Source organism: Dipodomys merriami, unplaced genomic scaffold, assembly GCF_024711535.1.
Source record: "Dipodomys merriami isolate MVZ:Mamm:240054 unplaced genomic scaffold, mDipMer1.0.p SCAF_42, whole genome shotgun sequence".
Lineage (NCBI taxonomy): Eukaryota > Metazoa > Chordata > Mammalia > Rodentia > Heteromyidae > Dipodomys > Dipodomys merriami.
Window position 1 is genome coordinate 7316250 of NW_027205826.1, and position 144179 is coordinate 7460428.

The 144179-nt window shown below is 39.5% G+C and overlaps 2 protein-coding genes across 9 annotated transcripts; both read left to right on the plus strand.

The window, feature by feature from the left end:
- Positions 1-22673: 22673 nt before the first annotated feature.
- On the plus strand, positions 22674-77440 carry Kcnj16 (potassium inwardly rectifying channel subfamily J member 16). Of its 8 annotated transcripts, XM_069993171.1 has the most exons (3): positions 23460-23500; positions 63368-63538; positions 73431-77440. In XM_069993171.1, the coding sequence occupies exon 3, from the start codon at positions 73544-73546 to the stop codon at positions 74822-74824; it is 1281 nt and encodes a 426-aa protein (XP_069849272.1). In that variant the 5' UTR covers positions 23460-23500; positions 63368-63538; positions 73431-73543; the 3' UTR covers positions 74825-77440. The 8 variants fall into 8 exon arrangements, with proteins under 8 accessions (XP_069849273.1, XP_069849270.1, XP_069849272.1 ...); XM_069993172.1 differs by lacking the exons at positions 23460-23500; positions 63368-63538 and adding an exon at positions 22674-22862; XM_069993169.1 differs by lacking the exon at positions 63368-63538 and having other exon boundaries at positions 23424-23500.
- A 25363-nt stretch (positions 77441-102803) lies between these two features.
- Positions 102804-110667, plus strand: Kcnj2 (potassium inwardly rectifying channel subfamily J member 2). The gene is made up of 3 exons (XM_069993177.1): positions 102804-102974; positions 108012-108045; positions 108190-110667. The coding sequence occupies exons 1-3, from the start codon at positions 102917-102919 to the stop codon at positions 109532-109534; spliced, it is 1437 nt and encodes a 478-aa protein (XP_069849278.1). The 5' UTR covers positions 102804-102916; the 3' UTR covers positions 109535-110667.
- Positions 110668-144179: the final 33512 nt, after the last annotated feature.

Here is a 144179-nt window from a genome sequence, read left to right on the forward strand (position 1 = left end):
GGCCTGCCTCAGCCAGTCTCGGGCTGGAATTACAGTCACTTGTCCCCACCACTTCCTGTAAGAATTTCTTGAAGAAGGCTATTCTTTCATGAAAACCCTACAACGTGACTACCTAAGTCTTTGATATGATTCTGCTTTCTTTAAGTTAATAGCAAGTAATGAATTATCCTTAATGGAAGTTCAGTCCTACAATTTCTGCTATAAAACCTACGCTGGCAATTCTATTAAGACACGTAGGGTACTCCCTGACAGCTTACAAGCCTCTAAGGTGTTACACACAGTAATTTCCTCCTCTCTGACAGAAACCTGGCTGGGGAATTTGCCATTTCCCACTGGGCAAACAATGAAAGCTCTATCAGGAGCTAACCCTGCAAAAACAGCTGAGGGAAGTGGACAGGGATCTCTGTCTGTCCTACGGGCGATTTCCTGGTGATTTATGAACGGGAAGGAACTGTTTACATATCTAAGCAGCTAGAGATGCTCTATTCTCATCATTGCAATTTCTTACAACTCTGGGGAAAAAAAGAAAAAGAAAAAGAAAGAAAAAGCCACCACAGAGTATTTCTGTGCTGTAATTTTCTACACATCAGTTACTGTATAGATCAGGCAACTAATTTCAGATTTTGATGCACTATTCTGAGTATTGACTTAGGATGGCTGCTGTGGGTGACAATTGCCCTTTGAAGGCCAGAGAGATGACATCATCCTTGACAATGGCCACTCTGGCTGCTTGGAGACACAGGTTTCAGAAATGATCACTGATGAGTGTTTGTGCAGAACTGTTTGTATAGGAGCAAATAGATACAATGCACATCGTAGAAATGATTAGCACTAGGAAGAATTTGCCAAAAAAGAAATGCAATTTGAGTGACTAACATCTTATAGATGCTATTTTGAAGTTCACTTTGTTTTGGGTATCCTGCCTTTATTATTATTATTATTATTATTATTATTATTATTATTATTATTATTATTATCAATTCTAAGTAGTTGTTATGTGAATAGTCAGAATAGATCTCTGTTCCCATTTCACTTAAGATTATGAATTTCATATTTAACCTGGCTTAAAGTTTTTCAGCAAGTATAATTGACTGCCTATAAGTAAGGTTTGCAGTGCCAAATAAATAATTTAGGTTTTTCAGACTTCCTGCAACAGCTACTTGATTCTGCTCTAACATTGCAAAAGGAAGCATTAATCATATGCAAATGAGAGAACAGGGCTGTATTTTAATAAAACTTTATTTGTTAGAGTAGGGAGGAAGAAAGCAAAGATACAGTAGACTAGATTTTGGTCCACAAACAATCATGTTTGGATTCTAAGTGGTAGTGTAATACAGTACAATATCTTAAAAGTACATTTTACTTTCCCATTTTTCTTAAATCTCAGCATGTGGATTATTTCAATAATTTCATTATTCTAATTAAAGAAATTGGAAGACATCTCTTTGATTAAAACTTGGTTGTGTTTCCTAATTAACCTTAGAGTAAATTCCTAGAAGTGATTTTTCTAGGTCAAAAGCTATAAAGCAAAACAAAACAAAACGCCCTTTTAAGTCGTCTTATTTTTTGGGCCACTTGGGAGTGTAAATTAGTGCATCATTTCTGGAAAGCAGTATGACAATGCTTTCAAGATAGCTAATCAAGCTCTTGGTAGTTCTGAGTACAGTACAGTCATCTGGAAAGGAAAATAAACAAACAAAAACCTGCATAGATTTTTTTTTGTTGGTTGTAGTGTTTGAACTCTGGGCTTGGGCACTATCCCTCAGCTCTTCAGCTTAAGGTGAGCACTCTACCACTTGAGCCACAGCGCCACTTCCAGTTTTCTAGTGGTTTATTGGCGATAAGAGTCTCATGTGGACTTTCCTGACTGGGCTGGCTTTGAACCATGATCCTCAGATCTCAGTCTCCTGAGTAGCTAGTATTACAGGCATGAGCCACTGATGCCCGGCTGCATAGATTTTTTTAACTAAATTTTTTATTGTGAAAATACTCTTCAGAGGGGTTACAGTTATATGAGCAAGGTAATGAGTATAGTTCTTATCCAGCATTGTTGCCTCCTCCTTTGTAGATTTTTATGGCTGACATTACAGTGTCTCAGGATATTCAACTTGTGTGTGACTGGTTATGGAAGTTCAAGTATGTTTCACATTTATTATCCATTTGTCTTGTATTTCAAAACTTGTTTTTACATTGCCTCACTTGTTGCTTTACCTAAACTTTATATTTTCTTTTCTTGCTTGTTTATTGGTTGACTTGTTTTGGTGGTGTGGTTTGAAATGACTGCCTCATGTTTGCCTGACTTGCTTGCTCATCGTTGTCACTCTGGAGTCATGTGTCCAGTCCAGTTTTTTGCTTTTTAGAGATTAAAATCTCATGAACTTTTTTTGGGGGGGGGAAGGAGACATGGGCTGGTTTCACACTGTGAGCTTCTGATCTCAGCTTTCCACATAGCTAATATCACAAGTATGAACTCTATGCGGGGGCCTGACTCATTATATGTGTTTTGGATGATAAAAATGGAAGGTGCTGGTTCTAGCATCTGTCTGTCCAGGTTTTATTGGAATTGTGTATTGGAATTGTATTGGACAGGCTTATTTGGCAATAAAACTCTCACATCAGTTTTTCATTACCCTAATGGCACAATAAAAGTGGATTCCATTATGGAGAAAAGATGCTTATTTTGGTGGATCACCTGGTTGGAGCTCTGGCAATGGTCTCCTTTTGCTTCATCACCATTAGTGATCCTGGGTGTTTGTCTGTCTCTTGGTGGGCTTTGGATCACCAGGATTCAATCCCTGAGTACCTTCGAGAGTGCCTAACATATAATGCTCAATGAACTTTCAAGGTAAGGAAACCACAGTCTCTGATTCTCCATTCTCCAGATGTCTGAGATGCTTCAAAGTCTGCATGTACCAATTTGAAAGTCAACATGAGGTTCAGAGAGAATGGGTCGTAGGGAGCTGGAAGTTCTGTCCAAGCAACACCAATGTCCCCACTTCCACGGTATGCCACTGATGAAGGGGTAGGAAGCAGTGAGGATTTGCTTGGCTACTTTCACCCATGTGTGAATGTCTCAATGTTCAGTGATCCTGTGGATTGACTGGAGGGAAACAAAGTCTTTTGAGCAATCTGTCAGCATAAGATTGCCCTCCGAATTTAAAAGAGTTGAGGTTTCTGAGAGCCTGGCTTTAAGGAAGGTCGGACCGAAACCCGATTACAGAATTAAACTGGACATTACCCAGAGCAGAAAGGGTACGTAGTTTTGCTTCAGTCAGGGATAAAGAAGGAAATTTATAACATCCAATTATTTCCAAGTGTTATAAATTAAGAGCAGAGCCAATATAACTACCTTTCTTCCAGTTTAGGGATGAGCACGGTTTTCAGTCCCTTAGGGGTAAGAACAATGGATTGCAAATACCAGATCATACGGCAATCGTATGGGACACTTCGTAAGCTATTACCAAGCTGTCGAGCAAGGTGGCTACGCCATTTTGCACTTTTTCTCAGCAATAAGTGAGAGTTCCTGTGGTCTCATACCCTCACTGGCATTTAGTGCTGTCAAACCACAGGCTTCTCTTTCCTGGGCCGTCTCGTTGTGTCTGAATCTCAGTACTTTTGGATACTGGTCTACTCTCTACTTCATTTGCTTTTCTGCATGACAATCATCTATGGAAATAGTCTCATTGACACCGCTGGAAAATGTCCTAGGCATCCTTCAGCCCAGCACAGAAGAAACCCAAGTTTTAGCATCTCCAGTACCTTACTGATATTGTGCCTGCTTTATCTATTTCTCATAAAAGGGTGAAGTCTCTGGATGATTTTTTTCTTCACTTATCTTATGTATGTAGGTCAGGCCTGTGCTGTTTTTCTTCTCTCTAAAGAACTTTCAACATTTCTTTCAAGGCAGGTTAACTGATAAAGTTGGTTTTTTTGGGGAGGGTGGTTATTTATCTGAAAAAAAAAAGGCTTTATTTTTGCCTTCAGATTTGAAGGACAACTTCACAGGTTCCAAATATTTAGGGACTCCCTCCCTCCCATTCTCCACAGTTCATATATTTTAATCCACTTATTTGTTGTGTAGATGGTTTCTGAGAGGAGGCAGGACAGAATGTTTATCTTGTGTTCCCTGCGGCCAGTGTTTTCCTCCCTCGGATTTCTTCCAGGACGTTTTACTTGTTTTCGATTTTGCATAGATTGAACAGAATCTGCCTATGTGCAGTTTTGTATATATTTCAGAAAAAGTTGTCTTACTTGGTTTTCACTTAGCATTGTGTATTTGTAATTTGAAGCCTGACACTCATTTGGAGGGATTTCCAGAATTTATTATCTCAGATATTACTAATATTCCCTTCTATCTTCTACTTTGGAGTTCCCATAAGGCATTTGGTAGTCTTTGTAATTGTTTCTCTGTTCTTGGATTTCTTTTTCCATTTATTATTATTATTATTATTCTTTTTGCTTTTCATTTTGAGAGGTTCCTCTTGTGATATCCCCAAATTCAGAGACCTTTTCTTGAGCCATGTTGAGTGTGCTAATGGTCCCATCAAAAGCATTCTTCATTTCGGTTACAGTGGTTTTGATCTTTAATGTTTATTTTTGGATCTTACTTAGAATTTCCATCGCTTTGATTACATTGCCCATTTGTTCATACATGCTGTTTATCCTTAGAACCCACAGCATATTAATCATAGTTGTTTTACATTCTTGTTTACATTCCAACTGCTCCGCCATATAGAATCTGTTTCTGATGCTAGCTTTGCCTCTCACTGTGCATTATAACGTTGACTAAGCTGAACATGATATGTTGAATAAGAGGAAATGGTATAAATTGGATTTTTGTTGTTGTTGTTGTCAATTTGTGGTAATGTTGAAGAGCATAAAGCATTCTATAATTTCACTTAATAGAATGTTTGGGAGCCATTGCATGGTTAACTTCACATGTGATTCTTAATCTCCCTCTCAACTAGGCAGGAAAGAATGGCGAGCAGGAACTGGTGTTGACTTTTCTCTTGCCTCCAGGTCAAATAGACTCTGATAAAACCCTAGCATGTTAGGTTGTATTTAACTAGTTTCTCCCATGGTAGGCTATGTTGAGAAGAAGAGAATATCCCAGTATACAGTTGATCCTCCACTCCTAACAAATCCATCCTAAGTTGCAAATGTCACTCAGTGAAAGACAAAACACATTTAATGCAGCTAATTTATATACCTTAAGTGTGCAGAGAACACTTACATTCACTGTAGCTGGGAGAAAATAATCTCACCAAAGCCCGTTTTCTACTGAGTATCAGTTGTCTCCTGCAACAGGCTAAATCCTGTACTAAAAGTACAATGGAAAAATTGCTAAAAGGTTATTTTTTTTTATAAAGTAAGCTAGGGGCCATCTGTATTTCATAATGGTTCCTTTCCCCCCTCCCCATGGAAGAAGGATGATGGGATTTGCTTTGTTGCTGCTGCTGCTGTTTGAGCAGTATTCTCTGTGTGAGTATGCTGGCTCCCGGAAGCAATGCTCACCAGCGTGTGCCCCCTTGTCCTTACCCATCTCATGACTGCATTTCCCTGGCATTGTGTTTGGTCAAGTTTGTCCACGTTCAGCCTCTGGTGATGCATCAATTACAATTCCTATTTCTCTACCTGGAAGTTTCTCAGGCACTGATTCTCTGTATTCACTTCCTTATTGATCTAATTTGAGAGACAGCCATTCGCCTCTGACAAGTGTAAGAAACATTTTTACATTTTTGTTTTATCTTATTCAGCTCAGAAGTTTCTACTTTGATCTTGCAGCAAGGCCTGGGCATTTCTTCACAGTCTTCACATTGTTATTTTATTTTTAGTTTTTGGTCATGGGGCTTGAACTCTGGGCTCGGGTGCTGTTCCTGAGCTCTTCAGCTTAAGGCAACTACTCTACCACTTGAGCCACAGCACCACTTCTGGTTTTCTGGTGGTTCGTTAGAGATGAGAGTCTCACGGACTTTCCTGTCTGGGCTGGCTTTGAACCACAGTTCTCAGGTCTCAACTTCCTAAGTAGCTAGGATTACGGGCATGAGCCACTGGTGCCCAGTGAAGCTTTATTCTTTAATGCAGCACCTAAGTAGGAAGACAGCATGTTTACCAAGTTTTCTTTGTCTGTTGATGGAGATTTCTTCCAGCTCTTAGGAGATTTATTGATATGTTACCTGATTTTCCTGCTTGTGGTTGCTATGTCCTGTGCAGAAGATAGACTCTTCTAATTCCTATAGCCCTTCAGCGGAACAATAGCACTGACTTACAGTGCAGCTATTGTAGTTTCTTTTTCTTTCTCTTTTTTTCAGCTTGACGAAATGCAAAGTTCATTTTCACATGATCCCTCCACCGAATGCTGTCAAAGTCACTTAAAATACTTACCAGATTCATTTTGGAGCCTTGTTATTTTTTTCTCACCTGCCTCTCAGGAAGCCAGTTTCTTCCCCAAAGCCAATTCTCCTTTTACTTCATGTGACATTCACAGGGAATATCTGTGAAACTGGATCCTTCCCGAGTTTTCCCCTCTTGCCAGGATCTATCTGACCTCTATAGGCTTTTTGCTTCCTGGACATATTGGCTTTGAAAGTTCAGACTAACTTAATCATTTTAATCTTGCCAGGAATTATGGCTGCAGAATGAAACTCCAGGAGAGATATATGAGCGTGTGTTTGAAAGAATATTTAGTTTTTGTATAATTTTTTTTTAAGTCTTGGGTAAGGTGGAAGGGGAACAAAAAGGAAAGACAGCAGGTGAATAATTTGAAATACATTGCAACTGTATATGAAGAGAGCATTAGCGATCTGGATGAAAGCTGTTGATCGATAGCGTGTTTGCAGGGTGGGGAAAGAGAGATGTTTGGAAGACATGAGTACTAGTGGGAGGAGATTAGGTTAACTTGGAGGTTGAGTGGGGATAAATATGGAAGAAGTAGTTGGCTTGCATGTATGAAAATGGAACAATGAAATCTGTTGAGTTTGTTTCAGGATGCAGGGAGAGAGGTAAGAGAGAGCGTTACAGAGGGTGAGACTGATTGCATGTATTGATTATAAACTGAATGTATATATCCACACAGTAGTTTATAATTATTAGCACACATTAGTATACATTAGCATGGAAGGGAGGAGGTTATGGTGAAATAACTCTCCTCTTGAGCCGTGACTCTAGATCCTTCTTTGCGTTGTTTACATTCACAGTGGGGTCTTGCTTTATGCTCAAGCAGATCTGGGCTGGAGTCTTCCTGTTTGTGATTCACTATGTCACTGGGAATGCCTGGTGTGGGCTACTGTGCACAACCATTGTGCTTCCTCTATAGCTGTGGTTGAGATGACAGGCAGGCTCCACTGGGACTCAGCTACTTGTTGAGATAGAATCTCATGAACTTTGGCCTGATTGAGCCTCAAACTGTGATCCTTCAGTTTCTGCCTCCTAAACTGTTAAGATTGCAGACTTGAGCATGGCTAGGTTTTACAGGCTCACAATTACCGTTCAGTGAATAAAGGACACAAAAATAACGTTCTCCATTCTGGTCTGAATATTTTCATACAACAGATATAGTCTGTCCTCTCTGAATCATCTTTTATTTGACTTAAGTCAGGGGCACCTGAGTACCAGGAATGGAAAACCAAAGCACAGTCAAAGGAACCACAGACCTGAAGGACTACGTGAGTTCTGGCTTTCATGACAGTAGGAGCCCAAGCTTACCCTCTGGAAATGATTCCAAGGTATAATTTCAACAAAGACACTTTCCACCTATAGGTTGTCTTATAAACATTGCTTATGAGGTTTCAGGTATAGTTTTTCTCACTTTACACTTACGTGTGAGCACTTGGGTATGTGCATATTGGACTGTGTGTCTGTGTTATGATTGTATTTTTGGCTAGCCAGGGCTTTTAGAAGGGATCACTGGAATCAAAAGGCAAAAAAGGGAGAAAATCCAACACACACACACATGTGTACCCACATATGTATGCATACACACATAAAATTTGCTCATGTTACCCTTGCATATAATAACCTGAAGTAGCAGAGATTAGAGAATTGGAAAGCTAAAGAATTACATTGAGAGTTAAAATTCAAAAATAGATAATATTTGATTCCAAGTAACTCTCTAGGAGAGTCACTATGAATGATTCTTAAGCATTGAAATAGAATTAGAAAAGCAAGCTGCATCAACCCCTTCTGTAGATTTTAGAATGAGAGTGGTCACAATGTTGCCAGCTTTCTAGTTCTTGGTCAATACTGAACTCTTTCTCAAGTTCTTGAATTTCAGTTTGCTTGTCAAAGTGTCAAGTGAATGTGCCATTAAGATAATCCCTGGGAGCCAGGTGGTGACTTCCTCTTTCCACACTTTCACTATGGGTTGGGTGTTTGAACATCCAGGAACTCCCAGATTAGTATTGATTTCAAGAACTGAGTAATTCCAGGAAATGAATAGAAGTGTCCTATTTGACCTCCAGTCTGTCTGTTGACTGGCTGAGGCAAGCTTGGCTTTTCCTCATATGACTCTGCAAATCCCTTCTGTAATAACATAAGCCCTATTCCAGCACTCAGAGGAAAATACAGCTCCTAAAGAAACAGAAATAGCCATAACCCCCAAAGAGAAAAGTGACTAGCATAACCTATCAGTCCCACTTATGGTGAAGACCAGTCAGAAAAAGAAGTTTGATGTATGCTGATTACTTTCAATACAATGGCTGCATTCAGGTCTCTGCTAAGGTGACTTTGCCCATCCTGATAAAATGCCTATCTGAGAAACAATATCAGTTTTAATGCAAGAGGAAATTTCTCACATTAAAGGGACTTACAAGGTCATTTTCTAGTCTAATCAAGTGAGTCAGGAGGAGGCCAATGATGGAGAGAACAGAATCCTCTATGTCAAGGCGACTTCAAGGTCAATTTAAGGCTCCTTGTTTTTATTCATACAACCAAAGTGATCATTTCCTGTTGATTCACAAGGCTATAAGGATTAAATACGATAACACATGTATTTAGCTGTGATTACCTTGCCAGATTGTTGTTTCCTTGTTGGGGTTTTTCCCTCCACTGATTCTTTTTTTTTTTTAACTAAATAACTGCAATGCTTATGTATCTATTGGGGAAAGAAGTAAAACCTTAGCTCTTTCAACCTTCTTGTGATATTTGTCTCTGAAAATTCATCATAATAAAGGGAACCCAGAGGTATTAGCTCAGTGTTTGTTCTAGTTTATTATGGATAGTCATCTAATACAGGGAAAAAAAACCCAATGGAATCAAGACAAGATATGTTATCATCTTTCTTGATTAACTAGGCTTGACAGGGTATCATTCCCTGTTCAAACTGGCATCGTTAGTGTAGAATTACCACCATTAGCATATGATTAGCATAACCACTAAGCAGTATAACAATATGGTTTTCCATAGTAATGCATAATTACTATTACTATTGCTCTGCTTTTTTAAAGACTTACTAGAAAAGGAGAAGATTACAGTGTTGTGACTATATCCTTCTCTGCCCTGAGGATTGATGCAGATTGATGCAGATACAGCATTACCTGTCACAGACTTAGAATAGACCCCAGACAAGTAATTTCAATGGATGACACCCTTCTCTGTTTTTCTCCAATTGTTGACACCAGAGCTGGAGAAGTGAGCGAGCATGAAATGGTGCTGTTGAATGAATCACACTGCACAATTCAACATTCTTGTCTCTGGCATGACTCTAATACTATGGTTCATTTATCTATAGGGCTTTCAGGTTTTTTTTTTTCTTTTAACAGATCATCATAGGCAGGCTGTGATGCTGTATGCTAGCAGCTTGGTGATGATGGCCATTATAGTCATGTGAGAGCAGACTCTCAATGGCATAGGATAATAGTAGTACAAAGAAAGTATGCCATTTGAGGCTGGGAAGGTGGCTCAGTGGCAGAGCGCTTGCCTCGCATGCATGAGGCCCTGGTTTGATTCCTCAGCACCACATAAGCAGAAAAAGCCGGAAGTGGTGTTGTGGCTCAAGTAGTAGAGCGCCAGCTTTGAGCTGACAGTGCACAGGCCCAGAGTTCAGGCCCCACAACTGACAAAAATAGAAAGAAAAAGAAAAAGTATGACATTGATCATCTGAGTTCTTATTTTTAAAAGAATATAATTAACAAGCATCAACAAAAAAATACATGTTTTGGGGGCTGGGAAGGTAGCTCAGCGGTAGAGTGCTTGCCTTGCAAGCATGAGGCCCTGGGTTCGATTCCTCAGTACTACATAAACATAAAAAGCTGGAAGTGGTGCTGTGGCTCCAGTGGTAGAGCACTAGCCTTGAGCTGAAGAGCTGAGGGACAGCGCCCAGACCCAGAGTTCAGGCCCCACGACCGGCAAAAAAAACAAACATGTTTCTTGTCTCTGCCTAAAACTGCAGGAGATTATTTTGTGAAAGCTGTGATTGTTGCATAAAAAAATCAGTCTTCAAGATTTGATCATCTCAGATTTCCAGGAAAAAGGAATGAAAAGTAAATCACTGGCTATCTATACTTTAGGAAACTGTATTGTGTCACTCCACAAAAACAAACTACAGACTATCTCTTATTTGTGATGGTTTCACTTAGTCTCTCCACTTTGCAATGGTAATACACATTTGGTATTTCCAATACTGAATTTTGGTCCCTTAGGTTTGTATTGACTGTCAGGACACTTTCTCGGATATTTGACCTCAGATATTTCAGCTATCAGTCACATGATCACAAAGGCAAAGAACCCAGATTATAGTCCACATTAGAATGTATTTAATAAATTGCATGAGCCATTCAATAGCTGCTGAAAAAATAGTTGAATGCTTTGGCTCCACTGTTAGCTAATGTAAGGGCTTTGAACATGTTTTAAGAGTAGGTTCAGTTATATTATGATGTTTCATTGTTTAAGTGTGCCCTTTTGATTTATAGTATTTTCAACAAATGAGAGATTTGTCAGAATATAACCCCACTGTAAATTGAGAAACCCCTGTACATTATTTAATAAAGAGAATGGAAATCTTTACCTTTAATAAAATATAAGACAGAGGGTTTCATAGCTTCAATTACATCTTATTTATAAAACTTATATGGACTGATTTCCTTGAAATTCTAGGAAGCAAATCTTGCATGTAGATAGCACTCATATAGAAAGGGGTTGAGATGGGTTGGTTGATTGATATTTGCTTAGTTTTGTATGTTTTTTATTGTAAAACTACTGTAGGGGTTACAGTTACATGAGCAAGGTAATGAGTGCATTTCCTATGTAACATTGTTACCTCCTCCTTTGTTTCCCCCTTCTACTACCTCTTCCTTCCCCACCTCCCCAACGTCTCCCTCCTCCTCAAGTTGTAAAGTTCATTTTCAACATAATGTCTAGTACATCTCATTGTTACAATGGGTCAACCTGTATCCTTATTTCAGCATTTGTTATTTCCCTTCCCAAATTAGAAGAATGTATATACAAGATGAGGGGCACCAGCATCAAATACAGTGAAAACAGGGGTTATACCATAGGGGAAGAACATACAAGTGAAACAACAAAAATCACATAGTACATTTTAAATACATTAAAAACAATAATGAAAGAAAAAACCACTTATGGCCCTTTTTGGGGGTTCATTTCACTTAACATCATCTTGGATGGTTGTATGTACATAGCTTTTGGCCTTTTCTGCCTGTCCTAGACTTATACTAGTTATTGCAAATAAGGGAAACTATGGGGTCTACCTTTCTTTGGGGATATTTGCTTATTTATATAAAAGTAATTAGGAAAAACCTACTTTCATATTCAATATGCAGAAGTTTATTTTTTCTCTGAAATTTATAGATGATAGATAGATAGATAGATAAAATTTCTAAAGATTAAGCCAGTCCTATTTGGCAAGTTTACTAGCATTGTGAAGTCATTTGCCCTGCTCTGTTTTGATGTGTGTGTGTGTGTGTGTGTGTGTGTGTGTGTGTGTGTGTGTGTGTGTGTGTGTGTGTGTGTGTGTGTGTATTCCTAGCCCTGGAACTTTCCCCTGTTCCTCATCTATCATTCTGTCTGGATCACTTCATGACCCCTGTCCTCAGATGCCCCAGCTTGCTGTTGCTTTTCTGCCTGTACACTCTGGGACAAACTATGAAAAGAGTAAGACTTTTACTAAATCCTATTAAAACCAAATTTTCTTTCATTGACAGGAATCTCTGTCTATCTGATTCTACAGAGATGGCAGACATTTTTTCACTGCCTATTTTCTCTCATCTTGGCTTTTTGTCTAGTTTGACATAAAAAGGTATTCCTAAGTGGATATAAAGTTAATACATATTATCAATACAACACATTTTAGGGGCCATAGGCATACCAAGTGGCATGTGGTACTGGTTGCCTTAGCTAATTCTTCAGAAATCAACTCAATCTTTGAAAAGATGTTTGTGAGAAGATCTGGAATGTACAGATGATTTTTAGGTTGCTTTATTGAATTTTGGTTAAAGATGTAGTGATAAATAAGTCACACATGTTATGAGTGTTACTGTGTTTTATATTTACGTTGCATCCATATCTTTCCAAAGAGTAGACCATATTCTTAGACAGAGAAGACGATCCATTGCTCTGTGCATGTTGGAAGACAAGTTGAAAAATATTGGAGAATATTGCTTCTGGTATTTTATGTATCTAAAAGGCTATAGCATTGAGGAGAACCCCACCTCCACCCCCTGCAAAGAACAACCAAGTCCAACTTTAATGAAAAACATGGAAAATCTTTTCAAGGGTAAGAAATCACTAGATAAAATTTCAGGAGCCTAACAGTGGTAACGTTGATACGCTATAGGATACCATAACTAAGATCTGGAACAAATGGGAGAATTAAAACCTGGAGCCTAGATGGAAGATGAAAGATAGATTGGAAGGATAATGCAGGCCAATCAATTAAGCACACTGACTTACTTGAAGCAAAGATACTCCCGAACAACTTCTTTTGGCTGCCATATTATAGCTCTCTGCTTGGAAGAGAGGAGTTTCATTGAGGACAGGTGAAAATATCATGGAAAAATTACCTATACATCTTGGTGGCTTATCCCCTTCTAATCCTAGTTACTTATCAGCCTGAGATCTGAGGATTGCAGTTTATGGCTAGCCTATGCAGGAAAGACCAGGAGATTCTTATCTCCAATTAACCACCAAAATGCCAGAAGTAGAGCTGTGGCTTAAGTGCTAGCCTTGAGAAAAGTTGCTAATTTATAGTTCCCAGGCCCTAACTTCAAAGCCCATGGCTGTCTCTCTCTCACACATGCATACACACACATACATACACAAACAGACAACTATTTACGTATGTGCAGAATACCAAATAGCTCTCTAGAAATCTCCAGAAGATTAAGCAAAAGCTTGAATTGTTACTTTACTATTCAAGGATTAAGAATAAACCTAAGACATACAGTTTACTCTTTCATGTGTTAGATAGAAGCAAATTCCAGTGCACTTAATCTACTAGGGAATGACTGGGACGTAGGTGTGATTGCATGAGCTTAGCATGAAGTTTGAGAAGACCATGTTTTCCCAAGTGCTACAAGAAACACAAGGCAAATCTCCCCAAAGGAAAAGGTACTCGGCTCAACTGAGCTCTGTAAAATCCACAATACACATGTGGAAGCCTCAAATGAGCACCAATCCCCCTCAGCTCTCCCCCCCAACCCCAGTTCACCATGTGTGGCATGAGCTCACCCACACCTGGCCATTGCAATTTTCCAGCAGGTTTCAGAATGCTTTTCCTTCTTCCACATCCCCAAAACTCACTGGCTACAAAGACTTCTTCCAAAGTCCAATTCAAGAAGTAAACTTGGGGATTACTCAAGGTAAAGTACTAGGATGACTCCTGTTTATTGTAGTATGTATGCATTCTTTTTTTAATATAAATTTTTATTGTAAAGATACTGTACAGAGGGGTTACAGTTACATGAGCAAGGTAATGAGGGCATTTCCTATGGAGCATTGTTACACCCTCCTTTGTATTTCCTCTACCATCTCTTTCCTCCCCACCTCCCCACCTCCTCCTCCCCCCCACCCCCCCACCCCCACCCAGAGTTGTAGAGTTCGTTTTCAACATACTGTCTTGTACATCTCATTGTTTTACAATGGGTCATCCTGTATCCTTATTTCAGCATTTTGTTTTTTCCCTTCCCCTCCCTGTATGCATTCTTGAACACTGAACATGTATAAAATGGGGCTGCCTATAAGACTCCTATTTTAAAAAATATATTACCAATGATGTTTTTCTGAGTGTTAGTCTCTAATCGTGTTTTTCTTACTGAGTTCTGTGGGGTTTCCTAGGAATCATGAATACTTCAGTGAGCTTTAGGAATGCAAAGATCCTATTTGCTTAGAGCTATGAGATTGCCAGGCTACCATCAGGAAGCTGAGGCCATTGGGAAGGAAACATGGATGTTGGGAGAGAATGTGGCACTGAATGCTTTCACTTCTCAGGACTCAGCCTTGGAAATGCTGTTTTCCTAAAACACAGAATCTCTTTCCCATTTCACCAGGGGAGTAAGGGAATCTAAACACGGGACTTGGTCTTCTTTTACAAATTTGTCCTCTCATTATTTCATTCCTCATTTCCACCCCTTCCCTCCTCCCTGCCTCCCCCCACCCCGCCATGGCTTCCTTTCCTTTACCTACAGTGAACCTAACCAACTGGCTATGCCTCACATTCTGTGATGGGTTTTCCAAAGACTAATTGTACCATTTTTTCTTGCCTTTTCAAAGAGAGCCCCACAGGAAGGAAAACAAGAAATTCAACTTTTAAGCTGGGCTATTCATGCCTTTGCTAGATCCTGGCAGAATTTCATGGGTTTTCATTACGATTCATCTCACTGATTTCCTAATAGAGTGAACTGGTCTTTCATTACTCACAAGGCGAAGTAAAGTTGGGCTACCCAAGCCATTAAACATTATCCGATGAGTGAAAAATGGATTGCTTTTCAATATGCATGTCGAGAAGGCTGTTGTATTCTTTCGTTGGATTCTGTTTTGTGGAATCTGAATCAAGGGGATGGAGGGGGTGTTAGAACAATATATGCCTTTTTTCTTTTGTGGACAGGCCAAAAGAAAGAAAGAAAGAAAAAAGTATGGACTCCGGAATAGTGATAATAGTCCTAGCTAGCATTTTAAAAGAGCCTACACATTTTACCTGCTTGAGAACATTCTGTTCCTCCAGTTCATCCAATCTATTCCTCTAGTTCACCAAAGTGCTGTTTCGTTTGTATCTTAGCTTTTCATTTAGAGTGGATACACACACAGAGGCAACAAACACATGGTGTCATTTTGTGCTTCTACCAATCTCTACTCGATGGTGATTTCAATTTACCTAAAACAGAAAAGCAAATTCATTCATATCCCATTCTGAATTCACTTTTTTAAAATCATTTTTATTGAGATTGATTACCTAAATTTCACAAATTTCACAGTATTATGGGATAGTGATAGTTAAGGTCACAAACACATTTTAATCTTCACAAGGCAAATTGTCATTATCATGGTCTATAAAGTTTGTGAATTCTATAAATGTTGACAGTAAAACTATTTCTTCCAAAATCAGGTGATATGTACATTTCTTTCCTTTTGCTTTGTGTAAGCTTTTCCCTCTTTTCCTCTCATTCCCTCCCTCCCACCGCTGCCCTTGAGATGCTTAGTTCATTTTCATCAATGTCTAGTACAGCTGATGGGTCCTTCTGTTGTATTTTCTTCCCTGTTTCCTAAATTCACTTTTAGTAGATAATGACATATAATAGTGAACTGTTAAAAACACTTTATGGATAGACCATGTAATTTCTGCTTTGTCTTCATTTGTTCTAAATTTATTATGAGTGATTAAAAGCAACTAATGTTTACTTATTTTGGATAAAATTAGACATGATATACAGTGTGTGTGCTGTTTTTGTTTTTTATGTGTTTTTTTAAAAAATACTAGAGCTTGAAATTAGGAGTTGGGACTTGAGCCTCACTCTCATTTTGCTTAATGTTTTGACTAGAGTGTCAAGTTTATGTTTAGGATAGCACGGACTATGATCCTCCTATTTATACTTCCCACATAGTTTGCATGATAGACACTTACCACTATGTATACCATTTTAATAGTTGAAATGGCATCTCCAAAACACTCCGCTCAAGCCAAACTTAAACCATGTCCCTTCTCTCTCCCTCCTTGTCCCTAACCTTCTTCTTTCCCTTTCCCTTCCCTCTTCCTCCCCTTTCTCTCTCCCACTTCCCTTTTTCCTCCTTCTTCTCCTCCTCCTTCCTCTTCTCCTCTTTCTCCTCCTCTTCTATCTTTTTCCTCTCATCTCTTTCATTTCTCTCTGACTCTTCCTGTCTCCCTGTCTCTCTTTGTTTCTGTCAGTCTCTGTCTGTCTGTCTGTCTCTCCTTACAATGCCTGGCTAGATCTACTTAGCTGATCCTATTGAAGAATTTTCTTCTCATTGAAAGATAAGACACATTAGAATAATCTCCCACATACACATGAAAACCTAGAATTATCTTCAACTCCTTAGTTATCTCATATTGTCTCATTTTATCATCTTCGGAAATAGCAAGAACCATTTTATCTCATTTACTTTGGCCCACTTCTTCCAGTACTCTCTGATTTCAGTAATCACTGATCACTTCTTCTCAGCTCCCTCTGGTCTGTTCCACTTATAGGCCAGATTTGCATTTCAGTAAAGGTCTGCTTCCTTTCCAGAGGGAAGCCTTTAGTTACTTAGACAGAACACAGCATGTTGCAGCAGACTTCATCTTAAATAATTCATTCCACTTAGAATGATATCAACATACATGAATATCATTCATTCATATTTTGTACAAACTATCAGCTTTAGGAAACCAATTTCACCACTTAAAGAATTATTTCTTCAAATATATTTAAATGCTCTTAAATACTGGACTGGATTGGTCCTTGTAAAAGCAAATTCAAGATGATTCTTTTTCCTCTGTATCTTCTCTTCCCACCCCCACCCTCTCCACCCTGATCTACTGTATCCCAGTGCATCAATGTATACTCCCAACTTCTGTTTGCTAGGCTGGTGCTCTACCACACAAGCCACAGCTCCAATGTTGCTATTTTGGGTTGGTTATTTGGAGATTATGTTTAGATAACTTTTCTGGCCTGGCTGGCACCAAATTTTGATCCTGTAGGTTGCAGCCCCCTGAGAGAGGCTAGGATTACAGGAATGAACCATCTGGTTGGTACCTGACTTTCCCTCTGTAGCTTGTCTTTGGCATTTTGGAGGTCCTAAAGCACAGTGAATTATACAAAGCTCTTTAGTAGCTCACAGAAAAGAAATAATGGAGAAGGAGGGGGAGGGAGGCAGGAAACAGAGGAAGGCAGTAAAATTGGGAAAATATTTTTGAACCCAGACTTATTGTAAAAGTCAACATTGTACTTCTTGTTTCTGTAGGAGACAATTTTTGACTTGTGATCTGTGTGAATTTCATCTTTACAAAGGAGGGGGAAAAACTCCTATTTGCATAAGCCTGGGCATCACATTTCAGCTCTAGTTCCTCTGGAGATTCCAGGGTTCTCAAGTTTTCCCTCCTCCAAATACAAACATCAGCTCAGTCAGGTTTCCCGTCCACACAGGAGAAGTTAAAGGACCCACAGTTCTGCTAGACAAAACAACGAGATATACAGACATACTGGAAATGTCTAGATTTTTGAGAAGTACCTGATGTGGAAAAAAATTAAAAGAGACAGGAATGGAAAATTCCTTTGTTGGCTTCCTCTTCTCTTTCCTGCTGAAGTGGGATTAGTTACCAGCTGTCAAAAGAAATATCACTTTTAATTCTTATTTGGGGGGAAAGGAAAGCATTAGGGGGGGAAATGTCTGGGAAGGGAATGAGGTAACAAGGTCTTTCCATTTTACAATCCATCACTGAAGTTTAAAGCGGCGCAGAAGAGCACACATTGGGAAGGAAAGGATTATGCGTCTGTTTGAGAAGGCTGGCTGTGGCAAGGGAGGTGACACATGGAATTTGCTGTCCATCGGATAGGACAGCGACAATCAGGGTGGCAAGGAAGTCAGGGAGGGGACTGGGAATAGCAAAAATCCATGTAGTTCTGTGAAATCTTCCCTTGGCCAGACATGAAAGTAAATTAGGTTTTAAAAGAAGGACTTATTAGCTGGGTGCCAGTGGGTTATACCGTCATTCTAGTGAAGTAGGAGGCTGAGATCTGAGGATCACGGAGTGAAGCCAGCCCCAATCCATGAGACTCTGATCTCCAACTAACCAGCAAAAAGCCAAGGGTGGAGGTATGGTTTCACTGGTAGAGCACTGTCCTTGAATGAAAAAGCTATGAGCAAGCTCAAGGCCCCAAGTTCAAATCCCAGTACTGGCACAAATATATGAGGGTTTCCTTTGGAAGTCAACTCATCCATGTCTGAGGCCATTTACTGTGAAAGGCCTGCTATCATTAGCACTTTAAATTGATCGTCTCAATTTACAAGTACCTTTTCAGGAGGAAGAGAATATACCTGATATTTGGCCATCTCCTTTAAATACTGGATGCATGTTTGATACTTATAAAATTCATCCAGGGCTGCGTTTCAGTTAATCTTCTCAAAGTAGTGTAAACCATCAGTTCACACAGCATAACTAGGAGTTCCAGAAAACGAACATGTTGGCTCCAAAATTCTCCCTGACTCACTCTTCCATGCAGGGAAGTATCTTGCTTCAACAGTTCTCGAAAGCACAATTAGAACTCCCATGCGAGATTCAAACATGTAAATATTATTGAACTTCTCTCCCTCTTTTTGCTAAAACAATTAAGGAAAAGATGGAGAAAAATTGTGCTGAAGGAAATTGAAGAGAGTGATTTTTATTACTTTCTTTGAACTGTTAACTCATGTTGTCCACAATGAACATATCCATATATATGACTTTAAATACCTAGGAAAGAATTTTTTTTAAGATATCCCTTTTTTCTTCCCCATCTAACAGGCAGATATGGCAACTTGTTTTCTTCTTCTTTTTTGCCTGTCCTAGGGACTGAACTTAGTGCCTAGGTGCTATCCCTGAGATTCTTTTTGCTCAAGATTTGCACTCTACCACTTGAGCCACAGCTCTACTTCTGACAGTTCTGGGAATTTATTGGAGGTAAGAGTCTCATGGACTTTTCTGCTGGGGCTGGCTTAGAACTGTACTCTTCAGATCTCAGCCTCCTGAATAATCAGAATTATAGTCATGAGCCACTGGGGCTCAGATAGTACCCCAACTAATTGTCTTAATATTAATCAGGCTATTTTATCTATGTCCTAGGCTATGTGAATCCAAGCTATTTCAAATGTTATGATTTTTTGAATCATTGTTGAAGTTCTATGCATAATCATGGGGAAATACCAAATCAGATTGTTCTTTAGGAAAAAAAATGTTAAAATTGGCTTTTTTCTTTTTCTTCCTCTTTTTTCCCTTGTTTCTCTGCCTCTTACCATCTATTTCAAAGAGAGCTTAGAACATAACAAAACATAGAAATCCTTTCTAGTAGGAATGAGACACTCAAAGGGAAATTTCAAGAGCTGAGGTATGGAGTTGAGTGCCATCTAGGCATAACCAAATCCTTGTGATGTTGGCAGGGTGGATCTCTGCAGTGAGTGGGGATTGTGAACCTCTGGCCAGGTGGGAGAGGAATGATCTGGAGACTCACAAGATACCCAGTTGAAGAAAAGAGAGTCAAGGTGGGTAAGCTAATAAATGTTTCTGCCCCTAGATATAATATACTTGATTAATTCAGAAAAGCATCCAGTCCTTAGAATCTATTATTGCCTACCTTTTGCCCTGACAGCTTGTTGGATCCAAAGACAGTTAACAAGTCAGCCAGTTCCTGCTTATTAAATGTAAAAAATTTGGTGAAGGAGATAAGAAGTAGGTATGGCAAAGAAGTGTTAAGATACAGATCAAAAGAAATTATGCCTTAAAATTTTTTTTTGTTAACCAATACCTAATTGATGCTTAGTGGAGGCACAGAAAGAGCTAAATAAAAACAAACAAAAAACCCAAAAAGATAGGTGTGTTTACTTTCTGTGGCTATTTCAGAAACCTGAAATAAATTGACTTTAAAGGCCTAAATGGAGGAAAAGATTAATTTTTGCTCATGGCTTCACAGGTTTTGGTCTATGGTATGTTGGCTTAGTTGTTTGTTTGTTTGTTTGTTTGTTGAAGAGGGCAGGGATGCTGAGATGGGCAGAAAGCATCGTGGAGCAAACCTATTCATCTCATGGCAATTAGAAAGGAAACAGGAAAAGAAGAGGATTGAATGACCTTCAAGGCTCATCTTGGTGACCTAACTTTGCTCCAAAGTGGTTCCACTTCTTGAAGATCTAATCCAGTTACACCAGGGGCTAACAGTCCAGTCTTGAACACATGGACCTTTGTGGCCTGTGATCTTCACCAGAGCAATGGAATTTTAAGTCAACGAAACAACAGTTGGCTTTGACTCAAACCATATGAAGAAGGTCACTCATCAGATGAGATCGGGTGCGTTCAGGGTGGTATGGCTGTAGACTAGGTCATTCATCAGAAAAGAAGGAATTTGCCATTGGAGAGAAGTGAATTCTATGGCTTCACCAGATTGAGGATTGGCTAAAGTTATTCTGTAAGGGGCCAAGCACTAAAGAGATACTATGATACTAACAATACTAACTAATATTACATGTCTAGTGAGACATTGAGTTTTCCTAAATTCTGTCATTGTATCATGGAAGCCATTACAGTATGCAAGTGAATGGGCTTAGCTGTGTTCACACAAACTTGATTGATGGACACCTGAATTTCATATAAATTCCACACATCACAAATGATTCCTCTTTTTTACATTTTTTTCCTCGTTCTTCAAAAAAAAAAATCTAAAAACCATCCTTGGGTCATAGTTATTACAAAAACCAGAGGCAAATTACAGCTAGATAATTCCAGAGTTAGAAGACTTCATGAGAAGTCATCCTTTCCTAGTTTAACCTCTTCTCAGACCAATCCTGAAATCACAGAGCAGCCAAAAGGGACACATGATTGACACAAAAACTTTCATGTCAAGTTTTTCCATTCAAGTTATGAATTCTTTCACCATCTTGTAATTGTACAATCTTAAAAAACAAATATGCATTTGGTTTGATCCAGGTTCTCAGAGGATCAAATGGATCTCCAAAGATAAGCTTCAATAAAGGGAAGATATCTTGAAGAAACATAGATGTGTGTCAGAACAGTCAAACCGGGTGCCATTTTTTCTGCCTTTTCAAGTGATGGGAATTTTTTGTTTGTGTGTTTTGTTTTTGCTTACGTGTGAGTATGAGTGTGTCCAGTTTTCCCAGAATTTATTTCAAGCAAAAGAATGAAGGCATGCTACTCAGTTGAAATTGGGAAGCCTTCCAATTTTCCCTGGGAGACCTTCAGGTGTTTCATTTTCTCAGACCAACCCAGACACTCACTCTGAGTTACCTTTCCTACAATTCACCTCAGAACAGAGAAAATCAAGTGGATCTCTCTTAAAAGTCCTTTCACATGGAGCATGCATAAAGGGAGTGCTTATTCTTACTAAAAAAAAACAATCTACCTGGATGAGTTTACAGACATGTCACATGAAAACCACCTCAGTGAGTAAGAAAGAAAATGTAGGTGTTTATTTGGCCTTTGAGTTTCTTTGCACAGAAGGTAACTTCTAGGTCCACTGCTTCTCTGACGTTTATGGGTGACTGAAAAGTGAAGTCTGCTGGAAGGTTCACATTCTTCTGCAGACCCTGTACAACAGGTTGCAAGGTGCTGTGTCCTCATTTGAAGGTCACAACCTCTATGATAGCTCACAGCCTAAAGAACTGATCATCTCCCTGAGGTTGGTGTTGCTGCTGTGGCAAATGGTCATGAATGGGGCCCTCATTTTAAAGGTAAGGAAACTGGGATACAGAAATCACACAGATAATAGGTGATTGTGATGACTCTGTAATACAATCTTCCTTTCCCAAGTGTTTGGGTTTGGGAAAATAAAAGTAAAAGCCCAATCACCCCAAGTGACCAAGTGTGGTGGCTCTTGCTTGTAAACTCAGGAGGTAGAGAATGTGAAGACAGCAGTATAAAGCTAATCCAGTTAAAAGAGTTAGGAAAGCCTGCTCAATCAATGAATGGCGTGTGGTCCCAGGTATGCAGGAGGCCATCAGTAGGAGGATCATGACCTGAGGTTTGCTTCGAGAGAAAGCATGAGACACTACCTGAAAATAAGAAGAGCCAAAAATAAAAAGAGAGGATAGGGCTTGGAGATGTGGCTCAAGTGGTAGAGCACCTGCTTTGCAAGCCACAAAGCTTGGAGTTCATAACTCAGTACAGTAAAAGCAATATGGAGCAAAGCAACAATGACATCCCAAATGGGGTTGCAGTTTGGCTCAAGTGGTAGAGCTTGTAGAGCTCAAGTTGGCAGAGGCCCTAGACTTAATCTCTTGCTTGAAAATAAACAAAATGAATGCAAACAGCAACGAGAACCACTACCTAGCCAAGACCCTTAAACGTGGAGAGCTCACCATGCATGGTAGTCTCTCAGGTCGTCTGTGTACCAATGCTCCTTGAAACAAAGAAGGAAAGCACTCATAGCCAGCCACCAAGCTATTCCTTTAAGGTTTCCTAGACACAACTGATGTTTCTTTAGTTCCTCATGACTACTTTTATATTACCTGGACCATAATCCTGATGCTAGCTTTTTAAATCTACCTCTTTCTCTCAACACTCAATGTGCCACATGACCCCCTCCATATTTCATTTAACCCCATTAGCATTAGGAACCCACTGCCAGGTAGAGCAACTGGAAGACTGCACACTGAGGACTGGACCACAGGAAGAATTTTATTTACCATCTCAATCTCTTGCTCTGGTTCCTAAGGTAAGAAGACAGTTTAGCTCCTACCTTTCTTTTCTAGAGTTTAAACTGCTGGGATGAATAATTTTTCAAGGGTCGTAAGGTAAAGGAAGAAATGGGTGTTCAATTACTTGATTCCAGTTACCGTGTCTCCATTTGCATTGTCATATGCAATCTCAGCCCTTCCCTGCCTGGATACGGACAATGTGCTGGTGGAAAGGATTTTTTTTTTTTGCATGATTCAGATGAAATCTGGAAACTGACCTGAGTTTTCATAGGTTAGTTCTCAGCAAGCCTGTTTGTAAATTTGAGTCATTTACTGGCCTTGTTGAGCATATCTTTGGCTCAGGTATTCTTCCTCCTTGTATGCCTGACTAAGGGAAAACTTGGTCAGGGTATATTTGAGTGACCTTCAGAGGTACAGAGGCAGTGAGGTAATCTCTGTCTCAGCTGACTAGCTATCACCTGGGTTGTACAATGCCAAGGGCTACCTATGCAGATTCCCAAGTGGAATTATAGGAACAAATCTATGTCAATGGTTAACCCAAGTTCTTGATGTCTGGAGCTTTTCTTTCCTTTATTATTAACCAAAGAACGTTCTTACCATTGCCCAGCTGAAAACAGCCAGCTCATAGCTTCTCAATGGGAGAGGATGCATAAAGGTAAGTATCATACTGTTTTACTATTATGTAGCCATTTGTGTAAGATTTTTCTCTTGCTGGCTTCTTTATTTAGAAAGCAGCAATGGTCTGTGTCCAGCAAGGTAAGTATCAATGCTGAATTAAATGTGGTGAAAAATGATCTCATTCCTTATACAAGTGCTTAAAGTTGGAGTCAGATTGTGTGGCATATTGATTCATTTGTTTTAAAGCTTTGGGCAAAAGCAGACTCATGATGGTGTTTAAATAGTCAACATACTATATGTATAGCTAGATAGAAATAGGTAAAGAGATAGAGAAAGCTAGTAACTTCATTGTGTTCATACCACATGACAAACTATTAGAACCTCTATTTATCCATATGTATTTATTAACACATAACTTCAAGCACCAAAAGTGTATATATAAAAATATAACTCGACATGAAAAGTAGGTGAGTTTTTTTCCTAGAGAAAACTCCAACCTTCATTCTTCTAGACTTGTCTAAATGTAAAATAGAAGTTCTCTCTTGCCATGCTTACATTCATTCTTCTAGAGCTTTCCTTGCTCCTTTGTTTTAATCTTGTTTATTATCATCTGAGAATGCTTGTCCTTAAGAATTTATTCAGCAAAGTGTGCACCTGCAAATCTGTCTTCTCTGAGTGCCATGAATTCTGTAACTTACACACTTGAATTATTTCCATGGTGGGTGGGTTCAGTGGTAAATGAGAACTATTCCATAGACTGGATGGATTTTGACAGTACAAATTGTAGTTTTCAAGACTTACAGACTGAACTCTCTGGGGGTGAAAATGAGGCTAATATTTCTTCTGCATGTTTCCTCACATAGCACAGAGAGTCCCAACACCTTACAAAGAAAAGTATTTTCCCTATTATTATGGGAAATATAGACCTACTACTTTTTATGTGTTATTTTTAAGCAATAAAATTATAGAAAGCATCTAAACCACAACTGTTTTGCAGAATACATTTAAGAAACTTTTGAAATTAAGTCCAAAGAAAATTTAAAAAATGAACTAGGTCCAGAGTTTAGTTCAAATCAAGAGAAGTGTATGTGGAATAAATAGGATGGAGAAGACCAAGTGGGGAAGGGACTTGAGTAACTGATAGACATTATCTTTTTTTTTCCAAGTTTAGTTTTAGAACATGAGATCTATGATAACTCTAAGACTTTAGTCTCACACTAAATGAAATCATGACAACATTTGGAATTGAAAGAAAGGCCAGAGTGGAAGGGACATTCAGTATGCTGTTGGAATACATTTTTCTAAATATTTATTTGGAATTAGGAGAGGACATTTTTAAGGATGCTGAGAGTGTTTCTTACGAATAAAGTTTAGCCATGAGTGCCAGTTAAGAGAATTATAAATTGAAGAGAAGAATCTGCAAACTGTAGAGTTTTGAAGATAAAAATAGGTAAACAAAGAGCATCTAAAATAATCTGACACCCAATACTATGGGTGTTTTCTTTGTTTAGTTCACTTATCTAGTGTTGCACATGCTCTTCCCATTTTGCCCTAAATAGAGCTTACACTTAAGTGTACTATGCTGCTTTCTAGTTCTAGAAAAAGTAGACTTAAACCTAGGTTTTGACACAAAAGGTGGATGCCAAGTAGAGTGGCTCACACTTGTAATCCTAGCTACTCAGGAGGCTGAGATCCGAGCAGAGGGGGCACAGGGCCCAGAGTTCAAATTCCTGTTTTAGAATAAAAGGAAAGGAACAATGTATAGAAAAGTTTATTTGGAATTCTATGCCTCCATCAGAAAGAATGACATTGCCCCGTTTGTTAGGAAATGGAAAGACTTGGAAAAATTATATTAAGTGAAGTAAGCCAGGCCCAAAGAAACATAGGTCCCATGGTTTCCCTTATTTGCAATATCTAGTATATGTCTGAGTCAAGCAGAAAAGATCAGATAAGTTGATGTTAGGGAAATGAACCCTAAGATATGTATTCAAATGTTTTTTTTCTTTCATGTGACTGTTTCTAACACATTTATAAGATTATTTCTTTGTTGCTTTGTATGTCCCTCCCCCACAGTATAACCCCTGCTTTCACTGTATTTGATGTTGTTATAATTTGTGGAGGGGAAGAGACAAAATAAATAATTTAAATAGGGATACAAGTGGACCCATTGCAACAATGAGACGTACAAGTCATTATGTTGAAAACGAACTTTACAACTTTGGTGGGGAGGGGGAGGGTTGGGTGTGAGTTGGGGGGAGGAGGGGATGGGAAGGGGAAACAAAGGAGGAGGCTACAATGCTTGATAAGAAATGCACTCATTATCTTGCCCATGTAATTGTAACCCCTCTGTACAGTATTTTCACAATAAAAAAAAGAAAAGTTTATTTGGATATCACCATCTCTACAACTATTTCTATGATAAAAAGTGGATATAACAATTTTATGCTTGCTATGTTCTAGGTAATCATATGAAGGAGAAACAGCCTGAATTAGATTTTCTGAGCAACTGGCTTTTTAAAAAAATGCTTAGTGTGACTGCATACCTGTAATCCTAGCCTTGAGAGGCTAAAGAAAGAGGATTGTGAGGTGGAGGCCAACTTCAGCTACATATGCAAGATCCTGTCTTAAAATGAAAAAAAAAAAAGGAGAACAAGGAGAAAAATGAATGGAAGAGGAGGAGGAGGAGGAGGATATTTTATCTTTATACATTTCAGAAATAATATCTCAAATTTTATTTTATTTATATAAGTATACTTTTAAAGACTTTTATGTGATCACGTGACATTGTTACATTTAATAATATCTTTTAATTTTCATTGACAAAAAATCCAATTCTTCCTTCTTTTTTGAGAAGAAAAGCATTTATTTAGCTAACATGACAAAAACACGTATCTGCTTTAGGAAAAATTAATTTTTATTATTTTATTAGGTTCCTATTTTAAAAATCCAAAGGCTGTTTCCATCCAATCAATTATTGTATATTGAATCCTAGTGTTCTAGAGAATCTCGTACCAAAAATAATCAAAACCAGGTCCTGCCCTAAATATCTGGCCAGAAAAAACAGGTCTGTTAAGGGCAAGGCTAGTTAAGGGCAAAGCCTTGATCTGGTACCCAGAGAATATGCACTAGGAATAGAACATCAACCAGCTGAACTTTTGTCCCAAAAGCAAGAAGTTTGATAGTCAAGTCTGTGACAGGTCTGTGTGGTTATGAGTATGCTGTTGGAATTCAAAACATTTTCAGACTCTGACAGATTGTTTTTGCTCTGAATTCGGTCACCAGATTTTCCATCCTGAAGATCTTTCTGACATTTCCCATTTAATTATTGTCTTTTCCTCCCTATAATTTGGCCACTGTATTAGTCAATGTTCTCTAGAGACGTAGAAGCAGCAGGAGGTATGGAGAAGGAGGAGAAGGAAGAGCAGAGGTGTGTGTGTGTGTGTGTGTGTGTGTGTGTGTGTGTGTGTGTGTGTGTGTGTCTGTGTGTGTGTGTGTCTGTGTGTGTGTGTGTGTGTAGAGAGAGAGCGAAAGAGAGAGAAAGAGGGGGGGAGGGGCAGGGGAGAGAGACTAAGAGACTATTTAATTTTTACTAGTGCTGAGCATTTCAACTCAAGGTTTTGGTCTTCCTAGACAGATACTCTTAACCTAGAGTCATGCTTCTAGCCATGAATTTTTGTTGTTGTTGATTTTTTTGTGTTTAAATGTACTGGTCCTGGGACTTGAACTCAGGGCCTAGATACTGTTCTTGAGCTTTTTTGCTCAAGTCTAATGCTCTACCACTTTAACCACAGGACTACTTCTACCTTTTGGTCAGTTAATTGAAGCTAAGAGTCTTGGGTGGTATGTAAGTGTATACAAATGCATTAACTGAAATATGGTATATTCAAGGGAGGACTCAAATAGCATAATTGCCTAGGAAGGTAATGGCAAAGTTCAGTAACTTGAAAATTACTGAAAGTTCAGTATTTGAAAGGGGTGGAGGGGGATCAAGAGGAAATGGGTAGACAAATGGAGAGGAGAATAGGAAGAATACAGTCAACAATACAATGTAGATCTGGTGGAATTAAGAAGAGTGAAGGAAGGAGTGAGTGGGGAAAGGGTGGGTGGGAATGTTGAAAGGGGTGGCATTGATCAAGACACCTTGTGTTCATAAACTGCTTTATTAACTGGCAAGTTCTTTGTACAACTACTTAAAAACAACAACAACAATAACAATAAGAGTCTCAAGGACTGGTCTGCCTGTGCTGGATTCAAACTGTAATCCTCCTTATCTCAGCCTCCTGTGTCACTAGGATTATAGGCACAAGCCACCTGTTCCTTCTTGATTATTGTAAAGATAATGTTACACTTCTTTCCCTAAGCATGAGCCTGGATGTAATCTATCTGTTTCAGGCTTCTCATGTTTGCTGCATCACAAGTGAGTGCCACTAGGTCCTGCTTCTTTCCACTGAGATGAAGTCTCATGGGTTCTTCTGCTAAGGCTGGCCTGGAATCCTGAGCCTTTCAATCTCAGCTTCCCACATTGCCTAGTAGGACAGTGGCTCATCAGCTGTGGGTAGAAAAAGGGTCTTGGGAAATTTCCTGCAGAATCTGGCTTCAAACAGTGGTCTTCCGATATAAGCCTTCAAGGTAGTTATGACAGGTGTGTAAAGGACTTATTTGAAGAAACTGGTTCATATGATTTAGAGACTGGAGAATCTAACGTCTGTAGTGAAGGCTGGAAAAATCTAGTAGTAGTTTATACTGCAGCCTTCAGTTCAGATTTGCAGGCAATGCCAGTAGACAGGAAAGAACGAGGGTTTCCAAAATACAGTGTTGAGTTGAGGAAGGATTGTCGCTACTTTTCTGGGAAGGCTGCCCTGGCTCTCTGATGGTCTTCAACTGATTGAATGAGACCCACCCATGTTTTGCAAAAATACTCTGCTTTACTCAAAGTCTACTGGTCATTAATGTTCATAATATCTAGCTTATGTCATCGTGGTAATAGTCAGACTGGTTTTTGACCAAATAACTGGGCAACATAGCCTGTCCAAGTTAGCATACCAAATGAACTGTCACAGAAACTTGGGGCATCTTTATTCTGGTACATTGATGCCATCCAGTTATAAGACATCATGAGGCTAAAACTCCAGGTTTTGTAAAAGAAATTAAGAGTTATCATTTATTAATTATATGCATTTTCAAATTCCACAAAGTGGATCTACCTAAAAATATCATCTGCATGCAGAAGTATCCACTAACTTAATACAGCACTGCCAATAGCTTAGCTAGTTTTTTTTTAGTATAGCTTTTTAGTTAACATAACTTGACAAAGACAAAGACATTTATTTTAATTGAGGCAAAGAAGCAGTCATTTTAACAGATGCCTATAGTCTTTGAAATCTAATACCATCGCTTCTGCTTCAATAAAGCTATCTATATCCTATATTTTGAGCATCATATAACCTTCTTGTATTTGTGGGGCTTGGACTCAAGGCCTTACACTTACTCAACTTCTCTGCTCAGGTTGGCGTTCTGCCACTTGAGCCTTGCCTTCATTCCCAGCTCTCTGGTAGTTAATTAGACAAAGAGACTCACTAACTTTTCTGCCCACACTGGTTTTGAACCTCAGTCCTCAGATCTCAGCTTTCTGAGTAGCTATCATTACAGGCATGAACCAGCTCCTGTACTTTCTTAAAGTTCATTTTTTTTTGTCTGTCATCAGGCTTCCAAGCTGTTTTTGGAAGTTGCTCTTTTGTGTGTATATATGCCAGTAATAAGGCTTGAACTCAGGCCTGGATGCTGTCCCTGAGCTCTTTTTGCTCAAAGCTAGCATTCTACCACTTAAGCCACAACTCCACTTCCAACTTTTTGTGGTTAATTGAAGATAAGAGTCTCACAGAATTTCCTTCTTGGGTTGGCTTTAAACTACTATCTTCAGATCTCAGCCTCTTGAGTAGCTAGGATTACAGGCCAGCACCTGGCTTGAAGTTCATTTTTTATGTGTCTCATTTTTACCTCTCAGTAACTGAGTTCATAGCAGTAGTTAACAGTCAGGAGTCATGAAAAGCCACAGGTTAAACATTATTCCATTAATTAAACTCCATAGCTTGGAAGGGGAATAAGAGACAGCAAGTAGCTTCACCTATAAGCAGTTCAAAGCATGATTTTCACAGTGCGATAATTACTTTGTAATGTAGCACAACAAAATCCAAGCCTTGCACACATTTTAAAGAAAGAAATCCTAAGGCGGTGGACTATTTTGTATTTAGACCTAATCCTTTAGGTTCTATCCTCAGATTTCCCCAGGAGTGTGGGTTAAGAATAACTTCTATTTTGTGAAGTTATTTTTCTTTCATGGAAAAATTTGAGAAACATGATTACAGGCTGGTTTTTATGAGACACAAATCTTGGGTTTGGTTCCTACTTGATTAGTTTGTTGGCTCAGCCCCAGAAAAATATCTACTCACCCACAGATTTGGCCAGTCTTTTCACAACTATGCTCTTTGTCTCATGTGAGAATGATCCAAACAATGGGTAATTCAGGACATTCTGTCTCTACTTTGGGAAAATAATCTGAAGTAACCTCACAAAATAAGGCACCTGGTATAATGGTTGAACCGCAAAACAATTATTCAGCAGATCTCTGATTCAGCCAACTGGATTTTCTGTGGGAGAACTACATAGATCTCACAAACCAATACCCTAAAGACACACTTCACGGATCTCTGATGAGCTAACTAGACAATGAACCAGCCCTTTCATGTCCTGATATTGTTCTTTTGGGTTCTATTTATAGATGGCTCAGTAAAATCCTTCCTAGGCATGCAGTAGAAAGTTGGGAATGAATATGAGCGATACTCCAGTAATTGTCCCATCAGAAATGTTGAGTTTGCCTTTTGTTTGAGTCAGACTTGAGCTAGCATGAGCATGGAAGTTAACAAAGAGCTCATCCTGTGATTCACATGAGCAAATTATTTAAGACTTCAGAGTTACTCCTATTTAAACATCAGCTTTATGAGAATAGATGGGTGGGTTTGTTTCCTCAAGACTGAAGTATTATATAACTGTATTAGATAACACTGTGGAGTCAAGTGAAAGATTTCACCATTCACTCTAAGAGTTCACATGCTAAGAGCAATATTCAGAGAAACAAAAATGCACAGAGCAAAAATCATAAGGAAAACCCAAGAAAATGAGGCAGAAGGAAATGCAATGTGGGTCTATACTCCCAGAAGTAAAATACAGTAGGAGTCTGGACACGTGTTGCTAAGCACTGCATTTGCTATAGACAGAAGACTGTACACTGCACAAATGACAGTGTTGGCTTATCCCTGATTTTTGCTAATGTACACAGTGGGTGCTGTTTGTCTGTTGGTTGTACATAGAATTTGCCTGTGATCTATTGGGTAAAGTCATACAACAGAAGCACAGACACGCAAAGTTAGACAAAACTGGCAGATGAGAAAAAGTCCCAATGAAGTTGTTCAGTCCCATTCATTGTTCAGTCTCTGTGACGTGTGCATGTGAGTGTGGTTTATAAATGTCTATATGATTGGTAATTGATAATTGCTACACCATAAGTTGGGGTTTCTTTATAGATATTAAAATCATAGCACCTAGTAACTGACTTGCCATTTAGTAACAAAACTTTTAATGCTGAATTTTGTTTGTTTTTCTTTCCTTTTTTTGGCAGTACTGGGACTCATGGCTTTATCCTAGTTAGGAAGAAATACTAAGTCTTTTTTTCTTTTTTTTAAATTACTATTTTTAAATTTTATTGTTACATGATTCAGGTAATGAGTACATTTCCTTTTGAATGATGTTACCCCTTCCCTCATTTTCTCCTAAGTTTTCCCTTCCTAAATCCCCCCCCCCCAAGATGTATAGTTCATTTGTAACATAGTGTCTAGTGAATATCACTGCTGAATTGGTTCTCCCTTTGTTCTACCATCTCTGTGCTTCTCTTTCCCCTGTCCAAGTCAGATAAACGTACATACAAGACAAAGGTTACAGAAATCAAAACAGTGACAGAAAGAAGTAAAGCAAAGCAAAAAGGAAAGAAGAAAAAAGAAAAGACCTGCAAATCGTATAATGAAAGACCTCTCACTAAGTCTTGAGCCACTCTTGTAGCTCTTCTGGTCATTTTTAAAAAGTGATGTTGGTTAGTTTTTCTTCCGTTACTTTTAGGATAAGGTCTTGCGTTTTGCCCGGCCTACACCACCAACCTCCCATCTGTGCTTCCAACTGTAGCTGAGATGACAGGCACTTGCCCACCCTTCCAGCTTCCCAGGGTTTCACACACAGCCTGGTCCTGACCTGGGATCCGCTTGATCTCAGTCTCACCTGATCTTACATGTGACCGACATGTGAGTCACCTATTCTTGGTCCGAACGCCTCCTCGCCCAGTCTTCCCTAGTGAAAAGTGTGCCATCTCCTTGTCTCCTGAATTGAGGCACTAACTCATCTGATTGAACTTCGAAGGTTTGATCCATGCATTCCTTGCCACTGGGAGAGTCAAATGTCTAGCAAAAGAAGACAGTTATAACACAGGAGGCCTTGGGAATTGGGAAATTTATAGAGGATGCAGAACATCTGCTTGACAATGAAGACTTACTAGTTAGGAAAGTTTGGCTAGAGTGTTGGTGTGTGTGTGTGTATGTGTGTGAGAGAGAGAGCAAGGGAAGGTAGAGGGGGGGGGGAGACATGGGAAGCCGCAGGGTAGGAGTGCACTATAGAAGAGGGTGTGACCTCTGTGGCAGCTGCCAAGGGAGGAGGTTTATAGTGTCTGTCTTTCTTGGGATTACGATTCCATGACTCTCCCTGTTATCTGTGACTAACTCTGGGGAAAGAAGAGAGGACATCTTGAACATCCAGCAATACAGAAGAGTTGTATTAGTGATGTTTTTTATTCATTATAGAAGACACTTTGGTTAAGATGTGGGGTGGGTTTTCTGAAGAACTGCAAGGGTCTCCAGCAAAGGACTGCAGCAATTACTTATCGAGCTTGTCCTCTTTCCAAAGCTGCTTGCTCCTTATGCTTCACTGCCTTAAGGTACAGTGCTATTAACTCAGGCCACTCTTCTGGGAGCCGGTGATCAGAGGGTCTTTTCACACCTGGATGGATTGCAAAAGATGGCATTAAGGGTTCACCTACATGAACCCTGTGTCTCAGTCTAGCAAGGATTGAGTGAGAAAGACCAGGGGAGGCATTGTGAAAGAGGAGACAGAATGCTGGGTTTAAGTCAGAAGTCCGCTCTCATTCTACCAGCTTATTTATTATTATTGGACATCAAGCCATTCTCCGTGATTACTTTCCTCATCTATCAAAGGATAATCTTGTGCTCATTCCTTTGGACATTCCCTCCACCAACAGTTCAGAGACTTAATCTGTTCAGATTTGGTTAGAAAAGCAGGATTCTAAGGAGAACACATAAGGAAGTAACTCAACAGATACATGCACAGCTAGAGAGAAGTGCTCTCTACTTATGCACACACACATAGTGTGTGCATATATATTTATTTACACATGGCTTATTAAAAATATTTGATGTTGCACAATTGGATACACTGCCTTAGTGAACTATTGCTTCTGTGTCTCATACTTGAACCTGGAACCTTAGGGTAGGTGCTGGGAAGGACCAATGGAAGAACCATACCCAAAGAAACACAAGTTACAAGGTTAACCTCATTTGTAATGATCAGAATGTGCCTGTAAATCTAGAACTAAACCCAATGGATAATAAAAGAACAAACATTACACTTGGATATGGTTAATTAAATAAGACTCTAAACGTTCACACAGTGAGACCAAAGGAGGATGTTCTTAGGAGAGGATCACCAGGGTTCAATAACTATGTACATGTGATTATATAAAATGATACTTGTCAAAACGAATTCTAAGAAATGGTAACAAGAGGTTTAATATTGTACTGTTTGCAGATGTTTTCTCTTTTTTTTCTTCTGTTCCCCTCATTTTAGCATTGTTTTTGATATCTGTACCCTGGGTCTTGTATGCAAATTTATCTAATTTGGAGAGGGGAAGGGGAAGTACAGAAATGATAGGACAAAGGGGGAAACAGTTCAGCAGTGTTACTTACCAGACACTATGTTGGAAATGAACTATACAACATGAAGGGAGGGGTTCAGGAGGGGAAAAACTGGGAGAAAATGAAGGAAGGGTGACATTGTTTAAAAAAAGAGATATACTCATTACCTGACTTATGTAACTGGAACCACTCACCTTTAGAAATAAATAAAATCAGTGAGGAATAGCTACAGATCTCCATGATGAGGTATTCATTGTTGTTCTCTGACAGCCTTTGAGCTTCCAGCTTGATACGGAGGAACTAAAGCTAAAGCCACTGAAGGAGGAGACTTGCAAGACCCTGAGAATCGATGGACTCACTTGCCAATACCAACCATGAGCACCACAAGGCCAGGGTTGACCCTTGTCAGTTGCCATGGAAAATTGTGTCCTGCCTCACTCTCTGATGTAGAGAAATAGAACTATTGGCTCTCTTCCACCTTACATAAAATGACTCCTAGATCTCAGGCTAGCCCCAGACCTAGGGAGGGGATAGAATTGGGAGGCGGGTACTCCCAAGTTTAGCTAAATTGGTTCCACCACTGGTTCATGTTTCATGTTCCACTTAAGAGGAGGACAATTGGTGGATGTGCATTCTCTTATAACCCTTACTGTCCTTCCTGGTAGCAGGGCCTTCATAGTGGGTGTGAGAACAGTGCTTGCCTCTCTCACGAGGAGGAGAGCGTGGACAGTAATGCATGTGAGCAAGGTCTGAAAGTGTTCCAACGTGTGTGGTTCTTTGGAGCTCCACGTTGTCTCCATTGTAGTCTACCTCTACTGAAAAAGGCAAAACATGGGGGCGGTGAACTGACTCTAGAAATCGCAATGAGTTTGGGTTCTGTAGGAGTCACTGGCTTTTTACTTTTTTCTCGAAGTAAAATGGTGGTGCTGAATGGATAGCAGCTACAGGCACCAGCTTACTAGATGGAAGATCCTTCATGGAATGAAGTCCAATTTTCCAAACCCCCATACACTTTTGCTGAGATAATATTTGTCCTGCTTTCCAATAACTTATCCCTCATTGAAGCTGAGAAACATCCACAGAGGTATACTGAAGAGAGAGAGCAACAATGTTATTTGATCATTTAACTGAAGGAACAGGAAACAGATCCTCAAAAGGTCAGACCAAATCCATGTGAGGAAAATGACTCGCTGTCAAACTATCTTCTATCAAGTTTTCATCTGTTTTTTATTAGTTCATGTTTGATCAATTATTTACCTTCATCTTCTGCCTCAATTCTCTTCCCTTCATGTGGGTGGATTTTGTAAATTTCCTGAAAGCCATGTTCTACTGATACTATGTGAAGTGTCATAATAATTGGCCTTAACATTTTCTTGAATAGTGTGTGTCCATCTTCCAAGAATTTTGTTACCTGAGTCATGAAAAGAAGATATCTCTGAGTCTTTGATAAATAATATGAGATGCCAAAAGAACCATAAAGCTTTGCTTACCAAGGCATGGGTGATATTTCACAACAGAAATTATATCTTCCTTTTAGTTTTGAGTGCCTTTCATTTCACAAAGTGATAGACAATGTTGTGTATCATTCTTAGTCCTTTCAACTATGAATTCTAAGGCCAGGTGTGGTGGTGTGTGCTTGTAACTTTGGCTATGTGAGAGGCAAAGACAAGAAGATCATAGTCCTAGGTCAGAAATCACATAATCATATATATATATATATATATATATATATATATATATATATATATATAAATACAACAAAATTAAGGGAACTGGGGTGTGGTTTAAGTAGTACAGCACTTGAATAGCAAATTCAAGATCTAGGTTAAGGTTTGGTATTGTCAAATACACACACTCACACACACACATATTCACACACACATATTAATTCTTTAATTCTCATGTCAAATTCAAAGTGTTTGTTTTTTGTAGGTCATGGAGCTTGAACTCAGGTCTGTCCCTGACTGTTTTTTTTCAAAGCTAGCACTCTACCATTTTGAGCTACAGCTCCTTTTTCAGTTTTCTGGTTGTTAACTAGAGCTAAGAGTTTCACAGACTTTCCTGCTTAGGCTGGCTTTGAACTGGGTTCTCATATCTCAGCTAGGATTACAGGCATGAGCCACCAGAGCCCAGAAAACTCAGTCTTTTAAACATAAGGAAACAAGCTGGGCGCTGGTGGCTCACGCCTGTAATCCTAGCTACTCAGGAGGCTGAGATCTGAGGATCGCGGTTCAAAGCCAGCCCGGGCAGGAAAGACCGTGAGACTCCTATCTCCAATAAACCACTAGAAAACCAGAAGTGGCGCTGTAGCTCAAGTGGTAGAGCGTTTGCCTTGAGCTGAAGAGCTGAGGGATAGCGCCCAGGCCCAGAGTTCAAGCCCCACGACTGACAAAAAAAAAAAAAAAAAAAAAAAAAAAAACCCAAAAAACAAAAAACAAAACCATAAGGAAACAGGCACAGAGAGACCATGCATGTTTCAAATAGCATATATCTAGTATAGTAAGTGATATAACTGTATTTGTCCAGTTTTTCTCCATAGAATGTTATTAACCACTAATCTATGCTGCCATAGAAAGAAATTCCTTTCCCCTTATACCTGTATTCTGTCATAATTAAGGAGACTAAGCAACACACACACACACACACACACACACACACACACACACACACACACACACACACACACAGAAACACCACTTTGTACATACCTCATAATGGGATCCTAAAGCATCTAGCCACTGAGAAGATGAGAGAGAATCAAGTTTCTTATTTTATTTTTTTGTCCCAGGTTTGCTATAAGCTTCTGGCTATTATTTAAATGAAAGGATTCTATTTTGCACATCAAAATTAAATTGTTCTTCCTCTACCAGGACATTTTAAGAATGCCTTATATTTAAACAAGCAGATCAGAAATGGAAAAACCAGCTAGCCCTGCTTTATTTAAAGGGTGGAACCTCAGATGTGCCTGAGTGATTTCTCATTTTTTTTTCATCAAAAGCTAACAAAACAGGAACAGAATCGTCAAAGCACAAATCCACAGCACTCTTACTTCACCGAGCTAGCATAATGTCAGATGGAAGGAAAGCAGCATTTCATTGATGGAAAAAAAAGAGTTGGGTTTTAAAAAAATATAATCCTATTAGCCGGTAACAATCTATTGCCTTAAATATCAAATCTTAAATGACTTATGCGTTAGACATTGATGCTCATGGTATGGAATTGTTTACTATGAGACTTTTTTTCATGAGGCTATGGGGCCAGCTTAGATTTTGCTTTTCTATTGGAAACAGTTAATGCAGGGTAATCACAGAATGAAATCACCCACCAATGTATTGTGTGCATCATTCATTGAATAGCACGTATTTCATTATCTCAGAAGATGTTATCAGTGACATTAAATTTTTATTTTATGAATGACTATCAGATAGAAACTTGCAGTCAGCCATGCTTGGGATCAGACTCAGGCCCATGTACATGCTAAACAAGTACATTCCCCCTGAGCTGCATCTCCAGCTTTTTGGTTTGATTGGTGTTTTCCACTTGCTTGCTTTTGTTTGCTTGTTTTCTGTGGTCCTGGGGTTTGAACTCAGGCCCTTACCCTTGTCATCCATGTACTATGCCATGCCTTCTGTCCTTCTTTCCCCTGTATTATTTGAATAGGTTGTGATACCTCATGCTCAGGACCAGCTTCTGACTGTTACTCTCTACTTGTGTCTTGTACAGGCACTTTCTACCACACTGGGTTAGTCCACAGGTCTTGCTAATTTTGTTGCTTGGATTGTCGTTGCTAAATCACACTTCCCATTTCTACCTCCCAACAGCTGGAATTTCAGGTGTACAACAATGTGTCCAGGTCCTAGCCCCTTCCTGCCTTTGTTTAGACATGGTATCTTGTTATATAGACCAAGTTAGCTTTGAATTGAACATCCTATGCTTTCCACCTCTTAAAGGTTAGAATTATAGGCATGTACCACTACACCCAGCTAAAAGGATCACCTTTTTAAAATAGGTTTAGTATGCTCTAAAGGATAGAAAAGTACTGGGATTAAGAAGGCAAACCATTACCATGTATATATCTGTGTATATATATGTATATATATATATATACATATATATACACACACATACTATATATATATATATATACATATATATATATATATATTTAATTTATTTGTTTTGTTGGTCATGGGGCCTGAACTCTAGGCCAGGGTACTATCCCTCAGCTCTTCAGCTCAAGGCTAGCACTCTACCACTTGAGCTACAATGCCACTTCCTGCTTTTTCTGCTTATGTGATGCTGAGGTATCGAACCCAGAGTCTCATGCATATGAGGCAAGCATTCTACCACTGAGCCACCTTCCCAGCCCCATAATTACTTTTTTACTGACCCCCCAGACCAATTAGATTCAAATGATTTTTAATTAGAGTTAAAATTGCTCACATGAAAGAAAGTCCTATTGGGAAAAAAATAGGATGTTTACTTTGTTTAAGTTGAGGGAAAACAGTATTGGGAACAAAATGATTTGTAGTTTCTCTACCCTGAAAACCATTAGCATGTTCATCTTAGAGATGACTGTGTTCCTGAAGGTTCTAATAAACTTCTTTGTTAATATTCAACATTTCCTTTTACGTAGTTGCAGTGCGTAAACTAAAGATCAGACTGCTCACTGGCATATTTTTGTCTTTTTCTTGGTTTGTTCATCTTGTTTTGATTTCTAGTGAAAGGAACAAGCCACATTTGTGGAGCATGGGACATTTTTTTCTTACGCTGATTGACACATTTTTATCTTCAAAACCACTCTGGGAGAATTGTTAGTCTAAGTAGTAGAAATCTTACTACAGCAATAGAAATGTCAAGGATTGGGTAACTTAAATGATAGTGCAGTAAATGACAGACAAAGGAACCCGTACTCCAAGTCCTCCACACAACATCCATTCCTCTTTCACTTGCCATCAAACTACAAAATGCTCTGAGTGCCTGGTGTGGCGAGTGGAGCCTGTAAGTCTAGCTACTTGAGAGGTAGAGATCAGAGAATCATAATTCAAGGCCAGTCTGGGCAAAAACATGCGCTTGAGTGATCATCTTCCATTGGGATCCATTGCTGACTGTCCTGGTCTATGCCTGCCATCCCAATGACACAGGAAGCCCAAATAAGAGGATCACAGTCCAGGCACAAAGTGAGACCATATCTCAAAAACCACCAACACAAAACAGGATGGTGGAGTGACTCAATGACAGAGCACCTCCCCAGCAAGTGCAAAGCCTTGAATAGCATAAGAGGTAGGGGGGAAGGGGTTCAGAGAGACAGAGCAATTACAGGCATTGTAGGTGCCTCTTCTGTTGTATCAGCATGCATGTTAGAATCTGGCAGACTTGGGTGTTAATCTAAGATCTGCTGCTTATGAGTTATATGGTTTACACCAGTGATCCTCTATAAGAAATGCAAGCATTTAAGCCCTGACCTAGTGAGCCAAAAACTCTCATGTGAGGAATGGGCTTTAGCAGAGCTGTGTCTAATTCTGATACCCATTAACATTTAGGTAGGCCACTGGTGCAAGACAAAGCCTTTTATTACTATAGAACTTCTGTTCTCTGTTAATTGGGTCAGTGACAGCTATGATACAGAATTACCAGAAAATAGGGGCAGTAAATATGGGAGGCAGGGGTGGAATCGTAGCAACTACTTTGTTTCAGGGGATTTACTTTTATTCCAGAGGCTAGTTTTCAATCATTCCTTACATTTGATCCTCTGTGGGAAGACAACAATGTGACCACCATTTTTGGATGCAATGTTATTTGCCAGTCTAGAAGCATGGCTCGTTCTAACTTACAGGTAACTTAAGGGCTATATGAAAGGTGGTGAATACTTCCCTTCGAAAGGAAAGAAAGTGCAGCTAAGTGATTCTATTTTCCCCCCAACTAGTAACTTTAAGAGAAACCAATGAGACACAGCTATTTCTTTGCCAACAGCATTTAATTTGCTGTTTCTATAATTCTGTCCATGTTATCACAATAGCTTTGCACCAAAGAGTACATTTTAGTCCCAGGGTTTGAGCTGCTTATGATTTGTATGCCTAAAGACAACTCAGTAACTTAAAAAGTCACCAGTTTCAAATGTCTGTGAAATCAACTAAAGCTCAATGAGAAAAGATTTAAAATTTTGATTCTACCAAAGTGTATGAAAGTTTTTAGTACTTTTTTAATGCTTATTTTTTCTTGTGATGTGCAGAAGGGAGACAGTTATATAAGTTATATAAGTCAGGTCATACATTTCTTTTTGGACAATGTCATCCCTTTCTTTGCTCCCTCTCAATTTTTCTCTTTCTTTCTCTCTCTCTCTTTTTTTTAATGCTGGCCCTGGGTCTTGAACTCAGAGCCTAGGTGCTGTCCATGAAGTTTGGGGCCTCAAAACTAGCACTCTACCTCTGTGCAACAGCTCTATATCTGGCTTTTTTTGCTAGTTATTTGGCGATAAGGGTCTCATGGACGTTTTTGCCCAGGCTGGCTTTGAACCAGGATCCTTAGATCTCAGCCTCCTGAGTAGCTAGGATCATAGGCACAAGTAAGTCACTGGCTAAGTTTTCACTTTTGAAATCTTTTCATTCTAATCAACAGCTCTGTTTTATTTTTAATACTCCTAAGATCCCATCATGAAACATCATTAAAATAGTTACTCTTGGTGTGAAAAGAGAATATTTCAATAAAATAGTCTAACTAGCTGAATTATAGAGATGTAAATGAAGACTTCAAACCAACCCCTCAACACAGAACAAAACAACTTTTCCTGTACCAGGTACTGGGCTGTTGTGTGCTTAGGGTCATTTTATCCTCAATTATGTGCTTCTTTTTATAAGGAAAGCTCTAGAGCATTGCATAGCAGGAACTGGGGAACTACCCTAGATCAGTTGTTCCTTAAGTTTTTATTTTTAAATTAATTCAATCTAATTCAAGAGTCAAGTATAACGGATATTTTACATAGTAGTTTTTAACTGCCAGAGAATACAGCATACTTTGCATGCTTTTATTTAATGCCAAGAAAACCAGCATTCCCAAATCCTCTATTAATTATCATTGTTAATTATTATCACTTGTTTCTATTCTTTCTCAAATTGGGTTCCTAATGGAGAGAAGACAGTGAGAAAAACACAGTGTCCTAAGTTACTAGAACATGAGACTCCAGGTTTTCCCCAACTGTAGTAGTCCTCTCCAACCCCAGAGCACGCTCTTAAAGAAGCTTAATTTGCTAGGAAGGAGGGAAAATATTTAGCCATAAACTAGACTTACAACTACGTGCAACATTTTATTCCAATCTGTTTATTGAATCTATGTGCACCTAAAAAAGATTAAAAATAGCCATTCCAGTGTTTACAGAGAGCACAAAGCTCTGTTTGCATCACACTTCAGATCAAGGCAGAATGCGATACCACAAACATTTGGTAACCCAAGAAATTACTCTGTCCATCCTACCTGGGTTTAGCCCTAACTCCAAGAGAGTCTAGACAGGGGAGCTGGTGACTTCCACTTCTGTCCAGTCTTAGCTGTACCTGAACGTTCAATTATTTCCTTAAGCATTTATATTTTCAACTCTACTTCAGATTTAATCATTCACTTATCTTCCTGCCAAAGTCTGTGTCCTGGTAAAACAGGGCAACTCATCTGCACAGAACCTACTCCTTCTACTTCTATACAAAGAGTAGTTGGAGATAGAAGTGTGGCAGTGGTTTTTATGACTGAATGGGGTAATTGTTCTGAAGGGTTTTACTTTTTTTCTTTCTCCCCTTTCCATAAAATACTATAGGCCTGAAAGCTCTGAGCTAAGGGGGAAAGTCCACCAAAAGTCTATTTACCCTCTCAACAATCTTTCAGTGACGGAAGACAGATTATCCTTATTACTTGTTGGCGGGATACAGTCGCACACATTACATGAGCAACTGAAGTCAATGAAAACAGAATTTATGTTCCCAGGTAACTCTTTCCTGACCCGAAGGAAAGACATCGTTTCAGTCCATACCCCTACAGACAGGCTGTACTGCCAGTTTCCGGGGTGCAAATAATACATCCATATGACTGACATTCAAAAACTCATAGATACATCACTTCCATTTGCCAGAAAGGTATAGTGTCTTTTCTGTGTTACATGACTTTTTTTCTACTCAGGTGATTTTTGTGTTCAATATTATATAATTTTAGTAAATCTGGTAGGTTGTCTTTTCTTTAATGCTTTCCCACACTTCTCTCTGCCTTTGCATCTCTGACCAATGCAACGAACGACACGACTTCTTGCTATAGCAAGCTCTGGATAAGTAACTTCTGCTTGTTTGAGTTTGAATGTCTTTGTTTATTCTCACAGCCTTGATTATTCTCTACCAATAAAGTATTAAGTTGCAAGGTTAGTCATGGACAAATAGGACCATTACTTGGGGAAGGGCACCAAATATCAAATGTGACGTCAATAATTCTGGTAGGCATAGGAATGGTAGCAATGGGCTCAGACTGGGATTGAGAGTCTTTTGACCTATAGCAGACAAATGGGTAACATTACACAGTTCCCTTTCTAGATATATCAGCAAAAGTTGCACTTCAGGGAGTTTCATATGTATAGTCTAAGTTGGGTAGTTGTATTCTTTATGGAACTACCCAACCCAATATGACATTTACATGTGGATAGTTTAACTTTGCTCCCATTTTTCTTCAGAATTTCCATTTTCCTTTATTTACTGAAAATTATGGTCTTTCATATAAATTTGTGATACAATCTCATTTTTCTTACTTACATATTGCTATAAAACATATTTGTAAGTTTGCTTAAGAATGGAAACACATAGTTGTTATGGTTACCAAAGTTCTCATCCGCAATACTCAATATGTACTAACTATTATTCTTTGTCTTCTTGCCATGGTTGTATTTCCAAATAAATACATTTTTGTACATTTACTGTGACAGCACAACATTCAGAGGTCAGATTTGAACAACTCACAAATGTTTCAGATTTGAGTAGCTGTTAGGTAAGCCCTGTTAAGTGAAGGGAGGAATTAAAAACTATCTTCACAATCAGGTGATAGTATCTACCAACTATTAAATTAATCCTAGCACAATTGAATATTACACAGGCAGGAATGTATTTTGATGTTAGCATTCCCCATGGCTTCTACTGGTTCCAACTAAGTTATAACTTAGTCCAGAGATCACATTACATTGCTTGCTTTTGCACAGGACAGAGAAACATATATTTAAAATATGATATTTCAGAAATCCAGAAGGGATAGCCAAGCAGATAGGTCACCTCTTCTAACCTCTGAAGTATTCTGTATTCCCTTTTCAACTCCAACCCTATTAAAAATAATAATAATCCGACACAGTGAAATGCTCACTGTGCAGACATGACGTACAACAACTTTTAATATCCGAATCAAACAAAGGAAAAATTCCTGGGCATTCTAGGTGCATTTTTGTGAATCCAGTGAGCCACTCAACCTCAAATGAGACATGACCTCAGGAGGAGTTTGTCCTTTGACTGAGTTACAGAGCTCCTAGCCATGTGCTCCTCTCTCCCTAGGGAGGTCAGGGAGTTGTAGCCGGGAGGTGTCAAGCAAACATTTCTGCAACACATATTGTGGGGGCACATCTGTGGCTTTTTCTCACAGAGGTGATGCAGTGGTTGAACTTGGAAACCAAGAATGGAAGGAATTGCTTTACGAAGATCCTTAAATCAGAAAGTGTTTATTTTTGTCTGGTAGTTCCAGTAGAAATACCCAGGGATGCTCATAAAGGAGAAAGAGATGACAAGCAGCAACTCTTTCTAAACATCCCTAGTCTGTTAAATTCTAAAGGGACTGCTAGGAGGAGGAGACCCTCGGAACAGCCCCAGTGTGATCACAAAGTTTGCTACTTTCCTACAGTAGCTATTTCAAATGGTTTGGGTTACTTTTCAATCTGGACTCCTGCCTGCTCTCCTCACCCTTCCTTCCTCCATAAAAGCAAAATAAACTTCTCCTTGCTCCTCACCACGGTTCTTTCCTTTCCTTCTCTCCTTCTGCTCTTCCACTTCTTTTCTCTTTTACTTTCCTTCACAAATCCCCCAATGAATGTCTGGTTATTGTGGATGCTGACTCCCCAGTATCTCTTGAATCTGTTCCTTTTGCTCTAGTCCCTGAGGTTAGGCAATGTTCTCCTTCCTCACTGGTTTATTGTTTCTCTATCCTGCATTTGGGTCAATCTAGTCTCACCCTCAGAACCAGAATTTCCAATGTTAAAAGATTTTATCTCACATTAATCATATTGTTTTCATTGTTTTTCTCTCTGTATGTGTTTGTGTGTATGTGTGTGTGAGAGAGAGAGAGAGAGAGAGAGAGAGAGAGAGAGAGAGAGAGAGAGAGAGAGAGAGAGAGACAGAGACACAGAGAGACAGAGAGACAGAGAGAGAGGTGAATACTGGGGGCTTGAACTCAGGGCCTAGGCACTGTCCTTTAACCTTTTGGCTTAAAGCTGGTGATGGATCACTGAAGACACTGCTTCACTTCTTTCTGGCTTTTTGCAGGTTAATTAGAAATAAGAATTTCATGGACTTCCCTGCTGAGGGCTGGCTTTCCAGATCTCATCCTCCTGGGTAGCTAGGATTACAAGTGTGAGCCACCAGTGTCCAGTTGTGTTCCGTCTCTGTGTCAAAGCCTTTTAATACTTCCTGAGAGCAATCCATATGCATTCCAATGCGCTTCACCACTGTAAACTTGCTCTCCAGCTTCTGCTCATTCTTGTCCCCTTCAGAGGTCCCCAGATCAAGGCAAGTAAACAGGATTTTTCCTGCTCCCTCCTGTTCAGTACTAACACAATCTTTCGCTACCAGTGTCATTCAGTATGAAGAGAGGAAGGGTGGAATTTGCACCCTCGGGAAAATGTGACTCAACAAGTAACTACTGTAGAATAGATTCACCAGAGAACAAAAACAAACATGTCTATAGCTTTAAAAAATATTAGGAGACTACCCAAGAGTAAAAAAAAAAGTCTAACTGTGAAAACTAAGCTTAGTCATTACTGTGATTTTAAGTTAAATATTTATAGATTTTCCTATGCTTGTGATAAGGACATGAATTGTTAATGAATTATATAAACACATTTTAAGACTCTGAAATAAATCTTTTTTTCCATGTCAGCCTAAACAAGCTAATTTCTTACAAATCTACTCCTTATCAAGCACAATTTCTTTTCCTTCAATTAAAACAACAAACAAAAATTCCATCATTTATGGCTTAGTAGGTCCTCAGAATTAATGTAAGATATATCTAATTTAATGGGAAGATGCACTTAGTCATTGATTTTATTGGTAAAAATGAGCTAACGTTTATTTTTGTGACTCACGTATTAGAAGCCAGAGGCTCTCTTTGCAATTTGTTTATCTCTACATGCATTGAACTTTTGAAGTAAAATGTTGAGTGAAGTCAAGTCTGGCTTTTGCCTGGTCAAACACAGTCCATTAATTGTGAATTAAAATATATTGTATGCCAGGTACCTGACATGGGAAATGTGGTTCAAAGCCAGCCTGGGTAGGGGAGTTCATGAGACTTTGACCTGCCGTAGCCACCAAAAACCTAGAAGTGTAAGTGTGGTTCAAGTGGTAGAGCACTACTAGCTTTTTAGTGAAAAACCTAAAGGACAGCACCCCAGACTCTGAGTTCAAGTCTCAGTACTGGCACAAAAATAAATAAATAAATAAATTAGATAGATAGATAGATAGATAGATTAGATAGATAGATAGATAGATAGATAGATAGATAGATATATTAGATAGATAGATAGATACTGCATCTTAAAAGTGACATATACAACTATAGCGTGGTAACAACTCTGAATTAAAGTATGAATTAAAGCATAACACGGAGCCAGAGGTGGTTCAAACCAACTCAGAAAGACATTATTCAAGCACCTTAACAACCACAGCCTGAGATCTCACATTGGCAACTCCAAATCAAGTATGTTTGGAATAGTTACTCCATAGAAACAAGAAACTTTGCAAATCAGTCCTTTTTTTTTTCTTCCAAAGAGAGTTCCTTGTTAAATTTGACCAAAACTGACTAGGGGTACAGCTCGGTAACAGAACAATTGCCTAGTATCTAGCATGCTCAAGGCGTGAGTTAGAGCTCTAGTATTAGGCAATTTAAAAACATAAACAAAGACAAAAAAAAAACCAGCATTCCACTGCTTAAAAATAAGTTAATCTTAGCTCCAGCCACCCCAGTTGTCTACAATTGTGCAAGTTATTCAGGATTATGACATTGGTCCCTTCCCTCCTCTCTACCCAAAGTGACAGATTGAGTCACCATTCTAGGTAGTGGGAACAACAGGAGACTTTGGAGTGTTTTTTGTTTTTGTTTTTACTGGAAGAAGTGAAGCCTGGGGTAGAGGGTAAGACGTGATGACCGGATTGTTATCTTTATTTATCTGAAGAATTGCCTGTTGCAAGGAGAAAACTTGTTTTGCCTTGCGTCAGGGGGACAGACAGTGCAAGGACCGGAAAGTCTGGTGAAAGCCAGGAGACAAGTATTTATCTGAGTTTAAGGAAGGATTTCCTCTTTCATTATTTGGAGTCATCATAAAAATAAGAGCAGGGGTGTGTACAGGGCAGGGCTGGGGGGAGGACTGAAGCCCTGGTCTATGAAAACTGACCAACAGAGGAGCTCAGCTAGTTATTCCTTGTTACATGAATTCTCATCTGTTGATCCACACCAGGGCTTAATTCTTCTCTCTCCATTACTTGACTCATCCATTTGGCATTCCTCAGAGGGCCTTTGCCTGACCAGGTGTGCATGCGTGTGTAGGCATAAGGTATAACAACCAGTCTGCAAAACACGATCCACTCCAATAGAAACTTGTGTGATGCTTCCCTGTTCGGTTCTAAAATTAAACGATTTTGATAGTTGGAGCGGAAACACTTGCCAACTCACTACTGACTTATGATTTCAGGTTTCACAGTCTGCTAAGGTAATCCTTTTCACAAGTGCACAGTCTCGCTGAAGAAAGGAACGTATGTCAGGAAGATTGAAATGACTTGAGAATCAAGAGAAGGGAGAGACTTTACAAAGTAGGACTTCCTACTTTCCTGCTTTGGTTCCCAAGGTAGCTAGACAGAAAGAATAGCAGGAAGCCTTGAAGCTGGGAAAACATGGTACCTGTAAAGTTCGTTCCCATCATTCTGTGGGCTTGGCTTCAGTGGGGGCTGAGGCTCTCTAGAGCACCTTTGTGATTTTCATTACATGCAGAAAATTCAGATTCAGATGGACATTTCTATCCATGACCTGCAGCCGCAGCTACATGGTCTGCAGAAAAAAATGACACAGGTTTCCTTTCTTTTTCCTCTGCTTAAACTTATTTCACGGATCTAGTTGATGAACATATAATGATCAGATATTATCTCCCGCTTACGGATTAGGGGATATGAGCATAGTATGGTTAAATATAGTTGGGTGGCAGAATTCCAGGTGACATGATGGCGCAGAATCTCCACGTCGGACTGTTCTGTTTACTCTCCCTCTAAAAAAGACATGAGGACAACTTAGTTCATCACTTAACAATGTTAACATGATTCTCAGGGGAAATAAATTAATGTGCTCACTGTTCCTTCCATGGAAGTGTGCCTCTCTACCTATCTTCTCTGACATCTAGCTTCTGCTTGTAAAAATACGTTTTTATAAGCTTGGTCACAGAGTCCTAACAAAGTCAAACATTGCTTTCTCTGGTACAGCTTTTGCAAAAGATATCCTGTCTTAAAAGAATTTGTCTGTAGTCAGTTTGACCATGTATACATATATCTGCATCTGGCCCTGTATATGTTTTTATATGCATTTATATTTTGATCTAGAGCACTGGTATATATATACCAATGCTCTATTACAGAGTCTACTCACCTGGAGCAAAATTCACATCTGTGGTATTTTGTGTAGCCAGGGGCAGCTTTGTTTACCAGAGCATGTGTAGCAATGTCTGGTCACATTTTTATAAGTCACAATTCAGGGTTGGGCTTACCTGGCTAACAGTGGGAAAAATTAGAGGTGTTGCTAAACAGGCTGTAGGCACTGAACCTCTTCACACGACAAAGCACTATCTGCAAAAAATACAAAGACAAAGAAGCTTACATCTAAGAGATTTTAAGCCTTGAAAAAAGGTTCTGATGGGGGAAATCTAATCATTTTCTTCAATGTTGTTATCAAAGCTATCTAAAAGTTCTATCAAATGTTATCAATTTACTATATTGAGTAAATTCAGTTTATATCATTTATGTTCTATTTTTGTTGTTGTTGTTGGTTGTGGGGCTTGAACTCTGGACACAGCTCCACTTCCAGTTTTCTGAGTGGTTTATTGGAGATAAGAGTCTCACAGATTTTCCTGCCTCGGCTAGATTTGACCCATGATCCTCAGATCTCAGCCACCTGAGTAGCTAGGATTACAGGCATGAGCCACCAGTGCCCAGCTCATTTAGGTTCTACTTTTGCCATGCAGGTTTTCAAGGACTTAGTCTTATAAATGAGTCTTAATACTAATGCCACTCTTAAGGAAAATGGGCATACTTGTAGGTCTTGTTAATGTTAAATGATTCAAGCAAAATAAAGGAAAGTAAGGAAAGTGACAGGAGCAAAATAACTGGTTGAATTTCTATTTTTTTATACAATTACCTGAAACAGGTGGATAGTGACATGACATTTACTAGTGATTGCTTCAGTAATACTTTTCAGTAATATTTTCTTCACATATATATTCCATATATACATATATATATATATATATATATATATATATATATATATTGTGTGTGTGTATGTGTTGGTCCTGGGGCTTGAACACAGGGCACAGGATCTGGATACTAACCTTGAACTTTTGTGCTCAATGATAGCACTCTATCACTTGAACCACAGTTCCATTCCCAACTTTTTGGTGGTTAATTGGTGATGAGTTTCATGGACTCCTACCAAAGATGGCTTTGAACTGTGATCTTCAGATCTCAGACTCTTGAATAGCTAGTATTACAGGCATGAGCCACTAGTACCCTTCTCACCTTTTAAATTTTCAATGAAACCATAGGACTAAAAAGGACACTTCTTCATGAACCTCAGGTACTTGTTTTTAATACAAATGACCCACAAACTCAATTGCAGGGCATTTACTCCATTAAGGAATTAGTCAATGATCATATCTTACTTGACAAATTATAGTATCTCTCATGTTAGAACAAAACAGATAGACTTGTCCCCATAAAACAAAAAGAAAGAAAAGAAAAGCCCTCAGATTCCTTCCATCTCCACACTCTTCTACTAAATTCAACAGCAGAACATTCTGAAAGTATGATGCAGACTCTCTCTTCCTCCTCTCAGTCTATTTTCACTTCTTCCTCCTCTACTCAGGCAAGTTTCTCCAAAGTCTTATTGGATGGTTCGGCCACATTTCCTTCATTCCATGTCCTAGCCCCTGGCTTCCTGTCTGCTCCGGGATGTTCTCCCAGTTTCTTTTGGATCTTCCTTATCTTCATCCTTCTCTTAAATTGGGTTGCTTGAGCCTGAGTCGTTAGAATGCTTCTTGTTCGTAATTACCCCTTCTGTGTCAGCTCCCTTGGGGAGGGGGGATGGTATGGCTTCAAATGTTATGTATGTACTGATCATCTCCAATCTTAAACTTCCATTCTGGATCTTCACCACTGCCTCCTGAACCTTACCTAGTCATTTATTGAAGAGCATATCAAGCTTACCTCAACTACAATCAACTAGAGAGTGGCCCGCTTTAAAACTCATCAACCCAGGCCCTGTGAAAAGGCACCAGCATTCACCCATTTTCCTACCAACAACAGAGAAAAGATCAACATTTTATGACTCATTTATTCCAAATAAATGCCTTCATAATGACTGAGAAATGAACATTTGAATCACTTATTCCTTCTTTTCTCTCGAACTTAAAAGAAAGCAAACAAAAGAAACCACAGCATGACACCTGTTTCTCAGAGAACATCTGAACATTTGTCCTTGGAATCACAACCAAGGTTGTTTGTCAACGACCTTTCTAGGGGTGCACATTTCCTTGCAATCAAAATGAAATGAATTGGGCAAGAGTCTGTTTGCGTTTGGTGTAGAATTACATCCCCAGAACGGGTGTGGATTCTCATAGAAAACTCTTCACTGTGACAATCACACTTAGGAAGAGCAGACTTGGAAGAAGTTGGACAAGTCCTGAGGTTGTTAGGAGGAGGAGGCCCAGCTTGCTTTCAGGGTCAGAAAAGTTTCAGGGACAATTTGTAGCCACTTTGTGATTTGAGAGGGGAAGATTCTTGTTATTGAGAAGCTGATAGAGATATGATCAGAGGGAAAGAAAAAAGCAAACATTTAAATGGACAAGAAGAAAGGATAGTTCTCTTGGCTTCTTCGTTTTCAGTCAGCCACCACTGGCAAGGATACCTACCATGAGTAGGCATGGGAACCAATGAAAGAAAGTGTTGATTCACTGGAGAGAAGCTGGGAGCTCAGTGCCCTTTGTCTGTGGTGAATGTGTCCGGAAAGGCAAAGAAGAGCAAGATTTTCCTGTGGACTTTCTCATCTCCATGGTGGTAGGTGCTGACAGCTTCAGAGAATGTACTAGAAGGGCAGAAAGGAAAGAACCCTGAGACCTGTTTGAGGCAGTGTGATTATAAGGACGCAGAATTTGGCCCCGATCTCCCCTATCTGTATATAAGGTAAGACTGAGGAGTAGTGGATTACAAAATGATCTGAGCCTGAACTAATTGCTTGCCTGCTCTCTTGCAGCTCATTCTGTGTGTGTGTGTGTCTGTGTGTGAGTCTGTGTGTCTGTGTGTAGATTCTGCTAACAGACATCTTTATTCCTCCTCTCTCTGGGTACACTAGTTACCCTTTATTGCTGCACAGTCTCTAGCTGGGAACAATTTTTGCTTTCTCCTTTCATCTCTGGGGAGTTCTGAACCAAAAGAATGAAGAAGGCAAGCGCTGTTTATAGATCTGTTAAGGGAAATAGCATTCAGAGAAAGAGAACTGGAGGGATGATGAGTTAGGCAGCTGAACAGGGCTGACTGACGTTGGCCAGTGTGGAGGAGGTGAATCTTTTAATTTCCTGTGGAAACAGGCATTCATAAACCCGTCTCGCTGTCTCTGTGCGTGTGTTACTTTTCCACTGGTTGCAAAGTGACAAGGAAGGGATATTAAGAATTTGCAATGGTGATAAAAAAAAATATGTTGCTGTTGATTTGGAATTAATTGCCTACTCGCAGCTAGATAAATGCTGCGACTATGCTTTCTAAAATGAACAATGGTTGATATATAACTGCATCAGTAAAATGCCTGAAGTCTGATAAGCTATGAGGGCATGCGGCTTTCTAACTTTTAACACTTTCCCCTATTTACTGATTTCTTTCCATCTGAACACCTGACTGTTTGCTATGGACTAAATAACACTTGGTGCATGCCCAAGTCTGTAGATTCCTGTTTTTTGTTTTTGTTTTTTAATCTAACAGAAAGCAAGTTAGCAAGACTGCAATGTGTCTACGAGGAAACTCTTAAGATCACATGGAGATGTTGTCATGAATTTAATCATACCTGTTTATAGGAAGAAGAACTTTAATTCTTTCCTTGTAAAATAAACCTCATTTTTTTCTCTCTTCTCTTTATCTCCAATGAGGCTTGGTATAATCCCCAGGACTCAGAGGAAGCTGGAGAAATCACCCCAGAGACTGATAACTCGTAAGCTGGGAGGTAGAGGCTAAATTAGCTACTCTACAGCAGAGTGATTTTTCCTGATTTCCTGCCTTCTCTCGGCTTTAAGTAGAGGAATCTCTTAGATACCACTTAATCTCTTTTGATATGGAACCTGGCACATAGGGAGCCCAAACTTAACGACTTTTTTGTTTTTTAATGAACTCCATTTTAGAGAGGAGGGAAGTTAGGATACAAAGTGCAAGTGTCTTAAGTGCTTTCCCTCCAAGCGTAATATCCCAAATGGCTCAGGTCCAAGAAACACACGCATGATTTGTTCTCAGGTTTAGGAAAACGTAAGCAATCTTGTTGTGAGGATGGTGGGATAGGATTATCACATCAAAGGCAGCTTTGGAAACTCACGTGAGTGACGATTGGTTTCTTCAGTGGTTTTCTACCCAACTGTATTCAACATTCAGCTTTTAGACATTCACCTTAGGCTTCAATCTCCGTGGCCAGTCTTGTAGCCAAGGTCAGAGAAGGTATTCGAGGATGGGCTGGCATGAAAGATAAGAAGTCAAGGAGAGTTAGGGCCAAGGACATTTTGTTATGTGTGCAGAGTGTAATAGAGATGAATCGTTTCACATTTTGATCTTTTTAGGTAGGGCCACATCAACACATCTGTTTTGAACTAGTTCTGCGCTCATGGCTTTGCCTACCATTACCACCATGACAGCTTCAAGGCAGTCAAGGCAGAAGTTCCTGTTTTAAACAGGCCCCAAGATTCAGGTGAAACATTCAGAACCTTTGTTATTTCACACGTCCATCTCATTTAATTTCCCTAAGTATGCTGTTTAAGGGATAGGAAACAAGAGGGAAAATAACTAATCTGCATCATTAGGTCCACAGGAGAGGTGGGACTCAAACAGAAATCAACTTGTCTCCTACAGTCAAATCTAAATGAGGAAGGCAAAAATCATTATTTGGCTTGCAAAATAATACATAATTTATCTGGAATGACCTGATTAGGCTCTCATATCCACTGATATTCAAAACCTGAATTTGGTTCACCTTCAAAAGGTAGCAGCCTCCAAGTAGACTAGGTATTAAATAGTCAGTGGCCCACAAATACCTGCCATTCCATCCTTGGACACTTGTGATGTATGTGGTGTTATCCTGGATTTTCCTTGAGAGTTGCTCAGAATCAGTGATTCAGTCTGAATTTTTTTTTTTTGCAGGGGGGGGGGATTTTTAAATTTGAGATCTCTGCAGGATTACAAAATAAACATAAAAATAAGTCATGTGGCCAGCGCTGGTGACTCACACCTGTTATCCAAGCTATTCAGGAGGCTGAGATCTGAGAATCATGGTTCGGAGCCTCCCAGGCAGAAAAGTCCCCACGAGACTCTTACTTCCAATTAACCACCCCAAAACCTAAGTGACACTGTGGCTCAAAGTGGTAGAGCACTAGCCGTGAGCAAAAGAGCTCAGGGACAGTGTCTAGGCCCTGAGTTCAAGCCCCATGACTGACTAAAAAGCAAACAAAGTCAACTGAAAGAAAAAGTCAATGAATGAGCATAGGACAGATAGTAGCAAAGTAAGCCAATAACTTGTATAAAAAAATTAGAAGATTTTGGGGGCTGGGCATAATGACTCACACCTGTAATCCTAGCTACTTGGGAGGTGGATAGAAGAGGACTATAGTTCAAAGCCAGTCTGGGCCAAAAGTTGTGATTCATGTTTCAATCCCAGGAATGAAGAAGGTATTGATAGAAGTATTATGGTCTGAATCTAAAGGCAAATGGGTTGGAAATGTGGCTTAAGTGGTAGAGTGCTTGCCTAGTTAAGCACAAGTACCAGAGTTTAAACCCCAGTATTTCAAAAAACAAACAAATGATGATAGTAATTAGAAGACTCGAGTGTGTGTGAAGTCTTCCTAATACTGTGTGCTTTTGTTTTTATTTTATTTTATTTTTTGCCAGTCCTGGGGCTTGAACTTAGGGCCTGAGCACTGTCCCTGAGCTTCCTTTGTTCAACCATAGAGCTCTACCACTTGAGTTGCAGCACCATATCTTTTTTATTCTGTTTATGTGGTACTAAAGAATCGAACCCAGGGCTTTGTGCATGCTAGGCAAGCACTCTACCAGTAAGCCACATTTCCATCCCTACGATGTACTTTTAATCCTTTTGGATCGGTATTTACCACTGCCCATCTCATACTACCGGATTAAAAGCTATATACTAGTGAACAAAAAAATAAAAGCAACATAACCCTTGCTTCTTCTTTTTTTTTTGGGGGGGGGGGTCCGGTTGTGGGGCCTGAACTCTGGACCTGGGCACTGTCCCTCAGCTCTTCAGCTCAAGGCTAGCACTCTACCACTTGAGCCACAGCGCCACTTCCGGCTTTTTTCTTATGTGGTGCTGAGGAATCGAACCCAGGGCCTCGAGCATGCAAGGCAAGTGCTCTACCACTGAGCCACCTTCCCAGCCCTAACCCTTGCTTCTGTTGGTGGAATTTATGGCATCTCGTATGCCAGCTACTTGGAGTGCATTCATGTTCTCATTATTGGCACAACTAGATCGCCATACAGTGTGTGTTCAACAAAGTTCTGACTGCAAGAGTGCATATCTGTAACAGTTCCATCTACCCTTCCAGTATTATCTTCAACTCTGTTCCTTCACCCTCCTAGGGACTTCTATTACAAAATAGGCAGAAAGAAAAAAAGATAGAGTCAACCTTTCCATTGTAGATATGAAATATCTCCAATTATACATATTTTTACTACTTTCACTGGATGAAAATCTATTTTTGTTGTATCAGTGCCTTGATTTTCTGGGAAATTAGTCTTTTTTTCATCCCATGCCTCTGTTCCCTCTCTCCCTGCTCACCTCTGTTATCCTTCTGGGTTTGATGTGGATGAGCTTTCAGTACAATCCAGATACCCAAATGTCTCTGTCTGGGGACAGGAACTTTGACCTCCTGTGCACTGCTCTCTGTTCCTGGTTCTGAGATGAATCATTCTTTCCCACTTAAATGGGTGATCCTCTCATCTCTGGGAACTCAGGCTGTATTTCTCATCGTTAATTCTACTCTGACCTTGAGCCCAAGTTCAAGAGATTGGGCCATCCCACTTTTTCTGAAGAAGTACCTTCACTCCATTTACCTCCACAGCTTCTTTACTCAGGAAAGCTCAAAACTGTAGTGATGGCATGGTCCTTTTCTCTCACCATTTATCACCGGTATGACCCTAAATAACTCTATCAAACTAGTTAGTCATCAAGTCTGTATCTGTGACAAATGGAAAATACTTGTATTTGATTCTCAGGGTATTTGTATAGATAAATCCCTAGGCATAGAGCACCTGAGACTTAAGAAGTATGGGTGAGGATTGTGGCTGACCCTTGAACTCTCAAATGGGTGAATCTTTCAACTCAGCTTCATACTCATGGATGGACTACTCTTTTGCTGAAGCTCTTTGATATGCTTTAATCTGCATGTTCTGTTTTACCTCTATTTGCTTCTCCTTCCTCCTTTACCATGGTTTTCTGGTCACTTTGGCTACTCAGTTCGAGCCCTGTCCTTCTCTGTTCCACATACTTCTTGGAACTTCCCACTCACAGGGATGTCATTCTTCAATACTGACAACTTGGCTTCCATCTGAGGAATTCTGAACCACAAGGATAGTGGATTCTTTAACCCCTGTTCGTTTTATAACCTGTTCAACATTAACTTAGATACTATATCGTCTCTGATTTTTTTCTTTTAACCTGGCAGATTCTCCTCAGTCACCTGTTATGGATTAAATTTCCCTTTGTTTTTACAGATGCTGGGCTGTCACTCACACAAGCCTGCTTATTGGGGGTCATTCTTCCCCATCTTCATCCTTTTCAGAGCTGACCATCAAAAGTCAGTTTGAAGGTTTCCTTGCAAAGAGCAAGTCTGCTCTCTTTTCACTTTGGTGAGATGGCTTTGAGATCTTCACAAAGAGATCTTGTCTATATGGAGGAGAGACTGGAATGTCACAGACACAGAGCTGGATTTACACACACACACACACACACACACACACACACACACACACACACACACACACACACACACACACACACCTTTCCAATATTGAGTCTCTGACTCAAGCTAATCTAGGGCAAATTCCTTCATAAGAGTCGAACTTCTGCTCATGGGAAGAATAAATGGAAAAAAAATAATGCTATGTACTCTGGATGCACCCAGGAGGAAGTGGTACCCTTGCTGCTTTCCTTAGGATACTCTGTGCTACCACCTACATGGGATTGTTTCTCCCGGTGTTAAGGCATTTTGGATGAATTCTAAAGGACATCCAGTGACCCAGAAGTCCACCCGCTATTTGTATAATCTCAAAAACTGGAAAGTCTCCATAGAGAAGCATCACCTAGATAACTCTTACTGATAGAACTGAACCTGAGATTCCTTTTGTTTCTTTCTTTGTTCATGATTCAGATTTTTAATATTTACCTTTGATATTTTTTTACATAGTTGTATAAAGGAGTTACCATTTAACAAAGCAATTTGTGAATACGATACATCTTGATCAATGTCACCCCTTCAACATTCTCACCCATACCTCCCCCCATCCCTTCCCTCACGCTTCTTAATTTTGTAGGATATATACCAATTTTTTAAATAAAATTTTAATATTTTTATTATTTTAAAAGCAATGTACAGTGTGGTTATAGTTACCTAAGTCAGACAATGCCTACAAGTCTTTGCGGACAATATTACCCTTTCCCTGGCTCTCGCCCCTCCCGCCCCTACCCACAAGTCATACAGTTCATTTTTCCATTGGATTTTCTCCTCCTCTTCTCTTTCTTCATCTACCCTTTTCCTCTTGACTCCACTCCATCTCTTCAAGTACCACTTCCTGGTGTTTTATTTTGCTGAACCTGGATTTTAATTAAAGACTTTGGATGTTATGCAAGTGTATGCAAATGTATTACTGAAATACAATAGATTCCAGGGAGGTCTTCAATAATTCAAATCCTTCATGGTTTGGTTTGGTAGGATCTCACTGGTTGATAGTCATTCATCATTGTAATGGTATATACTCATCTGTATTGGATATTATAGGGACCATAAACTGATGTGTCTCAGGAAAGCTTGAGGGCCACCTTTGCTGAAATATGGCCCCTCAACCTGGTGTCTGGAGTAAGAGGAATGACAGATAGATAGATAGATAAATAGATAGACAGATAGATAGATAGAAAGACAGACAGACAGACAGACAGACAGATACCTGTTTTAAGACTTCTACCCAAATGATAAGCTTATCCAGTGTATGACATGAAGCATTACATACCATTTGCTATCTAGTTAGAGAGACCTGAATTATGACAAACTCTATGTCATATAGTAAACTACTCTCTGTCTTACCTGGGTAATTGGAAAAACATTAAAAAAATTAAAAAGCTTTTGGTTTGTGCATTGACAGTACTAGGGGTTTGAATTCAGGGGTTCACACTTGCTAGACAAGTATGCTACCAATGAGTCATGCCTCCAGCCTGTTTTTGCATTTGTTATATTTGAAGCAGGGTTTGATTTCCTACACAGACACTCACCTTGACCCTAGTCCTCTTATTTTAAGCATACACCATTGCTGGGTTGATAGTCTTGTGCCACCATACCCAACTTCTGTCATTGAAATGGGATTTTCTAGATTTTTCCATCCAGGCTTGCACAGAAGAGTGATCCTTTTAATCTCATCCCCTGAAGTAGCTAGGATAATAGGCACAAGTTACCATCACTCAGCTGTTATTTTATTGAGATAAAGTCTTGCTAATTTTTGCCTTGGCTGACTTTGAACTTCTAACCTCCTACCTCTGCTTGCTGAGTAGGCGGGGTTACAGCTGTGCATAAACACACCCAGTTAGTATTGTTGTTGGGGTCAGGAGAGATTAATCTGGTACCAAGTTTCTGAAAGAAGTCGTTGAGCTGGGCTGGGGAAAGCTGTCACCAAAAGCAGAAGCAGGGAACACACAGGCGAATTTCAGTTAGCATCATCAATGATCTACGCACTAGACCTGTAAACTTTGTTCTTGTCTGGATTCTCCCACGGTTTTAGATTATGAATGATTAACAGGGCAAATGTTTCCTTACCATATTGTTATCTCATCCCTGAACTACGTAGGGACATGAGAGCTGACATGAGATCACACAATTTGTTGGAAAAAAAAATCTGTATTTGGAGATTGTTTTTTAATCTGAAGGAGGTGTTGTCTATGGATTGAGCTCAGGAGCTACTGCCTGGTAAGCAAAGGCTTTCACACTGAGGTACACCATAGCCTTTTTAATTGTTGTTTTTTCCTCAGTGAAAGTGTCCACTTTCTTTTTTTGGTGGGGGGTCTGGTCGTGGGGCCTGAACTCTGGGCCTGGGCACTGTCACTCAGCTCTTCAGCTCAAGGCTAGCTCTCTACCACTTGAGCCACAGCCCCACTGCTGGCTTTTTTTTTCTTTTTGCTTATGTGGTGCTGAGGAATCGAACCCAGGGCCTCAGGCATGAAAGGCAAGCGCTCTACCACTGAGCCACCTTCCCAGCCCATCCACTTTCTTTTCTTCACAGAAAACTTACACGCAAGATTTGGGAATTCAATTACTAAGTTTATACTTCTCAGCCAAAGAGCCAATACTTCTTCCTCGGATACTAAATTACAAATGGGAACATTTCAGTTCTTGAAAAAAATTCAATATTGTCTTTTAGGAGTATTTTAAACTTCTTCATACTCCCAAGCGTTAACATTTCAATATCACACATTGGTGCAAAATGGCATATTGATTAAGTTGAAGCAAATAGATATTTTATTATCAGAGAAAAGAGTATCATCTCTCCCTATCAACCTCAAATCAAAGACACTATGGGATCTACAGTTAAAAATATTATAAATAGTCTTTAACAAAATCAGTTACTAGAATCATTGTTTCTAGATATGTTAGAAATCTTTCTGTATTCAGCTTCGTTGTGTACATTCTTGGCTGGGAAAGAATTTTGATTCAGATGGGATCATTCTTAGATTTTCCTAAGCACATTTTCTCCTGGATGAATTTGCCCAAGGAATTAAGGTTTTGCCTTTTGTTCAACTACTTGGACTGTTTCTCTTGATTGCATCGTGCTTATTCAGTAATTTAACTAAGATAACAAAAAACAGTATGCAAAAATGGGGTATTCTTTCCAAAGCATATGATTTATCCCAAGTCAAATGTAATTGGATTTCTCACTAATTTCTTTAACGACTTATCTATGGTCCCAACTTTCTTCATTTGTCTCTAAAGTTAACAATTAAGCACAAAATAGTGTTCTGAGAAGTACCTTTGACTCTTCAATGCTGGGGGGAATGTCTCAAACCCAGCTTTGCTTTGCTTTGCTTTGCTTTCCCTTTCTTTCCCTTTCTTTCTTTCTTTCTTTCTTTCTTTCTTTCTTTCTTTCTTTCTTTCTTTCTTTCTTTCTTTTTCTTTTTCTTTTTTCTTTCTTTCTTTCCTTCTTTCTTTCTTTCAATATAGCAGACTCGTGATCACTTTGGTACTAGTATCTCATGCAGAGAAATCATTCTGAGAGCTTTCTAGGCAGTGCAGAATGTCTGTGGTAGATAAGTCTTAGGTTCTTTATTTGGTCGGGGGGGAGGGGAGTGTTGAACTCAGGGCCTCGGTGCTGTCCCTGAGCTATTTTGTTCAAGGCTAGCACTCTACCACTTTTAGCCACAGCTCCACTTCCAGTTTTCTGGTGGTTAATTGAAGACAAGAGTGTCATGGGCTTTCCTTCCCAGGCTGGCTTTGAACCATGATTCTCAGATCTCAGCCTCCTAAATAGCTAGGATTATAGTCTTGAGCCACAAGTGCTGGGCAGTCTTAGGTTCTTAAAGGCAGTAGAATTACTCATAATCCTAGTTACAATCCTTATGATATCTCAGATAGATTTAAATATTGATTAAGTAGAAGAATACATAAAGCCATTTTCTGTTTTTTTTTTTCCCCCAGCCCATTATAGGGACCAATATATTTGACTATGATATAGTGACTCTTACAGAAAAGACTTAAAGGGAAGTTTTCCTCCATCTACCCCAAGTTCAATTCCTCAGTGCCTATCAAAAGAAATGAATATTCCAGCCCAGGATGTGTTGGAAAATAGTACTCCCCCTTTTTTTTGTGGAAGATATTACTGACTTGGGTGGTAATGATTCACATACATATTCAAAGATTATGAAATTTAAGCGTTCCAAATCAGAATATGGTGATGTTTTCGTACTTTATAATACCATAGTGGAAACCTTAAAAACACAAGTGATGAAGGAAACAGCAAATTTGATGGATGGGAAGTCAAGAGTCTTTCAAATGCACTAAGTCCTGGCAGGTAACTCGGTGTTCCATTCTCTGTAGCAAGTGGCAATGCTTTGCTTACTAAGAGGTCTGGAGTGGGCAGACGTGAATAGAAAGCTAAGCTCCTGTGATAATAGCTTGCTGTGTAGGGTATTGTTTTCTGAGCCTATCTATCTGGCTCTTCCTAGCCGGGATCTTTTGTCTTGTGTTTGTAAGTCCTTCACAATGTATCTGTATTCACAGGGGAAATGGGAATTGAGCTAAAAGCAAGTTAGGCTTGCTTTCTCTTCCTTACCAATAAAGATGTCCTAAGTTTTCATTCTGACAGCTTAAAACAGAAACTAAAGCATTTAAAGGTCAAAGAAGTTGTAGACACTATCCAGGGAGTTTCTGGTCCACGAGTAAATCACGTCTGCGAGTTGAATGATTCTCGGCAGTTGGAAGAGACTAATAAATAGACTATGTAAATTGCCAAAGAGGACAATTTGCAGGCCTTTCTCACAATTGGGGAAAAAATAGCCACTGAGAAATAGGACTTGAATTTCTGTTGGAATACCATAAATACCAGCGCTTGAGAAGGTCAAAAGTCACGGCACATATGCTTTCCATAAATTACATTTGTTTGGGAATGAATGACTGGTTTAGTCAAAGTAGCTCCAATGCAAAACTCCATGAGGTCTATTAAAGGTCAGTGGCAGGCAACCCAGCATTTGGAAATTCAGGGAAAAGTGTTGTTGTCATCGTTGGAAAGTGAAAAGTGAGTGATTGTGCCACGGGACTTGTACTTTAAACGATACTTGCTGTTCTTCTGGGCAGCTCTGTCCTGTCTTCCTGAAAGTTATGAAGGTCAAGGCAATTAGGTGCCAAAATGAACTATCAAGCAAGTCTGGGAAATGGCTCACCTGATCATTCACCACATAAATAGTCAGCATCAAACTTCTTAGAGGGATTTGTATTTGAATGATAATGTTGCTTTGCATAAGATGAGCCTATTCCCATTTGGTTCCTTGAGAATGAAGCAGGAATACATGCTCTATGATTAGATACTTACCAAATGCCAGGTGCTCTAAGAAGGATGTGGAGAATGGTTTCATTTTTGTCCTCATAGTAAATAATCCATGCATCTGGATTTCCCAATAGGTAAACATAAAATCAAAGAGATATATAACATGGTCCTCTTACTGGTGATCAGTTTGACTCAAACTCATGTCTCACATCTAAAACAATTAAGGTAGTCATAGTCAATCTCAGTTTTGGGGATGGACAAGGATCATTTGGGGCAATTAAATCAGAATGAAGGCCATGGATCCCCAGAAAGCCACAAATGCCATCCATTCCTATTTGATTTTAGAGACAAATTGTTAGAAGACCAGCCTTTTAAAAAACAATGCCGTGCTGTACTGCTTGTAAGGTATCTGGGTGAGGTAGAATATGTCACAAGTATGCATAGGTTAAGAGTTGGTGAGGGTCAGTAACTTAGGTAAATTGCATCCTTAATTCATAATTGCCCTCAAGTATTTCTTTGGGCTTGTGGAAATTGGTCAGTATAGCCCTTAATGCTGTTACCATAGCAGAACTTTCAAAAAACATTTTCTTTCCAATATTCTTTAAAATACTAAGGTTAAAAAAAAAGACTCCTAAACTGGTAGTTCATGTCTGTAAATCCTACCTACTCAGGAGGCTGAGATCTATGGATTGTGATTTGAAGCAGCCTGAGCAGGTAAGACTCTTACCTCCAATTATCCACCTAAAAAGCATGAAGTAAAACTGTGGCTCTAGTGGTAGCATGCCAATCTTGAGTGCATAGACACACACACACACACACACACACACACGCACAGGCACACATGCACACACACTTGTGCACACACACACACATACAAGATTCCTAAAAATGGACCTTGCTGTATGAAGGTAGGAAATGAAGATAATTGTAGTATACTATGTTCTGCAATGGGAAAGGGGCAAAGGGAATACTGAGAAGGGGAAACTGAATATCAATACATCTTTAGTTCTAACTCTGCAGTATGTATCCCTGACTTGTTACTGACAGCTTTCTTGATTTCTCCAATGGATCTCCAGTGGCTAAATATGATCCGACTCCCTTTTTTCTCCACCTCCTTATTTCAAATGAGATCTGGTTTTACTTAGATGAATTAAATGTCACTGTATTTGTTTCTGTGAATTGTTCCAGAAAAAATTACAGCATCAGTCTGATTTCAAATGTCTGTAAGACTGTCTGCTTCTCTGGCTATTTATAGTTGCCTTTTAAAAGGTCTAATAAATGCTTTTAGATTACAATTGGTTTGTTTTCTCCTTTCTCAGCCTTAAAATTGGTACACTTCAAAGTAGGAACCGAAAAATGTCTGTTTTCTTTTTTACTCAGAAATTGTGTATGTTCATTGTAAAATTATAGAAACATAAACATGTAGACAGAAAAAAATTCACACCAAATGGAGAGGGCCACAGTTATTATTTTGTTGTACATAATTCTGTCTTCTCTCCATATTTAAATATACTTGAACTTAAAATTTTTATCATTCCAGCTGTTTTAGAATTCTGTTTTTATCTGCATGAAGCAATCTGGTACAGATTTTTCCTGTTAGCCTTGACCTTCATCTTTTTAATGGTTACAGAGTAATTATGTGATTATTCCACTACCTATCCACCAAACCCACAATTATTAGATGGTTAAGCAATACTCACATTTTGTCAATTCAAGTAGCCCTCCAATGCACCACTGTAGTCAAGTCTTTGTGTTTACCCATGGTAGTTTCTTTGGAATAACTTTTTACAAGTGGAATTTCTGTAGCAGATGGCATACCAAATTCAGAGTATGTTATCACAAGTAGCTAACTTACCTTCAAAAACACTTCAAGTAAAGTGATGGACGTAGATAAAAGAGAGATGCACATTAATGGCATAACTTAATATTGGTGAAGTAACATCCCTTATAATTTAGTAACAAAAACATCTAATTATATATAATTATATAGTATATAGTATGTTAATACAGATATAACAAATTTAATTTAACATATGTTAGTGCCAGGCACAATCTCTTAACTCCAGATTTCCAGAGAGTTCTGAAGCATAGTGACATCCAATTATTGTGCTACAGCACTACAATCATTTCTGGGATATCTGCTGAGCAGTATAGTATAACTGTGAATCCAAGCACAGCGACTCAAGTCTGAATTCTAGCTGCTCCTTGAGAAGGGGAAGTTTAAGGCCAGCCCATGTATAGAAGTTCATTTACTCAAGTGATTCTACATTATTCAATAGCTCAGTGTAGTGGCATATGCCTGCTATTTCAAGCATTACAGGGAAACACACATAGGAAAATCAAAGTCTCAAGTCCCCTAAGCATATAGCAAAACCTTGTCTTGAAAGCAATCAGTGCAAAAAAGTCTGACAGTGACTCAAGTGGTAGAGCATCTATCTGGCAAGCCCAAGGCCCTGAGTTCAGTCTCAGTGACATATACATATACACATGCATGCACATATACACATGGGCTGAAATTTCCTTGAGGATAAATAACATCTTTGTATTGTCCAACCATTTATGCATCTCTTTTATCAAAGTATAAATAATGAGCACTTGCATGGCACATACTGCAGTAGCTGCTGGGGAGACGGGGGCAAATAGGAAGACTGTGGGTCTTTCTTCATACAACTGATACTATATTCCATGGGACAAGCCAATCAACCCATCCAGAAAGCAATCTTTTGTGTTAGAGTAGGGCTTGTCAAACTTTACTGTAAAGATCCAAAGTCCTCTATTTGCAATGGGAAATTTGTTTCTTAAGCAGACAGTTACCTATTTTGATTTTGCATTTTTACATTTAAAAAGGGTTAAAATACAGAAGGACAAAAACAAGAGACCTACTTGGAAGTTCTTGCTATGGACTGGGTCCACTGAGAATATGAGAGGATGGTATCAACTGCAGTGAGAAGTAGACAACTACTTTGAAGTGATCCAGTGTGCTAGACTCTGCTGATAGTCTGCACAGCAGCAGTTCAGGTGATTGACGAAGTCATATTATTGTACATAGAAGGTATTATAAAAATGCACATTAATCTTTTTTTTAAACAGTCCTAGGGCTTGAACTTGGGGTCTGGGTGCTGTCATTGAGGCTCTTTGTGCTCAAGGCTAGCTCTCTACCACTTTGGCCACAGTACCACTTCTGACTTTTTCTGACTTTTTTCTTGGGGATTAGAGTCTCATGGACTTTTCTGCCTGAGCTGGCTTTGAACCATGATCCTCAGATCTCAGCCTCCTGGATAGTTAGGATTATAGGCGTGAGCCACCAGCGTCCAGCTTGATCTAAATTTTATCTGGTTGTTTTTTCAAGTTTCCATTGGCTCACAAGTAGAAAAAGCACCCAAAAAGAATTTTTTTTTAAAAAAAGCATAGCATCTCAAATGTTTTAGGAAGCAAGGATACTATTGTGAATAGAAGCATAGGGCAAGACAAAACAAAACTATGATACTGCAGACTATCTCCCTAAAAGGCACGACCTGTATTCTTCTTTCCCTTTGAACATTTAGGTAGATACCAGCTCATCATTGCCATTAATATGGCTTTCCATTTTTCCATTTGCACCCTCAGTGATACCATTCAACACCCTTACGTCCTTTTCTCAAGATTCAATCTTGATTGCAATGTTCTGGTTAGTCACTTGTATGTCATGTGAGCCTGTCCCAGATACAGGGGGAGGGAACATTGTAGTGAGAGAGGGCTCCTGTTACAACCTGGAGTCTCGTGTCATCCTAAATTCCAGACACAATCACTTCTTACCTGACCAGTATCTTCCCCTGTCCATCCTTCAAGTTCATCAACCAGTTGTCCACTGCACCATGAGTGATCACTTAAAAATGCAAACATTATCATGCACTTCCCTTAGTTAAGGTACTTCAATAGCTTTCACTGTTCTTGAGAGAAAGACACAAAATTTAGTTCAACCTATAAGATCACAGATGCTATGCCTCCTTTTACCCTGAGTGTTGCTCCTATCACTGGCCACACTCACTTCTTTGGACAATCTGCCCCTGTGTCTCTGAGCCACAGAACGCTGACAGATACTCTTTCTTCTACCAGGGAAGCTTTTTTTTTTCCTCTCTTATCTCATTAACTCCTGCTTGACTTTCACATGGGAGCTTGGGATCTCTCACATAAGAACCCATTTTAATAAGTTGTCAGAGTAGAGGTATTTATTGGGTTAGAGAAAGACTATAAAAAGTGAGAGTTCCCAAGATTGCTACCAATGTATTATATTAGTTTTGTATTATATTATCTATTTATTATTTGCTATATTGTTTATTATGTTACTTATTCCTTGTGAAAGCCATTCTGAGATAAATCAGCTACTGTTCTTAAGTGTTAAATGAATACAGCCAGACTTAAAGTAAGATGATAATATGATGAAGCTAAGATATGGGTGGAGCCTGAACTAGAACAGGAGTCTTTGATCTTTGTCTTCCTGTCCCACGTCAATGTTCTTGTAGGGATCATATTAGGATTTGGGACTGTGCTTCATAGTGGCAGGGGGGTTGAATTTCAGTTTTATGATGATCCCTTTGGAAGAAAAAGACGAGAGATGAATGAGAAGGTAAGCGGTTATATAAGTTAGGTGAAACGAGGTGACAAATTGGGAAAACCTGCAATCAGTGATAAAGTGCCAATGAGTTCCTGTAAGGATGCTTGGTTCTTATGAGAATCAGGTCTTAAAATTAGCTTAGAACAAGGAGCGCAGCAGACAACTACTCCTATCAGTCAGGAGAGCCTTAACAACCAGATAGTGACTACCATCTTACACAAACAAAATAGGAGGGCAAGCCAGGTTGGAGTGAGCATTTTACCTAAGGCTAGATGAATGGAGCATGTTATGAATTTGAGTGTCAGATTCTGGGCCAAGCCTTTTCCGATGGCACCTGATACACAGCAACCTCCTCTTTTGCTTCCAGCCTTTCTCCACGTTGGTGTTTTGTTTTGTTTTCTGTATTGTTGTTATGACTATCACAGATTCTCTCACTTTATTCTATTTGTCTTTATTGATGAGTAAATTCCCAAATATAAATGACAAAAAAAATGCGATGGTCTCCTTCAGTGTTCACAGGTGTGTGTGTTTGGCTTATAGTAAGAATTCAATTTTTTAAATGATTTAAAAAAATGCATTGATGTTGGGCATTGGTGGTTCAGGCCTGTAATCCTAGCTACTCAGGAGGCTGAGATTTGAGGATGGCAGTTCAAAGCCCACCCAAGCAGGAAAGTCCATGATGATCTCATCTGCAACTATTTGCCAAAAACATCTGGAAGTAAAGCTGTGGCTCCAGTGGTACAGAGCTAGCCTTGAGCAAAAGAGCTCAAGGACAGTGTTCTAAGCCCGAGTGTAGCCCCCAGGAATAGACAGACAGAGAAACAGACAGATCGATACCATGAAACTAATTAGTAACAAATTCTTAAATGGAGAATTTAGTGATCATTGAGGAAAAGCTTCCTTTGTGCAAAAATGTCTGAACTGTGTCTTTTAAAGGGATATAGAATCGTATTCTGATTTCTATCCCTACCAGATTTACCTTAAAGTAAAAAATTATGCAATTTGGGTTACAGTTCGATCTAAAAAGAGATGGGTGGGCTGATTATCAGAATAAAGACAAGACAAATCACTAGATTCATCTTAGAGGACTATGTACGCACACTTATGAGAAGGAATAATTGGATAATCACCTTGTGAATTTGTTTACACTGCTCACTATGCTAGCTAGTCACAATTCCATTAGCTTGGCTCCTTAGACTAAGTAATTGTAAAATTATTAAACTGAGTTGAGTGTGTGTGTGTGTGTGTGTGTGTGTGTGAGAGAGAGAGAGAGAGAGAGAGAGAGAGAGAGAGAGAGAGAGAGAGAGAGAGAGAGAGAGAGAACAAGAAATAGGTAATATAACATACTATACAGCTGTAAAAAGAAAACAAAGTTGCCTGATATGGGGGGGTGTTGATACAGTATAAGTATATTATATAGTCTAAGTGTACAGAAGTAGCTCAATGGGAGAAAAAACTGAATTTAAATTAAAATGTCTACTGGATCATAGTCACTCGGACATAGTATCATACCAAAAGAAGATGCCTTGAAAAGCGGATGCTTTGATATTTTACAGAGAGGGAAATTGAGTCCTGGGGACTTAGGTTGAAGCATTTTGTTGTTGTTGTTGGTTGTGGGGCTTGAACTCTGGGCTTGGGCGCTGTCCCTGCGCTCTTCAGCTCAAGGCCAGCACTCTACCGCTTGAGCCACGGAACCACTTCCAGTTTTTGCGTGGTTTATTGGAGATAAGAGTCTCACAGACTTTCCTGCCCGGGTTGGCTTTGAACCGTGATTCTCAGATCTCAGCCTCTTGAGTAGCTAGGATTACAGGTGTGAGCCACTGGCACCCGGCTTGAAGCATTAATTATTGAATAGCATTCATCTTATTTTGTTATAATTTATTTCCTTTTAAAGTGATACATAAAAATAGTATATATTTATAACAAAACATATATATATATATATATAATGCTCACATCAATGTTAATAATGAGATAATCAACCAGATAATGGGAGAATCAAAATTGTAGACTAGGAAGGTGGCTCATGCATGCATGAGCCCCTGGGTTTGATTCCTCAGCACCACATAAGCAGAAAAAGCCGGAAGTGGCACTGTGGCTCAAGCGCTAGAGTGCTGAAGAGCTGAGGGACAGTACGCAGGCCCAGAGTTCAGACCCCACGACCAAAAAAATAAACAAAAAAAAATCACAGCATTCTCAACCAACCCACCCAACACAACCCTTCCCTCACTTTTCTTATTTTGTAAGCCTTTTATTGAATTCTTTGCCATTTAACAAAGCAGTGTACAAATGTACTCTACCTTGATCTGTGTCACCCCTTCACACCCCCTTAGACCCACCCCTTCCTTATTTTTCTTAATTTTGTGATATACATAATGAATTCTTGGCTACATTCTCCTCCTTTCCCCCTTCATTCATCCACCCTCTCCCATAGGCCCTAACCCCCTCTTGGCAAGTATCAATTTCCTGGTAGTATTTTGTTGAAAGGGATGACACTGATCAAGAAACACTGTATTCATAAACTTCTTTATAGAATGGCAACTTCTTTGTACAACTACTTAAAGGCAATAATATTTTTTTAAGAATCAAAAAACAATCATAGCAGTGTTTCCAGAGAAGCAGGGTTGATAGTTCAGATGTTGGTCGATGTCACTGAAGAAAATCTGACTGAACAATGTCAGTAGCCATCAGTAATGCTGGATTTCAGCTTCCCAACTCCAGCCTCCGGACTACTCTTTGCTCTGCATAAAACTCTGCTCAGTTGATTCAGTAAAACAAACAACAACAACAAACCACGGAGTTACAGAACCTGAGATCTGAGGATTGCGGTTTAAAGCCAACCCTGGGCAGGAATGTCCGTGAGACTCTTACCTCCAATTAACCGCCAGAAAACTGGAAGTGGAGCTGTAGCTCGAGTGATAGAGCACTTGCCTTGAGCTGACAAACTCAGGGACAGCGCTCTAGGCCCAGGGCTCTAGCCCCATAACTGACAAAAAAAAAAAAAAAAGACATGTGGCTATGGAAGTCAGAGAAATAGACTCCTCTTCCACACTATGGCCACATCCAGGGAAGAGGCAAAGTAGGTGTTAGGTTTTTAAAAAGAGGTAGCCAAGTAAGAACAGCACCACGCACATGGTATTCAGGTAAGGGGTAGGTTTATTCAGTAGACCTGCTGGGACCAGGCAAGGTTGGCACTCCGCATGGCTGGGAAAGGCCTGGGAAAGAGAGAGGAGAGAGAAAAGAGCTAGAAAAGAGCAGAGAGAGGGCATCTGGGCCTGGGCTAGGCCTTATCTAGGGTATGGGAAGAGAAATTCAGATGTGACCTCAGCGGATGCAGATGTGACCTCTTCCAGGTGTGCCAGTTGCCTAGGTAACGCAGGTACTGGGTGGAGACTTTGCTGAGAGGAGGGTGGAGTCTGCTGGCCATCCAGGAGCGGATCTTAAAGTAAGAGCCTTAAAGTTCATTTTCTTGACCCAGATCTGCTTTTGCTTTAGGTTTAAGTAAACAATGGGGCATGAAGAAGGAGAATTATTAAACAGTCACAGTTACAGGCATCCTGGTGGTTGGGTGGTGGTCACAAATGGGTGCTTGCTCATTGATCAGACTTGGCCTTGTTTTTTCTTGTTTTTGTCTTTGTTTGTTTTTTTTAGTGGGTTGTAGGGCTTGAACTCTGGGCCTGGACGATGTCCCTGAGCTCCTCAGCTCAAGACTAGCACTCTACCACTTGAGCTATAGCGTCACTTCTGGTTTCTTACCATAAGAAAGTCCCAGAAGCCTTGCAGGAAGTAACTTTATCTCACCCTTCCTGGATTCTAAAATGGTGACCAAAGGCTGGCAAAATGACCACAGGAGAGAACAGAACACAAAAAGGAAAAAAAAAAAAAGGGTTCAGAGACTAAGTGCCCAAGATACAAAAAAAATGAAGGCAGAAATACTTCCAAGTTTTTTATCCAGTTAATTAGTGGGCCCATATAAGTTGTTTAGGCCTTTTCAGGAAAAGCAGCTTATGTATCTACCTGTAATTATATGGTGTGGGGGGAGAGACCAAATCCAATATCAGGGAGACAGATGATTGCATCTAGACAGTAGGGTTTGGAGGAAGCAAGGAAGAGAAAGGGAAGACAAGCAAGCTGCGGGATGGACGAGAACAGCTGAGAAGGAAGCATGAGCATTCCATGGACTTGTCCACAGCTGAAGCAGCTTAAGCTGGGAGTTGGAACAGGTGGGGGTAGGCTGGGGGCGGGGAGTAGAGATAGTAGAACTCTAGGACTCCATCTCCTAGACTGGGTGAAACAGAAATTCAGTGGCTGGATGAGAAGCTCCCCCTAAGAGTTTTATGTATGGCTGATGAAGAGTTCTCAGAAAGATAAGCCTTAGGCATCTTTCCAAAGCAAGAAGTTGCAGAACGGGTTTTGGACAAAAATCATAAAATAGATGAACTTTTTTTGTTGTTTTTTTTTTCCAGTTTGTCCTGACTCACTCAACAGCCCTCTCTTATTCCTCCTCACCAATGGAATCCCACCCATATCCTCACTGTGTTCAGCCTTACTGCTCCTCAGAAAAGCCTGTTTTAGCAGGACAATGGCTTGCCTGAGGAATGAGGCCACCTTTTCTTCTCTCCACCCCATCAAGGATCACATTTCCACCCAAACTTATCTGATCTCATAGTTGCCAGGAGAGTAATTTGATTGGTGGTGACTCAGCTGTCAGCTATCTTGGGTTCTTCATGCGCTAAAGAAGGGACTTGTTAACCTCAAACATGAGAAACATAAACCCTTGGGTTTCGCCAAAAATAAATACTTTCTACCATTTTAATGGTAACTCTCAAATTATACATGGTAAATAATGAATATATTTAGATTGAGTAAATGCTAAAGATGAGACTGACACCTGTCATTAATGTGACAGAAGTTTTTTAACTTTTGTGCTCTGTGGATGCTAAGGGAAAGTTGACCTATGAAGACCTAGCTCCAAGAGCAGCTCTCCTGGTAAATAGCTGGATGTGAGAGGATGTGGCAAAATGCTTCTCAGGTGACAATGCATCAACATTTATGAGTCTGAATGCTTGTTTTTGATGAAAATGTTTCCTATTGGGTTTATGATCCATTGTTATTAGTAAGAGTTTGACTCAGACAAAGACATAGAAAGTGGAGACCCTTTAAGCAGATCCTACTAGTTAATATAAACTAAGAAATATCATTTGACAAGAAGATATTTGTGTTTAAAAATGCATCATTTATGAGGTTGAAGAGTCACACGACAGATGCATTAAATCATAATCTAAATGCTAATGTCTTGATAAATTGAAATGGACACAATAAAGAACCACAGAAGATGCAGTGAATTTGGGGCAGAATTCTCACAAAGGTATCTTTTAGCTGGGTGCCAGTGGGTCAAGTTTGTAATCCTAGCTACTCAGGAGACTGAGATAAGAGGATCAGGGTTAAAAGCCATTCTGAGCAGGGAAGTCCAGGAGACTCTAATCTCCAATTAACCATTAAATAGCCAGAAGTATAGCCGTGGCTCAAGAGGTAGAACAACCATCACAAATGTATCTCTGAAATCATCACATTAGTCAGCCACATATTTCTCACACACTCAGATTTGCTTACTGTAACTTGTATTAGGTGATAATTAATGCGCTGGGACGTGCAATCTGGAAGGTGTTTTATAAAGTAGCTTGAGGATAGCAGTTGTTGGCACCAATGAAATTCAAAATGATGCCAACAGAACCTTATTTCAAATGAAATCATTTTTTCCCCTCTTTTGGCAGCAGAAAAAAAGCAGAGTCACATAGTAGCTCTTGATTTATGAACCCTGCCTGCTCACTTTCAGTCCCTTCCTTTAAGGAAGTAGGTTGGAAACATTTAACAAAAACAAAAACTGTAATCTCTAAAACTGTTCTTTAATTCAAAATCATATTTGCCTTTAAACATCCTATTCTGAGCGTACACTAAATCCCAGGAGAGCTATGATGCTCTCCTCTGTTTGGGGTATCACTTAATGACGAGGCAGATTGAAAGCTTCAGTAACTACTAACTGGTGGATACTATGGACCAAATTCATGAAGATACTTTTTCCCACCATCCAAGATGAATTTTGGTGGCCATGAGTCATGTTCTGAAATTATACAATTTTTCTCCCCCAAAGCTCGCTTGAAGTGATAACCAAGAAGTGGTAATTACCCAAAACAGATCTGAAAGATGGGTAGGAGAATGGGTTGATGCAGAGAGCCAGTAAGAAATCCACAGTGTTTCACAGGATCTTTCGGTCACAAGCACAATCCATCCTTCTAAGGGACCCACTGCACAATGAGTTCATTGTACAATGGGCCTGATCCCTGGAGAAAGAGAAAAATGATTCTCACTGAGCAGAGGTTAACTCTTTCTGCCCTTTTTTGATGTGAAGATGCTGGGTCATTATTGAGTGATTCATTTCTTTGGTTGGTTCAGAGAGCTCTCAGTGTCAGGGGCAGATTTTTTTCATACTGCATGGTACTTTCCATGTGGCAAATAGAAGAATCTTTTCATATATTATCTGCACCTGCACACACCTTCTCTCACCTGACACAGGGAATTTCGAGCCATTAGAGAACCGTCACATCGGCTTCCCTATTTCTTTTTTGCATGGAGTCACTGAAGATGACTTTGATCATTGCATTTTTTAACATTAACTTTCATAATCCAGCTGTGAGATCCACAGATGTGATAAAGACTATCAATAGGACACGTATTGCTGTTTTGATCTTTTGTAGACTGAATTTTTAGGGAAAAACACTGAAAGGAGGAAGGGTCCAACTCTATCCTTGCTTTCTCCCTTTAAGAGTGAAACAAGATTAGCAACTTTGGCAAATTTTTTGTGTTCCTATTCAAAGAGAAAGAAAAGAGCTGCCAGTGTCCAAGTTAAAAGGATGATGGATGTGAGAAGACAAAGCAGAAGCAACATTACACCTTACTGAAAGCTTCACGGGAGCGTTTTTTTTTTTTGTTTTTTAACTTCTGTTTTTGTTTTTTGTTTTTTTTTTTTCCAACCAAGAGGAAGGGTGGAGCTAAGAGTCTATGGGATGTGCTTTATGGGATGTGCTTGTCATTTCTGCTCTGTCTGGGGAAACACACAAGAAGAAAAGTCTATGTGGGGAAAAGAAGAAGCAACAGGTGAGAGGTTACCTATTCCAGCAACCAATGGGTACCATTCAGGTTAGCACATAAAGCTAGAAACTGTTGCATCCTTCTTTATAGAAAACTGTTGGGCTTAAGTAGGTGGAAAGCTTATATGATTGCCAGGCAAGTCTCTGGATTCTTGTTTGCCTCTGTATATTAATGATTGCTTTGTTTTGTAGATGCTCTCATGCGAGAAAAGTCTCTGCAAACAAAGCAAGATGTTTTCTGTGTCAGGTCAGAAAGGAGTGAGGCATCATTTGGGGCAATCATTGTGTTTACTCGAGCCTTCTGCATATATCAAAATGTTATTTTCTCTAATTGCATATTTTGTTCCTGTAATGACTGAGTTGAATTCTATGCTGAAATGAGTAATCAATACCGAGTGTTTCTAAGGTTCAAAAGGAGTCTTGGCTATTTTAGATGGCATAAAATTGCTCCCAATTTGGCAAACTGCTGGAAAGATGAAATTAAAAGCTAAAGTGTATTTAATGTTATTTTTCTTTCTTTCTCCCTCTTTCTTTCCTTCCTACCTTCTTTCTTTTCCTTCTTTCCTTCTTTCCTCCCTTCCCTTCTCCATCTTTCCCTCTTCCCTCCCTCTCTCCCTGTCTTTCCTCCTTCCCTTCCCTCCTTCTCACCTGTCTTCCTTTCCTCCCTTCCTCCCTTCCTTCCTTGCCTCTTTCCCTTCCTTTCTTCCTTTTCCATCTTTCCCTCCTCCCTTTCTTTCCTCCCTCCATCCCTTCCTTTCCTCTTTCCTTTCCTTTACTCTTTCCCTTCCTTTCTTCCTTTTCCTTCCTTCTTTCCTTCCCTCCCTTCTTTCTTTCTCCTTTCCTCCCTCCCTCTGCCCCTTCCTTCCTTTCCTCCCTTCCATCCTCCCTTTCCTCTTTCTCTTCTTTTCTTCCTTTCCCTCCCTCCTTCACAACTTTCCCTTCCCTCCCTTCCCTTCTCATCCCTCCTTTCCTTTCTCTCCCTCCCTCCCTTCATCCCTCCCTCCTTCCCTTCCTCCCTCCCTTCCTTCCTTCCTTCCTTCTTTCCTTCCTTCCTTCGCTCCCTCCCTCCCTCCCCCCCTCCCCTCCTCTTCCTTTCCCTCCCCTCCTCTTCCTTTCCCTTCCCTTCCCTTCCCTTCCTTTCTCTTTCTTCGTTTTCTTTCATTTTTAGGGTTTGACTGAAACAAAACAAAACACCAAAAAACTCAAGGAGCAGCAGCACGCCTAGAATTCTCTCTTTGCCACCTCCAAACTCATCTGCATGCCCTGGGGGCACCAACAAGAATGAGCTACTACGGCAGCAGCTACCGGGTGGTCAACGTGGACTCCAAGTACCCGGGGTTCCCTCCGGAGCAGGCGATGGCGGAGAAGAGGAGGGCGCGCCGGCGCCTGCTGCACAAGGACGGCAGCTGCAACGTGTACTTCAAACACATCTTCGGGGAGTGGGGCAGCTACGTGGTGGACATCTTCACCACCCTGGTGGACACCAAGTGGCGGCATATGTTCGTGATCTTCTCCCTGTCCTACGTTCTCTCCTGGCTGGTCTTCGGCTCCATCTTCTGGCTCATCGCCTGGCACCACGGGGACCTGTCCAGCCCCCCGGACCTCACGCCGTGTGTGGACAACGTGCATTCCTTCACGGCCGCCTTCCTGTTCTCCCTGGAGACGCAGACCACCATCGGGTACGGCTACCGCTGCGTCACCGAGGAGTGCTCGGTGGCCGTGCTCACCGTCATCCTCCAGTCCATCCTGAGCTGCATCATCAACACCTTCATCATCGGCGCCGCCCTGGCGAAGATGGCCACGGCTCGCAAGAGAGCCCAGACCATCCGATTCAGCTACTTCGCCCTCATCGGGATGCGGGATGGGAAGCTCTGCCTCATGTGGCGCATCGGGGACTTCCGCCCCAACCACGTGGTGGAGGGGACCGTGCGGGCGCAGCTGCTGCGCTACGCGGAGGACAGCGAAGGGCGCATGACCATGGCCTTCAGGGACCTCAAGCTGGTCAACGACCAGATCATCCTGGTCACCCCGGTCACCATCGTCCACGAGATCGACCACGACAGTCCCCTGTACGCCCTGGATCGCAAAGCGGTGGCCAAGGACAACTTCGAGATCCTGGTGACCTTCATCTACACGGGCGACTCCACGGGCACCTCGCACCAGTCCCGCAGCTCCTACGTGCCCCGGGAGATCCTCTGGGGACACCGCTTCCACGACGTCCTGGAGGTGAAGAGGAAGTACTACAAGGTCAACTGCCTGCAGTTCGAGGGCAGCGTGGAGGTCTACGCTCCGTTCTGCAGCGCCAAGCAGCTGGACTGGAAAGACCAGCAGCTGCTCCACGTGCAGAAGACGACCCCCGTGGCCTCGCCCCCGCCAGGGCCCTGCGCCTCCGACCCCAAGGTCAGGCGAAGGTCGTTCAGTGCCGTGGCGGTCGTGAACAGCAAGGGTGAAAACCCGGAGGAGGACAGCACTGGTTACGACCCCCTCGATGAGTACAAAGAAACGCCCTATCAAAAAGCCGTCCTGACTTTAAATAGAATCTCGGTGGAATCCCAGATGTAGCCACCTCTTGGCCGGGCGAGCCAAAGGGGGACCCCCACTTGGTCGTTTTCTTCTTCCAGCCACTGTGCAAGCATGGATCCCCCCTCCACCCCCCCAAAAGATTAAAGCCATATCTTGTGATGGTGGTCGTCTGTACAACCTGTTAAACTATGGTAGAAAGAGATCGTCTAAAGAGTCCATCCTTGGCTACTCTTCAAATCTGGGTTTTCATAGAAAATGTTATCCTAGGATGCTATGGAGAAGCATGACCATTGGGGATAAAAATCCTTCTCAGGATCGCCTATGTTTATGTCTACGGTTGGTTCTTATTTATCCGGTAAAATGAGTAAAAATAAATAAATAAATAAAAGCAAGAGGGGATGGGTGAAAATGGAGAGATGGGTAAGGGAGAATGATGAATAAGTTTTTACCTCTATTAAAAAAATGATAACAAACCTAAGTGACACCTGATGAAAGGCATCATCTCACCCGACCCAGATACACAAGGTAAGCATGTGTTTGGAGTGAGAAGGCTGAGACCTGGACCATGAGATCTGGACCATGAGATCTATGGGTTAGTTCCAGTCAAACTGTTTGCCTTTCACGCACCTTGATATCATCAGTTAGAGAGAGTGGTGGTAAGAAATAGACCTGGTCATCAATTTGTGCATTTCTTCCATTGCCCTTTGCTCAGCCATGCTCAGTGAGTGCTAGAAGCTAGTTTGTTATTGTTGTTCTTTGATGTACCTGGCAGAAGACCAGTTAACATCATTATTTAGAACAGTATCTCTCCGTTCTATGATTTGGTTGACCCTTAATCAGGGGGAGAGTGAAAATAACACAACCACTTGTAAGTTCTCTGTCAAGGGCCTGCCTGAGCACAAAAATCACAGAATCACAGGGAGGGGCCGAAGCATCTAGCCCCACTGATGGAAAACTTTGCTAGGCTTTTTTCTAACAGACAGCATGGTAGCCTGTGGTCTATGTGGCAGAGGCTCTGTTGAAGGGGAGGGGGTGGAAGGGCAGGAGGCATTTACTGTGTCCTGATAGTGTTAATTGTGCTCTTGATCACTGTGTACCACATACATGACTTGAGATGTGAATTTTTAGGAAGCTCTGAATCTCAAACAATCATTGAAATGGATGCTTTTGTGAAACATAATACAGCAGGGGCGATTCTAGTCTACAGTAAGTGAGAGATCTGAATCTTAAGAGTGCAAAAATGTTAGGATATAAGATCAGCATGTATGCTTTACTCTAAGGTTACACAAAGATGTTAAACTTTGATTGTTTTCAGCACAAACCCAATCACCTAGATCACCTAGGAGTGAACAGTCAGCTTTATAAAATGAAGAACTATCAACTACACTTAAATTATTTGTGTGTTTTTTAGTGGTCCCAAGCTGTGACTATGTACATGCCACATCTTTATATTTTTGATTAATGTTTTCACAGATATGCAGTTTTTGGTTAATCTGGAAATTCTTTTTCCTTCTTCTCTCTCCCAACTTTCTCTTCACTTAAGACTTATAAATAAACTGAACTAAATCACACAGTCTATGATTACTAAGAAAAGCAAAATAAGGTAGGTATAGGGTTTTCTTTTTCTTTTCTTCTCTCTCTCCCTCTTTCCTTCTCTTCTTTTCCTCCCTCCCTTCATTCCTCCCTCCTCCTTCCCTTCCTTCTTTTCTTCCTTCCTTCCTATTGCCCTTGTTTCTTTTTTTCTTTTTCTGTTGTATAAAGCAATATAGCTACTTTTGAATTAATTCAGGAATGAGAGATTAGTTCAAGTCACAAGTTTTAATAGCAGAGTCTAACTACTGTACATTTTTTTCTGTATCTTTCAGGAATGCAAATTCCATTTTTTGATTTCACACACATATATACACATACACACTGCGCCACTGTACATTTTTTTCTGTATCTTTCAGGAATGCAAATTCCATTTTTTGATTTCACACACATATATACACATACACACTGCAGATTTGAATTCTGTGGCAGAAAGTAATTGATTGAAGTTTGAAAAGCATTAAAAATACTTTGCTTCACCTTTTTTGGTTGGTATCATTCACGTCCAGTTTTATTTTACTGTTCTGTGGGCTCAGCCTGTCCATCAGGTCTCTGTGATATCAGAATGGGGTCATCAATGTCCAACCAAATAGTTCTATTGTGCTATGTGTTTTTAAGCAGAACATAATGCAGAATCAGCATTCACATGTGCTATTGAGGTCTAATTTTCTGCATCGATTTTGTAACACACTTTGAAACTTCCAATGAGTTGCTGAAATAAAGATCTTAACAAGATGTTAAAATGTGTGCATGTACCTATATCTCCAGGAGTGTAAACACTATTTGCTGAGAATCTGAATATTGCCTCCAAAGACAGCACAATGAACTACTTCTATGGGCTTTGGAACAGTATGTCAAATGATTGCATTTAAAATAACACATTAGCTGCATCTGTCAGCATCACAATAAATTTTTGTGCAAAATAGTATTTATAGTTGTAAATGCTCTGTCAACCTGTTCAGTAAGTTGGATATGATTTTCTTATACAATCTATTTTCCCCCTAAAAATGGCAACTGTTTATAGGAGTTAATTAGATTGAACAATAAATTGTAATCCAGCACTGCTCCACTGGGTCCTATGGTCTGTGAACAGAGTCCTGGAGTAAGGAATAAATCCAAGGAGAGAGGGAGATAGGGTGGGGAAGACAGTCAGGAGAGGGACAAAGGGGAGAGGGGTGAGGGAGGGGGAGGGATGGAGTGGAAGGAGGATGGGGAAGGGGGAAAGAGAAAGGGAAAGAGAAAGGAAGAGTAGAGAAGGAGGAGGTGGACAGAAAGATGGAGAAGAGAGAGAAAATGGGAGAGAAGGGAGAGAGGGAGAAAGAGAAAGGTAGAGAGAGAGAGGAGCAGGGGGAGGCTAATGGGGGCAGGAGAGAGAAAGAGGAAAGACTACGTTCCCTTGACACCAGGGTACTAAGCACACAGATATCTTAGCCTCACTTAGCCTTCTTAGGCTAGATACGACCTAGTAAGGTGGAAACCTGAAATTCCCTTTTCTTTTGGTGTCCAATTGTCTGCTGTTTCCTGACTCACAAGTTCCTCGTTGGAACAACAATATTTTGTCTGTAAATGCAACTATTTTTCCCTGGACATATTTTCTGTTAGATTGGTTTCATGGTGGCTGGGGGTGGGTGGTGCTTACATTCTACATGGCTGTCAGCAATGTTAGATGTCAGAAGATTTCTATTGGTGTGGTCTTTATAGAAACTCCTTTCTAGCATTGGCATAGTGGGCATGTATCTTTTCACTCTTCCTCTTCAATCTCTCCTCATCCACACCTCAGATTCATTGCCAGCACCCTCATAGCCATGCTGTGAGAAGTCAAATCAAAGAGAGAATGGAAATCAGGGAGAGTTGTGTCTGTGGATGGCATATCTCCAGAGTTTCATTTCATTAGTGAAATCTAATGCATTTTCTAATGGACACAAGGAGCAGTATATCAGAGGAGAATTACCTAGACAACAGGCTAGTAAGAAAAGTAGGTGTTCAGCTGTGTCTAACTTGTACCCCATGGCATTTTGCTGGAGTTGATCACTGTGAACACGACATATTTTCTGGGGAGTTGAGGAAATGTCATTGTGAGTGTAAAATAAACACAAAGGTGTTTCTTTGGGGCTTGAAAATGCCCTCAAGACACAAGACACTTGGATTTGAGTGACCTTGATAACAGGATTGACCAGGCTTGCTGGGGGCTGCTCTTGATCTTCTTCATTCCCTGAAACAGAATTCCATAAATTCTGCCTGTTAATGGGGCTTTCGCTATAGCTAATGACCTAAATGTACAGAAGCCTGGGACAAAGCAAGCATTGTACAACTCAGAAAATAAAAATAACCCCCCAACAACAACAACAACAACAACACTTGCTTAAGTTGCCTCAACAAACCTACGTCAACAAAGGATATTTGCTGAGACCTTAAATATAACTCAACCAACCTCCATTCTTATTTGGAACATCGGCATTTCTTATTTTGGAGTTGGAAGCTAGGATCCAAACATAGGAAACTCTCTAGGTGACTTCTTTTTAACTGAATAGGCAACACATTCTGAACATCTTCTGAGTCTCAGCCACCACAGACTTGGGACTCTTCTTCCAAAAGTCTCGTAAGGCATGCTCAAAGCCCTGTGTTTTTTGTTGTTTGCTTTTGTTTTTGTGCAAATATAGGGACTTGAACTCAAAGTGCTCTCCTTTCACTTTTTCAGCCTAAGCCTGAACCACAGAGGCACATCTGCCTTTTTGAGTGGTTCATTGGAGAGAAGAGTCTAACAGACCTTCCTGCTACTAAATAAGCCTAGAATAAATCTGGGAGAATTCAAACAATACTTTGTGCACTGGAAAGAATGTTAGCAAATGCACCTGAGATAGGGACAGTTTGCTTTCTCTATTGCATCACATGTTTTAGTAGGAATGTATTTTTCGTAGGAATATCCTACTTAAATCTGACAGCTACATGCTGGTAGGTCATGCCTGTAATCCTAGCTACTCAGGAGGCTGAGTTTGAGGATCATAGTTTGAAGTCAACCCAGGCAGGAAAGTCCATGAGACTCTTATCTCCAATTAATCACAGAAAAAGCTGGAGAAATGTGGCTCAAGTGGTAGAGCGCTAGCCTTGAACAAAAGAGGCTGATGTCTAGCACCAAGTTCAAGCCCTAGGACCTACAAAAACAAAAACAAAAGACAAAATCTGCCAAAAATGGATTCAAATTCCTATTGCATACCTCAACAGGTGTGTAGACTTGAAAAAAATTTTTAGCTATCACTCAGCTCCTTCCTGACAATATTTATCTTATGGGCTGTTTTAGTCTTTTCAGTAGTACTATGGCACAATAGCAGGGACTGGAAAATTTATAATGCATATATAATTAAGAGAAGTAGAAATGGTTCTAGAAACTGGGACAATTGGGACCAAGGACACAGCATCTGATGAAGGCCTCATAGCTACAGCTTCCTATAGCAGATATTAGAGGAACTAGAGAGGATGAGAGAGAGGGGGGGAGGGAGGGGGAGAAAGAGAGAGGGAGGCAGATAGTGCAAAGAGGAGCAAAGTCACCATTTTATGATTCTATTCCCATCGTAATAGCATTAATCCATTCATGAAGAGAGTTGAACCCTTATGGCCTAGACACCTCTAAGGGCTTCATCTTTTAATACCCTGAACAACAGCAACTAAACTTCCTTAGGTATTAGAGAGAATAAATACCCACATCTTAATATGAGTGAATCATTTTTCTGCCCACACGTGTATATGTCTACATACATGTACACATGCAACTATCTAGCAGGTAGGAATTGCTCAGCAAATCAGTATTCTCATTTCCTTTCATATGTATTTATGATAGCATGCTTCTGAGCAATTTGAAATCAGAAACATAATTAGCTATAGGAGAAAAATTCTTCATAAATAATCACAAAAGAGTTGTTTCAACACATCCATGATTTCATCTTGAGGTGGTAATGGATGTCTGAGGCCATGTTTCTAAGTGTACTTTGTTCCTACTTCCAAGAGACATTGATTTCCATCTCAGTTCTGCCACTACTGGGCTGTGAGTTTGGGGGGGAAAGACTTTACCTCTCTGACCCACTAGTTTTTTTTTGGGGGGGGGTCCGGTCGCGGGGCCTAAGCTCTGGGCCTGGGCGCTGTCCCTCAGCTCTTCAGCTCAAGGCTAGCGCTCTACCACTTGAGCCACAGCACCACTTCTGGCTTTTCTTCTTTTTGCTTATGTGGTGCTGAGGAATCAAACCCAGGCCTTCAGGCATGCAAGGCAAGCGCTCTACCACTGAGCCACCTTCCCAGCCCTGACCAGCTAGTTTTGAATATGTACGACATGGATATTCCTTAATGACGTCATGGTTCTTTGTAGCTAAATTTGAAGATGATAATAAAAGTAATAATAATAAAACTTTAAAAAAACATACCATGATTTTTCTTCACTCTACTTCTACTCCTTTTATCCCCTCTTACTGGCTTTTTGTTTTTTCATAGATAGATAGATATAGATATAGATAGATAGATATAGATAAAATATATAGACTATATCCATATGCATGTATATGCATATGTATATATAATGTCTGAGTATTTACATTCTGTCAAATTCATATGTGAAAGCTTAATGCCCAAAGTGATCATATTAAGTGGTATGCCACTTGGGAGGTGATCAGGAGTGCAGAGCTCTCAGGAAAGGCCAGAGTGCTGTGACGGAAGAAAAGCTCTCCAAGGCTTCTCTTCTCTCCACCACGTAGGCACAGAAGCCTCTGTCTATGAGCCAGAACCAGGCTGTCATCGGAGTTTTCTCCACATCAGAAATAAGAGTCCCACTGCCAATTAGCCACCTCGTTTATGAGGTTTCGAGCAGACTGAATGGAGAAAGCACACATATCACTTTTTCTCTTCTCAAAATTATTCCCTGTTGGATCAAATTTGTCTGAGAAGTTCTGACTTTCAGTTCTTTTCTGCACCTTTGACAAACATCTTTAACGTATACCTAACGTGACATACATTGTGCTCTCCCCATAGTTAACAAACTGGCAATTTAATTATTGTAGCAATTGAATTTAGTTTCCAGAACTGCTGGTATTTCTCTAACATTAAGCCTTTGTGAGTTTGGATGTATTGGAGTTTGAACTCAGGGACTCACACCTGCTAGGCTTGGGCAGTACCACAGGGTCACACCTTTACTGCTGCTTTTTGCTGGTTAGTTTTAACATAGGGTCATGTTTCCCACCCAAGAGCAAGACGCATCTTTGGGAATGGGGGAAACGCGTTCATTCACATTGCTACTTGCCCTGAGTGCTATGAAGAGGTGCATTCTCACATGGATGATGGGAGGGAAGGAATATCCTGTCTGTCCAGTTTGTGTTTCATTCCTGTTGGGGAAAAATGGTTGCCCTTTTACCCCTTCCCAGTAAGCAATTGCTATTTTAACATTTAGACTAATAGCCATTCATGATCTCCTGGTTCCCCAAATGAGGGAAAAGTTGATCTATTCTCAAAGAAATGCAAGCATAAAATGAACAGAAACCAAATTGAAATATTTTGGGTTACTATTCCCAATATCATATCTAGCATGGATCCCAGAGACATAGTGATTTGTAAGCAACCATAACAACAATAATAATAAAACTGCTGTCCTAAGTCAACTCTTCTAAACTGAGTCCTTTTATTCCTATATTTCAAATAACCATTAGAATAATCATAGAAAGCTTCAACCGAATAGAAAACAACCTTGGAGCCATCAAACAACAGAATGTTTATCCTCCTCTAGAAATTTAAACGATCACTGAAATTATTACTCATAATTCTGGACAACAACTAACAGGAATTTCAAGTTTACTTGCCTTCTTGGGGTTTGGAAATTTATGGAGCACAAAATATTAGTGATTTTTTTTCAACCAGAAGGTAGAAAGAAACAAAACAACAACAATGCAAGCGAGAGCGCATTTTATGCCAAAGGCTAGGGTGATATTTTCATGAGGTTCCTTTGAAACATTGGAGTCGTAATCACAGTAGGAATAATAATTATGGGAATACCTCTGGTAATTGCAGCTCTGTTAGGAGGTTGAGTGTTCTGGATCGTCTGTGTGCCACCTTGTGGTCAGATGCATGCAAGTTTTCCATCAAGTCAATCTGGAAAGCTTTTATTTTTCCTCCATAGCCATGGGATCATATTTGGAAGATTAACTTACTTAGCAGGTTGTCAGTCATATTTACAAGATACCAGGGGCAGCCATTCAACTCAGAAACTAGTATATATGGAGAACCAGCAAATGGTGTTGGTCTCAGTAGAGATTTCATGGGGTTGATTTTTCTCACTGCTGCTTCAACATAGGTAATATGTCTAGAAAGGGAGAGTGGAGTCCTTTTAGGCTGGCATCTCAATCGGCAAATAGAGACATGGAACTTTGGATAGTTTCTATTGATAATCGAACACACACACACACACACACACACACACACACACACACACACACACACACACACACACACACACACACAAACATCCCAGCAAACTACTTATTGCAAGAGAAAGCAGCCAGCATTTAGGTGATCAATTACTAAGATTGTTTCAGAATGATGATATATAGAAGGAGCTTAATAAACACAATCTTAAGGACTGAGTAAAGATTTGCTTTGCAAGTGTGTGAAATATCATCTCATAATTTTATCCACTTCAAAGAGCTGTGATATTTGTTTAAAGGATTTTTTTGTTTGCCAAATTCTGCTTTTGTCAGTATCCAGATGTGAAGAACAGAGAAAGACAGGATTGGCCATCTTCCCACAGAGTGCTGTCTACTAAGGATTAAATATGATATTTAAAAATGAGCCCAGAAATATAATAGTCTTATACAATCAGGGCCTAGCTTATATATATATATATATATATATATATATATATATATATATATATATATATATCACACACATATATGTACATACATAAGCATGCACATTAGCACATATTATATATACATTGTATACCATCTCTCTCTATATATATGTAATCAAGATGAAAATATTAGAAAATAATAAGCTGCAGCATGCCCCTAACCTTAAGAAGAGAGAAGATAGTTCAGAAGTGATTTTTATCCCTTGTCTCAGACAGGCTGAGACACCTGTCTTGCTGGTATGGTGTAAGCCAATCAATCCTTGTTTTAGCCTCCATCTCTTGGTCTCTCTCTCCTTGATTTTCCTATCACTTGATCTTCTTTAGCTCTTCTATGTCTTATTCTCACTCTATATTTAGTCTCTCTGTCTCTTGTTGTCTGTCTCTTTCTCTTTGTCTCTTTATTTCACTCTTTAATTTAGATGGAAATCTAGGAGGCCCACTGACACAAACTTGAATCCCAGCCTACAGATTGCTTCATATGGCCTTAGGCAAACTACTCGAACTTCTAAGCCTTTTCTGTATCTGTTGAATAGGGGTTAAAGTACTTTTCTCATAAACTTGTGACAATTACATGACACATGGTATGTAAAAGCCCTAAAGACAATACCATGCATGGAGTAAATGGCCAATAGATAGTGCCTATTTTTTGTTACTATGTGAAAGATGTGTATTTTAGTATTACAATCCCTGTCTTCTTAAGCTGTCCTAACAACCTTATTTATAGACAGGATGTCTTTGTAAATCAGAGTTAGAAGGCAATGTGTCTCATAGAATTTCAGAACAGAAGTTCCCGGGTACTTCTTCTAACTACTTTATTAATGAAATATGCAGAACTAGGACAATCTCATGTGTAATCATCTATTAATTACAGAACTAATTAAAAAAACTCTGTATCCTTACCCAGAGTTCCTGGAAATGAATAGTAAGTACTTTAATTCATGCAATTTCATTTCTCATTTAATCTTCTTGCCTTGCTTCTTGTCATCCTTCGTTCCTTCGTTCCTTCCTTCCTTCCTTCCACTCCCTCCCTCCCTTCTTCCTTCCTGCTTTCCTTTCTTCCTTTCTGTCTCCTTACTTCCCTCCTTTCTTGCCTCTTTTCCTTCTTTCCATCTTCCTTTCCTCCTCTTATGTATCTAAGACCAGAATTAATGGAGCCAAATGAGATAAAATTTTGAACTTGATTTTTAATGCATTAATTCATGCATTCTTATATTGAGAATCTACATTGGATCAGGATATCCATAGACATTCTAATGTGATGATGAACTAAATGTGTGTGTGGGGGGGAAAGTCTTGTTATGAAACTTGGAGAGACAGAAAGTAAAGAAACAAACATACAATTTGATGTCGGGACCGCAAGGAGATACAAAAAAGAAAGGAATTTACCCATGCATGGGGCAACAGGCCCAGACACCAAGAACAGAAAAAAGCAAAGTGGCAAGTGAATACCTGAAAAAGAGTTCCCAGAACATACAAGTACCCTGTAGCAGAATTTGAGAATCTGGAGCAGTAGTAAAAATTTAGTATGTTTCCGAGAACTATTTGATGCTCAAATGGGAATGAAGAATAGGGAACCATATATATGAACTTGGAGTGGAGGGAGAAGGTCAGACCTGACACTAAATTTTGAAGCCATTTGCCTAATGGTTTAAAACTGCAGGCCAGCCTGGGGCCTCTTGAGAATAAATACAAAGTAGAGACCAGCGGTATAACATTGAGCCAGGACACTGCTATGTAGTACAGAAGAGACATTAAGGAACTTCATAAAGATGAATGAGAAGGAGTAATTTTGAAGATATAAGGAAGGGCAGAGAAGTATTAACATATAAACCAAAAGCAGAACTGATGACTCTGATGGATAAGATTAGATGTAATCTCATCTATTTGAGAGGCTGGAGAATAGAAGAGAGTGTATTTAGATCAACTCCTGGTAGAAAAGTGCATGTTACTCCATCACCACAGAGGGAATCTGGACACCACGGTGCACACAGGTGACCCCAGCAATGATGGAAAACCTAAAACTATGTGGATTACAGCTCAGGAAGTGAGAGCCTATTTCAAAAATAACCAGCAAAAACAAGGTTGGAGGCATGGGCAAAATGGTAGACCATCTTCCTAACAAGCATAAAGCTCTGGAGTTTAAATCTCAGTACGAAGAAGAAGAAGGAGGAGGAGGACGAGGAGGAGAAGGAGGAGGAGGAGGAGGAGGAGGAGGAGGAGGAGGAGGAGGAGGAGGAGGAGGAGGAGGAGGAGGAGGAGGAGGAGGAGAGAAAGAAAGAAAGAAAGAAAGAAAGAAAGAAAGAAAGAAAGAAAGAAAGAAAAGAAAGAAAGAAAGAGAGAAAGAGAGAGAGAAAGAGAGAGAAAGAAAGAGAGAGAGAGAAAGAAAGAAAGAAAGAAAGAAAGAAAGAAAGAAAGAAAGAAAGAAAGAAAGAAAGGAAGGAAGGAAGGAAGGAAGGAAGAAAGAAAGAAAGAAAGAAAGAAAGAAAGAAAGAAAGAAAGAAAGAAAGAGGAAAGGCCAAATAAAGCATGTGGTCCAAGGAATGAGTGATGGAATGTTGGGATGACTGGAGAAGAATGACTATAGTGAATGCCTGATGGAAGGAGAATCCAGAGGGAATAAAAAAGAGAGAGAGACCGGGGATAACTTTGGAAAAGTCTTAATGTAAAATGAAGAAAAATACATGAAAGAATAGCTGGAGGGAGATATAAGGACAAAGGAGCTCTTTTTTTGCTTTTTTTCTTCGTATTTCTTTTCTCAGTGGGAAGTAGTTCAGTGTGTTTATGAACAGATGGGAATGATCCTTCTCTTAAGGAAAAAATAGATAATGTAGGAGAGAGTGGAGAACTACAGATACAGAGTTTGTGAACAAATGGGGTGGGGGAGGGATAGCAGCCAATCTACAAGTAGAGTATGCAGTGGTGGCATGTCATCTTAGATGCAGGCTTGTAAGGAAGCAGAATGGATAGGAGATACACAGCAGGATTTCTATTAGAATAGACAGCACTGGAGATGGAAGTAATTCTCTTTATCTGACTGCAGTTTCTCAATGTAAGGCAGCTGGGAAAGGATAAAGGTTGGAGTGGAAGCAGGCAAAGTTCAAATTCAGAGCCTCAATGACTAGGTTCTTGTGAAGAGTAGAGACACACAATAGGATTGAATATATCCCTGGAGCTTTGTAATCAAACTTTGTTTTGTTCTTTCCATAAACAGAATATTAGAGTTTGAATAGAGGGCCTTCTACATGCTAGACAACTGGTCTACCACTGATCTATGACTACCAAGGCCACCAGCTCTTAGAATCACACTTTTAAATAGTTTCGCCAAGGTATGATTGTGTGCTTTCCTTCACCTGTAACATTTGTTATCAAGTTTAGTTTCCAAGAAATAATACATTAAAAGAAGCGAAATCCAGCTTTCCAAATGGCAATTTGAATGGGATCCCATCCAACTATGGGGTGCCTATATTTACTATGTACAACTCCAACTAATCTGTACATGTGTGGCTATATTGGTGCCCTATTCTGTTCAAGAATTCTTTCATTATTATTTGTTTTCTTGATAATGGCCATTCTAACTGGGGTGAGGTGAGGTAGAATCTCAATTTTGATTTGCATTTCTTTTATGGCCAGAGAAGTTGAGCATTTCTTCATGTGTCTATTGGCCATTCTTATTTTCTCTTCAGAGAAGTTTCTCTTTAAGCCTTTAGCCCACTAATGAATGAGGTAGTTGTTTCTTTGAGTATTTGTTGTTGGGTGATTTAATTTTTTTGAGCTCTAGGTATATTGTAGATATGATGCCCTTTTCGGTTATATGGCTAGTGATGAGTTTCTCCCAATGTGTGGGCTTTCTATTTATCTTGCTAGCTATGTCCTTTGCCATGCAGAAGCTCTGCAGCTTAATACAATCACATTTATCCATTTATTGATTTGTTGTGTTTCTAGATCTTTATTTAGGAAGTTTCTGTTAGGTTTTTAAAAAGAGGTTGCCGAGTAAGAACTGCACCACGCATGTGGTATTCAGGTAATGGGCAGGTTTATTCAGTAGACCTGCTGGGACCAGGCAAGGTTGGCACTCCAAGTGGCTGGGAAAGGCCTGGGAATGAGAGAGAGCTGGGAAAGAGAGGAAAGAGAGAGGAAAGAGCTAAAAAAAAGAGCAGAGAGAGAGGTAAGAACAGCAGCACTCACGTGGTATTCAGGTAAGGGTAGGTTTATTCAGTAGACCTGTTGGGACCAGGCAAGGTTGGCACTCCACGTGGCTGGGAAAGGCTTGGGAATGAGAGAGAGTTGGGAAAGACAGGAAAGAGCTAGAAAAGAGCAGAGAGAGCAGAGAGAGAGCAGAGAGGAACAGAGAGAGAAAGAGAGAATCTGGGCCTGGGCTAGCCCTTATCTAGGGTATGGGCGGAGAAAGGTGTGGCCACATCAAATTCAGATGTGACCTCAGCGGATGCTGTGACCTCTTCCAGGTGTCCCAGTTGCCTAGGTAGCGCAGGTACTGGGTGGAGACTTTGCTGCGAGGAGGGTGGAGTCTGCTCGCCATCCAGGGGCGGACCTTACAGTTTCCACCTGTGCCAATGAGCCCTAGCATATCCCCTATCCCTTCCAGTAATATTTTCAGGGTTTCTGGTCTTACCTCCAGGTCTTTGATCCAATTGGAGTTGATTCTGGCGTAGGGTGATACATAAGGATCTAACTTCAATTTTCTTCATGTGTATAGCCAACAGATGCTGGCAGGATGTGGCCAAAAGGAAATGCTACTACACTGTTGGTAAGAATGTAAGGTGGAAAGCAGTAGGGAGGTTCCTCAAAAGACTAAACATAGAGCTTCCTAGAATCTAGCAATCCCATTCCTGGGCATTTACCCAAATGATCACAAACAAGGTCACACTAAAGTGACCAGCAAAACTATGTTCATTGCAGCATTATTTACAACATTTAAGATATGGAACCAACCAGATGCCCCTCAGTAGATGAATGGATCAAGAAAATGTGGTATATATACACAATGGAATTTTATGCTTCCATCAGAAAGAATGACATCTCCCCATTTATAAGGAAGTGGAAAGACCTGGAAAAAATCATATTAAGTGAAATAAGCCAGACCCAAAAAAACATAGGCTCCATGGTTTTCCTATTTTGCAATAATTAGTAAATATCTAGAATAGTCCTAACAGAGGATACATATGACTTTATAAAATGATGTTAATCGAAATGAATGCAAAGATATGGAAACAAGAGGTCTTTTTTTATTGTTGACCTTGTTGTCATCAATGTACTGCATCAGGGTCTTTCTTTTTCTTTTCTTTTATTTCTTTTTTTCTTTAATTTATCCCTGGTAAGCCACTGTTATTGATTCTGGTACCCTGAGTCTTGTAGATACACTTATCTGTCTGGGGGAAAGGAAGAAAAATCACAAAATGGTGATACAAAGACAAAGGGTGTCCCAATGCAACAACGATATTCATAAGACACTATGTTGGAAATGAACTTTACAACTTAAGGAAGTTAGGGGAAGGAATGGGGTGAGGGATAGTGGGAGAAAAATAGAGGAGGGGTAACAATGTTTGACAAGAAATGTACTCATTACCTTATTTATGTAACTGTAACCCTTCTGTACAGCACCTTTACAGCAAAATAAAATGTAATTAAATTTTTTAAAAAATTAAAAAAGGAATTCTTTTTCATTATTTTTATGAAAAGCATTAATTACTTGATTACTGAGATGGCCTTTTTTCATTTGGTTTTGTTTGGGCTCCTCTTAAGTTTTATATCTGAGCTAAATAATTTCTTACTTTGCCTAATTCCAAATCTGGCTAGCAAGACAAACATGTAAAAGACACATATATATCAACATTGATACAAAGAACTGGAGATTTTCCTTTCTTCAGGAAATGACACTTCCCAGTACCAAAAAAGAAAAGACAAAAAATACAGTAAATAAAAAAAGAAATGAAACCCTTCCATAGTGTAATCAGAATTCAAAGCAAGACTATTATTTTTGCTACAAAATAGGCCAATATATCCAATTATTTTTATGTTGTTTTAAGAGCTATACACTCCTCACTGCAACACTTAATACTCACTAATGAGAATGCATTCAAAGTAGATGGTTGGGTTGGTGCATGGCAAAGTTATTTACTTGACTTGGAAGTTTCACAGTGTGAATGATCCCTGTGGGGAACAGCTAAGTTTAACTGTGAAAAAAAAATCGAGAAACTATGCAATGTTAGCAAATAGGCCACAACTTATTCTCCATGGAATCATTTTTCGCATCCATTCATTTTTAATCATTAGTGTTATTAATAACTTTAATCCTATTTTATGAACCCACTTGGAAGCCACTTAATTTAACATGCAAGAGTATTTAATCAAAATATGTCAACTATAATTAACCTGAAGAGAAAACATTCCTTGTTTGAATCCATATTTTACAATCATTATATTGTTCATCCTAAAATAAACCTATGAACATTTTTATCTCTGCTCTAATGAGAAGGCACTGACAGTTAAATGGTTCAATTGAATTTACTCAGCTTCCAAGTATCAGACATGAGCAATAACATTGATGTCCTTTTCAGTCGATTTAACCAGATACTATGAAGCACTCTTCTAGGCTACAGGTCAGTAATTATTCTTATAAAGAATCTGACAGTCAATGTTTTTTTTTTTTACTTTCTCACCCACTTAACTTTGCCATTGTCAGAGCAATGGGTAACCAACATTTGTAACCATGTTCCCATTAGAGTTGATGAAAACAAAAATTTGAATTGCATAGACCTTTCAAAAGCTACGAAATACACTGTTTTCTCTTCTGACTTTGTTCCCAGCTTAAAAATGCAAACTCATTCCTAGTTTCTGGGCTACACAGGTCATGAGTCCAATTTGACTGCTGCATTCATTTATGACCATGTATGCAAAGCATGATGCTTGGAACCAAACATCTCACCAAGGCCCAAGATTTTGTTTATGAGTCTACTGTAAAAGGATACTCTCTTATAATTCATGGATCTCTAATGGCTCATTTTCTTGATGGAGGTACTTGCCCATCTGTAGTACTTAATCTTGTATTGTATTCCATGAACAAAAAAGCAAGGTGGGTGCTGATGGCTCACACCTGTAATCCAGCTACTCAGGAGGCTAAGATCTGAGCATTGCCGTTCAAAGCCAGCCCAGGCAGAAAAGTCCCTGTGAAATTCTTATCTCCAATTAACCATTCAAAAACTGAAAATGGATCTATAGCTCAAAGCAGTAGAACACTAGCCTTGAGCCAAAGAGCTGAGGGACAGTACGTAGGCCCTGAGTTCAAACCCCACAACCAGAGGGGAAAAAAAGAAAGAAAAAGAAAAAAGGAAAAAAGGAAAAAAAAAAGACTTGGAATATGTTAGGGAAATTATTCTGCACAAATAATGGCATTTTTGAAGAGTGGATTTTTAAAAAAGAAGTCTCACAATGTCACTGTTTCTTCATGTTGCATCATATTTTATCGCTATCTTTTCGGTTTTAGTTCAGTTTTTCATCAGCACTTCCAATAGAACTGATAGTCTTCAAAAGTCCACAGGAAAGCTCTTCCAAGATCTGCTGCTCTAAAGATCTGAGACAAGTTAAAATGCCTTCCAAAGTCTTCTTGGGAGATTTTCTGTGCAGACAGCAAGAGGAAGGAGAAAGAAGCTTATAACAAACATCACTGATGGCATATTGACATAGCAGTAGCTTTGATGCACTGGCCTCCTTGGGCTTTCTAGGCAAATCCATGGCTATCCTGACACATCCTGCGCCTAAGCCAAATGTGCAACTTCTCCCAATGAGACAATCAATGAAAAGTTTTTAGAGAAGGAAAACAAGTGAGACAAAAATAAAAGGATTATGCAATGGTTAAGGAGAGAAAGCTGCAGGCCAGCTTATTCCTGTCCTTATTGAATACTGTATTTAGGATCCCCAAGGCTGGGCTTGACAGGGAACTGTCTACTTGCTCTTTGATACATTTCATCTCCTCTCTAAAGGAACACAAATGTGTGTTCTGTTTATCACACACTCGTATGTTTACTTGCTTAAATCAGTCTATTCCTATATTTTGCAGAAATAAAAATGATAGTATCAGGATGGAGCTTATGCTTTGGTTTGTTTTTATTTCTGTTTTAACTGAGACAGCTGGAGTAGCTTTTCTCTGCTCATAGGTCTCGGCTATTCAAGTCATCTTCCTGCACAGCAAGTTGAGATTGGAAACAGAGCACTGATAATGCTAGAAATCCTAGGGAGACTTGGACCATCATAAATACAAGATTGTGCCATTCAGCTCAAGAGTCGAGAGTAATTTTTTTCCATGATATAATGAACCTTTTAGACCTTTTGGGAAAAAAAACTCACCATCCAGTCCACTTTTTTGTCTATAGAGCCTTTCCAACTTTTCTGCAGCTGAGGTCATCTGCAGAGGTGAGAGAGTGCATGTCTTAAGGCACAGGGCCTTTTAGACTAGAAGCATTAGTTATGGAGGTGGCCATTGTTCTTCCAAGCAAGGAAGAGAATAAAAGTGTAATTACACTAGGTCATGTGTAAATTTATGCTGTTTTTACTGGCTCTTAACCCTTTTCCTTCCAGGAATTGTTAAATTCCTTCGCAGTCATATATCAGTCCTTGGATATGTTCTTACTGAGGGTGACTGACGGGAAGGCCTCCCAGTAGGCAGACCCACAGAATAGAAATCAGATCAAGCAACCAATTGCCTGGAAATTACGTAAGAGAAATAAATACCCTGGTATTTGCAGAAAGGAAATTATGAAACTCTCATCGAACATGAATTCATAGACTTGTAAACTCTCCTGTGAGAAAAATATCGTTCTTGGTCTGCAGAGGTCTTCGGGGCATCACTGGGGACAAGCCTTTTCTGAGGAAGTTATCTGGTTTCTAGATTGCTTGTAATGGGCTGCAGGACAGGCTGCCTTTGATGGAGACCTGGGCAGGGACCCGTGGGGGGGGGGGTCAGAAGCTGCAGAAAGCGCAGAGCATCTGTTTGTAATTAGAGATTATTTTTCTCTTTCATTATTTCTTTTTCTCCCCCACTTTTTTGTTGCTTTACATCATGACCTGTACGTCAATTCAAAGACAATCACTTTTCATTGTGAAGAAATGATTGTGATTTTCACTTTTTGTTTTGTTTTGTTTTCCAACTGTACTGTCTCATCCTATAGGTCTGGCATGAGTTCACGGTATCGAGTGTGCCCAGTGACTTTCTGCCACATCACGTTGGTAGGTAATGCTTTCTTTATGTGGGAGCCTGTGAAGCTAAAGTCATGCAGGTCGTGAACTACATTTCTAGAGATGAATCAAATGCTAAATCATGGTAGCAATACAATTTAGAGAACTCCGGCCTGGATCACCTGTCATACTTGGGTCCTAATCCCCTTCTTGTACAATGTATGGACTAGGGAGTGGGGGAAAAATGCCCGAGGGAAGCAATGAACGTACAAGGAAAGAAGACAGACCATAGAAAGCTGTAAACTAATTTCTGTGCATAATTCACTTAGGGAAGAGCACTGATTCATTTTGAACCCAGGATTAAGGAGACTTGCATAAATTTCCATTGTACTATGGATACGGGATCTGCTGGGCTAAATGTTACGTTGACCAGGTAGATGTTTAGATTACTTCTAGAAGGAACTACAAAGAACATTCTCACTGTCTTGTACCCTCAGGGGACTGCTTATCTGTCACTAGCTACTGTTCTACTGAAATTCTGAGAAAATGTTTAGTCTCCGAGCCTTCTAGATTATTCTACTTTTCAAAAATTCTGAAGGGTGCCAGTACCTATTTTGAATTTTTTCGTCTTTTCAATGCATACATAATGTGTATGCCATGGGTGAGTAGATGGCTCTTTAAATTGCAAATTGTGAAATGTTATTGAGCTGAAAGCATTCTAAAATCAGATTCAGGCAGGCAAATTATGGAAAAAGGGAATCTCAGAGCTGACCAAAGCTCTTCTGTCAGAACATATAAATACACATTCACGCTAGTCTTCTTCTTCCTTCTATAAGATTTTTGGATATGTCATTACTGAAGCCATTGATGTGTATGTGTCTGTGTGTACATGTTTATAGATACTTTGGATTTGCTTTCTGCCAACTAAGCTACTAAGTCTATTCCTTCCTTACTCAGTACTAAAGAGGCATGCTATTTTATGTCAAGATATCTCATAGTTAAAGCAATAGTTTTGGGGGTTTGATTTATTTGTCCAAGAGGAAAATAACATCATTATGTTTCATCATTATTTTTTTAAAAAATCATTGTGATATTTTTGGAAAGCACTATTGTATATGTTAATACATGAACAAGGTTTCATTCTAGTAATTGTGCAAGTGAGCATTCCCACTTGATTTTGGTTTGCCAAGCTGAGCTAACGCTTACAGCAGGTCTTCACGTATTTTACTTTACATGCAGGGAAATGACAATCACTTTGCCAAAAAAAAAAAAGGGCATTATTTATAGTGTCAGTTCCTGCCTTTTGAAAACTGAATGACTCGAAGAATAGACTTGTGTATAAATACAAGTGTTGAAATGAGAACCTTGCTGATAAAAAAGCTAAAAAGCTGGTGAAAGATTTTAAGTTACTGTCATAAATTCAGAGTGGATTGCTAACCCTAGAAACAATTTCTCAAACACTTGCTTATCCTTACAATTCCTTTGAGGTTTATTAACAGTTGTGAACAACTGGAGGCAGCTCAGATTTAAATGTGGCAGAATAAATATCTGGATTCAATACTAACAAGTTCATTAAGATATCGAGGGACCTAGAAAATGAGTAATCGTATCATTTTTGTTTCCTTTTAACAATTATCTGATTCTTCTCCTGATGTTGGGTTATTCATCACCGGTGCTATTGATGTTATTTGGGCACAGCTTTTTACTTTTGTATAGTTGTAATACAAGTTTTACTTATTTGGAACTTGAACACGGGCTTTGAATAGAAGAATATAGATTTAACAAGAGACTGGAATTAAATATCAATTAAACAACAGCCATTAGTCAAAGATAGTGGAAAAATCTAATTAAATATACATATAGCAACCAAATTTATTCTTTAAATGGCAGAAACACAAAGAAGCATGAATCATGACCCAAATATTGGGATCTGAAACCTATAAAAGAAGCCAATAGTTGAACTTTGTGTGTATTTTAGATTTGAGGAAGAAATAATTTCAGGGCAGTTAATTAGTGGCTCTGAAAATTCTAGGGTCAATCCTGAAGTATCCAGAGTTGCTGAAGCAGAGATTCTGTGAGAGGTTATCTTCTGTTAAAAGCAGAGAAAGAGATGGTAGATTTGGAAAAAGCAGACTTAAAATTCACATCTAGTTTCTCCACTCATGGGAGATGTTTACTGCAATATGATTTCTAGATCTTGTTTTTTCTTAATTAAAATTTGAATTTGGGAAATCAAATTAAGAAAAAACCAGAAGGGCATATAACCTGGTAGGGCCATAACCAGAGGCAAAGACTAAGAAATGCCAATTTGATCAATGTTCCCAACGCGCTCCTTGCATGTCTTATCTTTGTTCTGGGTTGCCTGTAGACCCTTCCTGTGTAAAGAATAAAGGGCTAACTCATCACCTTGGTTCTGAAAGTTTACAACTCCAACCCAAATTTCCTATTCAATCCAAATATTGCTTTAAGAAATCCATGAACTTATTCAAATACACAGACCATGAACTGAAAAATACATTTAATCTTTGTCATTTGGTTTAACTACAACCTGTACTACTAATCACCTTAAATACTCCTCTTTTTATTTATGATTACAGTAAGTAACCAGATCCTGCAATAGATTTCTGTGTTTCTTACAAACTTCTTGTATAAATATAAGTCATTTATATTTATTAACCTTATTATTTTTGTCTCCATTAGTAACAGGGGCAGTAGTACTAGTATTACAAGTAAAAACTACATTGTTTAAATGGTTTCTATGTCTCTAAACCCAATTTATATCTATGATTGTTATTCTCTACAACTTTCTTTTTTTATTTTTTATTTTATTTGTGAACATACTGTACAGAGGGGTTACAATTACATGGGCAGGATAATGCGTACATTTCTTACCAAGCATTGCAGCCTCCTCCTTTTGTTTACCCTTCACATCCCTTCCCAGCCTCCCCCCTCCCCCCCAATCCCAATCCTTCTCCTCCCCCCCTTCCCCCCCCACCGATGTTTTCTCTACAACTTTCATAGCAGATCTTTCACAACTTTCACACAGTAGGTAGCAGATCAGAGTTACAGACACCTATCAGGATTACCCAAATCTCAATGCTACCCACCTAAACAAAAGTATTAAAGCCACATAATTTAGAACATCCTGGAAATTCAAAGTTTGGATTTCAGGTGAAAAAATTACAATGAAGAAAAAGTTTTGAGAGTATATCATTTTTAACAGAGCAATCCGCCATCCAGAAATCTATTCTAAAGACCTGGTTAAAGATGAAGGTAAAATATTATTTCATTTCAATAGTAAAGGCATCCTTTATACACAATCATGAAAACATATGCTTTCAGATACTTTTCATTGCGTAGTAATGCTTAAATATTAAAAGTATGACAATCATGCATTAAAAAAGTATGAAACAGTTGATCTTAAAACTGGAGAATGACTTAAAAGTAGAAACCAGAAATAGGAGGAAAAATATCAGGTTACAACATTATCTCCAAATGATAGAGAGTTAAATTTATTTCATTTTCTAATTTTCTTACATCCTTGTACATGTTGAAATGCTTTCTAAAATCCTTTACACTTTTTTTCACAATGATCATTCAATGCATTTACAGTTTTTCAAAAAGTCACTTTTAAAAAAAAAAAGTCAAAGCCCTTATCCTAAAACTTGGGCATGCAGATACATAGCTGTACATTCAAAAGTATCAGTATGGTGTTGTTGACCTGACCCAACATATGTTTTTCATTTTCTCCATAGACTGTGACACAGTCCACAAATACCTACATTCACGACTAGCCTTGCCTTTTGAAGTCTTTGTTTTCTTTGTTGTTGTTAGTTCTGGAAAATTCCAAGTAGCATAAATCCTATGATCTTCCACTGAAACATTACAAAAGAAGAAAGAGACATCCTTACAGGTGTTTTTAGACACTGGGTTCAGTTGCTAATAATAACAGATCTTACTGGAAAGTATCGCTCCCCTTGGTAAGCTGTAGAACTGTGGTTTGCTAGATGTAAACTTACTCTAATGCCTGCTACAAATGTTGGTATTCTTTTGAAAGGACACACTCAGTAGAATTACCAAAAAATACGTTCTCTCCTCTCCTCCCTCCTTTTCTCTTGGCCTCCTCTATCTTTCTCATTATTTCCTTATGAAAATATCCAGGTGATGCAGAAGCACAGGGTAGCATAGCCTGCAAAATACAAGAGCGGTGCTTGCTTCTTGCAAAGACCTTAATGTACTTGGCCTTCTTATTGTTATTATTTCTATTAATGTTTCTTCGGTATTATTAATGATGCTACTACTGGACCTCCAGTCATAAGTCCTGTCTTTCCATAGTGCCTGTAATGAGTAGGCCTATGTTTCTGTCCGATGTCCTACCCTGAGAAACTGCCACCCATGGATAAACTGAGGTTACAGGGCTTAGTGCCTTTGAGAGAGCTAACCTACAGCAGATAACACAGATCAAGCAATCATCATAATCACTGTGTGAAGACACAGTAATGTAAGGTTTGGTCCAAGGATGAATATGGTATTTTCAGAGTATAATTGTCTCACTCATGGGAGATAAATGAAGTCTCCTGGAACATGACAGAAGAGGTAATTTACTAAAATAATAACCTGTCTGGCTCTAGAAGTATAGAATTCTTCAAGAACAGATCGACATATTATTCTTGTTGGATTTTAACAGATTTGATGGAAAATGAAGACCAAGATAATAGGGGGACAGAGTAAACACAGAAATAGTCACTGAATGAATACTTGGGATTTTGTTGTATGTATACCTATAAAATATACAAGCAGATGCGAACACTAAGGTTCCATCTTACTCAGAGGACTTCTAGTTAGATGGTCTGTAAAGCAAATACAGTTGTCAGCGTTCATATCTGAACGTTCTTTTATCCAAAAAGGAAACTGACTAAGGGAAAGTAACTTCAAATTCAGCATCTGCTCATACTATGTAACAAACAAACAAGAAAGCATACTTTTACTCTTTGTACATTGCTAATGACCTGTGTAACGAATTAGATGAGCATGTGGACAGCCTGACAAATTCAAAGTAACATCGCATCATTGAATACAAGAGCAAATGGGTCCACAGTATCCTTATGGGCTCTGGGTATTTCAGGCCAACGTGAAATATCTTGTTGACATTCATACTGCGTGTATTGGTCAGACTTTGCTTTGCTGGGACAGCATGCCTGACAAAAACTAGAGAGGAAAGATTTGCTTTGTAATCTTGTTTCAGAAGCATCAGTCCACAAATCTTTGGTTCAGCTGATTCTGCGTTTGTGGCGAGACAGACGATTGCGGTGGCCAGAGCCTGTGGCAGAGGCTAATCACCTCATGAGGGACAGAAAGCAGAAAAGGAAGCAACTAAGGACCAGGTATAACCTTCCAAGACACACCCCCAAGCACCCACTTCCCCCAAATAGGTCCCACCTCTTAAAGTTTCCACCATGTCCCCAAATGGTGCCACCAGCTGGGGACATACAGCAACCAAGCTGTGGGAGATGTCCCATATTCAAAGCACAGAGCATGCCATGGCATATCATACTGAATATTAATATCTATTGGTTCATTTCCTGTTCCATGGACCTTTGCGGAGAAGGACTTACGTACCTGGCCAACTGCAAGAGAATAAAGATATTGAAGGTAAGGAAGATACAGCACTGGATTTTGAAAAGCCTATGAACGGGAAATACATGAAAATATTTTAATAGCATGAGAGGAATAAAACATGCTAGTTAAACACAATGTAATCACTTACAAATGTATGATGACCAGGTGCTGGTGGCTTACACCTGTAATCCTAGCTATGCAAGAGGCTGAGATCTGAGAATCATGGTTCAAAGCCAGCCTGGCCAGAGAAGTCCCTGTGAGACTCTTATCTCCAATTAACCATTCAAAAACTAGAAGTGGCACTGTTGCTCAAATGGTAGAGCTCTAGCCTTGAGCACAGAGAGGCTCAGGAATAGTGCCTAAGCCCTGAGTTCAAGTTCCAAAACCAACATCAACAACAATGAAACTATGATGTAGGATGTTACATTCTTGGGTATGAGAGATACAAATTGAGATTGTGAGCTGTTGCTTTAGTGCCTCTGTATGAATAAAAGCACTCACTAAGAACATGCTATACTTAGAATTTACTTATAATTATACGCAAGACTGTATATGACTTGGGCATTATGGGTATTTCAGAATATCAGGTGAATGAGGACATAGTTGTGTCTTCTGACTTATTTTCAAAATGCTCAATAGCACTGCATCTGGCAATAAGTAATCATGTTTTAAATCTTCCAGAATTTACTCACTGAAACATTTTACTTGTGCAATGTTTTTGTCTTCCAAAATCAAAATTTCAAACTCTGTAGGACAAAAAGTTTGCTTCTTGGACTTTCCTGTCTCCTGTGTTACCTGGTATGTAGTTGGTGAATATGATTATTGAATTTAATAAGAAGATTAAATAACCAGAGTGGTAAGTGAAAATGCTTACGGTTTAGAGCTAAAGAGGTTCTGCAGAATGCAAAGCTGTGTCCCAATACAGAAGGTTACATTCAATGTTTTAAAATGTCCTACTAGTTGGTTTGTTATTTTTGGTTTGTTTGATTTTTGTTGGTCATGGGTCTTGAACTCAGGATTTGGGTGCTGTCCCTGAACTTTTTTTTTCTGCTCAAGACTAGTGCTCTACCATTTTGAGCCACACCTCCAATTCTAGATTTTTGTTGGTTAATATTAGAGATAAGAGTCTCACAGCCTTTCCTGCCTGGGCTGGTTTTGAACCATGATCCCCAGACCTCAGCCTCCTGAGTAGCAAGGATTACAGGTGTGAGCCACCAGCACCTGGCTGTGGTTTGTTCTTAGTAGACTTCAGAAATATCCTGTCTACATCTCAAGCTGCTCTGATGACATGTTCGTTGCTTATTACTATTGATTATTATTCAAAAGATTGATCAGAAAGTGAATGCAAATGCAAGTTGCTATTGATTTTTCATTGCTGTGAGTGTGAATTGAATATATATTTGTCTGTACATATATATGCTTGGAACTCTTAAAATATGTCTCATTGTTGGTGATCTTTCTAGAAGTGTGAAGGAAAGATTTGTGTTCCTAATGGAACACCAGCACTGTGTGTCATGTATATCTGCCTGTGAATCCAAATTATGACTAATATTTGGTTCTAATATTATAAGTGGTTGCCGTGGAGGGGATCAGTAGGAGCATAATTGTCATTTCCTTGGAAAAATTTAATCTACAGACAGATCCCAGCACTCAACAGGAATGGTGTCTGAAACTAATGGGGAATTTTTCTAAATAGACCTGACTCAGCCAAAAAAAAAATAGGCTGACTAGAGAAATCTCTATTACGCATCACTCCAAAAAAAGCATATTTACCCGAGTCCTAATGCTTTGGCACATAAAAAAATTCCTTACAGGGATAGAGTTAAAAACTATTTCTTAATTAGGATGCATATATATATATATAATATATATTCTTAAAGTGAAAGCAATGTAGCTAGAAAATGCTCACATATATTTAGACAAGCTTTGAGTTTCAATATTTAATCCTTTATGGGTTAATTTGCATCAATGATTAAGGGAAACATTATTTCCCCAGACTTGAAAGCTACTTAGTAAAATCAGTACCTTTCCTGAGACTTTCTCCTTAGGGATGTAAACATTATTTAGTGGGCCAAAGTGGAGGTGAAAAACAATGCCAATGGGTGAGTAAGAAAAAGTGGGGTATATTCATTATGTGTTCCACTAGCTCCATGAATGTAGCCATATAAAATCTTACCACTCTGGGTTCATTTCTCAAGTGATTCTCTTACCCTATAACCCCACCTTCATTTTACCTACAGTAGAGTATTAAACAATTTCAATCCAAACTTCAGTAAAACTTGCTGTCCCTTTCTGGGTGAGTGATTTTTTTTTTTCCAACAGAACTTAATGCCTGCAAGAAAAACAAATAAATTTTTTTAAAAAAAGGAAGGAAGGAAGGAAGAGAAAAAAGAAAGAAGGAAAGGAAAGGAAAAGAAATTGTATTACCTCTGAATTCACATGATCTGTAAAATTCTTAGCTATATCTGCAGAGGCTCTCATTGAGAATAAAATACAGAAGAGAAAAATGCATAAAAGATGATTTCTCCCCCCCCCCTCACCTCTCCTCCCCAACTAAGCCTTAATATGTTTTAGGGGATTGATTTGACTTTCAGCCTGTTTTTTTAGTTATTATTTATTTATTTTTTAAGAACTCCAAGAGGCTGCCCATTGAACTGAAACCAGTAATTAACCGTTTCTCCATCGTTTGGCGGACACAGCATTAATCTGTGGGTCTCCCAGATGCCTTATTACCTGTAGCCTGGGTTTTTACACATCTCCCTGTTCAGATTTAACTGGAGCTGAGTACAAGTGACAGCTGACTTCATACACGTCGCAGCAGCCTTCCCCTTGTGGGAGTGTTCCTCAGCACAAGGCTTTCAAAGGTATGGTGTTAGTCACAGAACTCTAAGGACTCCAGCGATGTGGCCCATCGCAAGTTCACAGCGCGTGCAAGACCTTCTCCACACCCCGGTGATTTAAGTGTCTTGCTCAAGTGCTAGGAAAAGAGACACACTTGCTAAAGCAGGATTAACTATGGGTCTGAAGAAGAAAAGAAATCCAAGTGTATTTCACCAGCACCTCCTAGGGGCCACGTGGAGATGTGAAACTCGGAGAGGGAACCGGTTCACCTCCCTCCACATAAAACCCACCAGGCTGTTTTTGCCCAGAATGAGAGCTGCTAGTTTGTGGAAGTCGGTTGGGGAATCTGAGGAGATCTTTAGAGAGAATAAACCGCTCCTAGAATGCCTTTGATCGCTTGAGGAAATAAAACATTTAAGTACATATACACACAAATATTTAAAACACACAGAGAATGCAAACGTCATGGAAAGAAAAGACTCATATAGTGTGCTCTAAGATGAAAATCTCGTAACGATACTGAAAGCACTGCGAGACCATGCATTCACTTTACAGAACCGATGCACGCGATTCGATTGATCCCAACTTGCAGTTTAACTCTCGGGTTGATTCTTTTTAAAAGGTCTGCCCGGCTGTCTCTGTGTCTGTCTGTCTGTCCTCCCCTTCTCTCTCCTGATTGCTGAGAATGGAACGCGAGAGCTGAGCTGGGAGGCGCTTGGTGCGAAGGCAGAGCACGGTTGTAGGAGTTGCTTGTTCCAGAGAATTCATTACTCTCTTAATTGTTCTGATTTTAGATCAGCCGAGCGTGCCTGGCGGTGACAGTGGCGGTGGCGGTGGCGATGGTGTTGGTGGCGGTGGTGGATGGAGGAGGAGGAGGAGGAGGAGGAGGAGGAGGAGGAGGAGGAGGAGGAGGAGGAGGAGGAGGAGGAGGAGGAGGAGGAGGAATCGAGGATGGACTAGGCAAAGAAGGCAGTGGTTCATCCTCCAGAAAAGTCTAGGCGTTTTGTAAGGAATTCACCAACAGCCTGGAAAACCGAGTAACCAAGCAGTTGCTACCTTTTCTCTCTCTCCTTTTTTCTTTCTTTCGTTTTTATCTATCTATCTATCTATCTATCTATCTATCTATCTATCTATCTATCTATCTATCTATCTATCTATCTATCTATCTATCTATCTATCTATCTATCTATCTATCTATCTATCTATCTGTTTTTGCGTCTAACCCCTGCTGGATTGATTCTCTGCCCCGGTTTAATTAGCTGCTGCACGGTGCGTGCGCGCTGCAGGTTCGGGGGGATCGGGCGCGCAGGGAGAGTGGGGGGAATGGTGGAGTTGGAAGAAAAGGGGGCTTTGGGTGAGTTGGGATGGGGGCCACCTGCAACCCTGTCGGACGTGCAACTTTTCCACTCCCTCCCTCTAAGCCCCCCCCCCCCAACCTCCAGCCTTCCGCCCCGCACCGGCACCTCGCGCGCCCTTCTAGGAGCACGCACAGCCCGGGAAGTGTGTGGGGTTTACAGGGGTAGGAAGCCTTGCCCAAGGCTCAGCTGCAATTAGCCAGCCACCGAAGCCCCACCTGCTGCTTGTCCCAGCTTGGCCGTGGGGGACCCCAAACCCTAGCCCTGTGACTCCCCCATACCCCCCCACCCCCAAAACGGTGCTGCGGAGGGGCGGAGAGGGAGGACGCAGCCGCAGGTTCCCGGGATTGGCAGCATCTTCCCCCCCACTCCTTTCCCTCCTTCCTCCCTTCCCCTCCTCGCCGCGGGAAGGGAGGGGGTAGGGACTCAGGCGCGCTGCGATTGGCTGGCTGCAGCCAGGAGGCGGAGCCGAGAGGGCCGGTATCGCACTGGCTGCCTCAAAAGAGCCCAGGATAGCGCAGAGCGCACTGGAGCTCTGGCCAGCGCGCAGCCATCCGAAGCTTGGGTCTGGTTTTTTTTTTTTTTCCTTGGGAGTTCTCCATTGCTTTGACTCACTCCTTTTTAGAAAAAAAAATACAAACCATTGGATCTTACATGCCTCTGTATCCCTCCACTTCTACTCCATGTCCCCATGCTACTGTGCCAGCAACAGGTAAGGGCTTGTGTGCGGGGGGCGGGGGGGGGCGGTTTCTTTCTTCATTCCGTGTCTCTCTGTCCTAGAGAATAAACTCGTCTCCTGCCCTAACCCCTGCCCGGCTGCTCCCAAGATGCCCAGCTGTCATGTTTCCGTCGCGCCCCCTCCCCCCCCCCATTTCACCCCTCCTCTCAAACGTCCCAAACTCATGCCTGGGTAGTTTGTGCGAGCCCTTGAACATCCTCAGAGCTAAAAATACTGAGACATGCTTGGAACAGTTGAGCAACAGACACAGATTTCTTGCAACGTCTGTTTGTGCTCATAACTTCCAATGTACCAGCTGTAGCGAGATACCGGATTTGCAGTGCAGGGGCGAGTCTGAGTTTGTTTCTTCTTCTTAGGAGAAAGGGAAGAAAACAACAACAAAAGACAAAGGGGAGAAAAAGGAGCAGGGGTGGGCAGGGAGGGCTGGAGGTATGATATGAGCTCTCTTCTGAGATCCAGACATCTCTCCCCTTGACTCCCCTCGCTCTCCCAAATCAAAAGTTCTTCTGGATCCTGATGTCTATTTTATTTTCTTATCTTTCTGGTGGTTGTTTCAAGTGGGGCTTTCCAGAGTAAGAATTTTAAACTTGCTTTGCTGGGGGAAAGAGAGCCCCAGCTTGAGTTTGTATTTTTGAGCCTGAAGACGGCAGAACTTTCCCATCATATGTCACCCTGCCCTAAGCACTTTGTTAGTCTCATTAATAATGGTATCAATGCCTTTTCTTGGTTGCAATTTGGTTTCAAGGAAGCAAAGATCACTACAACTTGAGTCTGCACAAAGATTGTATCAGAACATGAATTCAGCATGACAACTGAAGAAAGAAATTAGAGATAGGGAATGGGTAGTTTAAAGTCTGTCTGGGTGAATGTATCAGTAGCATAGTGATGATAAAGAGAATTCTGGAGATTTTCATAAACTTGGGATATTGGAAAATAGGGTGTTACTGGAAAAAAAATCTGTTTTGGACATGCAAAGAATGTTGACTTTTTAATCATGTTTTATCATTATACTAATAATCAATAGGCTGTCAGATTTCCTTTCTACCAATTGTTGTGTGTCTGCTATGTAACACTGTTACACTTGTTACTTTCTTCCTGCTCCCTTCTGAGTCTTTATATTTGTCACCATCCACAAAAATCCTGATGCTTTGGAGCAAAGACACATGTTACTTGGGATATGAAGGGAGGGGTGAGAGTTGAGGTCAAGGTCTGCCCCTCCCCTCATAGATTGATGGCACTTTGTTTTTTTAGGTTATTACTATCCATAAGAAACAGATGTTTTATACCTTTGGGATTGTATCTCTCTCCTTCAGACTCTTCATTTGAAGATTTTTTTCTAGTTCATGGTAGAGTCCTTGTATGACTTTGGAGTATCCTGAACTATTAGCCACATGACCTAAGTATCTCTACCATTTCATGACAGTTTTCGTGTATGTTACTGTTTACCAATTGTTTGCTTTCCAAAATCTGCAAATGCTGCGCATCACAGCAGCATGCCTTGCTGAACATAGTTGTTGAAGACAGAGCTCACATAGATAAAGGGGTGTTCTCTCTCCTCTGCTCACTTCCCCCTCCTTCCTCTCTTCCTTTCTGTTTACTGAGCTGCAGAGAGGTTGCTCTGAGAGCAGTTGGGCTCACATAGCAACTTGTACCCAGAGCTCACTTAGGCTGGTCTATATGGCGTCAGCTGGGGAATAGCTGCTCTAAACACTCATTAGCAGACCTCTCACAGCCCAGTGTATTTTCTTTTGCTATCTCCTATCCTTAGGCAGAAACTTTGTTCTTGGCCTATAATTATAAGACATAGTCATTCTCCTTTACTCCTCTTGATTACCTTTTAATTCTATTTCTTTAAAATAGATTCTATTGGAACTATTTCCTACATACTGAAAGCAGTTTAGTGTCCCTCATTTATCCTATGTGATCTCTTTGACCTTGTATCTCTTCTCTCTCTCTCCCCGCCCCATTTCATATCTACCTAAGATTGAAGCGCTGAAATATTTTTTTCCATTGCTTATGCTTAATTTTGGCTCAGCCTATAAATAGTCTTAACATGAACAGCCCCACATGTAGCCTCTCAATTTCCCAGAAATACTTTCTACATCATTGGCTGTGGCCTAGGCAAAAATGATTCTTTGTGTCCATTGAATTTACAGCCAGCTCTGTAAATATTAAAGCTGAAAGAGGATTTTATACATTGTTCGCCAAACCAACTATCTATCCATTCTCTGGAGCTATAGCCATCAACTCATTTAGTGTTCTCATGTTTCTATAGTTCATTGTTTCTCAGAATATGATTTCGAATAAAGTGGCATGAACGCCTTATTTATTTTTAAATTTAAAACAAAAAAGCTTTCCACAGATGCTCATGGATGGGTGATCTCCAGTGAGAGAGGAGTGGGCAAGGAAATTTTCTGCCTACTTAACACCACTGAAGCATGTGAGAAAGCAATTTTTGTGTTGGATTCTTAAGACAGTTACCCTATCAAATCTGGCAGGTTCTACACTTCTGTGATGTAATTACCTCGACAAAGTCCAACTATATAGAATGCGCATGCACACATATTATACTCATATAATTAGATATCTGGGGTATCTATTTGAAGTTACAAATGTCTCCATTTTGCCTAAAACAATGATCACAACGCAACCACTTATTTTCCCTTTCGAGAGAGGAATGGGAAATTTTCTAGATGGTGCTCCACTTAGGAAACAAATTCTGCCATTAGCAGTGGAAATGAGAGAATAACACAGTCTCTCTACATGGGCCTTTTTCAAGGCTCTAAATGGGGAAAGCTATTCATAGGAAGCTAGTATTGTGTGGTTTGTGGAATTCAAACAATCTCATCCCGACATCAGGATCTTTGGAAAGGCGTATTTCAGCCTTTAGATTTCATATGGTTATTAGGCTTTCATCTGTAAAGAGTGAAGAAGTAAGCCAAAATAAATTGGAGGTGATATTATACTGCTCATGCTCCCCCCATGGTAATTCAGACCAAAGGATTGATGGATTGTTTTGAATCATGTAAATGGAATTTCTTTGTGTCCGTTTATACTCAGATAGTCTCAAGTCAAGCCAAATTCCAAGTTTCAAACCCTTTGTAAATGAAGATTCTTTTGTCCTTGCTTTATTGGAAAAGTACACCTGTGTTGAGTGTCCCATTGCTTTCTCTGTGTTTGTGTAAAAATGCCTGGCAATTACATGTGAGCCAATAATCACTGTTTAAAAAAAGAGGAAAAGAAATCTTTCCATATTCATGATTTACAAGCCTGAGGTTTATGAATCTTTGTTTTCCCACCTTTGGTCCAAGTGCAAGCTTCATAAGGAAGCAGACAAAACATTGAAGCAGGTGGAAGGTAGGGAAGGCACTGTACCTTCTTTTTAGAAAGTAATTCAAAGGCACTTTCAAATCGGGGCATCATTTAGGTGTCAAAAGCTGCCAAAATGTAACACACATTGCAATTTTCACAGATGACTAATCTTAGGAAAAATGTGTTGGGGCACATTCTTGCATAATCGCTTGGATATAGAAGAAGTCAAAAGACTGTAACAAGGCATTTTCGAAGACAATGCACCTTGCCTCTTTATAAAAGGATGCACAAAACTGGGATAAATGCTTTGCTTCATTTGTCTTCAGTGGGCTTGACTGAAAAATGGTTCTGGTGACTGCTTAATCTTTAGTGTGATTTTGGGGAGGAGAAAGAAAAAGGGGTGTCTGCCTTATCAGAACTTCAACAAATTTCTGATGTCTCCCTTCAATACAGGACATGCCTTTGGTTGTTGCAAAATTAAAAAAAAAAAAAAAAACGGTGTGAATCACTTTGATGATATTTTAGTGCTAGGTTGAATTCGTTTTGTGAATACAAACTTGATAAAGAAAACACCTTTGGCTTTCTCTTAGGCTGTTGTTAGTCAAAGAATAATGTATCTTTATTAGAGTCAAGATGGAAAGTTCATGCACGTAGGTAGTTCTTAACCTAGGGGAGAATGAGGCAATTGGAAAAAGAAAATGAAAATTGCTATTTGTTCTTGTTAAGTAAAGGTGAATGCCTTCCCCATAGGAACCTATAGCAAACAACAGTCCTGGAAGTGAAAGTAAGCTGACTGGCATTTACGAGCTGCTTAGATTACAAAGTTGTCTCTGTCTGAAAGAACCCAGCATTGGACCTACACGAAATGAGTTCCTGCCTTATCTCAATCCGCTAAAGACCTGGTCCTTTGGCACAAAGGTGCTTGCTTCCTAGCCTGTCATTACACATGGCAATCCCATCTCTGGAGAATTTCAACGACTCTTATTGCTAAGCAACAGAATTGCTCTCTATCCCCCAGAGCAAAGCTGTGTCTTCAAGTCAGAATCACTCCCACTAACTGAGATGCTGGCAGGCAGAGCTGCACAGTGGCTACTCCAAGTGTGCAAAGTGATGGACCAAACCCAAACTCGATCCAGAAACTTCCATCCATTCACATGATTCCCAGAGAGGGCTCAGCTGTAACACCCACACAAAATCGCCCGGGCCTCTTGAAGTCGGCCTTCTCGTGGAGGGCTCGATTTTCCTCCCATAATGCATTGCAGTGCAATTAGTATCAAGGCTGCATTGACAGGAAATATTCCCTCTCTGAAAGTTCCTTGACAAGCCTTGGAATCAAAAAGGCTTTCTTTGGTTGAATGACTTGGAAACCTAGCAAGCAGGAAAGGCGAAAAAGGAAGAGAGTAAGAGCTGCTAGGTCAACCTGGAGGTTAAATAGAGAGGTGGCCGGAAGTACAAGAGGTGAGAATTGAAAGATTGGTGCAAAGAGTGTTACAGGTAACTCATCTCTGTCCAACACTGTTGTGATCTGGAGTAACTATTGAGGGAAGGAAACATTCTAGGGAACAAGGAATGAAGGTCCCTGCAATCCAATGCAGACTCTTTTCTGTATTCGGTTCTGTTTCGGTTGGGAAATGCTGCCTTACTCTTTCAGGAAAGGACTTCTTTTGTAACGAAGGGCTCTGTGTTCTTCTCTTGCAGGACAAACTCTCTGGATGTCTGCTGAGTTACAGAGGTAACTGCATGTCCGTCAGGAGACCTTGGTAGAACCGCAAGGCTCTTGGAGACAACTCATCTCTCCTCGTTTTATTATTTTGTTTTATTTTATTTTTTTGTGTGCGTGTGTCCTCACTGAACATTCAAAACTGTTTCTCCAAAGGGTCTTGCAAAAACTCAGACTGTTTCCCAAAGCAGAAGCACTGGAGCCCCCAGCAGAAGCTATGGGCAGTGTGCGAACCAACCGCTACAGCATCGTCTCTTCGGAAGAAGACGGCATGAAGTTGGCCACCATGGCGGTGGCCAATGGCTTCGGGAACGGGAAGAGCAAAGTGCACACGCGACAGCAGTGCCGGAGCCGCTTCGTGAAGAAGGACGGCCACTGCAACGTGCAGTTCATCAACGTGGGCGAGAAGGGGCAGCGGTACCTGGCGGACATCTTCACCACCTGCGTGGACATCCGCTGGCGGTGGATGCTGGTGATCTTCTGCCTGGCGTTCGTGCTGTCCTGGCTCTTCTTCGGCTGCGTGTTTTGGTTGATCGCTCTGCTCCATGGGGACCTGGATGCGTCGAAGGAGAGCAAAGCCTGCGTGTCGGAGGTCAACAGCTTCACGGCCGCCTTCCTCTTCTCCATCGAGACGCAGACCACCATCGGCTATGGCTTCCGCTGCGTCACGGACGAATGCCCCATCGCCGTGTTCATGGTGGTCTTCCAGTCGATCGTGGGCTGCATCATCGACGCCTTCATCATCGGGGCGGTCATGGCGAAGATGGCGAAGCCCAAGAAGAGGAACGAGACCCTGGTGTTCAGTAACAACGCCGTGATCGCCATGCGAGATGGCAAGCTGTGCCTGATGTGGCGCGTGGGCAACCTGCGCAAGAGCCACTTGGTGGAGGCGCACGTGCGCGCCCAGCTGCTCAAGTCCCGCATCACCTCCGAGGGGGAGTACATCCCCCTGGACCAGATCGACATCAACGTGGGTTTCGACAGCGGGATCGACCGGATCTTCCTGGTGTCGCCCATCACCATCGTCCACGAGATAGACGAAGACAGCCCTCTGTATGACTTGAGCAAGCAGGACATCGACAACGCGGACTTCGAGATCGTGGTGATCCTGGAAGGGATGGTGGAGGCCACGGCCATGACCACGCAGTGCCGGAGTTCTTACCTGGCTAACGAGATCCTGTGGGGTCACCGCTACGAGCCGGTGCTCTTCGAAGAGAAGCATTACTACAAGGTCGATTATTCCAGGTTCCACAAGACTTACGAGGTCCCCAACACGCCTCTTTGCAGTGCTAGGGACTTAGCGGAGAAGAAGTACATTCTCTCCAACGCGAATTCCTTTTGCTACGAAAACGAGGTTGCCCTCACCAGCAAAGAGGAAGACGACAGTGAAAACGGGCCCCCCGAAAGTACAAGTACGGACTCCCCCCCAGACCTAGACCTGCACAACCAGGCCAGTGTCCCCTTAGAGCCGAGACCCTTAAGGCGAGAATCGGAGATATGACTGGTTGTGGATCAGCGGGGAGTGGTTCCTTGTCTGGGATTATTATTCACTTCACCACCACGCAGTCTGTGGGTCAAAGGCCTGAGAGTGTGACAGAGACCACAGGACTGGCTCAGAGGTCAGCGCCCCCACCAGGGACTAAGGCTCGCCAAAAGGTTTCCAGGAAAGACTGTAAGCTCCATGATGGGTGGCATGCACTCAGCACGCCTCCGGGTGACCCCCAAAGGCACATACGTGTTGTAGAATAAGTTATGGGTTGTTTTTTGGTTTGTTCTTGTTTAATGTATCGTTTTTGTGTTTTGTGTTTTGTTTTTTTGTTTTTAACAAAACTTGAATCTGCAGACAAGCCTAGCTTGGATATTCAACTTATCCAGAATGCTTTTCTTTAGGGGAACAAGAATGTTTTTAATGGCATAAAACAAAGGTAGCACTCTGCCTTAATTTTTTTGAAAAGCTGCTAACTACATGAACACAAAGTGTATTTTTGTTGCAAGTGTAGTTTTTCTTGTGTGTAATTTAAAAGTCAGTGTTGAACTCGGGTTGAAAGCTCACGAAGTGATTCAGAGTGGCAAGTGTTTGGCAATTAACTGCCAAAAAGGAGAGCCTGATTTTTCTGAGACTAGTAATTTGTGTTAGGATTGATCGCTCTCTTTTTCTCTCTGTCTCTGTGTCTGTCTCTCTGTCTCTCTCTCTCCCTCTCTCTCTGTGTCTGTCTTTTTCTCTCTCACACTCTGGTTATATAAGGGCATTACATAACACTAGCCAAATGGTAGCCTCTGGGTTTTATTTTTATTGTTTTTTTTTTTCTCTCCATAATGTTAATGGATTATCTCAAAATTTAAGTTAGACTACTTAAAATAAATACCAAAGATAATGCACACTTTTTTGCACAGTGGAGCTTATGCTAAAAGAAAAAGAAATAAAGCTCCAAGGGTTGCCTTGAAATCAAGAGACTTTGAACTTCAGTAAGACCTTGAAGAGCCCGTCTGTTTTGCACCTTTTCTCAAAAAAAGAAAGAAAGAAAAAAGAAAGACAGAAAGAAAGAAAGAGAGAAAGAAAGAAAGAAAGAAAGAAAGAAAGAAAGAAAGAAAGAAAGAAAGAAAGAAAGAAAGAAAGAAAGAAAACAAAAATAACCAGGAACTCCCCCCCCCCCACACACACACCACAAAAAACAGAAGCAGCAAACACACAGAGTCCAGTCCAGCAAGTGTAGTTCTTTTAAGGTTCTTTCCTGTACCTGCTTATTTGAAGAGGAAGAAGAAAGGGGAAACACACACACACACACACACACATACACACACACACACACACACACACCCCTTTTCTTTCCTGGTAGGGAATGCTGGACAGGTTAATGCATTAAAGTAAAGAATGGTGATGTGCCCCTTGAATTTTCTGGGCTATCTCCCTCTTTTTTTTTTTTTTTTTTTTTTAACACATTCTAATATTGGTTCCATAAGATCTTGGTTGAGTTTGTTGGCATCCTAGCACCTTCCAAATAGAGCCATCTAGCATCAAAGATAAATAGATATCATGTTCCGTAGGCGATTTCTTTACCTTGACAACCAGGCTATCTCTAGCTTGACATGGTCATGCTTGGCCTCTACTTTCCTTTCTTCCTTTTGTTTTTTCCTTTTTCTGCTCAGTCTGGAGTGAATCTTGCTGTGTCACAGAGAGCTGTAAATGCCAAAGACAGGGAGGTGAGGACAAACACTTTGCTTCAACACTTTAGCTTAAGTATTTAAGAGGGAGAAATGACATTTGCTTTTTGGGTGGCAGAGGTAGGGATGAGAATTATCTCAGTATTTCAGGATCAAAAATAGCCATAAACAATCACAAAGTTAAGGAAATAATTGTTGGAAAGACTTATGTCATTTTCCCTCTAAGTTCTCATCCTCATGATGAAAGTGAGTTGATCATTGTCATCTCCTGTGGAACTCCAACAAGTTACTAAGCCCACTTCATTTCCCCTGAGCTTCTTCTGCTTGACTAGAAGCATCAGCCTCTTCCCGCACCTGCACCAGCTCAATAATACATCTATTTTTATTTTATTATTATTTTTGTTTTCCTCCCCACCTTTTTGTGTGTGTGTGTGTGTGTGTGTGTGTGTGTGTGTGTGTGTGTGTGTGTGTGTGTGAATTCTAGCATTGCCCACGTTTCCTTTTTAATTGGAGTTTCAAAATAATCAACTCTCATGGTATTATATCCTGGTATGCCATTAAAAAACAGCTTGTTCTAGAATCATGTATTTGTTTTTGTTTTGTTTTGTGTTCTACATGATGTTTGTGATGGCCTGTGGTTCTTGAACAGCCATATCTGGATTCAGTGCCTGCAAAAGAAAAAAACAGAACAACTAGAGGACAGTTTTTTTTGTTGTCCGCAGCCTTCTATGTAGATGCGTCTGAAAACTGTGGGGTTAGGTTCATTGGAACCAAGAAGAAAAAGATGTTCAAGCAAGTTGGTGTTCTTTTTTTAAACCTAAATTCAAAAGGAAGTTTGGGAAGTTGTTTAGAATTGGAGGGACTGGGAGTGAGAGGTTATGGTGGGCTCCAGCTGCTGCTATTACCATGATGTTTTTGCTGAGGGAAATAATCAAACCAAAGAGTATTTAGTGATATCATAAATTAAATGAAGATACAGAGACGAATGGGGGTGACTACCAGGGACACTCCCATACACATAATGCTACCACTTAAAGAGCCTTGAGATATTGGAAAGAGAGTAGATGCAGGATCAAGAAAGAGAGTGAGAAATCTTGCAACTTATTTCTGAAAAAAAAAAAGAAAAAAACCTAAAATTTCTGGTGCACAGGTTTGTTTGTTTGTTTTTTTCAAGAAAAATTTTGCAGAAGCTATGTTTTTAAAGTGTACATTTTATAAAGTTTATCAGATATTTTCATATTTAAAGCCAAATGTAAATAGGAGTGTGTAAAGAAAAAAAATAATGCCACAGAAAGTATCATTTCGTGCAGCAATTTCTGGGAGCTAGTTCCTATATGCTACCGGTTAGCATGGTTTTAGCTAATATTTACCGACCTTGTAAGATTTGTAGTGCTATGTTCCTCTGTTATTTATTTCAGCATGGACTGTTCAGTTGAAAGCTTTTTATAGTTATTAGCAATTTAATAGTTACAAGCTTTAAATGGCTATTATTTTTTTCTTGTCAAGAGCCAAGACACAGGTAATGCACACTATTTATAGCATTTTACCTTCAACATATTTGTCCTTATTGACTGGGTCTGCCTAACTAGTGCACACAGGTCTCTAGAAGACAGACAGAGGAGACTTATCGTGAATATCTGGGGTTGATTCTCAGATGCATGTTGCTTCTCTCTTGTAAGCAGATCCTGTTCGAATTTCTTTATGATGTGTTCCCTTTTAAAGAATGTTTGCCCCTATCTGGAAGGGCGTTATTCTATTTTTTTTGTGGGGGAGGGAGGGAGGCATAGATTCTTGGTTATTCTATTTTTAAATAAGAGGTAGACAAAGTGAATTCTATTTTGATTACTGAGAAAGGAATAGTTTTCTATCCCTCTAAGAGTATACTTGAACCAGACATGCTAAGGATGTCACTACAGCACTGTAGCCATTTCAAAATTCCTAGAGAAAGTTTGTTGGACTTCTATTTTTTTTGTTTGTTTGTTTGTTTTTTTGGTTCTAGTACATGCATTATTCCTTCCCTATGCTTCTTTTCTTCCTAGTTGCCCCACACCCTCCAACTCCTAATGTGCATTGGGTTAGTTCTATCCTCAAAAACTCATGTTCCTCTGGCAAATAATAAATGCCAGCCTTTATTTTATAAGTCACTCCATAAAGGGAAATGACTTATCCCAAGAAATAGAGTGACTTTGTCTTCACTCTGTGTTTAATAATGTTCAGGTGGAAATGTACAAAGTGTTGAATAGTTATCTCTTTACTCATGATCTTCAACACACTAGATTTAAAAAAAAATAATGTTAGGTTTCAGCTCTGGACTCTGGTAAGCTGATCAATTCTGGCCTTTGACAATCATGATAGTTATTAAATTTTCCCATTTGCCATCTCTTCTTTTTTTGTATCTAAAGTCTTCCTATTGTACTGCACAAACCATGGATTGTACATATTTTTATATATTATGTCTTATTTTATTATTTCTAAATAAAAATTAAAAATGGAAAACAAATACGTGCCAAGTCTTATCAAGTCTCCTGTATAATTACTGTGGAAACGCTGAGATAGAAAGCAAATGTTCCCAAACAATGGAACATAAATCCTGGTGCTTTGGATGAATAGGGCCATAGAAATTTCCTGAGCACACAGGTGTGGTGGAGTTACAGATTAGTTTAATCCAAGTTAGAGGAAGTCCAGCTCATATTTTGTTTTTGGACAGAATGGCTTTGTAGACAGAGGATAGGAAAAAACAAAAAAAAATGCCACCCAACAACAAAACAGCCAACAAAACCACCACCAACAAAACAAAGTACAAGGTTTAGATTTTGAATCCAGAGTGATAGTCGTTGCACTGGCTTGACCCTCTCTGGTGTATAAATTCTACCTTGTGTTTCTCCTTGTCCTTGCCAAAAGTTACATCTGGGTAATCTTTTTCTCTTATTGGAGAAATTTGGTGTAAGATGTCCAAGGAACAAATGATTTTGACTTTGCAGGGCAGAGGTCTACGTTCTCTGATAAGACCCATTTTTGTAGTCCAAAAACAAGCATAGACACATACAAACAAATGGCTCTCTCTGTTTACAAAAAACCTTTACTGACAAGAATACTGGAAAATGGGCCAGATCTGGCTTGTAGCCTACCATGTGCCAGTTCTTACCATAGTTGAAGAAACTGAGAACGGATTTGAATGCCATCTCAGTCAAACTGAAGTAGTATTTGAGTTCAGGTGTAATCACTCTCCCAACCTAGTATGTTCCACCAAGCTATATGGTATTTCAAGGTACAAATTTTGCCTTGTAATCTTAAGGAAAATGCCACTTCCTGTAGCAAATAAAATGTGTCCCAAAGGGTAAAGACAAGAGAAGTTTGCGTAAAGGAAGATGAGTTTGTCCTTAATATCATTTGTCTTTTGCAAATACGCAAAGAACACTTTTAAAACTATGGCAATACATTCTCCATACACAGTACAGTAATTTCCTCTTCACAGATACCCCATGGTTCTCTTTTTATCCTCCCCTCCCCCAAAATGAGGCAGAGAGGAACTCACCCAAATGTTAACAGATGGGTGTAGGTATTCAAGTTGAGGTTTCAGCCTGGGGCCAGCTGCACTGGGCTATGCTGATCAGTCATCATGGCATTCCGTCTGGGGGAATGCTGGGTAAAGGATCACTATTTAATCCAAGCTGCCTCTCCATTTTGTTCTCAGCAATGGAAATTTATTCTTTTTTCTCCCCCCCTACAGGGCACAGGGACAAAAGCAAGATTCCTAAGCAGTTCCCCATTGCTCCTCAATTCCTCCTTTTATTATTCAAAGAAGAGGAACATCTCCCTAGGAATAGAATAATTACACACTGGAGTATTGGTTGGAGGATTTGGGTATACTTCAAACTTGAGATTAATTTCCTTTCACTAGGAATGGCTTAGCCCTGTCTCCAGACAAAACCACAAGGTTGTGCCACTAACCAAACTGCAGGTATCTAACCACCTCCTATACTTCTGCTTTTGTTATTCTGTGGACAGCCAGAGGGGGTAGCAAGATTTCCTGTGGTTGTTAGGAGTAAGAAAAGAAGGAATAGCAATTCCATTCTCACTTATTTATGTATTTATTTGTTTATTTATTTAACTATATTCCAAACTGTGTGGAATTTCAGAGTTTGGCACGTAAACTCCGTTGAATGACAAGCAAGCCCATCTTCCAAACTGTAGACTGAGGAAGCATCAGCTCCTCAAATAATACTCGCAAAAACCCGTAACTGACTGTGTATTTTCTTGAGAAATTTGCATTTTAGCGCTAGCAAAAAGTGATGAAATCCTTCGGCTTTGTTTCCCCAAATTTACCTAATTTGTATATGCCAAAAATGAACAATGATAACTCCAGCTACTTTAAGAATCAAGTTCATTCCCAAGACCTCAGTCATTTTATTCTTCTTCTTCAAAATAGTTCAGACAAGAACCAAGTGATCCAAGGATCCCTGTCACTCTCTGAAGTTTGCTATAACTTTTTATATAATCACCGACTAATCTGTACCAGGTACAGGTATAATAAAACTACCAAATAGCTGGCTCTGAGAGAAGGTGTTTAACTGGACTGAGGGGTTTTCCAGGTTGCAAGACATTCAATGATAAAACCAGGAAAGTTGTGGGCAGACTGGGAGGAGCCATTCATCTTGATTTGGAAGCTGGGGATGGGACTTGTTGAAATGGGGGTATGTGAAAGGGCCGAGTTCTAGCACCACAAGCCAACCTCAGCACATTAAGTATTACTAAACACTGAGGACATTAATGGTGAATAATTACACATAAGTGGTTCTCTCTAAGTAACTGAAATGTGTTGCCCTGTGGGCAATTCATTGTTTTGGAGGGATGGTTTTCTAAAACTACAATTCACTGCCTGATTTACAAAATGATACAGATTTATTTAATATTCTGTTGGGTTTCTGAAGCTAATGTGTGCATCTCTTTCTGAGCAGATGTTGTTTTCCGAGTTTCTTATTTATCATGAAAATGTCACCTGATCTATTCATGGCCGGAAGTCTGTTAGCACCATTCAAGTTTATACTTCTGATCCGCTGAATCAAGAAATCAAGTTAATACACCATGCTACAGACTAACTGTATCATATATCATATATAATATAATTTTATAGGTGTCATATCATTTATCATGGTATCACATAATACATGACAGAGATTATTAGACAGGATCATCAAGCAATCATATTTGATTAATAGCAGAATGTTGGCCAAGACAGAAGGACCAGATAAGAGACAATGATATGCTCCTAATATGAGTTTTTGGGGGGATTCCACTAAATTTTCAGAAACCTTTTTCTAGTTTGGATTTGACATTCTATTCTGAGAGCTGGAAGCTGTTCAGGGATTTGACTTATTCTTTTCAACCCAACCAAAAAATGTGTTCAGGGATTATATAAGGTTAAGTTCTCAGAGCTTTCTATCTGAGCTTATTTTTCTTTTTTCCTTAAAAGATCATGATTGGGAAAAAGGAATAGTATGATTGGATTTTCTTAGAAAAAAGTATATATATATATATTAAAATGAATATATATAATATAGATGAATACAAACAAATATATATGAATGATATCTAGCAATCATTGAGAAGTTGGGATCTATTAAGCACTGTGCAGACAGATGCAAAGCTGTTGCTCTCCATTTACAGAAAAGTTCACTTGTCCTAAGTTGTCATTATGTACTCAAATATTTATGCAATACCTCAGGAAGAATTGTTGTTACTACTGAAAAAGAAAGTCACTAAGAACTTTGGTTGAGTGACAAGGATGGATAGTTTAAAAATGACAAGTATCATTTTGCACCCAACAACCAATGTGTGGCTCTAATGAATGTCTAATGAGAGTTTAATTTTTTATTTAATTGTTGAGAGTTCTGTTATGGCTCAAAGTGACCCAGGAAGCTTTACAAACTAGGTTGCCCCAAGGAAATGGAACTGAATGAAGTAATCAACCCTTTCGTACGATGACTTTGCAGGCTCTCATGTTTACGCATGAACTACTCTACCCCACTATTTATTTATAACTTTCTCCTTGCTCTCTGTCTGTCTCTCTCTATTTCTCTCTTTCTTGTTGCTCTCTCTGTTATTTCCTCTGTCTCTCTATTTCCCATCCCCTTCTGTGGCTGTCCCTGTTTCTCTTTCTTATAAATATTGATGGCGAGTTTTACTTTTGATTTTTATTTTATCCTTGAATTCTAAATAAATTTTATCTGGAAACCTTCATACTGATATATAAATTTTCAGTGAGACAAACCTATTTTGCTACTTCATGATATTTTAGAATTAAAATGTGTGAAAACTTTTAAAGCATGCTAAGGCATACTATTTTCTTCTCAAACCTCCCTCAAACACAGGTTAAAAACCTGTTAAATAAACAGTTTCATGCTTTCATAGACACAGAGTCACAATCTGAACAGATTACTATGAAATTTACTTTTACTTTTACCTCTTATAATGGAAACGCCAAACTTTGCTTTTAAGAAAAATTTAAATATCTGTGTGTGTTTGGTTTGATTTTGATAAACTGCTTTATGAAAACAAGTGTACTCCTACACAGACTCCTGAGTGAAAATTATCAAATAGTATGGCAGAAAATATTACTTAATTTATTGTTTAAAGGAAATATAGCAAAGTTAATATAGAGAACCTCAAAAGTCAGAGACATTCAAAAAATAGCTCCCTTCCTCCCTCCCTCCCTCCCTCCCGGTCTCCTTTTCCTTTCTCCTCCCTCTCTCTCTCCCTCTTCTCCATCCCTCCCAAATAGGATGTCTATTATATGCCTAATACTGTGTTTCTTGATGCAATTATTCATCTTTTTGGAAGTCATCCTTAATAAAATTCTAATAATACTATTAGGAATCTAAGCAGAGCTGCCTACAGTAATGTTTAATGTAATACAAGGAGTGCTTTTTCTTACATTTTAAGTGGCTCCTGTAAGGACCTTGCTCCAATGGGCCCTGGCCTCTCCTTGTATTACGCTAGCTATTGTTCTGACCCAAGATTCTACTGTGATTCCATCTGTGAATCACCTTTGCCTCATTCCCTCCCCAGTCCTGAACCAAGGGCCAAAGAACGTCTCTTGAGAATATGGGTTCACTCCTATATATCAAACCAATGAATCAAGTCCTTTACTTCATAATTTCATGGCTTTGCTTTTCAGATTGTTGGTTAATACCGTTCTATATCTAAAGTCCCAGCTAAGCTGCTCTTTATTTGATCTTACAGCAAAGAGAATACTTTGCTAAACAGTATCTAGAAGTTTCTATTAAAATGCATAGACAGCTGCAGCAAGATCCTACTCATCCAAACAGATTATTTACCAGTACAGACATTTCAAAGGTAATGTGTGTATACATCCCTAGCAAAACAGTCTTGGGAAACTCATTGTCAAATGACAACCATTGTTAATCAAACAGAGGGAAGCTGAATAGATATGGCAGACAGTCCTAGAACATGTTTTTCTAGTGGTCATAAGATCAACAAAACATTCTCCCCTGCCTTTTCCAGAATTGGCTGGAAGTTGTAGCTGGCATGTTCACTTGATCATGTTCAGTCAATGAAGGCTGAAGAAGATGCTCCAGGGTTACCATAGAAACTGGAAGAAGCACTGAAGCACCTTCTCCAGCAAGCTCTTTAATTTCATCTGAGTGGCTTTATTTGGGAACCAAAAATAAAAAGTGCACAAGGATGTAATTATATATTTTAAAAAACCTGCATTCAATTATAGATACACAATGTACTTTTGCTTCTGTCTGTGGTCTGACTCCTTCCATTTGAAGATACTGTTCAAAGGTGAGTCTTCATTTACAATTTAATTAAAGTGAGGTCAGATTTATCAAGATCAGGGATTGTAGCTTATTTGCTTTTCTATGGACTCACACAAGATGTCCCTTTCCCATAATATCTTCATATTGAGCTAGCCAACATGATGAGGGGCTACCGAATTGCTCTGTCATTAAGCATGCACTAGACTAGACTAGAACCTTCTATTTTGTAGGATAGTAAAAAAAAAAAAAGTGGACAGGAGAATGCCAAAAAAGCAATTAGTGGAGAAGGCCAACAAAATCTTTAAAAAAAAATAAGTCCTGTTGCTACTTGCAATAAACAGCTCATTTCACAATGGGGGTTGAGGGGTACGTAATTTGTGGAGAAATCTAAGCACTTCAATAGTGGTTCTATTGCAAGACTCGCCCAAAGGGGGAATATGTTCAGAATTTAGAGGGTCTGCCTCTTTTCTTTCCACCTTCTAATGGAGCTGATGGATTAAGGTTGTTGGAAGAGAAAAGTCTACCACCTTTTCTTCTGTGTCAAGGCAATCTTAGACCTGCAGCATGATTTGGAAAGTACTTAGCTCATTACTTCCTGCTAAAGATTTGCATGCGGTTGTGTGCAGGACAATTGACTTGAAAAGAAAAAAATGCAAAGATACAAGGTGTGTCCGATGAGGCTGTTTGTGAATGTAACAGAATGTCTGTCTGAGCATTAGAGTTGAGGACTATCTATGCATAGGACCTTTGATTTAGTCCCAGTGCCAGGCAAATAAGTCCTTTACATGAATAAAATATGCATGGTTTTTTTCTTTTTAGGAGAGCTGGCAACCTGCAGGCAAAATATGTAGCAGATTCAGCTAGTACCATTTGTAAAATCCAGACTGGCTATATTCTTTAAATGCCTGCTAAAAACAACCACATGCCTACAAAAAAAATTAAAAAGGAACTGAGGAACTTCCTTGATTGAGGTTGAAAGTTTATTTTACTGGATGGAGAATTTCCAGACTTTTCTGTCTAGGAGAGCATAACAGTGACATGAGGGAGGTTCTTCAGATACCACTTACAATGTCATCAGCGTCCTTCTCTATCTCCCTGGGAAGAATATGTACAGATTGGGTGTTTCCATTTGTTTTTATTATGGTGTTTGTTGTTGTCTATTTGTTTCTGTTCTTGATTGCAGTTTGTTAGGTTTTAAAAAGAAGTAGCTGACTAAGAACAGCACCACGCACGTGGTATTCAGGTAAGGGGTAGGTTTATTCACTGTTCTGGTTGGTACCAGGCCATGTTGGCCCTCCACGTGGCTGGGAAAGGCCTTGGAAAGAGAGAGAGCTGGGAAAGAGAGAGAGAAAGAGAGAGAGAGCTGGGGGAAAGAGCTAACAGAGAGCTAGAAAAGAGAGAAAATAGCTAGAAAAGAGAAGAGCCAGAAAAGAGCTAGAAAAGAGAAGGGAGCTGGGAAAGAGAAGAGAAGGAAAGAGCTGAGAAAGAGCTAGAAAAGAGCACGCGGCCTGGGCTAGGCCTTATCTAGGGTATGGGCGGAGAAAGGTGTGGCCACATCAAATTCAGATGTGACCTCAGCAGATGCAGATGTGACCTCTTCCAGGTGTCCCAGTTGCCTAGGTAACGCAGGTACTGGGTGGAGACTTTGCTGAGAGGAGGGTGGAGTCTGCTCGCCATCCAGGAGCAGACCTTACACAGTTCATCTCATCTCATTTTATCTTTCAAACTTTGTATGATCTGACCCACATCAATCTGCAGCACCACCCACATCCTCTTCAGGTTTTGTAATGCAATGTAACTGTCCATCATTTCACTAATGCCAGCTTGAATTGAAAAGAGGATTCTCCTGTGCTCTATGCAGAAAGCCAACTTCTCTTGCAGATCCTGATTCTCTGCGCTGGGGGGATGGGGGGAGTGGGGGGCTGGCTGGGGATTGAGGTGGGGGATGCTCATTCTCTGTTCTCTTGACTAAAGGCCCAGCCAGACCGGCCCTGTTTCCCTGCTGAGAAAAAAAATCACATTGCCCTAAGAACCTCATCTGTAGCAATGGTTAGCTATAGAACTGCATACATTCTTTTCATTGTACACAGTCACTGTGCAGCTTAGATGTGCAGAGTAATAAAGCTTAATTACCATGGTGTAAGGTTTGGCTTCGGTCTCCCAGGCTCAGAAGTCTGACTCCATCAGCACATTAAAACTCCACTGAACCAGCCTTGGGGAAAGAGATGGATGGACTGGAAATACTTCCAGAGTCAATGATAAATGAGCATATATATATATATATATATATATATATATATATATATACACACATGCACACAGGAGCTCTGCACTGGATGGTGTTTGGGAGCAAAATGAGGAGAAGGCTGATGAATTAATTGCAGACTGGTAGCAAACAGAGATAGCTAATTCAACTGGACTCCCCATTGAGCTTTTAAAAAGGACTCCTTTGGCTGGGGGCCAGTGGCTCACACCTGTAATCCTAGCTACTCAGGAGGCTGATTTCTGAGGATTGAGGTTCAAAGCCAGCATAGGCAGGAACGTCCATGAGACTCTTATCTCCAGTTAACCCCCAGAAAAACCAGAAGTGGTGCTGTGGATCAAGCGGTAGAGCACTTGCCTTGAGCTGAAGAACTCAGGGACAACACTCAAGACCAACCCCCCTCCCCCAAAAAAAGACTCCTTTTCCTGACAAAGTAGAGATAGAAGATTATGAGCTCTTTCCTTTTGCTTGCTTTGTGTTTTCTTGGATGCAAAGGTTTAAATTCAGGTTTGCCTAACAGGCCCTCTACCACTGGATTCATAGGGACAATCCCATCTTTTTAAAGCTTGGGTGGACGGACTGCAGTCCCTCTATTTGGGCCTTACCAAGTCACTGGGACAAGTGGCAGATGAACAATTCCTGCTCAAACATTGGTCACAATGGAGTCTTGTGAACTCTTTATTGGGAGGGAGGGGCAGGGCTGATCTTGAATCATCATGATTTAAGAACTCCCCCTCCAAAGGAGCTAGGATTATAGGCTTGAGCCACTGTACCCAGCCACATAGCAAGGACTCTTTTTTCAAATACTTCCAAGGCTAATGATATCATCACTGTCCTCTTCTAATTAAAAGTCTGTTTATTTACATAACTGGATATGCTCAGTACATTTGAAGTTCAGATTCACAAGTCTGGAAGTCAATCTCTTCTCCTCCTTTGTCTTCCTCCTCCTCTTCCTCCTCTTCCTCCTCTTCCTTCTCTTCCTATTCTTTCTTTCTTTCTTTCTTTTCTTTTCTTTCTTTCTTTCTTTCTTTCTTTCTTTCTTTCTTTCTTTCTTTCTTTCTTTCTTTCTTTCTTCCTTCCTTCCTTCCTTCCTTCCTTTCTTTCTTTCTTTCTTTCTTTCTTTCTTTCTTTCTTTCTTTCTTTCTTTCTTTCTTTCTTTCTTTCTATCTCTCTCTTTCTTTCTTTCTTTTTTTGGTGCAGTGGTTGAACTCAAGCACTTAAGTTCACTCAGTTTGCTTGCTTTGACTGTCCGTCTCCCTAACATTTGAACCACATCTTCAGACCTGGTAAAAAAAATCAATAATTTCTTCATTTATTTATCCTTTTATAATATGCTGTTTTATCAGAAAATGGATTTCTGTATGTATTTCTATAGCTTTTATAGGAAGTTTTTACTCTCATTAGCATCACAATAACCACAGTATTTTCTCCATCACCCAGATTTATTTGGTCCCCTATTTCAGAAAGCTTTTTCCCTTTATCCACCCATTTGGCCCCCCAAATCCACTGATCAGGTTTTATAACTACAATTACAAATTTCTTTTCTCTGAAGATATTTTCTTCTTCTTTTTTCTTTTGGCAGTACTAAGGTTTGAACTCAAGGCTGTGATCTTTCTAAGAAGGAGCTCTCCTACTTGAGACATACTTTTTTTTTTTTTTGGCTAGGGACTCATATTTTTGCCTATGGATCTTGAATGCTGATCCTTTTATCTCTACCTTATCTCTACCTGTAATACCTTGCAGGAATTACAGGTATACACTACTCTGCTTGGCCCTGTTCTATCTTTTAAAGGCATTATGCATTTTTGCTTTAATCTTGCAAGTCTTGCTTTTACCCTCTAACTTTTAGAAGAAATGTTACTGGAAGATTTGGGAGCTAATACACGCCACTCTTGTTTGGTTCTCTACCTCCATCCTTCCTCAGTCAGACTCTAGGCACTGACACTTTTTATTTGTCAAATTTATAATAGCAGAACTTAGAGAAAAGAGATTGACTGTGAATATATGTGTATATCTGATCACATATAGACATATTTACCTGTATGCATGTGCCTACACATATGATTTCTAAGGAAATCTTCATTTCTAACAAATTTTCAAACATATTCCTATAGGTTTTGTAGCATTTTATTTTATCTTTGTATAAGTTGAATTTAAGCTAGGCATCAGTAGCTCATGCCTATAATCCTAGCTACTCAAGAAACACATCTAAGGATTGTGGCTCAAAGCTAGCCAGGGCAGAAAAGTCTGTAAGACACTTACCTCCAATTAACCAGTAAGAACCAGAAGTGGAATTGTGGCTCTTGTAGTTGAATGTCAGCCTTGAAGAAAAATCTCCAAGCAAGATTGAGGCCGTGAGTTCAAGCCTTGCTATTGGGGCAAGCACAAACATACTCACACACAGATGTATTTGGTCTCATATAGTAAAATGTTTTTTGTATGCTGGTTCATGTTCCACAAATAACCATTGCAAAAAATTGTTTTTCATATTACTTAAGAAATATGAAGCCCTGTGTCAGTGGCTCATGCCTGTAATCCTAGCTACTCAGGGAGCTAAGTTCTGAAGATCCGTGGTTCAAAGCAGCCCAGGCAGGAAAGTCCATGAGACTCTTATTTCCAATAAAACCACCATAAAATCTGAAGAGGCATTGTGGCTCAAGTCGTAGAGTGCTAGTCTTGAGCTGAAGAGCTGAGGGACAGTGCCCAGGCCTAGAGTTCAAGCCCCAAGACTGAAAAAAAAGGAAGAAGAAAGAAATTTGAATTTTGAGCATGGGTTGGTGCATTGGAAAGCATGAATAAAAGGAACATCTATTAAAATGAAACATGGCAATTTGTGTAACAGTGCCTGATAAATTATATAGTATTATGTATTAGTTACTTTTATATTTGGAATAGTAACTTTTCATTTCTTCTGATAGTCTTTACTCTCAATTCTAAACACTTCAGTCTATTGAAAACAACACAAAACCAAACCAAAACCCAAAACTTTTCTTCCTTTGGAAAATGTTTGCTAACCCTCAGGTGTCTCAAGCTGAGAGAGATAGATACTCAGGACCCAATGGTACTCTTTGGAGAAAGATTGCAGTGGAGTTAGGGAGAAGAGCAGCAATTACAGTAATCTAATTTTAGATTTCTATATTTGTGCTCTGACCTTAGCAATTAAGCCCAAGACCTCCAATAAAGTGTCTGTGTAAGACATGTACACTAAGCAATCTTCTAGACTCTTGCTCAGACAATCTGGGTCATTACCTATCACCTTATAATGATTATGAAGTGTGCATTGGTCTTGTTGTTGCAATATAAATCTTTTTTCTTTTCCATTTCCTTTTGCTATGTGTGTCTATAAGTTTGGAGTTTATGCACCTGGACTCCAGAAGTCGTTATTCTTGGCAACATGTTCACTAACAAGCCTATCAGATTACAGAGTGGATTTCCTTTATCTTGGGGCATTGGACTCTATTCAGGGGGCAAGAAGGATAGGATTTCACAGCTTGTTTGAACACGCTATTTGTTTCTTATTCTCATTCTTTCCGAGAGAAGAGTGCATGCATGCTAGTAAGGTCAGTGTCCAAATAAGAAATATGTTTGGTGACCTAGACTCTATTATTGTTCTAAAACACTGTCACTTACCGAGGGTAAGAAGTTGACCCGGCCCAGAATTTGCACCCCAGGTAGGGGTCCTGTGGCCCTGAGATGGAGGTTTAGCTGGTGATTCTATCAGTGTGAGTTATGCAAGAGAACCTCTCTTACTTCATCCTCTCCAAAAGGGCTTCCCCTCTGTATTCAAGGGGAGTCTCTCCCCAGCACTTCCTTCTAGATGTGTGTGTGTGTGTGTGTGTGTTATTTCTTACTGCTGTATCATTGCATTTTGCAGGGCTAGTCTTTACCCAGTATTCATGCTGTTGAAATCTTTCTGGAAAAAGGAAAGATTTATTTTCTCTTTGTTCTCTTATGAAGGACTCCTCTGGGAGGTCAGCCATTTCTTACAGAAAAGTTTTCCTGTAAAGAGATATGGGAAGGCCCATCATGTCAATCATGGCAAATACACACACACACACACACACACACACACACACAGATACACAAATAACAAGCACACAAGGACACCCCCCCCACAGACTCATAAAAATACATTAAACTGAATGAAACGCCAGGAGACCCCAAAAATTGTCACTCATAGAATCTGTCTTATATCATTGGTAAGCTCCCAGGGACTACTTAGTCCTGAAATTGTAAAGCATCACTCCATTTAGGGTATTTGGCCTGATTTATTTATTATCTACTAGCTATAGTTGTAGAAATGAAGAATAATAATAATGGCTATTTCATTATTGTGGGATAGTCCAGTTGTTCATATTTCAATAAAACCTGCTTTCTGTATCAGCGCAGTCAATGTTAGGTGCCCATATGTTCACTATTGTTACAACTTATTGTCATATTGATGACTTCTGAATAAAAATAGCCAAACTTTTGGGTTTGGGTTTGGAGTTTTTTTGATAGATATGGACATAGTAATTATGTTTTGACTTTCTTGATGCTGGTTCAGTGTATCTTTTATTTCTGTTCTCCTCCCCCACCCCCAGCCTTTTTAAGCTTTCTATATCACTTCTGTCTGAGTTTTACAACAAATTTGAGAAGAATATTTAGTTATGCTTCCTATTTTCTTTGTGTCTTTTTTCTTCACTTTTGTACTTTACTGCATCAAATTACTTTTTAAGTTTTTATTTTGCCAGTACTGGGGCTTGAACTCAGGCTTGGGTGTTATTCTTGAGGTAGTTTTTCTCAACACTAGTGTTCTACCACTAAGGCCACAGCACCACTTCTGTTTTTTTCTGTGGTTAATTGGAGATAAGAGTATCACTGACTTTCCTGCCTTGTCTGGCTTCACCCCATGATTCTTAAGATCTCAGCTTCCTGAGTAGCTAGGATTATAGGCATGAACCACTGGCACCCAGCTACTTTTTTTTTTTAATTTTATTTTATTTTATTTGTGAACATACTGTACAGAGGGGTTACAATTGCATGGGCAGGATAATGGGTACATTTCTTACCAAGCACTGCAGCCTCCTCCTTTGTTTACCCTTCACATCACTTCCCAGCCTCCCCCCTCCCCCCCAATCCCCATCCTTCTCCTTCCCCCCCTCCCGCCACCCCCCCGCACCGACGTTGTAAAGCTCATTTTGGACATGACAACTTGTACTTCTCATTGTTGCAACAGGTCCACCTGTATCCTTAAACAACTGGTTTTTCCCCATCTCCTCCACAAGTTATATTGACATCAAATATAGTGAAAGCAGGGGTTATACTATGGGGGAGGGACATACAAAGCAACAAAGAGATAATCTTATAGATGCATTAGAAACACATGCATGAAAGAAAAAAACATTAAAATACATATCTAAGGGTTCATTTTCCTGACATCACATTATCTGACCTTTTCTGCTTGACTCATACATATACTAGATATTGCAAATAAGGGAAACCATGGGACCTATGTTTCTTTGGGCCTGGCTTACTTCACTTAATATAATTTTTTCCAAGTTTTTCCATTTCCTAACAAATGGGGCAATGCCATTCTTTCTGATGGAGGCATAGAATTCCATTGTGTATATATACCACATTTTCTTGATCCATTCATCTACTGAGGGGCATCTGGGTTGGTTCCATATCTTAGCTATGGTAAATAATGCTGCAACAAACATAGTTGTGCTGGTAGCTTTAGTGTGGTCTTGTTTGTAAACATTTGGGTAAATGCCCAAAAGTGGCACCCAGCTACTTTTATTTTTATGTTGCTTATACATATGCATCTTAATTCTTTTATTACATATATTAGTAAACAACTATATCAAGCAAACATTCTGAAGATGAATAGAGTCTATTAGTATACACACGTGTCAGTATGTGTGTATATATATAATATGTATATATATATATATATGTCTATATTTTAGACCTCAAAAACAACATGCTTTTCTTCTTTCTCCTTCCCTTATATCCTTATTTTTGGATTTTCTTCACCTGTAGCACATGATGAAAACCCAAACTTAATGAATTTTAGTGCATTTTCAATTTGGTAGAGATTCATTATTCTACCCCAAAATAGAACAGATGCTTTGGTCATCAAATTAGATTAAACTATTTTATTGCATCAAGACATGAACTCTAGATTAGGTTGTAAATTCCAGGAAATGGGTCAGGCTGTTCATTTGATATGGAACACAGCTGCCTTTTACTCTGTTCTGCAGAACCCACAACAACTTAACCTTCACCCAATAGGACACAGGATGAATAATCCCTTTATATTTGAACAAGTTTTTAAGACTTTTTGAAGGATGCGATTTGGAAGAGTTACATTTCCCCACAGACAGACCCTTTCTCCTATAGTTTCTTATTGTGTATGCTAGAGAATCTGCCTTTCTGGTAGGTTCTCAGCAGTGCACATTGTACAGGTCTGAGGATCCCACGTGAGGAACAACTAACTACTCTATTTCAGCAAATGCTGAACAGGATCACAGAGAACCTGCAACAGAACAGACCTAGTCCTACAGAAAAATCATTTGTCTTTCCAGTCTTATAGTCATCTCAGATTAAGTGACAAAGGAGAGACCAAAAGATTTATAAGGTCTTGTATCTCTAATTTGGGTTTCTATCTTCTCTTATTCTCTAGAAAACTAATTATTTTCTTCCAAATTGTTTAAACAAGAACATCATATGAGTGTATTTATCAGTGAGATAATTTTGAGTTAGTTACACAAAGATTTTTATATAAGAAGCTGAAATAGATGTATTGAAGATTTTTTTTAAATGAGGGAAATAAAGCTCAGAATAGTAGATTGTAGTTTACTTAAGTCAGACCATACGTGTTTATACATTTAAATAGGAGGTAAGAAATTTGCCTCTGTGTTTGTGTGTTTATTCATTTATTTGAGACATGGTCTCACTATGTAGATCAACCTGCCAAGTGCTAGGATCATAGGCATGAACTAGTATACCCATATTGTTCAGTGTTTATTTTCTTTTATTTTTTAGCAGCCAAATTAATCAACATGGAGACAATTGTTTTCAGCATTAATCAAAGCAAAGGTAAAGGAAAATACTTGTATTTGTAGATATCCTTTAAAACAATCATAGAAATCTTGTTAAAGGTGCTTATTAGAGATGAAATAGAAATAATGGAAAATGATTTTCATTGAGATTATTGAGAATGCATTTCAAACCCTAGGCCTACTACCAGTATGTACATTGTCACAGGAAACCTAGGATATATTTTAATAAACTCAACAGAGCTATTTTGTCTAGAAAAGAGCTTTTGCTCCCTGAGAATATTTGACAGTGCCTGGTGACATTGTTGTTCGTCACAACCAGACTGGAATCACTGTTAAACAGTCCACAATGCACAGTACAGGTCCTTCCAACACAGAACCATCTAGGCTAACCTGTCATTAATACTGAAAATGAGAAGTTCTTGTTCTAGCATGCAGCTACTTTTAGACATCAATGGAGAAATCAGTTTCGAAAAATGGCTAACGGATTTTAAGTGCTAAGCTAAAGAAATTTTACTTAAAATAGAAGGTTCTGAGCCGCCATTGAAGTTCTTTTTTTTGATGGCAGAAATGCTATAATTATAGTACTTTTTGACTCTGATGCAATGTTAAATCTATATTGATGATTGGAGGAGCATAATAAGAACATAAATGAGTACTCTGGCAAGAGGTGAGAGTCTCTGGCCAAGATTTCAGGGAGAGGTCATAAATGTTTCAACTTCACCAAGGAAAGGAAGTGATCAGTTCCAGAGCTATTGCCCATCAGGAATGTCTGGAAATGGATAAATGCTTAAATTATCGGAAGGGAGAAGGTATCTAGAAGAGTCACCAAATAGCTAAATTAGGAAGCGAAGATTTAGGAGACAGGGCTATAGGGGGAAAAATACACCTTGATTTGAGGTGTGCCCAAGTCATGGATAGGTGGACATATCTAAATAGACTGCCAGGAGGCAGAAAGGTTCAACCTACCTTTCTGCCTGCCTTCCTGAACTTTTTCTCTTTGAGTTGAATCCAAGTTACCACCCTCATTTGCAACAATGCACTTTTTTTTTTTTCACCCTCCAGGAGAAGAGGACTTGGGTTTGGTTCTTCAGCTACTTACCAGGAGAGGCCAGCATACCCAGACTCAGCCTAACTGCATAGGATTAGGGTTGACTGAATGTTTAGACATTCTTCAGGGGTACTAACGGCTTTTGTTTACCATCCATTGCTTCTGCAGGGTGTGCGCCTTCTCTTGATTCCAGGGCTGCAGATTTGCAAGTCACATTTGTATTCTGGGCTTGAGATCACATTTATGTAAATCCTTCACATGTTGCTACAGATCCGCTGGAGTCGACTGGTTTAGCACATCCCGACATGTACATTTGAGAGTTTTCCATGAATTACATTCTTTGTTTTAATCCAGCATTGAGTCATTCCCTTGTATTTACCATCGCTCTTGCTGTAACTTGACCACAGGGCTTTCTTAATCTTTCTATATAGTGGACAAAGATTCTGTCTCTCCTCCTCTTCTGGAATAGTGGAAAGAGAGGAGACCAGGGATTAATTACTGCCCACAGTACAACAGCCCATCATAATCACTTGGATATTTTCTTCAGGTGGAAGCTTGGAAGATTTGATTCTCTCTGCCTTAATGCAAGCCACATTTGCTTCTTCTGCAAGATTTCTTCATGTTTTCAGCTCTATGGTGTGAGAAAAGTGCCTTTTCTATCATAGTAGTTTGCATCCTTTCTGTGAATCTTGAGATAATTCATTTTTTTCTGAAGGCTTCCTGCTTTGGCCAAGTGGAGTGGTCCTGGTTAATTACATTTTAGTTATATACAGCCTTTGTCCTGAACACTTTAAAGAAGACATCCCATTAGAAGTACCCTAAAATTTCACATCATGTTAATTAAGTCACATCCTTTTGCAGATTACGGACCTGAGCTAAGCCAATGGAAGCAGAGAGGCGGGGCCTGCTGTGTTAGAGATTAAAAAGGGAGCATCCTGTCTGCCATGTGTGCTTGCTTGTCAGACTTTTAGCCAATGGTGCTGCCTTTCTGCAGAAGTAAACTTTGCTTCCCTGGTTTCCCCTTTCGAGATGGTGTCTTTATTCCTGCGTGACACCCCAACATCCGGAGCTATTTTAAACTATAGAATCGGGCAATAATAGAATCCATGTGATACGAGTTTATGCAATACACTGGTGCTAGTGGCTCGTATCAATCATCCTAGCTGCCTCAAATGGGAAGATCACAGTCTGAGGATCACAGATTGAGGCCTGCCCAGGCATATGCACAGGACCTTTTCTCAACCAACAGTTGAATTTGGTGGAATATACCTGTCATTCCAGCCTTTGACCAAAGTCTAAACTTGGAGGATCATAGTGGAGGCTCATTCCTGAGATTGACCAGGCGGGCTGAGTGAAGAAGCAATGGTTCATAGTAGCTGTTCGGACTCCTGAGATTCTCCAGCTAAGCTTCCCAACTTTGCACTCAGCTTTGGGCTGTGTAGAGGTACTCACACAGATACATGCACAGAAGCCCTAGAAGGAGCTCAGCCCAGCCACGTCATTTCTCCAATGAGTCTTCAGCAGTTTTCTAGGCCACATTCTTTACCGTGAGAGTCTTAGGTGGAAAAGCTTCACTCAAAGTGGTCACATAGATTTTCACCTAAGAATGGCAAAAAGAAAAAAAAAAGACTTGTCAATTCAATCACCCAAGGTTTCTTTAACTTAGTATCATTTAGGACCCTACATTAGTAATCAATGTATCCTAAGATCTTTAAGGCAATTCTTCAACAACTGATGCGATCTTACTGGAAAATGTGGCTTATTGTTTCGAATCCTTTGAGGAAGGAACATGGTTGTATTAATTAAACCAAATGAATCTAAGCTGTCTAGTGTGACACATTCATGGATACTTAGGGATAAAGATATGCATCAGCTAAACAGACTCCATCTCTATTCACTAGCTAATGAGGTAGTATTAGGAATTACAGATAAATATTTTTAGTGGCAAGAGAATGATTTTTCAAGGCCACCAACGAGTTCTTGGCAATATTGTTGTTAACTTTAGGTCTTCCTTTTAAAGAATGACAGGAAAGCTTAAATTGTTCAGGATAATTCTGGGGACCCTTTGAGACTTGTGGAAATTTCAAGGAAAACAGCAACTTTCAAAGAGAGCCACCAAGATGTTGAAAAAGCAAATACTGTTTCTCAGTTTTTGACAATCCTGAACATATTTTCTTAAGTATAAAAGCATTGAGAAGCAAATCATGTGGACATTTTCATTAAAACAACAGAATGACTACTACAGAATGAATATCATAATCTGGTATGGTAGAACAATGCTGTACTCTTAAAAGCACAATTTGAAATTACATATGTACAATATCAGTTGTATAATATTAGTTGGTTAAATCTGTGCTATTTTGTATAGTTACATGTAAGATCACTGAAAAGGAATCAGGTTATCCCTTCTGGATTTTAACCAACTTCATCAATTTCTTTATTTCTCAGACTATCATCTCCACAACAATTCTTTTGCTTGTGGTGCCAAAAGTGAAAGATTATAGCTGTGTGCAGGTGGCTCATGACTGTAATCTGAGGATTATGGTTCGAAGCCCACCCAGGCAGGAAAATCTGAGATTCTGATCTCCAAATAACCACTAAAAAGTCCACAAGCAGAGCTGTGGCTCAAAGTGATAGAGAGCTTAATCCTGAGCCAAAAATGCTAAGGGACAATGTCCAGGCCTTGAGTTCAAGCTCTTGTACTAACACACACACACACACACACACACACACACACACACACACACACACACACACACACACACACACACTAAAAGATCACCTTTAAATTGGATGCATACTAACTGTAGATTCTGCTCTTTTTGGCAACTAGTTTATACATCACCTTTTCCTACATTGAATCAAATAGCTTCACCATGTACCAGTAAAACAACAAAAAAAAATATAAATATCTTTGTCATGTGCCCCCAACTGTCAGAAATGTTTTACACTCAGTATGACTTCATTTGATCTTGAACAAAGATGTGGACATGAAGACCAGCATGGTTATTTCCACACGAAGAAAGAGAATTAGACATGTGTCAGAAAATACACTGAACATTGTTACCTATTGGCTCAACCAAGATTTCAGACAAGGTATTTTTGATTCTCACCCAGCCTAAATGCTGCATTACATCATTTGGAACCAGAATTTGTGAAACTGAGTTTGAAATGAGGACATGATTTTCTCCTGATTAGAATTTGCCTGAGATGGATACATCTGTTTTCACTGTGTGATAAATTGTTGATCTTGTAGTGTTCATTGGCCATATAGACTTTAGCTTCTTCTTTTAAAAAAATTCTGTATTATTAAATTTATATACTAACTCACACATATGTGTGTGTCTGACTCTAAAATTAGTGGCAATTTACATTATGAATTATAGAAATGCCAATCATTTATTTGAATTGAAAGGGATGAATAGACTAGGAAACACTTCTCAGAAGTTAATTTAAAAATCTTTCAAAATAAACAAATTACCCAATATCATAGGACACAGGCTCAAGAACCTTTTAAACACAAACTGGATTATAAATTTCACATTCTAGCAATCCCAACACATAGTGTGTCTGCTTGTTATGAAGCTATTATTTATGAAATTAAATCTTATTACCATATTGTTTTCTGGTCTGTTTATAATCTTTAAGGAATATATCATAGTTATTTTGTACATGGTTTTGTTTCTAACTGAAAAATTTCCATTTATGTATCCTTTAATCTAGACCTATTGAACTCAGGATAGAATATATTTTAACATAGTATCTTTAGGTTGTGATTTTGAATTCTCATGTCTGTATGTATGAAGCTGGGTATGGCCTCATTACTAACCTGGCATGGAGGCCAATAAATTGTAACGCTATCTGTAGGAAGACAAGAACAGGTATCTTGGATTATCTTTAAATACAATACATAACATGATACTTAATGATTCTGTCTAATCAGTAATTTAAAAAGAGAGAGCAGAGTAAAAGTCCTTTCATTTTACAGTCCTCCGCAACAGACACCCCATTAACAAGAAAGGAGAAATGAGGTTGCAAAATTTTAAATGAGGAAATGTCCACAGCTGCAGTTGTGACAGAAATAAAGATCTGCCAAGCACAGAGAAGGTTCTATTGCTCTGAAGAAACCCGATAAAAGAAACTAGATCTCTAGCGCTTAAGCATGGTGACTCTGAAGATCAACCCCAAGGCCATTTTTGTGAAAATATTGTTGCATGAACTGGTCAAGAAAAAAATCATATATCCACCCACAAGTCTGATACATACATATATCACACACAAATGTGTGTATGTGTATACACACACACATATATACTCTAGTACTATATTTGGTTTGTATATGTGTAATTTTCTATTCATATATGGACACACACACATATATGAGTATCTACTGGTTCATCTAGCTATGTATTATAAGATATAATGAGTTATCTATGGTTTCAGCCAAAGATGTTACAAAAGTATTTTGTAAGGATAAGAGAAGGAATATCAGATTACTGCACTCGGTGATTATTCCTTGAGTCATTACAAGGAAGAGTGAAAAATGAAGAGGAGGGGAGGAGGAAGGGTAGAAGAGTCGCTGGCACCTACTCTCCCTTATGCAATGTTTATATACTTCCCACATGGGGTTGCAGTCTTGGTTGGTTTTATTTTTATTTTTATTTTTCTAGAGAAGAACAAGTGCCCTGATATTCTGAGTGCATCTCCATCTGGATCAGGATGGTACAGTGTGCTCTATCTTTAACTTAAAGAACACACAGCAATATTATGAGTCTCTTGGGAAGGCCTATTTCTCCCTTCTCTGAGCAATCATTAAAAATAGCCAAAGTAAAATTAATTTCAACAAAGAGGCTATCTTTGAATGCCATAAGTTTAGAATAGAACAAATATGTTTTTATATTTTCAGTAGTGTTCAGATATATTGATTTATTTTGGTGGTGTCCAAGTTAGAAATACTTTAATATTTTAGTACGTATTTTTCAAAGGGGATATCTATCTTATTAGTATTTTATTTCATTTTCTAAATTTTCTTTAACTCAATTTTCATATATTATATGTCTCCCAAGCAAGTTTTGTATAACAAAATCCATACAAAGTCAAAGTTACACAAAGCATCTAATACAACATAAGGGTGTAACTTCCTTTTTAGATAGAACTTTGAAATATTTATTGTCCATTATTTTCAGTTATATTAATTTCAAAGTTACTTGTGGCAAAGTAAAATCAAACATTTCTACAATGCTTACTAAAATTTTAAAAAATGAATACCCTAAGATGAAGGGTTGTACTTTTAGATTGAAGCTATAGTATATATTTTTACATAGTTTCAACAGAGTGTGAAAATTTGGCTGTTTGTTTCCTTCTTTTTTTCCTCCTCTCTCTTTTTCTTCCTCTTATTCCTCCTCCTCCTCTTATTCCTCCTCCTCCTCTTATTCCTCCTCCTCCTCCTCCTCCTCCTCCTCCTCCTCCTCCTCCTTCTTCTTCTTCTTTCTTCTTCTTCTTCTTCTCCTCCCCCTCCCCCACCCCCTCCCCCTCCCCTTCCTCCTCCTCCCCCTCCCTCTCCCCTTCCTCCTCCTCCTCCTCCTCCTCCCCCCCTCCTCCCCTCCCCTCCCCTTCCTCCTCCTCCTCCTCCTCCTCCCCCTCCTCCTCCCCCTCCCCCTCTCCTTCCTCCTCCTCCTCCTCGTCCTCCTCCTCCTCCTCCTCCTCCTCCTCCTCCTCTTCTCCTCCTCCTCCTCCTCCTCCTCCTCCTCCTCCTCCTCCTCCTCCTTCTTCTTCTTCTTTCTTCTTCTTCTTCTTCTCCTCCCCCTCCCCACCCCCTCCCCCTCCCCTTCCTCCTCCTCCTCCTCCCCCTCCTCCTCCTCCCCCCTCCCCTTCCTCCTCCTCCTCCTCCTCCTCCTCCTCCTCCTCCTCCTCCTCCTCCTCCTCCTCCTCCTCCTCCTCTTCTTCTTCTTCTTCTTCTTCTTCTTCTTCTTCTTCTTCTTCTTCTTCTTCTTCTTCTTCTTCTTCTTCTTCTTCTTCTTCTTCTTCTTCCTCTTCTTCTTCTTCTTCTTCTTCTTCTCCTCCTCCTCTTCCTCCTCCTCCTCCTCCTCCTCCTCCTCCTCCTCCTCCTCCTCCTTCTTCTTCTTCTTTTCTTCTTCTCCTTCCTCCTCCTCCTCCTCTTCCTCCTCCTCTTCTTCTTCCTCTTCTTCTTATTTCTCTTCCTGTGAGTACTGACTATTTATTAAGGAAGCACATGGATTCTGACCATAGATCAGCCTCAGACAAAATACCCTTAAATTGGAAATGTTAGGAAATGACTTCTTGACATGCATATCCACAAAAGTAGAAGGAGCAAATAGTCCTGCCACATAAAATGCCTTTTAAAATGCGTTGAGGCCCAGGCTTCCTGGACTTCAGGGGAAGAGCTCCTTCCTACGGAGGTCAGATAGTGTCAAGTTTCTTGAAGACTTCCAATGTTATACTGATGAGAGGTTGTCTCTAATATTTAATGTCCAATGGTTCTGGATTGTGTCCTCTTTATTGTCCCAGGAGCCTAGAATTGCATACATATCCTATAAAAATGTATCTTTTTATGTATTTAAAATATGAGTATACACACATGCATATGAGAATATAACATACAGATTTACTGTGTGCATACCAGCAATAATGTCTCTTTCAAAATAGCAACATAAATCAAAGCATAGCTAATGCATCTCTTTTTACAGCTGAGCCACTTAAAGATTAATTTTTTATTATTTTTGAATGTTGATTCTCAAAGCATTGCCAAATGATTCTCAATCACTCAATCCCTGGGGAAAGTATGACCTGTCCCCATCATATTAAATATTTAGAACTTCAAAGGATATCTAAGCATCATGTAACTGCCTTTTAAAGAAAATACATCTAATGGGTTAAAGATTCTCCTTCGAAGAAGTTATTGTCAGAAGGCCACTTAGGGTAGACGCTAAATTTGTATGTAAACCTACACTCCGTGCATCTTCTTTAGGAATGGGTGCTTTTTAAGGAAAGACTTTTGTAGGTGGTTCTTTTTTATTCTAGCCTTGCATTTATATTGGGCTCCACCCCCACATTCTTTCATTTAGTCGCACGTTTAGAAAGCCAACTCATGAAAAGATAGATAGTTTTCTTTGTCCTATACTGAGCCTCTTATTTATATGCACTGTCATAAACTGGTGCTTTGGGAACACAAACTCTTATTTTTGGAGGGTTCTCGCTTATGCTAACCTCATGAACAGTTGAAGAGAGGAACGCCCTAAGAATATAGAAAATTTCACATTAGTAAAAGCTCTGTGGGAGGGGACTATTTGCTATGGTGCCAGAGTCAAATATTTCTGAGACTTCTTACAGTGATTTTCTTGGTCCCTTGGGCCAGAAGTTATATTCTATCCTACCAGAATACTCTCTAGCAGGGTCAGGGCCATGCCTGATGCTTTCAAGCCAAAATGTATAGCATTAAAGAAAGAAATTAGTGGGTATTTTAGGAGAAATATGTTACTGAGAACATCATAAATTGGGATAGGGAGTGGTAACAGGGACTGAACTCTTCTTTACTGTTTAGATTTTATACTGTAGAAATTTGAAGAAGCATGTGTGATCCCCAATTCTATAGCAGACCCTTCCTATCAAAAACATGTCCCATAGGTCCCATGGTTTCCTTTATTTGCAATATCTAGTATATGTCTGAGTCAAGCAGAAAAGGTCAGATAAGATTATTTCTTTGTTGCTTTGTATGTCCCTCCCCCACAGCATAACCCCTGCTTTCACTGTATTTGATGTTGTTATAATTTGTGGAGGGGAAGGGAAAAAACAAAACATTTAAATAGGGATACAGGTGGACCCATTGCAACAATGAGACGTACAAGTCGTTATGTTGAAAACGAACTTTACAACTTTGGTAGGGGGCGGGGAGGAGGGTTGTGGGGGCAGGGGGAGGATGGGATGGGAAGGGGAAACAAAGGAGGAGGCTACAATGCTTGATTAGAAATGTACTCATTATCTTGCCCATGTAATTGTAACCCCTCTGTACAGTATTTTCACTATAAAAAAAATGTCCCAATAGTGGCTGCATGATAAAGTGTTTGTCTAGTATGGTACAAGGCCCTGGGATGGTACTAGTCCCTGGGTGGGATTTCCTTAGGTTACCCATGCCTTATCAAATGCATCTGTATATTTTTATGTCGTGCAAGACAATAATACAAATATGTATATGTTTTTTGATAATATTTATAGGATGGCATGCTTTAATTCTTAGAGAGATTCTCTTTGAATATGAGTATGTTTTCATCTGAGTCCAATGCTTCATTAAACACATGACCCTATTTTAATAGTTACGTTAAGATTACAGGCCCACGTAATCAGAACCCACTTAAACATCTCACCTCCTTCCTGGAAGAAGTTGCATCAGTAGCCAGAAATTCTCATCTTTTTTGTTCTTCTCTTTCAATTCTATACTGTTTTCATACTCAATTATACTTCCTTGTTCTCTTGTCCAGGAGAAGTGCTAAAAATGCAGAAAAGCCCTCCTGGAAACAAGTATTTAGAGATTCTTACAAGAAAACTAATCTTTGGTTGTGAAATTTCTAATCCAGTTTCGTGAATAGAAGCTTCTAGCTTAAACTTGTCCATGTAATATCACACGGTCTGCAGTAGGAACAACCCAGGCTTTTGATTCAGCTCAGTGAGGAGAAGTTTAGAAAGAAAAGGCTTTAGAAGTTCATTGGCACAGTTGTCAAAGAGTGACTAGAAATGTCTCTATGATGTCCACAGCCTCCTTTGCCCTGTTACTCCTCTCAGGATGTGACCTGGGCTCAACAATGTGGCTTGTGTGACTCATTTCTCAGATCTAAATAGAGGGTGGTATCTATGTATATGTTTAAATACAGGTTATGGTGATCGAATCCATGTGGCAGTGCCAATTCTTGATCCCATTGAGAATACAAAATTAATCATGTTCACCACAGAATCTAATTTAGCAGCAAACTAATTCTCCCTGAAAGCTGTGCCTACATGTAGATCAAAATAAATTAGCATGCTCTTTTTTCCTGCAAAAAAAGCTAGTATTACAGGAAGAGAAAGTTCCATTTTCCAGGAATAAAGTATTTTCAAAGTATTCCCACCACCACCACCATCATCATCAGTTGATGGAGGAACAATTTTATTGTATTTATTTTATGTTTTCATTATTAGCATGCATTAGTCAAACAATGGGTTTCGGTCGTGACGTTTCCAGGTATGCATATACAATGTACCCTACCAGCCCCACCTTTATCCCTTTCCCCAAATTCTTAAAACAATTTCAGACAAGTTCATTATTCTATTTTCACATGTGCACATAACGTACATAGAACATGACCATATTCACCCTCATTCATCCCCTCCATTCACCCTCTACCCTCCTGCTAATACCTGCACCCCACAGGGCCTATTTTATTTTTCTATCATTCATTTATTTTAGTGCATGTTCATTGTGCCACAGGGGTTCACTATGGTATTTCACATTCTCTCTCAACCCAAATAACATACACCACCTGTGAATTAAAATGACCACCACATTAAGACTCATAATTATAGCCTTCTGTTCCTTACTTCTGGATTCTGTCCTTCTCTGCTCAAGAATGTCATTTTTGCTTTGTAATTATTGTAGCATTCATGTTGAAGTTATAGCTTGATTTTCTTGCTTGTATCCTCCGAAGATCTTAAGCTTCATTGATTGCAACTCTGAAAAGCATTCTTTCCAAAGGTTAATATAAGAAGACAAATTTACTACTGCTAATAAAAATGGGTTGTATCTTTAGAACTACACAGGGCAATAAACACTGGGATTTTCATTTTGCAAAATGGAATTGTGACAATGGAATGCTAATATCTAGCACCTTATCTTGCATATTACTGTTCTTGAGTGTTTATTATCAACATCATTGGTTTGTCTAGAACTCTTGGCCTCTGGTGCTCTTCAAACAGTATCAGACTCCTAAGAAGAGCTAAGGGCAGGATATGCAGATATCTAGTGTGGCCAACTCCATTCAGAGAATTACTTCTCCAATCTAAGCTTCTGCAGTTTGATGCATAAATACATCTCACACAACCTCACAATTCTTCATATAAGCCAAAAGAGTACATAAATCTTGGTTAGTGCTGGTATTAGAACATTAAAGTCAGTATATTATTGTGCACAAGTGTATATGTGTGTATTTTATATAATATTTCCCAAAGCATATCAAAATATATCCATCATATGAATCCTTTAGTGATGAAGCTGTCATAATTCTATATACATGGTTATATTTACATGTATCTGGCTTTTATAATGATTAATGTGCATCGTTAATGTCAGGAGAGAAGACAGATTTAGAGCTTCACCAGCAAGTGAGCTGAAATTAACATTTGATCTCCATTTGAAAATCTTCATTTCATAACTAGAATACAAAATTATTTGTCATATGTATAGAGTTCTATACAATCAGCAGAAGTACATAGAAATAAACATCTACTAGGACTAAAGAAAACACACAGTATAATAATGATAATAATGAAGCCAGGAGCCCGTGGCTCATGCCTGTAATCCTAGCTACTTAGGAGGCTGAGATCTGAGAATCACGGTTCAAAACCAGCCTGGGCAGAAAACTCCATGAGACTCTTATCTCCAATAAACCACTAGAAAACCAGAAGTGGTGCTGTGGCTGAAGTAGTAGAGCGCTCACTTTGAGCTGAAGAGCCCAGGGACAGTGCCCAGGCCCAGAGTTCAAGCCCCACGACCGAAAAAAAAAAATAGAAGTAGTAGTAATGTACAAGATAAAAGCAAGAGAAACTTGTAAATGAAATGGACTTGATTTGGAGACAGTTGACATCACTGACAAAAATGTGATTTTGCCTGGTGAAAGTATGTCCATTAATAGTCCATATACTATAGGTTAAGAGTATATGTTTAACCTAGATCCACACATAATATTTATCATATATTTAGTAGTAATAATTTTAAATAATAAAATGTGGTTATTACTGGAAAATACCCTTGTAAGGATCAGGTCCAGAAGTATGGATATAACCATGAGGATTGATGGATGTTTCCACAGGAAATCTGGAGTTGATGAAGAAAGTAAGACAAAATTTGTAGAACCTACTCCCCTCCCCCACTTCACAGTAGTATTCCATCCCTCTTTGATTTCTTCCCTCTACCTCATCACTCAGCCACACAGTGTTATTAGCTTTACCCTCAAATTCTCTGAAGAAGTTGTTCCCTGCTTTCACTCCAGCAGTCTCTTGATTTTGTGAGTCTCTCATGTCTCTCCTGAACAGTTTCTTTCATGGCCTATTCTGACCAGCCAGTTTTATTGTAGGAGTCACATTAATTTTCTTGAGAACAATTCTGCTTCTTCCATTCTCCTACTTGATAAAACCTTGTGTCATTGTTATACACGAAATACTAATATTTATCACTGATACAGTTTCAATCATATCTGATTTGCCTATCATCAAACTTTTCTATTTTTCTTAAAGTATAGTTAGAGGGATTTTCTCACGTCTCTGCCTTTGTACACACTCCTTGCCCTAACTAGACTTTTTTTTTTCAGTGAAGAGAATTATTTTCCTTACTAGCTAGGCTATCTAGTACATTGATTCCTCATTTTTACCACCATAGAACATTGCTCTGAATTTTTTCATAACATTATTGTTAAAACTGGGGTAAGTGTCTAATTTTTAGAATTCAGAGTATTTCCTGAAGCAGTTAAGATGGGTCATTAAAAAAAACTTAGCAAATACTTAGCCAGTACTTGTGTTCTATGCTCTGTTTTAAGTGTTTTATAAATATTAACTCATTCAATCTTCACAGCAGATTAAACTTAATCTTCATTTACTTTTCCCACTGAGTAGAGTAGGAAATTTAGATTCGGAGCACTTCAGTAATGTACTTGAGGTCATACACAGGCCAGGATTTGAACCTGGGTGAGCCCCTCCCTGGGGGTGTGCTGTTGCTGAAGTCAGAGCGACACTGCGTCTCACGTGAATGACAGCCTTTACGCACTGTCTTTCAGTCGTAGAGCTTCAGACTAATGAATTGCTTAGGGGTGGTTATATCCACTTTCTTATTATGCATGCAACCAGAGAGCCAGAGAGTGTTGGCACCACAAGTCTTCTTTCATATTCTTGTTTCAGGCAGAGTAGCCTCAGAGACGCACAACTTTATGATCTTGCCATTCACCTAGCGCCCAGACCAGAACACCCTGTTCCCACCGAATCCAGTCTCTCCAGAAGTGTAGGAGATAACCAGTTCTCATTAAGCTTTATGAAGCTACCTGCTAAGTGGAAGTCAGGTTGCTTGGAGACCAGGTATCCTTATATCTTTTGGTTGCCTGGGATATTTCCTGGGATTGAGCTCAAGAGTTGAAAGTCCACAGCCTGGGGGAAGGGGAACGCACTATCTCCCTTCCTGGTCTAATTGATTTCAAGGTGGTTAAGCAGGTTCCCAAATATGTAGGTTGCATATAAATCATTTTTCTTTTCTGTATATATTTATTTTCTGATGAAATAGTACCATTTTATGGTCAACCACATTTGAAGGTTTTCTAGATAGTGGTAAGAGGTTGAAAAGTTTAGGTAAATTTTTTGATGAATGTTTAAGTAAGATAGCTCATTATTGCTTAACAATTTGATGCTAATCATGCAGTTCATGTTTCAGCTGCATTTTTTTCTGATTATGAAAGTTACACATTCATTATATAATTTTAAAACAACATAGGACATACCATAGGAAGACCACAGAAAGATGTAAGGAGATTCAAAGAGAAAAACTATAATTAACAGTTTGCCATATGTACTTTACTGATTTTAATCTATATCCATACATATGTCATATAATTATTGACATCATTAACTAAAGTTAGATTATACCATGAATGCTTTTTGAGTAATAATAATTAACTGCAAATGCACCCAGAAACTATTATATTACATAGTTTCTCTTGCACCTGAGAATCTTATATCTGTTACACAATTTCATATCTAAAATATTTCATTGTTTTGTAAATGAAAGAACATTTAGCATCATAAAATATTGTTCCCTGCAAGCTCCATTAAGTATCTTCCACATAATTCTTGCTTTGTTCTTGACCATTGAACCGACATAATAAATAATGCAGAAGCTTTGTCCAATCAAACCTGGCACACAAGATCCATTTGCATATGCATTTTGAGATCTCTGTCATTTTGGGAGCCTTTATCTCTAACACTAATAGAAAAAAAATCCCTGAGCAAACAAACATACAAACATAAAAGTCTTTTATATATTTTCCATTAAAAGGCTAAGGATAAACCTCAGAGGTAGAACACTTGTCTAGCATTATAAATCCTGGGTTTGATTTCTTATAAACAAATTCTTATAAAAAATTCATGAAGAAAAAGTTGAATAATTTAAGATTTTTTTTGTTGTTGAAAAGAAAAGATTACCCACCAGAGACAGGATGGGAATAAAACAATTCTGTGGGATCAGATAACAATGACCAGGGTTTACAATGGATTATTCTCCTCTCAGGCTCTTTGACACCATCCCATTTTATTTTTAAACACATTAGAACACCTGGAGAATTTTTCCATAAAGGATAATTCTCCCATAACCAGATGCAGGAAAAGTGAAATGTCATCAGCATAGAGTAAACAGAAGTATATCTTCTCCAGAAGTTATACTATTTGAGAAACATTCAAAGAACATGGGCATCTTTGGCCAGCCTGCAAAAGGGGGGAAAGATGGTCACTTCTTTCTCTCCTATCAGATCTTTCTCTTAGACTTCCTGTTCCTTTTTTTTTTTTTCTTTTTCCATTTTTAATTTGGGAACCCAATCTGAAAGGAAATAAAGTTGAATCAGAACTGATTAATAACTGAATTCAACCATAGAAGGAATTTTTTTTATTTTTATGGAGACCATTAAGATATAAATTAGAATTAATGGGAAGAAATTGCAAGGAGGTATTTTCAATGTAAGTAATCTTCCATATAAGAATATTCCTTTGCATGAAGAGATAAAGACTGATTGCAACATAGGTTCCATGGTTTCCTTTATTTGCAATAACTAGTATATGTCTGAAACAAGCAGAAACACTCAGATAAGTTGATGTTAGGCGAAATGAACCCCAAGATAAGGACTTTTCTTTCTTGCTATTGTTTCTAACATATTTATAAGATGATTTCTTTGTTGCTTTGTCTGTCCCTCTCCCACAGTATAACCCCTGTTTTTACTGTATTTGATGTTGGTATAATTTGTGGAGGGGAAGGGAAAAACAAATTGTTTAAATAGGGATACAGGTGGACCCATTTGCAACAATGAGATGTACAAGACGTTATGTCGAAAAATGAACGTTACAAATTTGGCGTGTGGGGGGAAGGGGGTGTAGGGAAGGGGAAACAAAGGAGGAGGCAACAATGCTTGATAAGAAATGTACTCATTACCTTGCTCATGTAATTGTAACCCCTCTGTATGGTATTTTCACAATAAAAAAAAGACTGATTGCAATAAATGATGGTAGCAATGAAGTCAATGTATTATAATTTCTGTAGCAAATAATGGTTAATTAATTATTGATCATTGTTAATTGATTATTGGTCAATGTCAAGTGCAGTAAGTAATTATCTCATTTAATCCTTACAATAACCTTATGAAATATCAACTTCCATTATTCTCATAGGCAGATTTTGGTGTTAAAAATTTCCCATGTCTTGGGCTGGGAAGGTGGCTCAGTGGTAAAGTGCTTGCCTTGTATGCCTGAGGCCCTGGGTTCGATTCCTCAGCACCACATAAGCAAAAAGAAAAAAGCCAGAAATGGCGCTGTGGCTCAATTGGTAGAGCACT

What these genes read in the sequence shown, in the direction of transcription:
- Kcnj2 (XM_069993177.1), top strand. Translation starts at nt 102,917, where the DNA reads ATGCCTCTGTATCCCTCCACTTCTACTCCATGTCCCCATGCTACTGTG. An exon ending in TGCTACTGTGCCAGCAACAG is followed by an intron (nt 102,975 to 108,011) that starts GTAAGGGCTTGT and finishes CTTCTCTTGCAG; the next exon opens with GACAAACTCTCTGGATGTCT. An exon ending in ATGTCTGCTGAGTTACAGAG is followed by an intron (nt 108,046 to 108,189) that starts GTAACTGCATGT and finishes GTTTCTCCAAAG; the next exon opens with GGTCTTGCAAAAACTCAGAC.
- Kcnj16 (XM_069993172.1), top strand. Translation starts at nt 73,544, where the DNA reads ATGAGCTACTACGGCAGCAGCTACCGGGTGGTCAACGTGGACTCCAAG.